This window comes from Oncorhynchus kisutch, linkage group LG22 (genome assembly GCF_002021735.2).
Source record: "Oncorhynchus kisutch isolate 150728-3 linkage group LG22, Okis_V2, whole genome shotgun sequence".
In the NCBI taxonomy this organism is placed as follows: Eukaryota; Metazoa; Chordata; class Actinopteri; order Salmoniformes; family Salmonidae; genus Oncorhynchus; species Oncorhynchus kisutch.
The window spans coordinates 43,235,844-43,380,022 of record NC_034195.2 but is presented as its reverse complement, the minus strand read 5'-3'; the positions used below and the strand labels follow the sequence as shown (position 1 = coordinate 43,380,022).

General features: G+C 42.1%; 6 protein-coding genes across 12 annotated transcripts in view; 1 reads left to right on the top strand and 5 right to left on the bottom strand.

Annotated features, from left to right (window-relative positions):
* Positions 1–2,639, bottom strand: part of samtor (S-adenosylmethionine sensor upstream of mTORC1) — a 10,852-nt gene extending 8,213 nt beyond the window's left edge. Inside the window, exon 1 of one of the 2 annotated variants that reach the window (XM_020456986.2) lies at positions 2,372–2,639. In XM_020456986.2, the coding sequence (XP_020312575.1) occupies positions 2,372–2,534 (163 nt within the window). In that variant the 5' untranslated portion in view covers positions 2,535–2,639. Of the gene's footprint in view, positions 1–2,286 lie in introns of both variants that reach the window. The other variant, XM_020456987.2, reaches the window with a different exon arrangement.
* Positions 2,640–10,178: 7,539 nt separating this feature from the next.
* LOC109866861 (laminin subunit beta-1) lies at positions 10,179–41,584 on the bottom strand. Its single transcript, XM_020455739.2, has 33 exons — positions 41,403–41,584; positions 40,673–40,845; positions 38,398–38,539; positions 36,770–36,843; positions 35,198–35,386; positions 34,994–35,057; positions 34,592–34,794; positions 31,535–31,655; positions 31,132–31,320; positions 29,885–30,061; positions 29,660–29,772; positions 28,030–28,109; positions 27,677–27,812; positions 27,403–27,561; positions 27,089–27,216; positions 26,156–26,276; positions 25,764–25,965; positions 21,846–21,989; positions 21,507–21,738; positions 21,151–21,317; positions 20,575–20,799; positions 20,257–20,474; positions 20,053–20,149; positions 16,407–16,776; positions 16,093–16,277; positions 15,735–15,976; positions 15,241–15,444; positions 14,997–15,141; positions 14,592–14,799; positions 14,308–14,449; positions 13,960–14,136; positions 13,656–13,815; positions 10,179–11,654 (listed from the first exon to the last, which is right to left on the bottom strand). The coding sequence occupies exons 1-33, from the start codon at positions 41,431–41,433 to the stop codon at positions 11,515–11,517; spliced, it is 5,358 nt and encodes a 1,785-aa protein (XP_020311328.1). The 5' UTR covers positions 41,434–41,584; the 3' UTR covers positions 10,179–11,514.
* Positions 41,585–57,474: 15,890 nt separating this feature from the next.
* On the bottom strand, positions 57,475–58,989 carry LOC116356357 (laminin subunit beta-4-like). The gene is made up of 2 exons (XM_031801959.1): positions 58,904–58,989; positions 57,475–58,771 (listed from the first exon to the last, which is right to left on the bottom strand). Exons 1-2 carry the CDS (start codon positions 58,949–58,951, stop codon positions 58,358–58,360), a joined length of 462 nt encoding a protein of 153 aa, XP_031657819.1. The 5' UTR covers positions 58,952–58,989; the 3' UTR covers positions 57,475–58,357.
* A 10,103-nt stretch (positions 58,990–69,092) lies between these two features.
* LOC109866827 (gastrula zinc finger protein XlCGF26.1) lies at positions 69,093–71,377 on the bottom strand. The gene is made up of 2 exons (XM_020455683.2): positions 71,249–71,377; positions 69,093–70,911 (listed from the first exon to the last, which is right to left on the bottom strand). The coding sequence occupies exon 2, from the start codon at positions 70,869–70,871 to the stop codon at positions 69,237–69,239; it is 1,635 nt and encodes a 544-aa protein (XP_020311272.1). The 5' UTR covers positions 70,872–70,911; positions 71,249–71,377; the 3' UTR covers positions 69,093–69,236.
* Positions 71,378–77,046: 5,669 nt separating this feature from the next.
* LOC109867198 (AMP deaminase 3) lies at positions 77,047–101,194 on the top strand. Of its 4 annotated transcripts, none has more exons than XM_020456202.2 (16): positions 77,047–77,354; positions 84,781–84,883; positions 93,154–93,376; positions 93,593–93,761; positions 93,911–94,076; positions 94,326–94,545; positions 94,655–94,784; positions 94,924–95,118; positions 95,384–95,515; positions 95,592–95,755; positions 96,237–96,363; positions 96,682–96,845; positions 97,042–97,162; positions 97,984–98,157; positions 98,417–98,527; positions 98,797–101,194. In XM_020456202.2, exons 2-16 carry the CDS (start codon positions 84,826–84,828, stop codon positions 98,971–98,973), a joined length of 2,331 nt encoding a protein of 776 aa, XP_020311791.1. In that variant the 5' UTR covers positions 77,047–77,354; positions 84,781–84,825; the 3' UTR covers positions 98,974–101,194. The 4 variants fall into 4 exon arrangements, with proteins under 4 accessions (XP_020311791.1, XP_020311790.1, XP_020311792.1 ...); XM_020456201.2 differs by having other exon boundaries at positions 77,048–77,354; positions 93,151–93,376; XM_020456203.2 differs by lacking the exons at positions 77,047–77,354; positions 84,781–84,883 and adding an exon at positions 86,000–86,112 and having other exon boundaries at positions 93,151–93,376.
* LOC109867120 (RING finger protein 141) lies at positions 100,386–110,159 on the bottom strand. 3 transcript variants are annotated; one of them, XM_031801958.1, is made up of 7 exons: positions 109,962–110,159; positions 105,735–105,793; positions 105,429–105,614; positions 104,487–104,595; positions 104,114–104,307; positions 103,852–103,959; positions 101,304–103,742 (listed from the first exon to the last, which is right to left on the bottom strand). In XM_031801958.1, the coding sequence occupies exons 3-7, from the start codon at positions 105,563–105,565 to the stop codon at positions 103,592–103,594; spliced, it is 699 nt and encodes a 232-aa protein (XP_031657818.1). In that variant the 5' UTR covers positions 105,566–105,614; positions 105,735–105,793; positions 109,962–110,159; the 3' UTR covers positions 101,304–103,591. The 3 variants fall into 3 exon arrangements, with proteins under 3 accessions (XP_020311635.1, XP_031657818.1, XP_031657817.1); XM_031801957.1 differs by having other exon boundaries at positions 105,711–105,793; positions 109,962–110,096; XM_020456046.2 differs by lacking the exon at positions 105,735–105,793 and having other exon boundaries at positions 100,386–103,742; positions 109,962–110,093.
* Between the last annotated feature and the right edge of the window lie 34,020 nt (positions 110,160–144,179).

The window sequence follows — 144,179 nt, the reverse complement described above, 5'->3', positions numbered from 1 at the left end:
CATTGAATATTTTTTTTAGCATGGTGGTTATTACATTTTGGATGGTGTATCAATATACCCAGACACTATAAAAACACAGGTGTCCTTCCTAACTCAGTTGCTGGAGAGCAAGGAAATTGCTCAGGGATTTCACCACTATGCCAATGGTGACTTTAAATTAGTTACAGTTTAATGGCTGTGATAGGAGAAAACTGAGGATGGATCAACATTGTAGTTACTCCACAATACTAACCTAATTTTTTAAAAAGAGTGAAAGGAAGCCTGTATAGATTAAAATATTCAAAAACGTGCATCCTGTTTGCAACAAGGCTCAAAAGTAATAATGCAAAGAAATGTGGCAAAGCAACTATTGTTTTGGCCTGAATACAAAGTTATATTTGGGGCAAATCCAAGACAACACATTACGGAGTACCTCTCCATATTTGCAAGCATAGTGGTGGCAGAATTATGTTATGGTTATGATAGTAATCGTTTTAAAGGACTGGAGTTTTTCCAGGATCATTTTTTTTTAACAGAATTGAGCTAAGCACAGGCAAAATCCTAGAGAATCTGGTTCAGTCTGCTTTCCACCAGACACTGGGAGATGAATTCACCTTTCAGCAGGACAAGTGTGGCCAAGTTAGTTTTGACTTATCTACAGCAAGACCTGAAATGGTTGTCTAGTAATGATCAACAACCAATTTGACAGAGCTTGAAGAATTTTGAAAATAATGGGCAAATGCAAAAATCCTGGTGTGGAAACCTCTTAAGAGACTTACCCAGAAAGAGACTCACAGCTGTAGTTGCTGCCAAAGGTGATTCTAGCATGCATTGACTCAGGGGTTGAATACTTATCCAAATCAAGATGGTGGATTTTTTTCATACAGAATGTTAGAATTTTTCTTCCACTTTTGATATAGTATTTTGTGTAGATCTTTGACAAATAAAGGACAATCAAATCAATTTTAATCGCCTTTTGTAACAAAACGTGGAAAAAGGTCAAAGACTATGAATACTTTCTGAAGGCACTGTATGATGGTGAGCAATATTTTTGGAACATCCAATCACAATAAAATCACAACACATATCGTATCAGCACCTAAATATCGTGATAATATCAAGTCGTACGGTTCCTGGCAATTCCCAGCCCTATTAGGAATACGTTTACTGGCAGATTCCTCCATTGGTTATGTCTGTACCGCCTGCCCTACATCTGAATGGAATACAAATTCCTGCAAAGGCCAATAAAGTGAACTGAACCAGAAATGCCTATTCTTCTGACCTCTTTATGGTGTTTGGTTTGTGACCAATGATCTGTGAAGGGTCCAATAGTGAAAAGCATGTTTGCGTTACCTTTGTTTTCGATGAAAGGACCTAAATATTGGAGTTAATAACAAGGAGATAGTATTATGTCTCAATACTAGGCCTCAGACCTTTGAGTCCACTTTTAAAAAATGTAACTAGGCAAGTCAGTTAAGAACAAATTCTTATTTACAATGACAGCACACCCAGGCCAAACCCGGACGACGATTGCACTTTGAAGGACATGTTAGAAGATGTTTGTTCAAAACAGACAGGGATCTCAATTCAGCATATGTGCTCATACTATTGGCATATGCCAGTGTCTCATAACATCACATAATGGATGCGCCTGAACATGAGTTTTTACTTGTAGGGTCTTGTTCTTTTCAGTTTCAGAACAGGGGTGTATTCATTAGCTAGATTCCATTGCAAAACGCTTGCAAAATAAACTATAGGAACCAAACGGAGAGGGACCTGAATTTGTCCAATAGAAACTCTCGTTTTTGTTGCAAAACGTTTTCTGATTGAAGTAAACGGTTTCCGTTGCTAAACATTTTACAATAGATAAAACATTTTGCAACAGAGTCCGACTAATGAATATACCCCATGACGTCAAACAAAATGCCATACAACCCATGTTGAGCTCTTTGCCAGTTCCCGTGATCCAGTATGTTACAATTGAACAACATTACCAAATCACTGGATGGCTGGCTATAGGAGGCGCGATTATTATTATTTTTTAAATTGATGACTGCCAAATCTAATGAGGGACAAACATAGCCTAGTTTAAAGTGCATACTGCAGATTGAAATGTTCACAGGCGGCCTTGATCTAGCGTTAGTTTAACCGTATTTAAATTAAGTGAATGTAACGTTAGGCACATGTCCCATGATTGCATGACAATGTTTTTGTATTTTTAGACAGTAGAGCAGCGAGACCCTGACATGTTGCCAGTCACTTGCAGTTTGTGGAAGGCCCCAAAAAATAGGAAATAACGTTAGCTACCTAATCCGGGCCTTGTTTTCGATCAATTTAAATAGCCCGTTTGATGAGAGACGCCGTACTCCTGAATTGGGCAAAGCTAGCGTACCTTCTCGGTATTTTCTTCGCAGTTTTCTATGGACGTTCTTGACAACTCCGGACAGTTTTTCCTGTTCCTTCTTCTTGCACCGGGTTTCTTTCGGAATGAGAACGTAGCACGGCTCCAGTTCGGTTTCTGTCTCTCCTGTCTCAGCATTGTTCGCCGGGTCCATAGTCCTACGACACTTCTGCTCCTCCTTCACGTCTAGCTACTAGCTAGCTACCGGTGTCGGTCCCCGCGCACCCGATCCACTAGCCAAATACGCGCGCGCTGATTGGTTCGCCTGGAAAGATATACTGTGGAGTTGACAATTGTATGACCAATCACAGAGCTGAAAACTTAAACGCCTTCTTATAGAATTTGTAGCGTCAGCATACAGTTGCATGTGCTGTTTGCTGTTTAAATTGAATTATACCAAATATTATGGACATACTGACAAGATACATGTCTCTCCGAGTCCGCCCACAATGGGAGTCGTTGTCCACAATGTGGAACGGCGGGCTGTGTAGTTCCCGGCTTTCTTTTCTTTAGATTGGTGGAAACATCTCATTATTGTCATATTTTTTTGAGTATAGCCCCATACCATGAATATGTGTAGCCATCTCGAGACAACTCCGATATAAACTGTTTTTTTTCTCGAAGTTGCCGTGATGTCACGTGTTCTACTTATATCAGTACACTCATAACAATTTAATAATTACAAAACGTATATTTGGTCACATAAACCTCGCATAGCAAACAAGCCATTCATTTTTATGTTGACCAAATTCGACACTCTCATTGACCTCCATACAAAAACTCCTTACTTGGTGGGCGAAACGACGAAGAAAAAAAAACGCCACTTGCATTGAGACAGATTTTCTGCCGAGTTAAGAGATTTTCTGCCGAGTTGGTAATCTCTCTTCCTCTTCCATGGCGTTGTTGAATATTTATTTCTGATTGGTTTGAAGGGCATTCTAGAGCGTGGATTATTTAAGAAATAAGGCACGAGGGGGTGTGGTATATGGCCAATATACCACGGCTAAGGGCTGTTCATATGTACAACACATCTTGGAGTGCCTAGACACAGCCTTTAGCCGTGGTATATTGGCCATATACCACACAACCCTGAGGTGCCTTATTGCCCTTATAAACTGGTTACCAACATATAATTAGAGCATTAAAAATACATGTTTTGTGATACCTGTGTTATACGGTCTGAAATACCACGGCTGTCAGCCAATCAGCATTCAGGGCTCAAACCACCCAGTTTATAATTCCATTTATAAACGGGGTGGTTCGAGCCCGGAATGCTGATGGCTGAAAGCCATGATGTATCAGACTGTATACCATGGGTGTGATCAACAATTACTATTTACTGGTCTAATTACGTTGGTAACCAGTTTATAATAGCAATAATGCACCTCAGGGGTTTGTGGCGTCACCGATTGAAACGCTATTAGCGCGCACCCCGCTAATTAGGTAGCCATTTCACATCGGTTACACTCACCACCATTTTGACCTCCTCCTTTTCCGAAACAACCAGTCACAGCACCAATGTAACAGTATAGCGTCTGTCCCTCTCCTCGCCCCTACCTGGGCTCGAACCAGGGACGCTCTGCAGATGTGAGTGCATCTGCACGCACAGTAAGGCGAAGACTTTTGGAGGGTGGCCTGGTGTCCAGAAAGTCAGCAAAGAAACCACTTCACTCCAGGAAAAACATCAGGGACAGACTGATATTCTGCAAAAGGTACAGGGATTGGACTGCTGAGGTAAAGTAATTTTCTCTGATTCAACCCCTTTCTGATTGTTTGGGGCATCCGGATAAAAGCTTGTCCGGAGAAGACAAGGTGAGTGCTACAATCAGTCCTGTGTCATGCCAACAGTAAAGCATCCTGAGACCATTCATGTGTGGGGTTGCTTCTCAGCCAAGGGAGTGGGCTCACTCACCAATTTGCCTAAGAACACAGCCATGAATAAAAAATGGTACCAACACATCCCCCGAGAGCAACTGCTCCCAACCATCCAGGAACAGTTTGGTGACAAACAATGCCTTTTCCAGGATGATGGAGAACCTTGCCATAAGGCAAAATTCATAACTAAGTGGCTCGGGGAACAAAACATAGATATTTTGGGTCCATGGCCAGGAAACTCCCTAGATCTTAAACCCATTGAGAACTTGTGGTCAATCCTCAAGAGGCGAGTGGACAAACAAAAACCCACAAATTCTAACAAATTCCATGCATTGATTATGCAAGAATGAGCTGCCATCAGTGTGGCCATCAATGTGGCCCAGAAGTTAATTGACAGCATGCCAGGGCGGATTGCAGAGGTCTTGAAAAAGAAGGGTCAACAATGCAAATATTGACTCTGTGCATCAACTTCATGTAATTGTCAATAAAAGCCATTGACAAATGCTTGTAATTTTACTTCAGTATTCCCTAGTAACATCTGACAAAAATATCTAAAGACACTGACGCAGCAAACTTTGTGAAAACTAATATTTGTGTCATTCTCAAAACCATTGGCCATGACTGTACACCTGTTCTGAAATGCCCCAGAGTCTGCAACACCACTAAGCAAGGGGCACCACCAAGCAAGCTGCACCATAAAGACCAAGGAGCTCTCAGGTCAGGGACAAAGTTGTGGAGAAGTACAGATCAGGGTTTGGTTATAAAAAAATATCTGACATTTTGAAAATCCCTAGGAGCACCATTAAATCCATTATTAATAAATGGAAAGAATATGGCACCACAGCAAACCTGCCAAGAGAGGGCCACCCACAAAAACTCACGGACCAGGCAAGGAGGGAATTAATCAAAGAGGCAACAAGGAGACCAAAGACTTGCAAAACTCCACAGCGGAGATTGGAGTATCTGTCCATGGGACCACTTTAAGCCATACACTCCACAGAGCTGGGCTTTACAGAAGAGTGGCCAGAAAAAAAGCCATTGCTTAAAGAAAAATATAAGCAAACACTTTTGGTGATTGCCAACAGGCATGTGGGAGACTCCCCAAACATATGGAAGAAGGTATTCTGGTCAGATGAGAATAAAATTGAGCTTTTTGGCCATCAAGGAAAATGCTATGTCTGGTGCAAACCCAAACACCTCTCATTACCCCGTGAACCTCATCCAGCATGGTGGTGGCAGCATCATGCTGTGGGGATGTTTTTCATCAGCAGGGACTGGGAAACTGTTCAGAATTGATGGAATGATGGATGGTGCTAAATACAGGGAAATTCTTGAGGGAAACCTGTTTCAGTCTTCCAGAGATTTGTGAGTGGGACGGCGGTTCACCTTCCAGCAGGACAATGACCCTAAGCATTCTGCTAAAGCAACACTCGAGTGGTTTAAGGGGAAAAAATTAAATGTCTTGGAATGGCCTAGTCAAAGCCCAAACCTCAATCCAATTGAGAATCCGTGGTATGACTTAAAGATTGCTGTATACCATCGGAATCCATCCAACTTGAAGAAGCTGGAGCAGTTTTGCCTTGAAGAATGGGCAAAAATCCCAGTGGCTAGATGTGCCAAGCTTATAGAGACATACCCCAAGAGACTTGCAGCTGTAATTGCTGCAAAAGGTGGCTCTACAAAGTATTGACTTTGGGGGGTGAATAGTTATGCACGCTCAAGTTTTCAGGTTTTTGTCTTATTTGTTTGTTTCACAATAACAAATATTTTGCATCTTCATGGTGGTAGGTATGTTGTGTAAATCAAATGATTACAACCCCCCCACAATCCATTTTAATTCCAGGCTGTAAGGCAACAAAATAGGAAAAATGCCAAGGGGGTGAATACTTTCGCAAGCCACTGTATATTAGCTTCATTTAGAGGTGAATGCTTTATAATGTATTGCAGCCAATCTATAACGTGTATGCAAAGGTGGATGTAAGAGAACAGGTTGCTCCAGTTTTAAAGTCTGGCCACAATGAGCTACTGGAGACATTTTTCCTGTATGCATGTTGTTCCAGGGACAACAAAATAATGAGGTCCCTGGGCATGATGCTAAGAGCCTGGAACAACATATATTTAGGATGTTCCTGGGACAATATTTAGGCATAGAGATTCCATACTCTCTGATTTTGCTTGATGTTCTTGAATTAAATTCCTGGCCTGGGAGCCTCTAGCAGCACTTGTAACGCTGGGTTACTTTGTCGCTACATACTGCCACCTAATGGTAGGTAATATTGAGACAGAATCCTCCTCAGACCTTCCAGAGTCCACTATGGAGGACATGTTAGAAAATCTTGTTCAGACAGGGATCTCAATTCAGCAACTTTGGATGAAACCATGTTCTCATACTATTGACATGAGGCCTGTGGCTCATTAAACTTTCCATTGTGGATGAGCCGTGTGAACTTTAGATTTGACTTGTAGGTTTGTGCTCTTTTTAGTTTCACAGGTAACAATGACATCACACAAAAGCCATTGGTGACTTTAACATTGGCATGGAAACGTCTACAGACCCACTCCAAAAGGCTTTTGGAGCTATCATCGACTCAATGGGTTTTGTCCAACATGTCTCCGGACCTACTCACTGCCACAGTCATACTCTGAACCTAGTTTTGTCCCGTGGAATAAATGTTGTGGATCTAAATGTTTTTCATCAAAATCCTGGACTATCGGACCACCATTTTATTACGTTTGCAATCGCAACAAATAATCTGCTCAGACCCCAAACAAGAATCATCAAAAGCCATGCTAAAAATTCTCGGACGACCCAAAGATTCCTAGATGCCCTTCCAGACTCCCTCCACCTAACCAAGGACGTCAGAGTACAAAAATCAGTTAACCAACTAACTGAGGAACTCAATTTAACCTTGCGTAATACCTTAGATGCAGTAACACCCCTGAAAACAAAAAACATTTGTCATAAGAAACTAGCTCCCTGGTATACAGAAAATACCCGAGCTCTGAAGCAAGCTTCTTTGACGAAAAGATCATGATCATTAGAAAGCTAATTATGGACTCCTCTTTAAACCTGCATATTCCTCCATAGCTGCACAACACTGCCAGGACCTAGGATCAAGGGAGACACTCAAGTTTTTTAATACTATACTACAATGATTAAAATAATCATGGCCTCTAAACGTTCAAGCTGCATACTGGACCCTATTCCAACTAAACTACTGAAAGAGCTGCTTCCTGTGCTTGGCCCTCCTATGTTTAACATAATAAACAGCTCTCTATCCACCGGATGTGTACCAAACTCACTACAAGTGGCAGTAATAAAGCCTCTCCTGAAAAAGCCAAACCTTGACCCAGAAAATATAAAAACTATCGGCCAATATCGAATCTCCCATTCCTCTCAATTTTTTTTGAAAAAGCCATTGCGCAGCAACTCACTGCCTTCCTGAAGACAATGTATACGAAATGCGTCAGTCTGGTTTTAGACCCCATCATAGCACTGAGACTGCACTTGTGAAGGTGGTAAATTACCTTTTAATGACGTCAGACCGAGGCTCTGCATCTGTCCTCGTGCTCCTAGACCTTAGTGCTGCTTTTGATACCATCGATCACCACATTCTTTTGGAGAGATTGGAAACCCAAATTGGTCTACAAGGAAAAGTTCTAGCCTGGTTTAGATTCTATCTGTCAGTCTATCTATATCAGTTTGTCTCTGTAGATGGTTTGTCCTCTGACAAATCAACAGTACATTTCGGTGTTCCTCAAGGCTCCGTTTTAGGACCACTATTGTTTTCACTACATATTTTACCTCTTGGTGATGTCATTTGGAAACATAATGTTAACTTTCACTGCTATGCGGATGACACACAGCTGTACATTTCGATGAAACATGGTGAAGCCCAAAAATTGCTCTCCCTGGAAGCCTGTGTTTCATACAAAAGGAAGTGGATGGCTGCAAATGTTCTACTTTTAAACTCGGACAAAACAGAGATGCTTGTTCTAGGTCCCAAGAAACAAAGAGATCTTCTGTTGAATCTGACAATTAATGTTGATGGTTGTACGGTCGTCTCAAATAAAACTGTGAAGGACCTCGGCATTACTCTGGACCCTGATCTCTCTTTTGACGAACATATCAAGACTGTTTCAAGGACAGCTTTTTTCCATCTACATAACATTGCAAAAACCAGAAACTTTCTGTCCAAAAATGACACAGACAAATGTATCCATGCTTTTGTCATTTCTAGGTTAGACTACTGCAATGCCTTACTTTCCGGCTAACCGGATAAAGCACTAAATAAACTGCAGTTAGTGCTAAACACAGCTGCTAGAATCTTGACTAGAACCAACATTTAGAACCAACTAGCCTCTACACTGACTTCCTGTTAAGGCTAGGGCTGATTTCAAGGTTTTACTGCTAACCTACAAAGCATTACATTGGCTTGCTCCTACCTATCTTTCCGATTTGGTCCTGCCGTACATACCTACATGTATGCTACAGTCACAAGACGCAGGCTTTCTTTCTGTCCCTAGAATTTCTAAGCAAACAGCTGGAGGCAGGACTTTCTCCTATAGAGCGCCATTTTTATGGAATGGTCTGCCTATCCATGTGAGAGACGCAGACACGGTCTCGACCTTTAAGTCTTTATTGAAGACTCATCTCTTCAGTAGGTCCTATGATTGGGTGTAGTCTGGCCCAGGAGTGTGAAGGTGAACAAAAAGGCACTGGAGCAACGAACCGCCCTTGCTGTCTCTGCCTGGCCGGTTCCCCTCTCTCCACTGGGATTCTCTGCCTCAAACCCTATTACAGGGGCTGAGTCACTAGCTTACTGGTGCTCTTCCAGGAGGGTTGCGCCACTTGAGTGGGTTGAGTCACTGACGTGATCTTCCTGTCCGGGTTGGTGTCCCCCCTGTGGGTTCGTGCCGTGGAGGAGATCTTCGTGGGCTATACTCGGCATTGTCTCAGGATAGTAAGTTGGTGGTTGAAGATATCCCTCTAGTGGTGTGTGTGCTGTGCTTTGGCAAAGTGGGTGGGGTAATATCCTGCCTGTTTGGCCCTGTCCTGGGGTATCATCAGACGGGGCCACAGTGTCTCCTGACCCCTCCTGTCTCAACCTCCAGTATTTATGCTGCAACAGTTTATGTGTCGGAGGGCTATGGTCAGTCTGTTTTATCTGGAGTATTTCTCCCATCTTATCCGGTGTCCTGTGTGAATTTAAGTATGCTCTCTCTAATTCTCTCTTTCTCCCTCCCATCTCCTCGGAGGACCTGAGCCCTAGGACCACCTGGCCTGATGACTCCTTGCTGTCCCCAGTCCACCTGGTCGTGCTGCTGCTCCAGTTTCAACTGTTCTGCCTGTGGCTATGGAACCCTGACCTGTTCACCGGACATGCTACCTTGTCCCAGACCTGCTGTTTTCAACTCTCTAGAGACAGCAGGAGCGGTAGAGATACTCTGAATGATCGGCTATGAAAAGCCAACTTAAATTTACTCTTGAGGTGCTGACCTGTTGCATCGTCTACAACGACTGTGATAATTATTATTTGACATTTGAACATCTTGGCCATGTTCTGTTATAATCTCAACCCGGCACAGCCATAAGTGGACTGGCCACCCCTCATATCCTAGTTCCACTCTAGGTTTCTTCCTAGGTTCCGGCCTTTCTAGGGAGTTTTTCCTAGCCACCGTGCTTCTACACCTGCATTGCTTGCTGTTTGGGGTTTTCGGCCGGGTTTCTGTACAGCACTTTGTGACATCAGCTGATGTAAGAAGGGCTTTATAAATACATTTGATTGATTGATTGATACAACCCAACCAGGTTAACCTGTCTGCCAGTGTCCATAATATAGGCCTGTGTGTGATTGAATAATCCATTTGTGATTAAAGTCAAATGAAAGTTACCACCCTGCTATCAGTTACCACCCTACAATTCAAACATATCAGACCTGATTTATTCCAGGAAAGAAGGGATGATATCATTTCATTTAAATTTGTGGCATATTGGGAGAATTTATGAAGAGTCCTGTCACAATTGCCCTATGCTAACCCTAATAATTGTAATACATTGGTTTTAAAGCGCCTGTTAAATATAAAATAACAAGGACACTATACAACAAAATATAAGAGAATAAATCAAGGATAAAAACAAAATTGTGAGTAGCTTAATGTCTCTTGTGTTTCAGATCTAGCCAAGGCATTGGATCTAATGCTTAGTGTACACAGAAGGTCTGCTCTGTATGTGGCTGACTCCCAGGAGTACTCTGAGGCCCCACAAACACATCCCCATTTTACCATAACAGGTACACTATAGTGTTAAGGTGAGAGGCTAAGGCTCAAAATAGTAAATATGTTTAAAAACAATAACTCTCAGAACTTGTCAAGATGTAACACATATTTGATGGGATTTCAAATGCAATGTTTTTTCCCCTCCAAATTGAAAATACATTTGTTGATCAAGTTTTTGGTCAAGGTAACTTTGAAAGTAACCAGTTGGTTCATACAATGTTGCATACAAATATACAAAATAATCCAGTCTCAGGTAAAAAAAATAAAAAAAAGTTAAGTCAAACCTTTACATTCATGCTTTCAGCCCTCAAGACAGTGGTTTTCAAGCTCAAGAAAAATAATTGAATTACATTCTGGTTTAAATGGAGAGGGAATTTCTTTGCAACCATTTCAAAACAATGCACATTTTCCTTTTTATTATAAAATGTTTTGAGGATGGTCTTTTTCGTATTCCAAATATCTGTATGCACAAATTCGCCTCAAAGCTCTCATTCTCAAAATTTCGAACCATAACATTCGCACACATACTGTGTGCTAGAAGTACTGCCAAACAAGGTAGTTGTAAAGTCTGGCTGGTTCATGTCACTTTGTATATGTAGATGATGTCTAGCTGGTACTGTGTATCTTAAATGCTGGCTGTAGCTTAGATGGTAAACTCTTTGGCAGGATTCTGATTTTCACTTATTCGCTCTCCTTGTTTCCTACAAATAGAAACAGATTACTTATTTTTTATCCCCAGCTTTTCCCACACGAATACCACTTGTTGGACTTAGAAACAGTATAAAAGTAAACAGTAATCTTTGATTTCAAATGATGATACCAGGGAGTGTGAGTGGGTGGTACGTTTAATGTGTCCAGTCTCTAGGGGCTCTGTGCCAGTAATATTAAATATCTTCTGGTTTCAAATGGCCTCTATTCCTTGGTTGGCGTTCATTTTGCTATGTGAACCAGTTTTCACAACCCCGGACTGGGGGTTGTGTTTAAAACAGACAGGTGCTGTACACAGTGACTTTGTGACTGATCTCCTGCAGCAGCTCTTTCACAGCCTTCTCCAGATCCACCAACTGGTTGGCCTTGTCTTCCAGAGTCTTCTGGTTGTCCTCGTAGGACTTCTCTAAATCTGGATGGGAACCAAAAAGGAGAGATCCTACCGTCAAACTACTTGCTCATAATCACAGGATGTGTAGTATCCCTCCACACACCGGCTTTATAATCAGAACATGTAGAATGTCATGCAGTGAATACACACACTTGAGAAGAGAAAGTTAGAGGGCCTGCGTCATTTCATGTTCAACTCTTAATTGGGAAAAGTGAATCAACATGAAGATGGAGATCTCATAGGTATTACAAAGGGATCATGTTTATATATCCACTAAGCAGACACCATTGAAAGGTAGAGTCTGTGTAGTGTAATGAAATAAAGTGTCAATTGAAATAAATTCATTAGGCCCTAATCTTGGACTGGGAATACAGATATGCATCTGTTGGTCACAGATACCTTAAAAAAAAGGTGGGGGCGTGGATCAGAAAACCAGTCCGTATCTGGTGTGACCACCCTTTGCCCCATGCAGCGCGACACATCTCCTTCACATACAGTTGATCAGGCTGTTGATTGTGGCCTGCGTAATGTTGTCCCACTCCTCTTCAATGGCTGTGCGAAGTTGCTGGATATTGGCAGGAACTGGAACAAGCTGTCCTACACGTCATTCCAGAGCATCCCAAACATGCTCAATGGGTGACTTGTCTGGTGAGTATGCAAGCCATGGAAGTACTGGGATATTTTCAGCTTCCAGGAATTGTGTACAGATCCTTGTGACATGGGGCCCTGCATTATCATGCTGAAACTTGAGGTGATGGCAGCGTATGAATGGCACAACAACGGGCCTCAGGATCTCGGCACGGTATCTCTGTGCATTCAAATTGTCATCGATAAAATGCAATTGTGTTTGTTGTCTGTAGCTTATGCCTGCCCATACCATAACCCCACCGCCACCATGGGGCACTCTGTTCACAACGTTGACATCAGCAAACCGCTCACCAACACAATGCCATACACACTGTCTGCCACCTGCCCGGTACAGTTGAAATCGGGATTCATCCATGAAGAGCACACTTCTCCAGCATGCCAATGGCCATCGAAGGTGAGTGTTCATCCACTGAAGTCAGTTACAATGCTGAACTGCATTCAGATCAAGACCCTGGTGAGGACGAAGAACACACAGAAGAGCTTCCCTGAGACTGTTTGTGCAGAAATTATTTGGTTGTGCAAACCCACAGTTTTATCAGCTGTCTGGGTGGTTGGTCTCAGACAATCCTGCAGGTGAAGAAGCTGGATGTGGAGGTCCTGGTCTGCGGTTGTGCGGTTGTGAGGCCGGTTGGACGTACTGCTAAATTATCTAAATCGACGTTGGAGGCAGCTTATAGTAGAGAATTATTATTATTATAATAAAAATATATATTTTTATTGAATATCCAAACATACAATATACTTGCAGTAACAACTACACCAGACCAGTCACCCAACAGACTCCCATTCAGAGCAACACACAGAAGCATCCAGGGTCAATGCCCTGCTCAAGCGCACATCGACAGATCTCCCACCAGGCACAAAAGAAAAGATCTAAAGCGACGTTGGAGGTGGCTAATGGTAGAGAAATTAACATTACATTCTCTGGCAACAGCTCTGGTGGACATTCCTGCACATTTTAGAGTGGTCTTTTATTGTCCCCAGCACAAGGTGCACCTGTGTAATGAGCATGCTGTTTAATCAGCTTCTTGATATGCCACACCTGTCAGGTGGATAGGTTATATTGGCAATGGAGAAATGCTCACTAACATGGATGTAAACACATTTGTGCACAACATTTGAGAGAAATAAGCTTTTTGTGCATATGGAACATTGCTGGGATCTTTTATTTCAGCTCACGAAACATGGGATCAATACTTTACATGTTGCGTTTATATTTTTGTTCAGTGTATTTTCATGCAAGGCGCTCCCCAAGCTGTTGTGGAAGATTTATGTGGTGCATGTCTATGTGTGTGTGTGAGAGTGTCAGTGTGTGTGGATAGAGACCTGTGTGCATATAGCCAGTGCAGGTATGTGTGTGTGTGTGTACTGTACCTTTCAGTAGCTGTAATTTGTCACTGGCCTGTAGCAGAAGGTCTGTGGCTTCCTGCTGTAGAAGCTCCGCCCTCTTCTTGGCGTCGGCCACGCCCCCGGCCTCCTGTTTGATCAGGTCCTGCACGGTGCTGTACTTATCCTTCAGCTCCGACTCCAGGTCCTGCACGCACGCACGCACACACACACACACACACACAACACGAACAGTCATATGCAAGGTCAGCAATTTATTGTGAGAATGACAAGGATGAAAAATAAACCACAAACTCTCACATCCCAATTTAACACAAAGTAGCTCACAAACCTTTTTGACCTGCTCAGCCACTTTGTTGATGCTCTCTGCATCTCTCTCGGTTTGTTCAGAGCTAAGCGAGGTGTTCTGTGCCTTCTCTCTGAGCAGTGTGATGTCTTTCTCTAACCACAGCAGCCTCTGGGTGGCGTTGTTCAGCTTGAACTCTGAGTCTGCTGTCTCCGACTCCACCTTTTCAGACATAAAGACAAGCACAGGGTGCCTTAATGGTATACTTGTACATTTTAATGGGTCAAATACCTTAGCTGTGCTTGATTTAGTTTTCCCGGTACATGGAACCAATGGATTAGTCCCAAAAGTTCAAACTTGCCGTGTGTGATAAAATGGAGGATGTTGACTCACTGAGGACAGGAGGTCGTTTGTGCCTTTAATGTCAGTGGTAGCCTGTTTGATGGCCTCGGCTGCTGCTTTCTGGGCACGCTCAGCCTCTTCCAGAGCCTGCTTCACCATCTCTGCTGTTTCCCTCACATCTGTGGCCTCTTTACTGTGGGACACACACAGAGGGAGAAAATAATAAGCCCACCAAGCACCAGAGTGTGTGTGGAGTGCCTGGCATTGCGCACATGCCTCATCATCTGTGCTCCATTCAAGGATAATCTTGACAAGTGTGTGTTAGTGTGTGTCACCTGGCTCTGCCTGCCTGTTTCAGTAGGTTCTCGGCTCTCTGCACATCGTCAGCACTCTGGTTGAGGATAGTCTCCACTTGGGCCAGGTCTCGCACCCTCTCCCTGATCTCGTCTGTCAGATTCTGGAGCTGGGCTGGCGTGCTGGGCATCTGCATGGCCAGCACCTCGTTGGCCACTGCCTCGATGCTCTCCATGTCTGCTGCATCCTCTAGGGGGTGCCACAGGAGAGACAAGGGTTGTACTAAGCTTGTGAAAGGGACAGTTGTACTAAGTTTATGAAATACAATCTTCTAGAATCAATGGGTGAAATTATTTGAAACATGTAATTGAAATTACAACAGCTAGATTGTACCTTTAAGCCACAGGTTAGTAAACATATTTAGTTGATTGGAGGAGTAGACATACGTGTGAGGAAGTCTCTGATCTGTCGGATGAGGCTGCGCAGCTCCTCATTGCTCTGGTCCACGCGCTGCTTGGTCTCGTTTGTCTTCAGCAGCACGTCCTGGGCACTCAGCTTGGCCTCGTCTGCCTTCACCTTGGCCTCTGACACCTGGACACATTATCACAAACAAACAGGTTAGGAACCAAAGTGGGTGTATTTCTTGTCTAAAGAGAGTTGGTTCATTTTAATTCAAAGACAGGATCTCACCATCTTGGAGAGCTTGTCCACCTCCTCCATGGCCGTGAGGATCTCCTGGTCAAAGTCCTTGGCCTTATGCCAGGCATTGTTGGCCAGGGTGACCAGACCGTTACACCCCTCACCCCCACACCTCCTGTTCCCCTCAGAGTCCACACAACTCAGACCCCCGCACGGAGAGTCTGCACACGCCTCACCAGCTGGGCTGCCGCACGTCTGCAGAGAGAGGCCCGGTAGAGTGAAAAGAGTTGACAAGTTCAAATGTGATCTAAGCATATGCATCTTGACAAGTTCAAATGGGATCTAAGCATATGCTTCTCATTCAATCAAACCTATCATTCTTCCTGACCTACACATAAGCTTTGATTTAACAGCTCAAGAAAATGTCTTCTTTTTGATGGTTTTATCTTGCAAACTGGGATTTGATTGAGTCCGATCTCTGTCAAACTCAGATCAACATCAGCAAGCCAGTTTCAGGCCACAGTTATGGCCTTGGTTGGCCTTACCTTCTCGCTGAGTTCTGATAGGTCCAATGTCTCCAGCTGATCCGCCAGGTCGTCCAGTCTCTTGGCGTGTTCTTCCTGCCTCCTAAGGAACTCGTCCCTGGTGTCGTTCATCTTGTCCTCCGTAGCTTGTCGTAGAACGAAAGAGCTCTCCACCGGGTTGCCTGGGTCGGTGGTGGAGGCGTTGGCCTGGGCCCCAGCAGCCAGAGACTGCTGGTAGTACTTTGTGACACTGTCTGTCGCTCCTGTCATTACAAAAACAATGTTCAATTTCACAGAGTTGACAAATGGAAGTATAATGGACATGACATTGTATATCACAATCATCAACAAGTCAAACAGCCTTGTCCAAGTCCCTTACCCCGAACATCAGAGTTCTTGATGAGCTCCACTTGGTCCAGCAGCTCCTTGACGGTGCGATCCAGTTTCTGGGCGTCCTCTTTGAGAGAGTCCAGTTTGGTGTTGGTGCTGTTGTCATCAGATGATACTTGGGCCAACGCCTCCTCAGTGAGGTTCAGCTTGTTGCTCATCTCTTCCATTAGATCTCTAAAGAACAGAAATGGATCATACAGAAATAATTAGTATATTATTGCTTTTGATGTGTCTACTACTGTTTTTGCTATTGATAAATATTGTCAATGACCCATTTTGACCCCACCCTTTGACCCCACTTACGTGGCTTGCTCCAGTAGCTGCTGTATCTCTGACAGTGGCTGTGTAGCCAGGTTCTGGGCCAGGATAGTTCTTATGGACCTGGCGCTCTGCTCCATGTTATCTATGGCGTGTTTGTATGGTCCGGTGATGCCGCTGGCCTTGATGGTGTTCACCTTGTTGACCAGCCTGTGGGTCTGGTTGGTCAGCTGACCTACGATCACGTCCCAGTCGGCGAAGCACTGGTGGCAGCGTTCGCAGTAGGGGAAGGTGCCAGAGGAGCCCCGGGCGCAGAGATTACAGCGGGGACCAGACACGCCCTCCAAGCACACACAGTGACCGTTGGCCTTGTTGCACTGCTGCTCGGCAATGCCTTGTGGGTCACAGTCGCATGCTGCAAGGCAATAGGAAACATAGGTTTTTTACTACTAGTCTAGGCTTCTTTTCATTCAACTCTAAACTATTTCAGCATGACTCAAAAAACAACACTTTTTCTACAACTAATTTTGTTCCATCCTGATCCTGACTGGTCAGTCACCGTCCTGGGATCCTAAATGGGAGGGAGACATTTCAAACAGGTAGATGATGTCCCATAACAATGGACAAGAGCCTATAAAGCAGTCTTACAAAGCCAGGGAAGTGCTTTTAAGTAGCCCGCCTCTCTCTCGCTAGACATCTTGACCTCAAAGGACATGTCTGTCTCGTCAGGTCAAATTACTCATTCAGTTTATTGGCATCCTCCTAAAGTCATTTCAAAGTGCTCCACTGTGGAGAGGGGAAAGGACGGGAGCTCCTGTTGCTTTATGGGTCGTAACCTTTATAGGTTTTTAATCACATGTTAATGTGTCAAGCACAGTTGGCACCCTGTTGTAAGCACCTCTGAAATGTGGACTAGCAAGCCTAACCTTTGGTTCTAATAATAGTTTTGACTTAATTTTCAATATAATTCAAGTTCTTTAATGCTAGCCATATTGCATTTTAAATCTACTGATAAGCCCACATGTATTTCTGGGTGAGTGTCCATTGGGAGAGTTAAGAGTGGACAGCTGATGTATTGACTGGTGGATAAAATGTTTTCGGTGGAGTTTCAACTAGTAAAGATGATGTCAGCTGAAATTCTGGTGAGCCAAAGATCAATGAACCACAGCCATCCACATTAACCCAGTGACCTTAGGGGGGCTGGTTGAGTGAATAGGATGGGATGGAGAGAAGGGGAGTGGAGGAGGAGGAATGGAGAAAGAGGAGGATGTTTGCCCACTTCAAAGCCTCGTTACGGGAAATGTGTAGAGTGTGTGGAGAACAAAGGGGCCACCATGGGCCCCTACAGACTCTGCAAACAACCCCCCAGGAACCACTGATGACAACCATATATCTAACTGTGGTACCTCCTGTGTTTACACTTACACACAAACTTGAAGAATCTATGGTGAAGTGTACATACTTTCTTGGACACACCACACACTTGTAGAACCACAAACCTTTACAAATATGTAGATGTACACACACACTGAAAAATTACTTTTAGTCACCTCAGGGTGCTAAAGCAACAAAAGAGGAGGGGAAATGGGGGCTTAGATGTGTGGCGTAATCCTCCTATAGTTTTGTAAGGCAGGAGGGTGAGGGGCCTGGGCTCAGTGGAAATATGTAATGAATGTGACCTGTCCTATTGTCCCCCGTCTCTCTTCCTCTGTGCGTTAACTGGCTGTGTGGGGAGTCAGTCACCAGTCTCCATTATCAGCAGACAGGGGGACAAAAGGAAAGGTCACATTCATGACCCCACACGCCACACTACAGCACCACCCCTGAAGGTCCCCATTCACACAGCCCCATCCCCCACTGCAGATTAAAGCACTGCCTCTGTTTACACAGGGTGATGGCTTTGACACACAAAATGGCCACATAGGCCAGGTACGGAAGGGAGGTAAATATTGACCCTCACCCCCTACCCGTCAAAATTAACAATGGCCCTCATTGCAGATTAAACACACTACAAGCAATATGTAGACGGAACTGGAATCCATGGCACAATAAGACATGGCTGATTAACGCAGGCGTTCTGCTGTTTCTAACAAAATTGCACACATTTTTAATAAAGGCCTTTTATAGAAGATAGCTGGACCTCTTTTCTTTCTTTTCTACACAGCATCTGTTGTATGTTACAGGTCAGATAAGATGATTGCGAGCAGGCAGGGTAGGGAAATTCCAGCTGTTTTTGTGACATGGATCCCAACATGGCTTCTATTCCTCTGTGTTGGGGGATGATGGGGGCACATCACTAAACTACAGCTTTAATGGTCTACAGCTGGAGCAGTCTTTCACCATGGGCCAACACAGACACACACATGCACACACACACACACACACCCAAAGGCTTTGATGAACAAGAAACAGTAGACATGGCTCCCATAGACAGAAAACTGTCTTCAAATAGTAAACTGATGTGATTAAAAGGGTCAAATCACTGCAAAAGCCACAAAAAATGGCTGGAGGTGCACAAGAAAGTAAACTGTGATATCAATTAATGTGACCACAAATTGAGCAGTTGACCATTCTCTCCCTTCATTGAATTGTTCAAAGTGTACAACATTACTATGTTTCCAGAGAAACTAACATACCACAAACTAACAGGGATCTGTACCATTTGAAGCTAGTTTTAGTGTAATGTTTGGCTGTTGGACTGATCCAGATTAGGGGTATGTCAACATTAGTTGCGGTAAATGAGGTAATCCGATATCAGGGAACCAGAGCAGACTTCCTTCTCCAAACAAACAGTCAGGACTGTCAACACAGATCCTTCTCCGCAGAGCGAAGAAACACAAACCTTTCCGGCATGCAACACTCCCTGCTAGTAGCAGCAAACCACAAACCTGAGAAAACTGCACTGTGACGGGACAGCAAGGCCTTTTATGACGCAATTGACATGGTGCAGCCTGCCTGGAAGGAGTTCGATGTTTAAACAGCTGTCAAAGTGACCTCTGCATTTTTAGTTTGATCACAATCATTTTATAATTTCATTGGTAACAATGTATACAGAAGTTTAAAGTAGATTCAACTACCACAGTGGGCCATTTGTAGTCACTGCACGTTTCCACTCAAGGGACTAGCCTACATCAGAAGCCAATTCATGTGTCCTTCAGTAGATAATTAAGCAGGCTGCTCTGCTCCAGTGACGCTACCCTGGGACAAAGGGTCCTTTCTGTCAGCAGCAAGCACTGTGTTGGACAGCTGTCCCTCCAAAAGGACACCCCATCAGAACAAAGGTGCATTGTGGGGGACGGCGGGATATTGGGAGGCTCGGACAGATCCCCCGCCTGTTCGTCATAGAAGCACAGACGTCGGGTGAGAGAGCACATCTGGCCTTAATATTGGCTCCCACAGTAAGGAGAGGATGCTGTGAGTTTCTCCACCACAGCTGAAACTCCTACACATTCCCATGATAAGAGGCTAGAGGAATGAGGCTGCTTGTAATATCTCAGTGATTAACACTAAAGGCCTGCTTTGTGTGTGTTGCAATTTAAAATAGTTGGGTTGGAGCTTTCTCACACACACACACGCCTGGCACGCAAGTGCGTGCACACACACTCCTTAATGTGTGTCAAGATGGGGATTTAGGCAGTGTAATGCCAGCACGGATAACTACTATGCTGCTGATTGAGATGTGGCAACTCACCATTGCATTTGACTTCAGGGTCTCCCCAGAACAGCTCTCTGCACTCCTGACACATTTTACCCCCAAAGCCAGGTTTACAGGAGCACTGGCCACTCAGCTGTGGACAAAACACATAAATATTAGTAATGTGACATTAGGATAGGATTAAAGAGACAGGAGTATTAAGACCCAACAGAAGAAGGGTGTGGCCTTGTGAGAACTCACCTCGTTGCAGGACGTTCCAAATGAGTGGTTGGGGTCACAGTCGCAAGATTCGCAGCCCCTCTTGCTGGCCATGTTCCAGGTGTCGGGGGCACACTGGTCACAGTGCTGACCCACCACATTTGGTAGACACTGGCACTGCCCGCTGCCCAGATCACAGTGGCAGTCGCCCACCGCCGGGCACGTGGCTGGGTTGGTACCCAGGTGGTTACACACACACTCTAAGAGAGAGAAGAGACGTCGCTAGCAGGTTAGCAATTGGACAATGACAACCACTCACATTGACACATAAAGAGTTGCAAGTTAACTTTTTTTACTCACTTCTGCAATTTTGTGTGAGGGCATCTCCATAGTAACCCAGCTTGCAGCTGTGGCAGCCTCGACCCTCGGTGTGGTAGAGACATTTGAGACATTCACCCGTCCTGGCATCACAGGACTCCTGGTCCAGCATGTCAATGTTGTTGTTGCACTGGCATGGTTGGCACTGCCCGCCGTTCTCATGGGGATTTCCATAGTAACCTGGGGCACACTCCTCACATCTGGCACCTGTAGGGGAGAGGAAAACATAGAGGAAGAGAGAAGAAACGAGAGGTAAAAAGGGGGATGAGAGAGAGCAACGTGCTTAATTAACCCTTCACCAAAAACAGTGTCATCCCTCACCTCTACAACAACACATCTTTTCAAGCCATATATCAAACTGTAAGTGTACATGGCCGGCAGCTACACATCATGGAAAGTCACCAAGCTTCCACACTGTAACATGAATGCATACAAATCTACTGCTTCCTAGGAAACAGGTCTGAACAGAAGCACTTTGACATGAGTAATCCTGCCATACGCCGCTAGTTTACAGGGCGCTCTATACATCTTGGCAAGTGGTTGTTATTGGCTGCCTACCTCTGTATCCGGGGTTGCAGATACAAAACACCTGGTAGTGAGAGTCCAGACCGTGGTAACATCCACCGGCAAACTGCCGCCCGCTACCTGGCCCGTCCGGACACATGCAGGGACGACAGTGGTCCCCTGAACCCAGGACAGGGTCGCCGTAGTAACCTTCCAGACACCTGTAGAGAAAAGGCATAAGGTGGTTGGTCATAATCACTCTATCATTCACATGCATGCCTATAATATCTAAGTTATCTATGTTTTAGGAGACTGATTGACTACCTATTCTAATGCCGACCCATCCAGCACATACACCAATGAGCCTCCTTGACCCATGACTCCTCAACCAAGACTAACACTTGTCTGACCTCTCACAGTTGTGCCCGGTGGTCTGTTCTCGGCAGTCCAGGCATTCTCCAGAGTAGGGGTCACACTGCTCAGTGTGGCCATTGCAGGTGCAGGGGCGACAGTTGGGGAAACCCCAGTGTCCCGGCAAACAGTGGTCACACTGACGGCCGTACACCCCGTGGATACAAGCACACTGGCCAGTAGCCTCATGGCAGAATACATGCTCCGATCCCTGGGGATTGCAATCACAGGCTGGGGGGAGAGAGCGGCCAAAGAAAGTGATGAGTGTCAGATTCAGTGCCTGTATTGTGCAATACAAAACACATGCACTCAGTCACTTTTCATTCAGTCAAACTCACATCTGCAGCCACTTGGTCCAAACAGGTAGGTGGCAGGGGAACATTTGTCACAGTTCCTGCCTACTACATTGGGGCGACACTGGCATTGCCCGCCGCTGGCATCACACACCGTGCTGAGAGAGCCCTGCGGGTCACACTGGCATGCTGGGAAAACAAATACAGGAGGAAATATTAAAGAGAGAGAGAGAGGGAGGGAATGGGCTTAAAATTGAGTTGAACACATAATCTGGAATGATCTGTTCAAATGGGGGCAATAGTTGCTGCTGGATACATGAGTAAGGTATTTCACCCAAGCTGTTTTGAATATGGTATAAGTACTAACTGTACATAGAACTCTGGTTAACCCTTTGTCTCAATACATATTGCTTCTGACATACTAACAAAGGTTTGTTTTATTAATTAAGGCGCCTGAGGTATTTAATTAACAACACTTTTTATATATATTACCCTTACAGGCTGACAGGGCCTGTAACCTTCTCAATAGACGAGTGGAAAGAAAGAGAAAGCCAGGGACCAGACATTCCATAGAAGACATTGAGTCCATGTAGAGGAGAAAGACAAGTGAACTGGTATTCACTGGGTCACATCGTGGGAGTGGGATTTTAGGCAAGCATGGGCGTGTGTGTGGTGTGTGTGTGTGTTCAAGCTTACGTACATGCAACCTTACAGAGTGTAAGTGTTGTGTCCCTATATCCACTAAACATCCCCCGAGCGGGTACTGACATGCTCTAAGCCAGACTCTGCCCAAACCTAGACTCCTTCAACACTATCCTCTGAAGTCTCTGCTGCCCTCATAAATCTGAAACTCTTCTAAACCACTATTGTTTAAGGGGACACCACAGCAATGTGGGAACCTTCAGATCTAGGATAGGCAAATTATTTATGGGACTAGATTATTGCACACAGAACTTGAAGACTGTGGTTAAGACGCTCTGATCATTACCAACTGCTAAGACTTAAAAGGGACCTGCGAAACCACATGATTTGTAAAGACCTGCAGCAATGTGTAGATGAGGGACCTACATCTGTGCAGGAGGCCTCAAAAAACCTGCTAAGTGAGACAAGATTATGTGACTTTCACAGCTGGGAGGATTTGAACTCATACTGACTGCATTCCCAAGAAAAAATGTATACAATAAAATCATATCATATTTCAATAACAATTCATTCTCATTTAACTACATGTTGCAATTTAAGTGCCATGATATAGATGCTATGTTTAGTTTTCTTTGATGCTTGCATGTGTAAGAAAATTTTTCCTCAAGATAATAGAGTATTATATTTGACTTCATCCTTTATATTATGTTATACTCTTGTAATCTAATCAGAATAAATCCATGAAATCTGTCCTACGATAGCATAGACCCGTATATACTACTAGACTGGCAGCAGAGACAAGTTCTCACTCTGTCTGGCAGGGTAAGAGATTTACTGCTGTGGCGGGCTGAGAAAGTTCCTCTGTGGTCTTTTCAGTGTGTCAAGATCCGAGAGGGCTTATAATCAAGCTTAGGGCCCCAGGGTCCAATACAAGTCCACACATGAGGAGAGTAGACAGACATAGCGTAACTGTTGATGAGGGACATGGGTTGGAAACTGAAGACAACAGCAATATGCCAGAGGCACAGGAAGGGATAAGGTACGGAATGAAAGGAAAGGAAATAAAGAGAGAAGAAAAGAACAGGATTGAAACAGCTGATGTATGGAGGAGAGAAAATATAATTTTAGTGTAGGTAGTGTACGAGGAGATGGACTGAGGATGATTGTCAGACGGAGGTCAACATTGGAATGAAATCCTGTCATTTCCAAACAATGCCGACCAGGGTCATTTGTATGTGATGGACACACAAACTTTATGACAATGACCTTTAGTTAAAGTGGAACTGGCAGCGTTTTAACTACTTTGCAGATATGAAACAAATAGGCAATCATAATATCAGTGAACATTTTTAAAATCCCAGTTTATGCTACAAAACCAACTGCATAAAAATAGGTTATATTTGAGTCAAAATTCCATGACGTTGAGTAAGCTATTGTTGTCAGAATAGATGGATGCAGTTCAATGCATAATTAATATAGCTAATTCACCAATACATTTCTTGGTAGTCCAGCAAATATTGCTATCAGGTTGTAAATCACAGCTGGCCTGGTACATTGTTTGCTGCCTCCAGCAATTCAGGTTCACTGTTTCATTGACTGAATAATTTGGACAAAAACAGACAACTGTAAATAAGGCTGGGAATGTCAATACAATTAAACTATCCATTTATGTAGCAAGCTAAAAACACAGAGCCTAACGTTAGCTAGCCAACTAGCTAGCTGCTGGGAGGATGTCTTGTTATTTGATGAGTGGATGAGTTTTTCGGTGGCTACAGCTAGAGATATAGGTGTCATTTGGTTAGCTAGCAAGACATGTGAAATTTCTAGCTATGCTGAACTTGAACGACAATCCACAGTTAGCATATCTCTTAGTTGTCAATCAAATCTATCTTGGCCAGGTCGCAGTTGCAAATGAGAACTTGTTCTCAACTAGCTTACCTGGTTAAATAAAGGTGAAATTAACCATTTTAAAATGCAGTTAGCATTAATCAAATGGGCGGACGGGCAGGCAGGCAGGCAGGCAAGTTCCCCTTCAGTTGTCAAAACGTGGGTTGAGAAATCAGTTGTTGTAAATTCAATTGATTGGACATGATTTGGAAAGGCACACCTGTCTATATAAATAAAAATACACCTTTGATTTCTATAAGGTCCCACAGTAGACAGAGCATGTCAGAGAAAAAACCAAGCCATGAGGTTGAAGGAACTGTCCGTAGAGCTCAGAGACACGTTTGTGTCGAAGCACAGATCTGGGGAAGGGTACCAAAAAATGTCTGCAGCATTGAAGGTCCCAAGAACAAGGTGGCCTCCATCATTTTTAAATGGAAGAAGATTGGAACAACCAAGACTATTCCTAGAGCTGGCCTCATGGCCAAATTGAGCCATTGAAAAGGGCTTTGGTCAGGGAAGTGACCAAGAACCCGATGGTCACTCTGACAGAGCTATAGAGTTCCTCTGTGGAGATGGGAGAAACTTCCAAGGACAACCATCTCTGCAGCACTACACCAATCAGGCCTTTATGGTAGAGTGGCCCGATGGAAGCCACTCCTCAGTAATAGGTACATGGCAGCCCGCTTGGAGTTTGCCAAAAGGCACCTAAATACTCTCAGCCCATGAGAAACAATATTCTCTGGTCTGATGAAACCAAGATTGAACTCTTTGGCCTGAATGCCAAGCGTCACATCTGGAGAAACCTGGCAACATCCCTATGGGGAAGCATGGTGGTGGCAGCATCATGCTATCAGAATGTCCTTCAGCGGCAGGGACTGGGAGACTAGTCAGGATTGAGGCAAAGATGAATGGACAAAGCACAGAGAGATCCTTGATGAAAACATGCTCCAGAGTGCTCAGGGCCTCCGACTGGGGTGAAGGTTCACCTTCCAACAGCACACAGCCAAGACAACACAGGAGTGGCTTTGGGACAAGTCTCCAAAAGTCCTTGAGTGGCCCAGCCAGAGCCTGGACTTGAACCCGATCTAACATCTCTGGAGAGACCTGAAAATAGCTGTGCAGCAACGCTGGCCACCCAACCTGACAGAGCTTGAGAGGATCTGCAGAGAAAGAATGGGAGAACCTCTCCAAATATATAAGTGATCGCTTCTCATAAAATGCAAAAAAATAAAACATAAAAAAAGGCATTATATTCTTCCTAGGGGTATATATGAACAGATTTTAATACCATGTTATGTTGCTAAAATGCTGTCAGTTCCACTTTTAGTTAAAAATACCTTTAGTTAAGATACCCTTTTAGACCCTTAGTTGAGAAACACATACATGAGCAAACAAGTATGTTCAAGCACACATGACTGGAGTGTGGTGCCATACCTTTAGCTCCCTGGTGCAGCAGAGCAGATACGCTGAAGATAAAGTTGCGGCAGATGTCTGTGGACGGGGTCTTCACTACGCTCTGACTGTTCTCCAGACAGCGGTAGCGCTGGAAGGTATCCCAGGCACTGCTGGTAGCCAAGTCACCGCCCTCAGAGCCAGTGAAGATCTCCAGGTTCTTACAGTGGGGCATCAGCACAATCTACAGACGGGGAAGAAAGTTACAGGAGATGGAATGAGATTTAGTATGGCGTCAGTAAGGGCCCAATCCTAATATGAAATCCTAGTAACTGAAATTTCTGCCTAAGTCTCGAATAGACATCGATGGATATTTCAAGCAAAAGTCAGAGTTGTGTCGATGTGTTTGACAGTGTGTGTGTGTGGGAACTAACCGAGTCGATGAGTGTATATGGGGACTGGACGTCACTGAGTGCGGAGTAGAGGGGCAGACTCAGACGAACAGTGTAGTTCATCCCTGCCTCGAAACACACTGGTCTGGGGAGCACTGCATATCTGAAGAGACAAGAGAGAGATGGATGTCAGAAAACACATGTTTAAAAATACTCCTATGACACACACACTAAATCAGTGTTTTCAAAGGGGAACCCTCAGGGCGTATACAGGGTGCATACACAGACTCAGAGAGTACCTAATATACAGACTCAAGAGTCTACTTAATATACAGACTCAGAGTCTACCACCTAATATACAGACTCAGAGTCTACCACCTAATATACAGACTCAGAGTCTACCTAATACACAGACCCAGAGTCTACCTAATATACAGACTCAGAGTCTACCTAATACATAGACTCAGAGTCTACCTAATATACAGACTTAGTTTACCTAATACACAGACTCAGAGTCTACCTAATACACAGACTCAGTCTACCTAATATACAGACTCAAGAGTCTACTTAATATACAGACTCAGAGTCTACCTAATATACAGACTCAGTCTACCTAACACACAGACTCAGAGAATACCGAATATACAGACTCAGAGTCTACCTAATACACCGACTCAGAGTCTACCTAATACACAGACTCAGAGAATACCTAATACACAGACCCAGAGTCTACCTAATATACAGACTCAGAGTCTACTTAATTTACAGACTCAGAGACTACTTAATATACAGACTCAGAGTATACCTAATATACAGCTTTGGAGTTGACCTAATATACCTACTCAGAAGATACTTAACATACAGACTCAGTGGATACCTACTATACAGACTCAGAGTTCATCTCTCACACCCACCCACCAGTTACCCAACAGTCCTCCTTCTCCAACACTGACAGAGGAGGCGGTGTGTGTTTACCGTGATCCGGGGTGGAGGGATATCATCTGGTTGTCATCGTCAGGCATGGTGTTGGCACAGCGACTGTCAGCTGAAATCACACTGGGCCGCATCACTGTCATCAACACCTCCTCCCACTGGTCTGGTAACTATGACAACGTAACAGGTACATATACATTGGTAAACAGGTAAACAAAAGGGTAATGACAGGACCTTGACAAGCAGCGACGTTACCTAACATAATCAATTAAGTAAAGAAAGAAATGCAAACCCTCTGACACTCATGTGCCCCGGAGTTTACGTCCATTGGGAAGGCAGTATGTTCTGGGACTGACCTGAGGCTCGTAGCGGATGAGGATGTCGTACTCCATGGAGTGGGGGATGTTGTCGATGGAGAACTCCAGGTAGGCCCCCTCGGGAACATTGACGAAACCTATCCCTGTCCAGGTGGGGCTACGGTCCTGAGGGTGGGGTCTCTGCACTACTGTCACACCCTGGAGATAGAGAGAAAAGAGTCACGGATTAGTAGGGAACACCCATGATCCCAGAAGAACTTAGAAGAAGAAAGACACATCAGGGTCATTGGCCAAAGGTAGAAAGGTTACTCACAGGTCCAAATTTGGCATCCTCTGCCTCGTAGGTGTAGTGGTCCAGGGCGATGAAGTAGAAGCCTGACTCCACCTGGTCACAGCGCCGGCCAAACATGTGTTCTCGACACACACACTGACCAGTCTCCTGGGAACAACTGGAGTGAGAGAGAGAGGGGACAGGGAGGGAATGTCAGGGAGTTTAATCAGAGTTAAAAAAGTGTTCATCTTAGTGTTGCATTCAAGGTAACAGTTCATTTTAAGACTTCTGTGGCTGTATGAAAAGAGGCAACTATGAAGAATCGTTTAGAAATTATATATTTTTTTAAGTGAGGCGTTTGATTAACGAATTAGCCGGGTGAACTTTGAGCTCACTCGTTATTGATGGCTCCACCCAGGTCACAGTCACATGGTCTGCAGCCATCCATGTCATTGCTTAGCCCCCAGTGCTGAGGCTGTAGGACACACAAATACACACACACGCACATTGTTAAAAACAACCCTTTAATGACACCCATCAATACCCCACAATGACAAAGTGAAAACATGTTTTAAGACATTTTTGCATATGTATAGAAAATCTTATGCATAAATATCTCATTTACATAAGTATTCACACCACTGGGTCAATACTTGGTAGAAGCTCCATTGGCAGCGATTACAGTCTTTCTGGGTAAGTCTCCTAGAGCATTCCACACATGAATTGTGCAACATTTGGTCATTATTCTTTTTTAAATTCTTGAAGTAGATAGAGCCAGGTTTTACTCTAAAGTACGCTTAGCTCCATTTTGTAAAAAAAAAATATCCTGAAAAAATCCCCAGTCCTTAACGATTACAAGCATACCCATAACATGAAGCAGCCACCATTATACTTGAAAATATGGAGAGTGGTATTCAGTAATGTGTTGTTTTGGATTTGTCCCAAACATAACACTTTGTATTCAGGACAAAAAGTAAATTGCTTTGCAACATGTTTTGCAGTATAACTTTAGTGCCTTCTTGCAAACAGGATGCATATTTTGGAATATTTTTATTCTGTAAAGGCTTCCTTCATTTGAATCTCTCAATTAAGTTAGTATTGTGGAGTAACTACAATTTTGTTTATCCATCCTCAGTTTTCTCCTAGCACAGCCATTCAACTCTGTAACTGTTTTAAAGTCACCATTGGCCTGATGGTGAAACCTCTGAGTGGTTTCCTTCCTCTCCGGCAACTGAGTTAGGAAGGATGACTGCATCTTTGTAGTGACTGTATTGATACACCATCCAAAGTGTTCTAATAACTTCACCATGCTCAAAGTGATATTCAATGTCTGCTTTAAAAAAAAATATCAAACTACCAATAAGTGCCCTTCTTTGCCAGGCATTGAAAAACCTCCCTGGTCTTTGTGGTTGAATCTGTGTTTGAAATTCACTGCTCGAATGAGGGACCTTACAGATAATTGTATGTGTGGGGTACAGAGATGAGGTAGTCATTCAAAAATCATGTTAAACACTATTATTGCACACAGAGTCCATGCAAATTATTATGTGACTTGTTAAGCACATTTTCACTCCTGAAATATTTAGGTTTGCCTTAACAAAGGGGATGAATACCTATTGACCAATACCAAGACATTTCAATTTCAATTTCTCATTTTAATTTATTTGTAAAAAAAAGTATATATAAAAAATATATATAATATTAATAACGTTGAAAAACATAACATCACTATGACATTATGGGTTATTGTGTGTAGGCCAGTGACTCCAACAAATATTCCATTCAGGCTGTAACACAACAAAAGTCAAGGGGTGTGAAAACTTTCTGAAGCCGTGTATGTAGCAGATGTGTGTAGCAGATGTGTAACTAGTGGCCATTGGTGACGTCAAATGCCATGAGATCATAAGTCAACTGTCTCTCACAGAGTGAAAGCGTTAACCTTTTGGTCCATCAGACAGCAATGTGGACTTTGATTAGCGACTCTTGTGTACAAAGTATGTAAATCAGAAGAATAAGGTTCCTTACCATACATTGGTCACAGTCCCTCCCGGTGACCAGGCGTTTGCAGTAACAGACTCCCGAGTCTGTATCACATGGGCTCCCTCCAGGAACTGTCCCCAGGGCATTACAGGTGCAGGCTGGGAAAAACAACTATTTATAGGTATTCAAATAAAATGTAGACATCTTACTGCTTGAAAAAGCTACAGACTCCAATAACACATGAGTAAATGTGTGTGTGTGTGTCTTTACCCATGCAGCCCAGAAGGTGGTCTCCCAAGCCGTAATGGGCCTGTTTGCACTGGTCACATTGCTCTCCCTCCACATTGGGCTTGCAGCGACACTGGCCAGCGATCAGTCCAGACGACACATCAGTCATCCTGTCACAGATCCCACCGTTTTGAGAGCCCACCGGATCACAGTTACACGCTACAGAGATGGGGAAACATCAAGAACATTGAGTTAGGCATTATGATGTCAAATTGAGTATTGCGAGTGGAACTGGGGGAGTAGAAAGCTGTAATGGTGACTAGCTAACGAAGAAAAAATGGTGAAGTCCACATTCATGGAATGGAAGTCAGACTTAACAAGCAAAAGGAAATGGTCAAGCTCAGTATCAATGGGAGGTATTTGATCTTTCATAAGGAAAGTACATCCTCTTCAAGAAAGGTACACATTGTAATCTCTGAAGGTTATTTGAAAATCCCTTAAAAATGTTCTTACATCTGCTTGAAGAATTTAGTAGCTACTGTAGCTACCTGCAGGCTAACAATAATATCAAACTGAATACCAAAGGGGAGAAAAAAAGCTTACAAAGGGTGTTACAGCATTATCGGGAAAGAGCAAGCAAGAAAGACATTTCACTTTACTTGTGCAAGTGACAATAAAACACTTGAAACTTGAATGGACATTCTCTCTCACACAATGACTCAAAACACTGGTGAGACAAGTGTGAAAAGCCTAACAAGCCCATAATTCACACATCAAAGCAGAGTAGGATGAAGTTCTCCCAGATGCTAATCTGAGGTCAGCATCCCCTGAGGCCTGAGGTCAATTTCTACCTAGAGCCATGAAAGCCTAGGGGGGAGGTGACACATGAGATGGGTCTCTCTCCACCCTACAGTGGTTTGGAGTTAAAAGGAGACACCACTGGTTTGGCTGATAAAGCTTCAAAAACCCAGGTGTTCCCTCTCAGATCCAGACCAGAGGCAGGATCAAAGAGCCAGATGGGAGGAGGAGAAAATATACAAATATATTTCTGAAGCGAGACAGACAGAGTCACGGATGAGATGAGGGAGAGTGGGGAGTAGGAGTTAAGTGTAGAGATGGAGGGAGGAAGAGTGGAAAAACAGTAGAGGGTAAGAGGTGGAGAAGTAATGGGGAGAAAATAACAGGATGGATAGATGGAAAGATGGATGGAGATAGGAAAGACTGGGTTTGGATGGTGGGGTGTGGAAGAGTAGAGGGGGTTGGAGTTTGAAGTTCAAGGTTCAACCTACGTTCACAGATAATGGGGTGACGGATGTCCCTCTCTGGGTGCTGGAAGTAGAAGGGTTTGCACTGTTCACAGTTGTGTCCCATAGTGTTGTGCTGGCACTCATTACACACACCACCGCTCACGTTACCCGTGGAGACGTATACTGCCATGTCGAAGTGACACGAGTCTGAGTGCTGGTTACAGTTACATTCTGCAGAGAGAGAGACAGATTGGGGGAAGGGAGGGGGGCAAAGACAACATGTTGATTCACAGTGTTTATAAAAAGGCAGTTGGATGGTTGTAAATGGTCTGAGCAGACACTGCAGCCTGTCATCACAAGTGATCAATTGAAAGGGGACACAAACTATAATATTCCCCTTTGGGAACTCTTTATTAAGACAGTTTGTTAGCTTAAGGTGGCTTACTTTTACAGGCGTTGGTATTGCGTCCCTCGGCTGGTCTCCAGGGCAGGTCATGGTAGAAGTCCTGACACTTCTCACAGTTCAGCCCCATGGTGTTGTGGTTGCACATACAGTGGCCATGGACCTTAGGGAAAACATACAGAGACAGAGGTGAGAAACTAGCATTAATAAGCACTTACAAGCAGTGAATAAACCATTACCTCATTGCTGTGCATGTACATGAACGATTTATTGATATCCACCTTAAAATGATTTCACAGGCCATATTCAGGGTTTAATAGTGCAGTTCAGGGACCTATCAACTACTGTGCAGAGACTGAGGTCTCAGTGCTATTTGACTGTGCTCCCCTTGACCATCATGGTCAATTACATCTGAGATATCAGTGCAAAAGCAAAGGGAAACTACAGACGAAAGGCGGTATTCCTATTCCAGATGGCTGCAGGACATGTTTACAGTATTGACTAGCTGTCATCTGTTCTGCATTAAACTGAATGGACAAATGCCAATTTGCTGACAGATGGACAAACTCAAACTAACAATTCAATATTAAAACCTTCAACAAAATGTCAGATACGTGCCACGCATTTGGTGTCATGACTTGAGCTGTTATAACAGGCACTATGTCACTCATGACAGGATTGTGTAGTTTTTATGTTAGGCACCTTCAGGCAAGGTGTTTTGTCTTTAAGACATTGTAATGTAAGGGAATCAATTTGACAACCACTGCAAAATGGCTTTGATAAGAATAAGAGAGTTTGATTCATCTTAAGTTTTGTTTTATTTATTTAACCTTTATTTAACTAGGCAAGTCAGTTAAGAACAAATTCTTATTACAATGATGGCCTAGGAACAGTGGGGTAACTGCTTTGCTCAAGGGCAGAACGACAGATGTTTGCTTTGTCAGCTAGGAGATTCGATCTAGAAACCTTTCAGTTACTGGCCCAATGCTCTAACCACTAGGCTACCTGCTGCCCCAAAGTTAATAGAGTTACTTTCCTATTTCTTGGTGAATAGGCTTTATAATAACAGTGAACAAGAGGTAGAGTAGCCTAGCTGCAGACAGACACAGACTGTAAACAGACCATAGCAGAGACTAAACAGGAAGTGCACTGCCTTTTCTCTCCCTAGCATACACAGACAGACAAACATGTACACACACAGACACGTTGTCCACAAATACACACACACAGTCTTCCAAGCACACACAGATGGAGAAACACATTCTCACAAACACAAACTCAGTTGTTCTCAAACAGTGACAAACACATGTAAATGCACAGACTTCGTGAATCGTGATTTCTTTTTAAGTTATAATTTTTTTGATAAAACGATATTAAATATATTCATGTCACCAAAATAATTATTAAAACACACTGTTTTGCAATGAAGGTCTACAGTAGCCTCAACAGCACTCTGTAGGGTAGCACCATGGTGTAGCCGGAGGACAGCTAGTTTCCGTCCTCCTCTGGGTATATTGACTTCAATACAAAACCTACGAGGTTCATGGTTCTCACCCCCTTCCATAGACTTACACAGTAATTATGACAATTTCCGGAGAACGTCCTCCAAACTAGCATAGCTCTTGCAGCATGAACTGACATGTTGTCCAACCAATCAAAGGATCAGAGAATGAATCTAGTACTGAAAGCATAAGCTACAGCTAGCTAGCACTGCAGTGCATAAAATGTGGTGAGTAGATGACTCAAAGAGAGAAAAAGACAATAGTTGAACAGTTTTGAACAAATGAATTTCTTTAAAATTGAAAGAGAAGCAAGAGAGAGAGAGAGATAGCTATATTTAGTTGTATTTCTTTCACTTAGCAAGAAAATGCTGCTAGCTAGTTTAGCCTACTCAAACAACCGACTAACATGGTGAAGGATGCTATGTTAGCTAGCTGGCTATGGCTATCCAACACTGAAACTTTTCCAAGTCAAGTTAAGATTTTTGGTTTGATTAATTTATTGCCCCTGGGGCCCACTGGTGTAACTGCTAAACTGCTTGCTAACTATACACTGTACTGCATGAAGCGGGATTACTAACGTGTTAGTTCTAGTAGCTATGTTGACTGATGTTAGCTAATATGGTGACAACAATGTTGGCTGTGTGTAGTGGTTATGATATGAAGATTTAGCTTGGAAAGGTTTTTTCGCATGGTCACAGACAGCTGATTTGTTGTGCACTGAAGCCCACAAGCAAAGGGAAAGATGAGAGGAGGAGCACACTTAGATGCGAGAAGGAATTAATGACCAAACTGATCATGCTGTTTGTATGTGGCTGCTTTGAAAGTGAACTGTGTTTGCATGTGATCAGGTGTGTATTCATTCTGCCGATTGTGCTGAAAAACCTTTCTTAAACAGAAGTAAATTAAACGAAACAGGGATAAACATACCTGAATAGAAACTCTTGTTTGCAACTGTTGGACTAATGATTACATCCAAGATCAGCCAGATCATTCCACAGAGGGCCATATCTGCGGGTTTTTGCTCCAACCTTGTACTTGATAGATTGATTAAGGTCACTAATTAGTAGGGAACTCCCCTCACCTGGTTGTCTAGGTCTTAATTGAAAGAAAAAACTAAAAACCCTCCGACACTTGGCCCTCCGTGGAAGGAGTTTGTTACAGCTGAGCTAGAGGCAGGCAAACGTATGCAAGGCAGTATTGAATGTGTCACTGTCTGTCACCTTGATTACTCAAAATGTTTCTCTCGACTTGTGTACCTACGCTGTAAACTGTCATTCATAGGCTAGGTTGTAGCAACCTCATGGTCTGTATAGGGAAAATTTGAGAATCATGTAGTAGCCTAAACCTATCAATGTTACATTGAGCTGGGTGAATGGAATATGAATGATAGTCATCCAATATGCTGTAATAGAAATAAAGCCATGCTCTTAAAAAAGTGTGCATCCTCTCTCATCTTAAACGGCACCGACCGCCACTGACCTAAGGAGACCTGGTGTACTACAGAAAGCAAAACAGGCAATCAACTGGGTGATGGCGGGTTTGTGGGACTATGTAGTAAGTGATGAAAACTAGGATAATCTTATCATCAAGAACTCACCATTCCCTCAACAACATCCCCAGCCCCATCGACGGGCGCGCACTCGGAGGCATGTCCGTAGCAGAAGCAGTTACCCCGTACCACCAAGTCGTAGACAGCGTAGTAGTACTTCTCCTTGATCTCCATGCGGGAGTCCAACAGGTTGTCTCCCAGTGTGTGCAGCTTGGTGAACTTCACCCTTAGGTTGGTGATCTTCAACATGTCTAAAGGAGAAAGAGACATGTGTTAGCCATTAGCTTGTAGCCCTGAGGTCATTGTGTGTAAACATTTATTTTGCAGTTACAGTATAGTTGGTTAATAAGCAACACATAGCTGGTATTTGTCCAAAAATGGGAAGGATAATAATAATAACTTATTAGCAAACATAAATCATTAAGTACACATATTATAGCTGGAACTTACTTTGGATTCTGGGGCTGTAGGGATCTTCAATACGGAAAACTGGATCCAAAACTCGGAAGATGACCTACAGAGACAGATGGGTTTATGGTCAGTGGGATTACACTATTTGTTCAAATGGCTTCTTTTCTCTCAATACATCCAGAATATTGTGTCAAATGTAATTAGTTATTACTTCGTTATTACTCAGTCATAAAAAACACACACCTCTCCCTCTGTCGATGGTTCGATGTCAGAGTAATGTGAATCGCAGATGACGTCATCCACTTTCTGCATGGGCCCCGATGATATGGCAGGGAATGCTGACTCACAGTCGTAGGCGAAGTAGCGGTACACCTGCCAGTTCTTCCCAAAGTCGGCCGACCGCTCAATCACCATGGCAGCAGGCCGGAAGGTCTGTCATAGAGGAAAAACCATACTTATGCATCTTGGTGACATACATATGCACTGAGGTTACAACCAGCAATTTGACCATGAGTGATCTGGAAAATGGCCCACTTTTTCTAAACGTACATCATCCTCTGCAATCAAAGATGACGTGAGTACCATAGCCAGGAGAGAAATGTATTAGGATTTATTAGGATCCCCATTACCCAACGTCAATGGCGACGGCTAGTCTTATTGGGGTCCTACACATAACGAAAAAGACATTACAGACAAAATACTTTACAATTGACATACATTTAAAAACATTAACATGTAGTAAATGTGTGCATCTATCAGTTACACAGTTACACATACCTGTCAGTACATACACACAACAGGTAGGTCACATGGGGGAGAGGCTTTGTGCCTTGAGATTTTGCTTTATTTGTTTTTTGAAACCAGGTCTGGCCTGTATTACTTTACTCACATTTGCAGCTCATTTATGCTGTGTAACAGGAATTTTGAGTTTAGGAAAGACAAGACTGCGTCACTTCTTGTTTTTATAAGAAACATTAATGTGTTGGAAATTCCAAATTGTTTGCATAGTCAACTTACACACACACACTTACCCCACCAGACATGTCACCAGGGGTCTTTTCACAGTCCCCAGGTCCAGAACACATTTAAGGAAACATGCAGTATTATACAGAGCCATGAGTGCACGGAACTCCCTTCCATCTTATATAATGCAAGTGAATTTCCAACACATTAATGTTTCTTATAAAAACAAGAAGTGATGCAGTCAGTCTTTCCTCAACTCTTAGCCAAGAGAGACTGCCATGCATAGTATCAATATTAGGTGTGAACTGATCGGAAAAGATTATATACTATAATGCCATAATTACAATGTCAATTCGGTTATACTACGGGAACATCTTTATGTTGAAATATCTATGGATAGTAGGGACATAAGATATGTTTCTTCACATCCTTCATATCATAAGCTGCTATCCATTGGGTATGTCTGTCACAGTACATTTATTCATAACTTCAAATTAATCTCAAATGGTTATTTCAGCTGTTCATGTCACACAAAATTGATGTCACAGTTTAGTTCAATATTGGCTGTATTACAAAATTCCTGTTACACAGCATAAATGAGCTGCAATTGTGAGTAAAGTGATACAGGCCAGATCTGTGTGGAGCGAACAACCCCAGACTGGTGGGCGGTCTGTTCTCCATTCCTCAGGCTCACACAGCTGTGTGTGTGTGTGTGTTTGTGTGTATGGTAGACCTCCCACGAGGCCAAGCTTTCTGATAATCTGCAGAGTAGACGGTCCAGCCAGTATCCCCTTACACACTACCCACGCTCCCCCACATTGAGCCCTCTGATCCGGCCTCCCCATTGGTTACCTTGAAGGTCATGATGAGGTGGGTGAAATGAAACTCTGCCTCCAAGTTCAGCTGGATGGTCACTTTCTCAAGACCTGGGGAAAGAAGGAAGAAGCGGGGGGAAAGAGACAAGGACGGAAAGGACAGGGGGAAAGAGAAAAAATAGGTGGCCAAAAAATGTTGAAAGGGAGGGAGAGATAGAGCGGACAGAGAAAAAATAGAGGGTCAAACGGCAAGGGAAGGATAGAATTTAAAAACGCGATGAAGTCAGAGAGGGTGGAGAGCGGAAGGAGAGACAGAAACATAAACATGAGTGTACATACAGGTTTCCAATTGAGCCAAGCATAACACAAGCTGGAATGGTTAACTATACATGACACTTCACAGTGCATCCACTCTTCACAGTGCATCTTCTGGACCAAAAAACATTAACATTAACTCTTCACCTCTCCCTTCATAGTATTTTCATGTTTGGTTCTGTTCTATGATATAAAGCTCATGGCTGCCCTTCTGATTCCTGACATTCTTCTTTGCCACAAAATGGGGCCGTGGGTTTTACGCATAGCTGCTGGGTAGTTTAAGCAGCAAATAACAACTTAACCATTTCAAATATATCTATTTCTTTAGTGAAACTATTATTTTCTTATATTGTAGAATGGGACTATTGAGTGTCAGTTTTACATTCGTTTTAGGGGAACCTCACCTGTGCTTATAATAATTATAATTGTAATAATAATAATACATGTATTTTATATAGCGCATTTCATTACAAGTAGAATCTCAAAGTCGCTTTAAAAACAAAACAAACAAAATACAACTCAACAAAACAAATGTAGTAGGATCTGTGTGTTCTTGGGCAATGGTCTTGCACAGCTTTTGAGGAGAAGACAGTTGGAAAAGCTAGTAAGAGGGTTGTGCTTTGAGCTGGGGCCTACTGGGACAGTGTTGTAATAGAGTGGATCTAGTACAGTAATGTCTGGATTATGAATGAAAATTCCCTGTCTCTTTTGCCAGGCCCATCTGTGTAGTTGGCCGCTCCACTAGTGAGTATTAACCTCCTTCCTGTTCTTCCGGAGAAATATTCCCACCGCTTTCTCCTCGGCCAAACCTCCCCTAACTCCTATCAGATTACTTTCTGAATCTTATATCCTTCCAGCACTTTTTTGTGAGTTAACTCTTCAAGGCAAGATGCACTTGGGATAGCTGAATTTGTATCTAAGTTGTGGACAATTTCAATGCTTTTGGCCTCCTAATAATCATTAACAATGCTTCAAAACCAGGGGTCTTCAACTTGTTCTTTCCGAGGGACACTCTCCCAGGCAAACCGTGGCCCAGAGACATGCGCCAGCAAAAAAATGTTTTGCACATGTTTTGTCATTTGTTTGGAGTGTAACCCCGCCTCATCTAACAGCCACCTAGGTAATCATTCCCTAAGGGTTAATCCTGTCATTCCAAAGTTTATAAACTGGTCATCATCTAAATCAGCCATTGCTGCTTTCTCTTTGATGTCTCCCCTCACATTGATTAAAGGGGTTAGGTAAGGGATTGGAGGGTGAAAATATACTGAGGGGGGAAAGAAGACAGAGTCGCCTTTAATTGAACTCATCTACCTACTAGCTATCCACCATTTTTTCCTCACGAGAACTCACCATTCTCTGACTGCCACCAGGTTTTCAGGCGGTTGGGGGCGAATGTGGTCACGACATTCTCCACCCGGTGGCCGGTGGTGGCGTTAACTATGCTTTTGACATAGACGTCGGTGGAGTCACACACAAAGCATTTCTTCTCTTCCTGAAGAGACCGTGAAGATTGGGGGAAAGAGAGATAAAAATGTCAGTGGGATTCTTGGGATGCCAAGCCGATTTCTCCAAATCAGGCGAGGGTCCAGATAATGAACATCTTTGAAGAGCCCATTCATACAGAATTCCTTGAAATTGGGTATTTTATCAAGAGCAGATATAGATGCTGAAATAAGTGATTGAGCTAAATAGGGCCTTAATAACTACTTTAAAATTAGGAGTCTGTCTTGCCCTGGTCTCACTCATCAGTGAAGGCTTACCTTAGGCTGCTGACAATGCAGGTTTCATTTGGCCACCAGATGTTCAGAAAACAGACAGTGTGTGTGCATGTGTGTGTGTGTGTGTGTGTGTGTGTGTGTGTGTGTGTGTGTGTGTGTGTGTGTGTGTGTATACACATGCTCAAGGGTTCAAATTCAGCACCATCTGGATTTCCAGATCTTTTCACCACTTGACAAGAAAACAACTTTACAAGATTGTAAACCTTCTATACATCCAGACCATGCAACAGAACAGTGTGTCCACAGCCACACACATTTGTTTGAATTCCAGCACCGATATGTGTTTGATAAGAAATGTAACCCTGTTGGATCACGTCTTTCACTGACACGATCTGGTTTCTCTCTCCTTCAGTGGTGACATAAATGTAATTAATTTAATTATAATAGATTTCCATCTTAAATTCTTTGCATGCTCAGGGCATATCATACTTTAAATCACAAGTATCAAGCCGAGTGTGCCTGTGGGTTTTCAGTCCTACCTTGTACTTGAGGGATGAATTAAGGTCACTGATTAGTAAGGAACTTCCCACACCTGGTTGTCTAGGGCTTAATTGAAAGGAAAAAAACAAAAACCTGCTGACACTAGGCCCTCTATTAAATGAATGTGACACCCCTGCTTTAAAAATATGCTCAACACATCATAGAAGTGTTCACAAATACTCTACAATTAAGGTGGTGGAGAACAAGAATCAGCCATTTCTAGTACATTTGATTTAGGTGGATACTGATCAAATAGGATGATGCCTAAAGCAAGGCAACCATTTAGTTTAATGTAAGTGCACGGCAAAAGTATTTGATGTTGGCTCCTAAAGTGATGGTTGTTTGATGGTTTGGATATCTCTAACCATGGAATGTCTGTGCCAATACAACGAGCCCCCATGCATCCAAGCTGCTGGCACAGACATGTCCAAGTCATTGTTGTTCTGAACCTCAATAATGCTTCTAGAATGATTGTGTGATCCAGGAAGCAGTCTAGGCAACTCAGAGGGTCGTGCAACTCCTAAACCAATCCTTCCCAAATCCTAAACATCTTTCCCACTCCTACGCTCATATTGAGAAAGCAGGAGTTTAAGAAAAAATATGTGAAAGGAAGTCCTTGTATTGACAATAAAAGCCCAAGGGATATTTGGAATATATCCCATTTATATATTCCACCCCCAACAGACAAGAGATTGACTGTAAACCTTGCAGTAGTTATTATGAAATCTGAACGCCACATTGCCCACTGCAAGATAATTTTCATTTTGAGCATGCATTTATTCCCCATTAAAATAATTAGGGGAGCTTTACTTACTGAGGAAATGAAACAATGTTGTCATTTAATATGTTATACTGTAATTAATGTTTAATTTTGAGTTAGCCACATAGCCTGTTTTGTGCCTCATTGCACTTTGTTTAGTAGTAGCCTAGATGACTTAGGAAAGGAATCCCCCTCCAGGCATGCAAGACAATGAATATAGCACCAATTTATTCTCAACACAAATTTTCACAAGGTCAAAACAATCTTTCCCATTTCCAAGAGCAAACACCCTTAGGTTAGCAATTACAGGAATGCTTTATTATGGAGCATATCTATGTATTGCTTATCTCCCTCGCTACTACAGGCATGAATGAGAGACTCAAAATGATGCCCAGAGGCACAACAAATCAGAGCTTGCTTTTCGTGAATATTGAATATCGCTACTTTTACGCGCTCGAGCCATTGAAATAATAACGAATCCTATTGATTGAACTGTTGTCAACTTGGCATAACAATATTTGTGTGATAGTTAATGAAGTATATAGGCCTATAATAACAACTGGGGCCTAGTCCAAATAGTCTCTGTACTTGTGCCAGAAGCATTTACCTGTAAATGACTGACGATACAGAACGGCTCGGGCCGGTGGAGGCCGCATGTGGAGTTGGAGGAGAGTTGGTGGGCTCTGCCGATGAGAAGGTCTCCCGTGGCGGGGTAGCAGCTCCCCTCTGTGCACACATCGCTGAACTCCGGTACCTGGGCAAGGACGCACGCCCCTGCGGCTACACAAAGAAGAGGAAAAATATTGAACAATGGGATTTATTCAATACAGGTTGTGGAGTGACGTTTTATTGTACAAAAATGTCGAAGACAAGTGGGCTATTAGATAAAATAGCCGGAGTATTAGAATAAAATACTAACGAAAAGTGCTCAGAGCTTTGGTCTCCCTGTTCATAAAACTTTTAAAACTCCATAATAAAAATGTACGTTTTAGTCGAAAACACAATCTGAAAAACAGGATATAAACCTTCCATTCAATGGGTTTTTGATTTATATTCATGCCACATGTTCTTTAATTGTTTCATTCCGAGTTTATAACAAGAACAATATGTGTCATAGTCAAACAAAAAATACAAACAATTCCACATATGATGAATGAAATTAGCCTACGAAACGTTAACTATTTAAACTTGTAGAACTAATATCCATTTAAATATGCTTAACTGTATTTCTTCATTAGGCTACATGCAACGTTTATCATTATGCAATTTCAGTTGACTCAATGTTGGACATGCGTTCTACAGAAAACATTTCAAAATGATACAAATAATAAACTTACATAGCAGGGTCGCAATTTGAATTATCAACATGTTTGGTGTGCTTCCTCTCCGTGAGACTGTGTGTGGTTCCTTATGGTAGGGTTTTGCCCTCACGCGTTTCTTGTCCCGCTACTCCTCAAATCACCACTGAGAAAATGAGTCATTTTTCTGTCCCCCTCGCCTCAAGCATGCGCACAGGGTATAACTCGCCAAAGCCTCTATTCGATAAATCCAGTGAAGTCCTATAACCAGCAGCTACAAATGTTCATCAACTAACTTGTATAGCTTGACGACCAATTACATAATAGATAAATCATTACCTGCGGGCTATCTGAAATGTGGCAGATCATTTGGAGCAGAAGGATCATGTTGACAGGTTCTCATTATGTTCACATTGAGAGAAAGTTCAAACTTACACATCTAATAGGATTGTAAATGTCTTCTCTCTCAGATACCAACCCCCACCTAGACCTACTCATCTAGAACAAAGGACATTCCTCCACTAAGGCAGGAAGCTGCGCTATTATGTCCCTAGGCTCAGGTAAAGCTGGGAATATATAGGTACTTAAGCCATACTACTAATTTACTGTACTGAAGAGAAATTAGGTTAAGAGCTTCAAACTTTCCTGTACAGTTGTTGATAATGACAGATTACCAAAGACTAAACTATCACCTACAACCTTAATTATGTGTCACAGGGTGTCTGGGTGTGTGTGTGTGTGTGTGTGTGTGTGTGTGTGTGTGTGTGTGTGTGTGTGTGTGTGTGTGTGTGTGTGTGTGTGTGTGTGTGTGTGTGTGTGTGTGTGTGTGTGTGTGTGTCTGTGTCTGTGTGTCTGTGTGTCTGTGTGTCTGTGTATCTGTCAGTACCAGATCCAACCATAGCTGGAGGAGAAACAGGGTGACAGTTCTAATTCAATTATCTTTGAAATGGCAAAGAGGGGGACTGTAGAAACAGAATCAACGAGCTTTTTGAGTCTGAGAAACTAGACTATGTTCACAGTCACTGAGAATATTGAAGAAAGAAAGACATTACTTGTGGTATTCATGAACCATTCCTTGGTTTACTGCTGAAAATAACACCCAAATTTAGGCTCCGTCCAGGGACAAATGACTAGTCCTAAAATACAGAAAAGTGGTCTCACTTGCTAAAATAAAGTCTTCATTAAATTAGACTAATACAGTGGCATCACAATCTCATTCTGAACGAATACAACCAACACACAAAAAATACTACAATCTGTCCATTCAAGAACAGAAAAATGCCACCAAAAACCACAAAGGTTAAAAAAGGTTCTCAAATAATAGCTCCCTCTTCTGTAATTAGCTGCATCACTGCTGATATTTCCTCTAATCTTCAATGCAGTGGATCAGTGGCAACCTGCAATTAGGTAGAGCCATTAGTGGTCTGTGAATTCCTCACGTCTAAAAACATGACCAGGGGGCAGGGAGGGAATGCAGACCCCAGTCTAAGACACATTCTCAGGGGTGAGTGGGCTAACTCTCCCCTGGGGGGTATGAGATGGAACTCAACCCCAAGAGTCACTATAGGGTTAGAGCAAACAATAGACCTGGAAATTGTTCAATCTACATGTATATCCATATATTTACAACATACACTACCATTCCAAAGTTTGGGCTCACTTAGAAATGTCCTTGTTTTTGAAAGAAAAGCACATTTTATGTCCATTAAAATGACATCAAATTGATCAGAAATACAGTGTAGACCTTGTTAATGTTGTAAATGACTATTGTAGCTGGAAATGGCTGATATTTAATGGAATATCTACATAGGCGTACAGAGGCCCATTATCAGCAACCATCACTCCTGTATTCCAATGACACGTTGTGTTAGCTAATCCAAGTTTATAATTTTAAAAGGCTAATTGATCATTAGAAAACACTTTTGCAATTATGTTAGCACAGCTGAAAACTGCTGGGTGAATTAAAGAAGCAGTAAAACTGGCCTTCTTAAAACTAGTTGAGTATCTGGAGCATCAGCATTTGTGAGTTCGAAATTGCCAAGAAACTGAAGATCTCGTACAACGCCGTGCACTTCTCCCTTCACAGAACAGCACAAACGGTCTCTAACCAGAATAAAAAGAGCAGAGTTTGAGAAACAGGCACCTCACAAGTCCTCAACTAGCAGCTACATTAAATGGTCCCTGCAAAACACCAGCCTTAACGTCAACAGTGAAGAGGTGACTCCGGGATATCTCAGACTGGCCAATAAAAATAAAATATTAAGATGGCCAAAAGAACACAGACACTGGACAGAGGAACTCTGCCTAGAAGGCCAGCATCCCGGAGTAGCCTCTTCACGGTTGATGTTAATAACATCAATAACATTGAATGATCATCAAGGACATCAACCACCTGAGCCACTGCCTCTTCACACCGCTACCATCCAGAAGGCGAGGTCAGTACAAGTGCATCAAAGCTGTCAGATCTATAAGCACAAGAACTATAAGCACAAGCATTTAGCTAAACTCGCATTAACATCTGCTATCCATGTGTATGTGGCAAATAAAATGTGATTTGAATTTGATTTGATGAACTACAGGACAAAATACAAACCCTCCAACCCAAAAAGGCCTGTGGGGTTGATGGTATCCTAAATTAAATGATAAAATATACAGACCATGAATTCCAATTGACCAAAAACACTTTAACATCATCCTCTGGCATCTTCCCCAATATTTGGAACCAAGGACTGATCAGCCCAATCCACAAAAGTGGAGACAATTTTGACCCCAATAACTAACGTGGGATATGCATCAACAGCAACCTTGGGAAAATCCTATGCATTATCATTAAAAGCAGACTCATACATTTCCTTAGTGTAATGAGCAAATGTCAAATGTCAAATTGGCTTTTTACCAAATTACAGTACGACAGACCATGTATTCAACCTATGCACCATAATTGACAAACAAACAAACCAAAACGAAGGCAAAGTCTTCTCATGCTCATGATTTCAAAAAAGCTCTCGACTCAATTTGACATGAGGGTCTGCTATGCAAATTGATGGAAAGCGGTGTTGGGAGAAAAACATAAGACATGAAATCCATGTACACAAACAACAAGTGTGCAGTTAAAATTGGCAAAAAAAAACACAGATTTCATTCCACAGAGCCGGGAGGTGAGATAGGGATGCAGCTTAAGCCCCACCCCCTTCAACATACAATACCAGTCAAAAGTTTGGACACACCAACTCATTCAAGGGTTTTTCTTCTGCAGCATATTGCTGTAGAATGCTGTGGTAGCATTGAACTCTAAATAAATCATTGAAAGTGTCACCAGCAAAGCACCCCCACACCATCACACTGTCACGTTCTGACCTTTATTCCTTTGTTTTGTCTTTTTTTAGTATGGTCAGGGTGTGAGTTGGGGTGGGCAGTCTATGTTCGTTTTTCTATATTTTCTATTTCTGTGTTTGGCCTGATATGGTTCTCAATCAGAGGCAGCTGTCTATCGTTGGAACACGGCTGGCAAGGAAGTCCGAGAGGCAGCCCCAAAAATGTATTGGGGGGTGGAACACGGGGAGTGGAGGAGACCTGCGCCAACTTCCCGTGCTTACCGGAGAGCGAGAGGGACCGGGCAGGCACCGTGTTATGCGGTGGAGCGCATGGTGTCCCCGGTGCATGTGCATAGCCTGGTGGGGAACATTCCAGCTCCTCGTATCGGCCGGGCTAGAGTGGGCATCGAGCCAGGTGCCATGAAGCCGGCTCTACGCATCTGGTCTCCAGTGCGTCTCCTCGGGCCGGCGTACATGGCACCAGCCTTACGCATGGTGTCCCCGGTTCGCCAGCACAGCCCAGTGCGGGCTATTCCACCTCGCCTCACTGGCCTGGCTACGGGGAGCATTCAACCAGGTAAGGTTGGGCTCAAGAGTTCCAGTGCGCCTGCATGGTCCAGTCTATCCGGTGCCACCTTCACGCACCAGCCCTCCGGTGGCAGCCCCCCGCACCAGACTGTCTCTCAATCTTCTCCCTACAGGTGCTCCCACCTGTCCAGCGCTGCCAGAGTCTTCCTCCTGCCCAGCGCTGTCAGAGTCTTCATTCTGTCCTGAGCCGCCAGAGTCTGCCGTCTGTCCTGAGCCGCCAGAGTCTCCCGTCTGTCCTGAGCCGCCAGAGTGTCCCGTCTGTCCTGAGCCGCCAGAGTGTCCCGTCTGTCCTGAGCCGCTAGAGTCTCCCGTCTGTCCTGAGCCGCCAGAGCCGCCAGTCTGTCCTGAGCCGCCAGAGCCGCCAGTCTGTCCTGAGCCGCCAGTCTGTCCTGAGCCGCCAGAGCAGCCAGTCTGTCCTGACCCACCAGAGCCGCCAGCCAGCCAGGAGCCTCCAGAGCCGCCAGCCAGCCAGGAGCCGCCAGAGATGTCAGCCAGCCAGGAGCTGCCAGAGCCGTCAGCCAGCCAGGAGCTGCCGCCTCTCCCGCCTGTCCAGGATCCACATGCCGTGCCAGAGCCGCCACCGCGGACAGACGCCCACCCAGACCCTCCCCTATAGGTTCAGGTTTTGCGGCCGGCGTCCACACCTTTGGGGGGGGGGTACTGTCACGTTCGGACCTTTATTCCTTTGTTTTGTCGTTATTTAGTATGGTCAGGGCGTGAGTTGGGCAGTCTATGTTCGTTTTTCTATATTTCTATTTCTGTGTTTGGCCTGATATGGTTCTCAATCAGAGGCAGCTGTCTATCGTTGTCCCTGATTGAGAACCATATTTAGGTAGCCTGTATTCCTTTGTGTTTTGTGGGTGGTTATTTTCAGTCTTTGTGTGTCTTCACCAGATAGAACTGTTTCGGTTGTCACTTTGTTGTTTTGTAGTTTTGAAGTGTTCAGTTTCTTATTAAAAATATGAACTTTAACCACGCTGCGCTTTGGTCCTCTCCTTCTTCCACAGACGACAGCCATTACACACACCTCCCCCTACATGCTTCACAGTGGGAACCACACATGCGGGATCATCCATTCACCTACTCTGTCTCAAAGACAAGGCGTTTGGAACCAAAAATCTCAAATTTGGACTCATCAGACCAAAGGACAGATTTCTGCTGGTCTCATGTCCATTGCTTGTGTTTCTTGACCCAAGCAAGTGTCTTTTTGTTATTCGTGTCCTTTAGTAGTGGTTTCTTTGCAGCAATTCGACCATTGATGTTGAGATGTGTCTGTTACTTGAAGTCTGTGAAGCATTTATTTGGGCTGCAATTTCTGAGGCTGATAACTCTAATGAACGTATCCTCTGCAGCAGAGGTAACTCTGGGTCTTCCTTTCCTGTGGTGGTCCACATGAGAGCCAGTTTCATCATAGCGCTTGATGGATTTTGCGACTGCACTTGAAGAAACTTTCAAAGTTCTTGAAATGCTCCGTATTGACTGACCTTCATGACTTAAAATAATTATGGACTGTCGTTTCCTTTTGCTTATTTGAGCTGTTCTTGCCATAATATGGATTTTGGTCTTTTACCAAATAGGGCTATCTTCTGGATACCACCCCTACCTTGTCACAACACAACTGATTGGCTCAAATGCATTAAGAAGGATAGAATTTCGACAACTTAACTTTTAACAAGGCACACCTGTTAATTGTAATGCACTCCAGGTGACTACCTCATGAAGCTGGTTGAGAGAATGCCAAGAGTGTGCAACGCTGTCATCAAGGCAATGGGTGGCTACTTTGAAGAATCTCAAATATAAAATCTATTTTGATTTCTTTAACACGTTTTTGGCTACCACATGGTTCCATATGTGTTATTTAAAAGTTTTGATGATCTTCACTATTATTCTACAATGTAGAAAATTGAAAAACGAAAGAAAAATCCTGGAATGAGTAGGTGTGTACATTTGTTGGGGACTTGTACATATGCACTGGACATATCAACGACTTGGCAAGGGCACTAGAACAGTCTGCAGCACCAAGCCTCACCCTACAAAAATCTGAAGTCAAATGTCTACTGATGATCTGGTGCTTCATTCCCCAACCAAGGGGGGCCTACAGCAGCACCTAGATCTTCTGCACAGATTCTGCCAGACCTGGGGCGTGACAGTAAATCTCAGTAAGACAAAAAATAATAGTGTTCCAAAAAAGGTCCAGTTGCCAGGACCATGAATACAACTTTGACACCGTTGCCGTAGAGCACACAAAAAAACGATACATACCTCGGCCTAAACATCCGCGCCACAGGTCACTTACACAAAGCTGTGAACAATCTGAGAGACAAGGCAAGAAGGGCCTTGTATTCCATCAAAAGGAACATACAATTCATACCATTTAGGATTTGGCAAAAAATACTTGAATCAGTTTTAGAACCCAATCCCTTTTATGGTTGTGAGGTCTGGGGTCTGCTTATAAACCAATAATTCACAAAATGGGACAAACACCAAATTGAGTCTGCATGCAGAATTCTGCATTAATATCCCGTGTACAACGTAAATCACAAAATAATGCATGCAGAGCAGAATTAGGCCGATACCTGCTATTTATCAAAATCCAGAAAAGAGCTGTTAAATTCTACCTCCATCTAAAAGGAATCAATTCCCAAACCTTCCACAACAAAGCCATCAAATACGGAGAAATTAACCTGGAGAAGAGCCCCCTTAGTAAGCTGGTCCTGGGGCTCTGTCGGGTCTGTTTGTGTTTGTGAAAAGAGCCCCAGGACCAGCTTACTAAGGGGGCTCTTCTCCAGGTTAATTTCTCCAGGACAGCAACACAATTAGACCCAACCAAATCATTTGAAAATGAAAGATAATTCATTGACACATTGGAAAGAATTTACAAAACAAGGTGTGAACTAGAATGCTATTTGGCCCTATATAGAGACTACACAGTGGCAGAATAACTGACCCCTGTGACTGACCCAAACTTAAGGAAAGCTTTGACTATGTACAGACACAGTGAGAATAGCCTTGCTATTGAGAAAGGCTGCCAAAGGCAGACCTGGCTCTCAAGAGAAGACAGGCTATGTGCACACTGCCAACAAAATGGAAACTGAGCTGCTCTTCCTAACATCCTGCCAAATGTATGACCATATTAGAGACACATTGTCACGCCCTGGCCATAGAGAGGCTTTTATTCTCTATTTTGGTTAGGCCAGGGTGTGACTAGGGTGGGCATACTATGTTTTCTATGTTTTGTATTTCTTTGTTGTTTGGCCGGTGTGGTTCTCAATCAGAGGCAGCTGTCTATCGTTGTCTCTGATTGAGAACCATACTTAGGTAGCTTTTCCCCACAGGGGTTTTGTGGGTAGTTGATTTCTGTTTAGTGTTTTTCACCTTTCAGGACTGTTTCGGTTATTCCCTCTGTTATTTTTGTATTTAGTGTTCAGTGTCGAACAAACATGAACACGTACCACGCTGTGCTTTGGTCCTCACCTTCTTCCACCAACAGCTTTTACACACATATTTCCCTCAGATTACACAGACCCACAAAGAATTTGAAAACAAATCCAATTTTGATAAACGCCCATATCTATTGGGTGAAATACCACATTGTGCAATCACAGCAGCAAGATTTGTGACCTGTTGCCACAAGAAAAGGGCAACCAGTGAAGAACAAACATCATTGTGAATACAAACTATATTTGTTTATTTATTTTCCCTTTTGTACTTTAACTATTTGCACATCATTACAATACTGTATATAGACATGTGACAATGTGTCTTTATTTTGGAACTTTTGTGCGTGTAATGTTTACTGTACATTTTTTTATTTCACTTGCTTTGGCAATGTAAACATGTTTCCCATGTCAATAAAGCCCTTGAAATTGAGAGAGTGAGCAGGAGAGAAAGTGTATGCTGGAGCTTATTAAAGCAACAGAACTCTAGGATTTTACAAGTAAAAAAATGGGCAATGTGCATTAAATGAGAGAGAGAACATTCCGTTGTGAAAAATGGCTACATTCCAAACTCAGCAGGGACCCATTCCAAACCTGATAGTGTGTTAAATATCATCACATCCCCAGCTAGGCTGGGGGGAAACATTGTTTCAGGCTGTCAACAAGCTCTGTATAGATCAGGCCAATTCAGTATACAGTTTCACAAAATATCAGTCAAATCTTACAAAGAGATCTACTTCCACCAGAAACCAGGTTAGAAATTGAAAAGAAAAAAAGTTAGAGGTAGAATAACTTGAAACCTGAAAACAGTAGGAATAAAATCTTTCCCTTTTTTAACATCAAAGATCATGTAAGCAGATAATTAGGTCAGCTTGAAACGTAATAATACCATCACAACTCTCTCAACTGTCAGTTTTATGATCACCACATGCCCCCACGTGGATAATTAGGAGAACTACACTATTAAATTCAGTTGCAAAACTCGAGGTGGAGAGGAAAGGGTAGGGTGCAATGAACAGTATGTGAGGAAATTCCTTTTACACAATACAACCTAGAACCTGAGAGAACCTATCTTTGACATGACATCAGAGTAGGAACAGGTTCCAGACACAGACCATTTTGAGCATGTAAATATAAACAGTAAATTAACAGAATAAACTAAATAAAAGTTTAATGTATAAAAATAATATATATCCATGCCATTTGGCACACGCAAGATCAGATAATTATTATAGCAATTAACTTATTTGACTACTACTGGTCACAGTTTAGGGTCAATTCCATTACACATATCTTTGATCTATGTATGAAAGTCATTTAAATCTCTTGAACTGACAGAGTTGATGATAATTATTACACAGGCATTATAAAACGTTGTTAGTGCTGCCTATGGCATCTGCAATGACATGCTTATGAATGTGTAAAGTCAGCATTATAATAAGTGCTAGAAGTCTGTGACCCTGTATACCGTCTTGAAGATAGAACCCTGAATCCTCCTCTCTTGATCCACCTAGGGTATTAGGAGGTACTGTTAATGTACCCATCCACACGGGAGGCAATCTCCCTTCGGAGGGATTCCACCATCTCCGACAACATGGCAACCTCCATGGCTTTGTCCTCTTTGTTGTTGATGAAGTCTTGGATCTGTTTCTCCAAGTCCGAAACAACAAAGACAAAGAGAAAATGAAGACAGTGATTAGAGGATCCTTTAAAACGTTTGTTACTGCTGGGGTGGAATAAAATGCTGCACACCAAGTGGCTCTCCAGGAAAGGAGTTGGACACCTCTGTTTAAAAGGGGGAAATCTGCTGTTCAAACAGCATTAAAGCAAAAGCAGTCACCCCACTACTGTTTTGGTAAACAGTTGAGGGATGTGGCTGGAGAAATATAACTACACTCAAAATTCATAGGCAGAGCAATGGATGGAATGACTGACCATCCATGTGATCAAAATGCAATTTTTAACCATGTTTTAAGGCTAGACGTTTGTTAACATTACATTGTTTACAAACAAGCTTACCTTTTCAGATATGATACGGTACGACAGTTGAATTAAGCTCATGAGGCATTTATATGTTATACTCTTCAAGAATTAATCAGTCATCTAAAAGTTTTAAGTATGTACCAATTGTACCAATTTTAGATTGCCCCTTCTAGGTCTTGAGGCTTACCACCAAATTTGTTGAATCTTATCTTGAAGGAATTTTGTGATTTTCTCTGCCTCCATAGTAATATTCTTTAGGTATTTGATGACCTTGAATTGAATTGCTGTCCTGGTTTGTGTTCCCCGCCTTTAGCTTATCAAACAGAGCTGTCACCTTTTCGAGCTCCTGGCAAATAACAAGTTTAAAAAACTTTGTTTTATACTCACCACTTAGTACCAAGGTGAGATTGAAAATAAGTAAGTTGGAAGAAGAGGTCAGTGGCTGGTGAGTAGTTAGTAGTTAGTAGTGGTCAGAGGTTGGTGAGTAGTTAGAAGTGGTCAGTGGTCAGAGGTTGGTGAGTAGTTAGTAGTGTTCAGTGGTTGGTGAGTAGTTAGTAGTGGTCAGTGGTTGCTGGTTGTTGAGTAGTTAGTAGTGGTCAGTGGTTGGTGAGTAGTTATTTGGGGTCAGTGGTTGCTGGTTGTGAGTAGATCATTTGGGTCAATGTTTGCTGGTTGGTGAGTAGTTAGTAGTGGTCAGTGGTTGATGAGTAGTGAGTAGTGGTCAGCGGCTGGTGAGTAGTTAGTGGTGGTTAGTGGTTGCTGGTTGGCGAGTAGTGGTTAGTAAGTGGACACACACAACGTACCTCCTTTGTGTTCTGTTTTCTGTTTTCTGCCCCTCCCAAAAGATAGAATTTGTAGATAATTGGCCCTCTTTCTGGGACTCACCCACAAACAGGACCAAGCCTGACCTGCTGAGGAGTGACGGACTCCATCCTAGCTGGAGGGGTGCTCTCATCTTATCTTCCAACATAGACAGGGCTCTAACTCCTCTAGCTCCACAATGAAATAGGGTGCAGGCCAGGCAGCAGGCTGTTAGCGAGCCTGCCAGCATAGTGGAGTCTGCCACTAGCACAGTCAGTGTAGTCAGCTCAGCTATCACCATTGAGACCGTGTCTGTGCCTCGACCTAGGTTGGGCAAAACTAAACATGGCGGTGTTCGCCTTAGCAATCTCACTAGGATAAAGACCACCTCCATTCCTGTCATTATTGAAAGAGATCATGATACCTCACATCTCAAAATAGGGCTACTTAATGTTAGATCCCTTACTTCAAAGGCAATTATAGTCAATGAACTAATCACTGATCATAATCTTGATGTGATTGGCCTGACTGAAACATGGCTTAAGCCTGATGAATTTACTGTGTTAAATGAGGCCTCACCTCCTGGCTACACTAGTGACCATATCCCCCGTGCATCCCGCGAAGGCGGAGGTGTTGCTAAGAATTACGATAGCAAATTTCAATTTACAAAAATAAAAATGACGTTTTCGTCTTTTGAGCTTCTAGTCATGAAATCTATGCAGCCTACTCAATCACTTTTTATAGCTACTGTTTACAGGCCTCCTGGGCCATATACAGCGTTCCTCACTGAGTTCCCTGAATTCCTATCGGACCTTGTAGTCATAGCAGATAATATTCTATTCTTTGGTGACTTTAATATTCACATGGAAAAGTCCACAGACCCACTCCAAAAGGCTTTCGGAGCCATCATCGACTCAGTGGGTTTTGTCCAACATGTCTCTGGACCCACTCACTGTCACAGTCATACGCTGGACCTAGTTTTGTCTCATGGAATAAATGTTGTGGATCTTAATGTTTTTCCTCATAATCCTGGACTATCGGACCACCATTTTATTACGTTTGCAATTGCAACAAATAATCTGCTCAGACCCCAACCAAGGAACATCAAAAGTCGTGCTATAAATTCACAGACAACACAAAGATTCCCTGATGTCCTTCCAGATTCCCTCTGTCTACCCAAGGACGCCAGAGGACAAAAATCTTCAGTTAACCACCTAACTGAGGAACTCAATTTAACCTTGCGCAATACCCTGGATGCAGTTGCACCCCTAAAAACTAAAAACATTTCTCATAAGAAACTAGCTCCCTGATATACAGAAAATACCCGAGCTCTGAAGCAAGCTTCCAGAAAATTGGAACGGAAATGGCGCCACACCAAACTGGAAGTCTTCCGACTAGCTTGGAAAGACAGTACCGTGCAGTACCGAAGAGCCCTTACTGCTGCTCGATCATCCTATTTTTCTAACTTAATTGAGGAAAATAAGAACAATCCGAAATTCCTTTTTGATACTGTCGCAAAGCTAACTAAAAAGCAGCATTCCCCAAGAGAGGATGACTTTCACTTTAGCAGTGATAAATTCATGAACTTCTTTGAAGGAAAAGATTATGATTATTAGAAAGCAAATTACGGACTCCTCTTTAAATCTGCGTATTCCTTCAAAGCTCAGTTGTCCTGAGTCTGCACAACTCTGCCAGGATCTAGGATCAAGAGAGACGCTCAAGTGTTTTAGTACTATATCTCTTGACACAATGATGAAAATAATCATGGCCTCTAAACCTTCAAGCTGCATACTGGACCCTATTCCAACTAAACTACTGAAAGAGCTGCTTCCTGTGCTTGGCCCTCCTATGTTGAACATAATAAACGTCTCTCTATCCACCGGATGTGTACCAAACTCACTAAAAGTGGCAGTAATAAAGCCTCTCTTGAAAAAGCCAAACCTTGACCCAGAAAATATAACAAACTATCGGCCTATATCGAATCTTCCATTCCTCTCATAATTTTTAGAAAAGGCTGTTGCACAGCAACTCACTGCCTTCCTGAAGACAAACAATGTATACGAAATGCTTCAGTCTGGTTTTAGACCCCATCATAGCACTGAGACGGCACTTGTGAAGGTGGTAAATTACATTTTAATGGCATCGGACCGAGGCTCTGCATCTGTCCTCGTGCTCCTAGACCTTAGTGCTGCTTTTGATACCATCGATCACCACATTCTTTTGGAGAGATTGGAAACCCAAATTGGTCTACACGGACAAGTTCTGGCCTGGTTTAGATCTTATCTGTCGGAAACATCAGTTTGTCTCTGTGAATGGTTTGTCCTCTGACAAATCAACTGTAAATTTCGGTGTTCCTCAAGGTTCCGTTTTAGGACCACTATTGTTTTCACTATATATTTTACCTCTTGGGGATGTTATTCGAAAACATAATGTTAACTTTCACTGCTATGCGGATGACACACAGCTGTACATTTCAATGAAACATGGTGAAGCCCCAAAATTGCCCTTGCTAGAAGCATGTGTTTCAGACATAAGGAAGTGGATGGCTTCAAACTTTCTACTTTTAAACTCGGACAAAACAGAGATGCTTGTTCTAGGTCCCAAGAAACAAAGAGATCTTCTGTTGAATCTAACAATTAATCTTAATGGTTGTACAGTCGTCTCAAATAAAACTGTGAAGGACCTCGGCGTTACTCTGAACCCTGATCTCTCTTTTGAAGAACATACCAAGACCATTTCAAGGACAGCTTTTTTCCATCTACGTAACATTGCAAAAATCAGAACATTTCTGTCCAAAAAGGATGCAGAAAAATTAATCCATGCTTTTGTCACTTCTAGGTTAGACTACTGCAATGTTCTACTTTCCGGCTACCCGGATAAAGCACTAAATAAACTTCAGTTAGTGCTAAATACGGCTGCTAGAATCCTGACTAGAACCAAAAAATTTGATCATATTACTCCAGTGCTAGCCTCTCTACACTGGCTTCCTGTCAAAGCAAGGGCTGATTTCAAGGTTTTATTGCTAACCTACAAAGCATTACATGGGCTTGCTCCTACCTATCTCTCTGACTTGGTCCTGCCGTACATACCTACACGGTCACAAGACGCAGGCCTCCTAATTGTCCCTAGAATTTCTAAGCAAACAGCTGGAGGCAGGGCTTTCTCCTATAGAGCTCCATTTCTATGGAACGGTCTGCCTACCCATGTCAGAGACGCAAACTCGGTCTCAACCTTTACAGTGCCTTGCGAAAGTATTCGGCCCCCTTGAACTTTGCGACCTTTTGCCACATTTCAGGCTTCAAACATAAAGATATAAAACTGTATTTTTTTGTGAAGAATCAACAACAAGTGGGACACAATCATGAAGTGGAACGACATTTATTGGATATTTCAAACTTTTTTAACAAATCAAAAACTGAAAAATTGGGCGTGCAAAATTATTATATACAGTTATGAGAAAGAACAAACTTTCTTCTGAGAGCTGAAGTGTCTGAATATCTGATGGATGTTGAGACTAATACAAATACGCACAAGCAGGAATAGGTAGTGTCACGGCTCCTCCTCTGCAGTGCAGGGGCGGTTCCTCCTGCAGGCAGAGGAGGGTCGTTAGTGATTGGAGTCACCTGGGCTCAGGGTATTTAAACTGCTGCTTCACTAATCTCTCGTCTCTCTCTCTCTCTCTGCTCCTCCAGATCCTGTTTTGTTTGTTCCTTTGTAGTTTTGCATAGTTTTCACTCAGTCATTCACACACACAGATTCATGCATCCCTGCACTTTACATACACCTTACATTATGATACTTTCACACCTCATTCCTTTATCTTTGTTTAAAGTTAATAGTTTGGTTTACAATAAAGAACCTTTTTGATTGGCCTATACCTGTTCGCGTCCCCTCATTTTTGCCACAGGCTATGAGCCGGCCTGTGACAGTAGAGAGAGAGGGAAAGTTGGAGAAAGAGTGTGACAGTGAGAGAATGACCTCTTTAATCATCTCGTACGCCATGTCATTGCTTTCCTTAGCCTTCTCCAGGTCTTGCTCAACCTCGTCCTGTGATTACTGTGGCCACTGGCTTTCTTGATATCCGTAACATCAATACCCTTGGTTCTGTCGCTAATACATTGACAACCATGGTACAAATATGGTCATTTAGCAGAAAGGTTTATAGAAAGTGACAGTCACTCATATTCAGTATATGTGGTACTGGCTAACCTGATATCCAGAGCATTCTCCAGTAGGTCCTGGGCTGTCTTGGCTTAGTCCTCCAGTTTTTTCAGATCCTCCTTGAACTCAGTGAAGTTGGCCAGCATGCCCCACATGTTCTGGATCATGGAGCAGGTGTCGTCTAGAGAGTCCGGCAGCTGGATAGCCAGAACACCCTTGGCCAACCTTTCTATGTCCTCTGGTGCCACCATCTCATCTCTAAGCAGATACGTTGGACCAACAAGTACATTCAACAAATCAAGTTTGTTGAAAACTGAAAATGATGTTATTGGCAGAGAGGTTTGGAACTCTTACTGTTTCTAATTGGTCTATTAACCAATTTACCACCTGGTGATGTCTCCAGGCAGGCCAAAACTCTACCCCACCAAAACAGGCAGAAATTTCAGGCGGTCTTTCAAACAGTTCTTACATTAAAAGGGAATGATCATCATTGTCACAGTATTATTCTAATCTCATAGTGTGGAAATATATATGTAAATCACATTTTTTGACTGCACTGGGCCTTTAAATCTGAATATTTCCATGGCTGACTATGAACATAGGGTTGCCGACAATTGAAACAGACTGACATTCACGCTAACACATCACTATTTTGATGCATGCAGTGCAAGCACTACTATAAGGGACACTCACATTTTTATTGAGTTTGGCCACACTCAGAGCCTTGACATTCTTCTCCAGCGCCTCCATGTCTCCCAAGCAGCTATAGCTGGAAAGATGGTCTTTGACCTCCTGCCGTGTGTCCATGGAGTTCTCCACGGCCCTATTGGCCTCCTTTACATCAGCCATGAAGTCCGCATGCTGCTCCCTGATTTCCTCCAGGGCCTCTGGATCAGCATCAAAATTAAAGTCCCCACTTTTGGGTTCTGATTTCATGACTTATGAAATATATTTATTCCTTTCACTGAGGGAGAGAAGGTAATTTATAACGTTTACATTGTGTCAAGATATGTTATTGTTCGCCGTCAGGGATTGATTGGGGGTCACCTTGGGGTCATGATAGGGGCTGCACCAAATTATTGGTGCAGCCCCTTTCAAATTATTGAAATGATGTAACTGCCTCACAGACATAATTCAAACTGTTTTAGAAACTTCAGAGTGTTTTCTATCCAAATCTACTAATTATATGCATATTCTACTCAGGCTTTTGGGCCTAAGTAGCAGGCAGTTTACTCTGGGCACCTTATTCATCCAAGCTACTCAATACTGCCCCCCAGTCCCAAAGAAGTTAATATGCTTGCAGTCAACCCCTAATGATGTAACTGCCTACGTCAACACCTTCTACTCATGAGACCAAGCCCATGCATATACAGTTATACAAACCTGCAGGAGAGACAATAGTTCCAGTGTTTTCTAAGGGCTAAGCAGTAATTTTCCACTCCCCAAGTTGCTTTATAGTGGTATGTCTGACTAATCTCTTATCTCTTTCACTCCCCTGCAGGGTTCTGTGTCTATGAATCTCTTTTAGCCTTGAGGCACTTTCTCACAGACACCCTGTTTTGACTGCAATTACTCACATATCTCTCAGACCGTTTCTTATAAGAAGCAGAGACTAGAAAATAACTGTGGAACTATATTAAACCTTATAATGTATATATATATTGCTAATCTGTAGTCCAGGATCCTGTAAATGTAGTGGGGGGGTCTTATAGCCCATCCCCTTCTATTAATACAACATAAGCATAATACATAATACATTATTATAATACATCAATAATTTGGTGCAGCCCCTATCATGACCCCAAGGTGACCCCAAGGGATTTCTGTTGTTTTGAATTTGGCGCCCTGCAATTTCACTGGATGTTGGCGAGGTGGGACGCTAGCATATATCCTAGTTAAAGCAACTTGGACCCTTTCCGATTTGGCAGAACTTACTCGGAAACATGCGTGCTATGTTCCCGTTGTCAACTTCTGTCTGCAATTGCATTAATAACGGTTTTTGATTGATTTACTTAAAGATATTGTCTGAATGCTGATTTCACCAATAAGCAAATGATTGACAAGGAACAAGGAACCTACCCCAACAGGATCCTATGGGAAGAGGAAAGACACCATCTGGTACGAGTCAACATGACAGCCGTGAGTTGGGGAGGAGTGTGAATTTTTGGCCAGAGGTCAGGTCAGATGAAGTGAGGAAGAGCAGGTATCCCTAAGGTTCTGTCTAGCAACAGAGATGACTCAGCATAGGAGAAAGGGTTAAATATCAGTGCTTGTGTGAATATGTATTTTGTCGGTTCAGCTGTTCGATCCTTAGGGTAGAATAAACTTGGTTTAAGCTTTAATGGTGTCCGTCGAGATCTTACTCTAATAATTAGAACCTAACACCACCAATCAGATACTCACACTTTACATTTGATCAAAGTTGCTCTACATACACAGTGAAATTACAGTGAATTTCAAATGATTAAAAAAAACTATATGGCCATATGTACCTTCCAGTTTCACTGTATCTACTGTTGGCTCCTCGCTGATTTTGTCCTTTAAGTTATCCAATGGTATCTTGAACTTCAGATGTTGTCGATCTCAGTGTTCAGAATAAACGTTAGGTCCATGATGACGCCATTGGAAGGAAGGACAAAGGAAGGAAGGACAAAGTGTACAGCTCCAAGATAACTGTCAAAGTATAGTATAAATCACTTCAACTCATGGTTTAAGAGTATGTTGAATAATAATATTCAGAAATTAAAAAAGATGAGAGACTGTTATTTACATACGAGATTCTGACACAGAACTGCTCCACATCCTTCACCCGAGGTAGAAATCTTCCAGTCAGTTTCACCAGATAGTCCAACTTGGAGTGCATCTCCAGCATGCGTTGCCACCGACGACTGTATCCTGGCTCCAGTTGCTCGCCATTGCAAGGCATAAAGGTTCGCATCCTCTGGGCGGCACGGTGGACATCGGTGACGTTGTCCACCCACAGGACGGCACAGGGTTGGCACGGGGTGCAGGCAGGAAAGACTTGGTCATACCCAGGGGCACACTCGTCACAGAAGATGTCCTTCACACCAATGCGGCACAGGCACTCACCCGTCAATGGGTCGCAGGCAGGCCGGTCGGTACCCTTCATTTGCAGTCACAGGCCAGGGAGACAGGATAAGGAGGGAAGGGGAATCTATACACAACAGCATTGTCTTTCTTTGTGGTGCTAAGAATTAAAAGATCCATCAATGAATCACTTTTGGCCACAACTTACTGACACAGCGCAGGCCAGGGTTCCCAAAGTGATTCTCCCCACACTCATCACACTGTCTGCTTCCAAACTCAGTACGACACTGGCACTGACCAGACACCTGAAGAGTCAAATATGAAGGCTTACCAATATAGTATGGGAAAATAAATCTCAGTTTACCATGCTTTGACATAGAATACTATAGAATAACTTGCTATGGAGTATAGAGGCCTTGCCTTGTCACAGTGGTAATTGAGGGAGTTGGTAGGGTCACATTTGCATGATTGGCACCCAGACTCTCCCTTAATGTTCCAGAAGCTGTCGGCACACTCGTCACACAGCGTGACCACCGCGCCCGCCCAAAACGGGCACACGACACTGGCCTGTAAGTGGTTCACAGAGACACGGGCTGTCCAGAGGGCGCTTGGTCACCCCCGTCCCCATGCCGGTCACAGGAGCACTCTTGGGAACACACATAAACATAAAGACAGTGAAACACACATAAATAGCCACATACCATACCCTAACAGTCATGGAATTAGATTTTTTTTTGTTCTTCACCAGGTTAGTCTCTAGTTTCATTATAAACTGGGCCCAGAATGCTGATTAGCTGACAGCCGTGGTATATCAGACCATATACCACGGGTATGACAAAACATTTATTTTTACTAATTACATTGTTTACCAGTTTATAATAGTAATAAGGCACCTCGGGGGTTTGTGGTATTTGGCCAATATACCAATGGCCAATATATCAATATATAGGGCTGTATCAAGGCACTCGACATTGCGTCATACATAAGAACAGCCCTTAGCCATGGTATATTGGCCATATACCACAACCCCTCATGCCTTATTGCTTAAATAGAGACCTGTCCAAAATAGCAGCACACAGAGTTTCAGACACATTTACAACATAAAACACAAAGCACTACTGTTTAAAAAAAGTATATGTACACATTGAGCAGGCAAGAACTATCTGGGGAGGTGTGGTGCATCTAGGGGTCAAAACATTGACAGCCCACCCCTCCACTTTATTGACCCTCATAGATTTGAACCTTTTTGCAGTCCTGGGCCAGATGATGATTTGTATACTGTGTGCCCCTGCTATACCTTTGCAGTCCTGGGCCAGTGCGTCTCCATAGTAGCCAGGCTTACAGCTCTGACAGTGGGGTCCCTGGGTGTTGTGGAGGCAACGCAGACACTCTCCTGTCACACTGTCACATGGTCACTGTCAGTAGGGTCGATGTTGTTGTTATAGAGACACTCCTCGCAGCGCCATAGAAACCAGCGGAGCAAGCATCACAGAGGAGACCTGAATGGAATTTGGGCAGGGAGAGAAATTAGGATCAACGGTCAGTAGTGAGCAGTCAAACTAGCAACTAGCTTCAACTAATGTTGAAAAGAGTGCACATGCACCGACATAAACACACAAAAAAACCTTTGTGTCTAGCCAGGCAGTCACAGGTCAGGCTACCAGACTCTGGGTCATTGTTGCAGGTGCTAGCAAAGCCGTCCACTGGACTGAGTGTCAGGACACAGACAAGGCTCACAGGGCTCCCTGGAAACTAGGTCACAAAAGTAACCCTCCACACACCTGGAGCAACCAAATACACAACATTGAAACATTCTGACTGACACTGTGTACACTGGCAGATCTGTGACTGTAGAAAGAATGAGTCAGAGAAGTTGGCACACCACTTATGGAACCAAGCAATAGATATGGGTTGATTCTAATAGGGAAATGTGAATAACAGCTTTTAAATTAACAAATGAATGAATAAATGAATGAATAAGTGAATGAAACCTCACCTCTCTCATATTTGCCTCTGGTGGAATGCTCCCTGCAGTCCAGACAGGCTCCAGTGTCCTGGTCACACAGTTCAGCGAGGCCGTTGCAATCACAGGGCTGACACAGGGGAAAGCCGTAGAACCCCGGCAGTCAGCCTACCTCCATACGACACGGACACTGACCCCTGACCTGGTTACACAGCTCCGCAAGGGTCACACTCACAGGCTGGAGGAGGAGGGGTGGACGGGTTTGGTCACAATCAGAACACAATAACTACTTCATATTTTCAACAACATTGTGGGTATTTACAGTCACCTCAACAAGTAATATTTTTTTCTCTCAAAAAGATAGGTGTCAAAATTATTGGCACACCTGTTTTCAATACTTTATGCACCGTCCCTTTGCGAGGATAATGGCACTGAGGCTTTTTTGATCATTTTGATTGGAGAGATTGGATTGAACACATTGGGAGGGATCTTAGACCATTCCTCCACATTTTTCTGTATGTGGTTATGGACTGCCCTCTTCAATTTCAACCACAGGTTTGTCAGGATTCACCCAGCGGTCATGATTTGGGGCTGTACAAATGTTTGATGTATTAGAATAATATATTATACTTATGTTATATTAATAGAAGGGGAGGGGTTATAAGACCCCCCCCCTCCTTACATTTATAGGGTACTACACTATAGATTAACAATATATATATATATTCATTATATAGTTTTAGAATTGTTCCACAGTTGTTTTCTTTCTCTCTCTGTCTCTCTCTGTCTGTGTGTGACTGAGGCAGAACTCTGCAGGGGAGTGTGGGAGATAAGAGACTAGTTAGACATTCCACAATAAATCAGCTTTGGGGAGTGAACGTTTACTGCTAAGTTTAAGATACCACGAAAAGGCATTGTTTATATAGGGTTTTGGTCTCAGGCGTAAAAAGGTAATGATGTAGTCAGTGACATCACTAAGGCGGGACTTTGGTTTAATAAAATAACTTGAGACCTTTTGTTTGAGGCAGAACTTACTCAGAAACATGAGTGCTATGTTCCTGTTTGTCAACTTCTGTCTGCAATTGCATTAATAAAGGTTTTTGAATGATTTAATTAAAGATGTTGTCATAATGCTAATTTCACCAATGAACCAATGAGTGACAAAGAAGGACGTAAGGAACGAACCCTAACAGGTTCAGGTCCGGAGACTGAGCACAATTTATTTATGGATTTTGATGTGTTCTTGGGGTCATTGTCTTGCTGGAAGATCCCTTGTGGCCAAGTTTCAGCCTCCTACCAGAGGCAACCAGATTTTGGCAAAAATGTCCTGTTACTTGGTAGAGTTCATGATGCCGTTGACCTTAACAAGGGCCCCAGGACCAGTGGAAGCAAAACAGCCCCATAACATCAAAGATCCATCACCATATTTTACGGTAGGTATTCTTTTTTGCACATGCATCCTTCTTTCGACGACTGTATTTTCCTATTATCTGAACATAGCATCCGGTTCCACTCCAAGTGCCAATGCCATTAGCAAACTCCAAGCGTTTACATTTGTTGGTTGCTCTTAAATATATTTTTTTTTTTTCAGGAAACCCTTCCAAAGAGCCTATTGGCATGGAGGTTGCATTGAATTGTAGATTTGGAGATTTGGCCTTTCAATTTTTCTTTGCCTCCCAAACCATTTTCCTCGCTGTGTGTGGGAACAAGATAAACTTGCATCCTCTACAAGGGGATTTTACCATTGTTCCAATGGTTATTTCCAGTGGTGTAAAGTACTTAAGTAAAAATACTTTAAAGTACAAAGTAGTTTTTTGGGGTATCTGTACTTTACTTTGCTATTTATATTTTTGACAACAAAATATAGTACTTTTTACTCCATACATTTTCCCTGACAACCCAAAGAACTCTTTACATTTTGAATGCTTAGCAGGACAGGAAAATGTTGAAATTCACACACTTATCAAGAGAACACATGGTCATCCTTACTGCCTATGGTCTGGCGGACTCACTAAACACAAATGCATCTTTTTGTAAATAAGTGTTGGAGTGTGCCCCTTCTATCTGTACATTTTTTAAACAATAAAATGGTGCTGTCTGGTTTCCTTAATATTAGGAATTTGAAATTATTTATACTTTTACTTTTGATACTTAAGTATATTTTAGCAATTACATTTACTTTTTAAGTATATTTAAACAGAATACTTTTAGACTTTTTTACTTCAGTAACTTTCTATTAACGTCTCTATACTTTTACTCAAGTATGACAATTGGGTACTTTTTCCCTAATAGTGGAAAGTGGTATATATATATATATATATATATATATATATATATATATATATATAAAAAAATATTTAAAAAAGTTTATTTTAATTTTTTATACATCCACAGGTACACCGCCAATTGACTAAAATGATGTCAATTAGACTATCTATCAGAAGCTTCTAAAGCCATGACATAATTTTCTGGAATTTTCCAAGCTTTTTAAAGGCACAGTCAACTTAGTGTATGTTAGCTTCTTGCACACTGGAATTGTGAAACAGTGAATTACAAGTGAAATAATCTGTCTGTAAACAATTGTTGGAAAAATTACTTGTGTCATGCACAAAGTAGATGTCCTAACCGACTTGCTAAAACTATAGTTTGTTAACAAGAAATTTATGGACTAGTTTAAAAACGAGTTTTAATGACTCCAACCTAAGTGTATGTAAACTTCCAACTTCAACTGTCCATCTGTAGACGTTAACATCAAGGTCACAGTGGACTGACCAAATTGTAATGACTTTTCAACGTCCATGGACGCCTGGTGTCAGTTGGTGCTCAGTGGGTGAGGATGCTGGTTACAGTAAAAGGAAAGAGAGGGGGCTCATGGGTAGGTATGACATTAACTGGAGGTGACATTAACTGGAGTTGGCCAATTTGGTAACGGAATTACGAGTTTGAATGACTTAATAATTCTTAGTCTATGCCGCTCTGACATTGCTCACCCAAATATTTATATATTCTGAATTCCATTCCTTTACTTGAGATTTGTGTCTATTGTGTGTATTATTGTGAAATGTTTAGATATTACTGCACTGTTGGAGCTAGAAACACAAGCATTTCACTACACCCACAATAACATCTGCTAAACACGTGTATGTGACAAATAACATTTGAAATGATTTGAATTGTTGTAGGGGTCTTTACGTCAACGTTATTGTGTTTTGATGTACAGTCGTGACCAAAAGTTTTGAGAATTACACAAATATTAATTTCACAAAGTCTGCTGCCTCAGTTTGTATGATGGCAATTTGCATATACTCCAGAATGTTATGAAGAGTGATCAGATGAATTGCAATTGATTGTAAAGTCCCTCTTTGCCATGCAAATGAACTAAATCCCCCAAAAACATTTCCACTGCATTTAAGCCCTGCCACAAAAGGACCAGCTGACATCATGTCAGTGATTCTCTCGTTAAACCAGGTGTGAGTATTGACGAGGACAAGGCTGGACATCACTCTGTCATGCTGATTGAGTTCGAATAACAGACTGGAAGCTTCAAAAGGAGGGTTGTGCTTGGAATCATTGTTCTTCCTCTGTCAACCATGGTTACCTGGAAGCAAACATGTGCCGGCATCATTGCTTTGCACAAAAAGGGCTTCACAGGCAAGGATATTGCTGCCAGAAAGATTGCACCTATATCAACCATTTATCAGATCATCAAGAATTTCTTGGAGGGCGGTTCAATTGAAAGTCCAGCAAGCACCTGGACCGTCTCCTAAAGTTGATTCAGCTGCGGGATCGGGGCACCACCTGTACAGAGTTTGCTCAGGAATGGCAGCAGGTAGGTGTGAGTGCATCTGCACGCACAGTGAGGCAAAGACTTTTGGAGGATGTAAGGCAAAAGTGATAACTAAGTGGCTCGGGGAACATAACATCGATAATTTGGGTCCATGGCCAGGAAACTCCCCAGACCTTAGTCCCATTGAGAACTTGTGGTTAATCCTCAAGAGGCGGGTGGACAAACAAAAACCCACACATTCTGACGAACTCCACGCATTGATTATGCAAGAATGGGCTGCCATCAGTCAGGATGTGGCCCAGAAGTTAATTGACAGCATGCCAGAGCGGATTGCAGAAGGGTCAACACTGCAAATATTGACTCTTTGCATCAACTTCATGTAATTGTCAATAAAAGCCTTTGACACTTATGAAATGCTTGTAATTATACTTCAGTATTCCATAGTAAGATCTGACAAAAATATCTAAAGAATTAATAAGGGTCCAATAAACCAGACCAAAATGTTTTTCACTGTCAAGGAGAAGGGAGGGAGAGGGTCTGTCAAAATGTAATTAGTCAGGTGTTGGTCATAGCCCAGACAGAGAAGAACACTTTAAACAAATGAACGGAGAGGTATACTACACAGGACCAATGAGTTAACCAACTGAGTTGAGAGGGTTTTCACATTATCACAGGTAAGTCAAGGTATCACCAACATCCACATACTGATGAATAGGTATAGACATGTATAGGTCATTCACTAAATACCAGCAGTGAACGCAATGGCTTTCAATGGAACCTTCTCTGGCAACTACACAAAACCACATGTTTAGATACATTACTATGTGGTAACCACACTCTTCAAGAGAAAACAAGTCACAAAGACAGAACTACTGAAGATGGAAAAGAGCTTCCATCTCTCCAGGAGCTTCTATCTCAAACTGTTGAACAGCCATCGCCACCTCTCCTGTAGTAAGAGACAATGGTAGACTCACTCACAGAACACACACACACACCTCATACACATGCAGACTATTTTACTCAGAGTTGGGGAGTAATCAGTTACATGTAATCTGACGACAAAAAATATTTTTGATGACAAAAATATTGTCATCAGATAAAACACTGTTGACAAACTAGATTACTTCTTGGATTACTTTTAAATTCAGAAATATTCAGGACTTGCAAAAAAATACATTATGACACCTTTCTGTTTTCTCAATGACATTCAATTCAGCATTGAAAACAAGTTTAAGTTTGTTCCACCTAAGCAAGTCTGACCTCAGGTCAGAGACCACTATGACACACCAAAAGCGTTTGATGGATCCTTTTTGGTTGCCTACTGAGGGGAAAGGAATCCAAAAGTAACTGAAAGTAATCATTACGTTATTGAGTTTGGATAAGGTAACTAGTAACTGTAACTAATTACATTTACAAGTAACCTACCCAACCCTGTCTGTACTCAGATACACTCCCACACAAGCATTCACCCATACTCACAAACACACACACACAGGAACATAGGGACATCAAACACAGGACCGTTTATTTTAGACTGTTTTTCACACTATGTATTCATGTACTGTATTCTTCTCATAACTCATTTTAATATATTTACAACTGTACATTGCATTTTGTTACTGTTTATATACTGGATTCTTGAAAGCTCACTGTAAGATCTGTACATTTCATTCATAGTATTTCTTTTTATTGTACATACCATTGGAGGATGGTGGGAGGAGCTATAGGAAGATGAGCTCATTGTAATGTCTGGAATGGAATAAATAGAAAGTATGAAACAGATGAAACATTTGGAAACCCCACGTTTGACTCCGTTCCATTGACCCTCTATAACATCTGCTATGTCTGCAACTGTGTATGCAACCAATAAACTTTCATTTGACTGTTCCCAAGCCACCGTACAATGTTTACATACAGAAGGCATATTAGACAATGCTTTGTGAATGCAAAGCTTACACACACCACAGAAGCCATTCACTTCATCAGTAAATATTCCCATCATTCTGGTGATGGGACTCTAATTTGACCCTCTTCCTAAGTGTGTGTGGGCTACCTTTCTCACATTGTGGGTCGTATAGCCTATTCACAATGGGAGAAGTAAATGCATGACAGCAAAATAATATGCCCAAGAAACAACATTGGAATGTACAGTGCTGTGTAGCACTTTTCCCTACGAAAGTGAAAGCTCAAGGGAGGAATGAACTTTATTGCAAATGTATGGGGCCCAAGAGATACTTGTTTGGGGATTTACTCTAGGCTTAGCTTCGACTTGCATCATGAAACCAATACAAACAGTAACTCAAATACCAGGTGAAAAACAATAGCTAGTATTGAATATACAGTAAGCTAACCAACATACTGTAGCTGCACATTGCCTGAATGAACATCAGTCATTTAGTATAATCTATAACTTAGACAGAGTTGGCAATAATGTAATGGACAGAAAACTCGACACTGTAATGACAGAGAGATGTCAACGAAGTATTTAAACCATCTTTTCTTGGCATCAAGTTATCACTAATTGCATTAAAGCAGAAGATGACCTCTGTACTTTAGATGGGAGAAACACCAGCTACGATCTTCTCCTTGCTGTTGGCGCATCTTCCAACAAATGTGCTGCAGAATCAATTGAAGAAGAATTGAAGACCAAAAAAAGAGAACATGTTCCATTCAAAGCTGTTTACAGACCATATCACAAGATCAGAGCAGCAACACTTTCTCATAACACAAAAGTAACACTTACAGTACAAACAGTCTTCCCTGTATGCTTCCAGAATCAGTGCCTACCTGCTCCGGAGCCCGAATGTGATTAGAGTGGTAATGACACTGAGTCTCAGCCTGTAAGTGCACAGTGCACTGAGCACCACACAGAGAGAGGAGGCCAAAACGCAGACCCAGAGGACGTAAGTGAAGGAGGATTAGATTTCATTCAAAGCGGACACATTCCCGTCTCCCTCTGATTGATACCCGAAGTACAGTACAGTAAAAGGGAGGAATTTACCTGGATATAGACATGGAACACAGACTAGTTACTGAGGTATGCTCACCTTGCCTGGGTGTACAGTAGTACAGTACAAGACAGGGGTTTACCTTAGAAACATTGAATACACTGAGGTTCTCTCCGTTATGTTAGCCATGTCCTGTGTGAAGTGGATATGATTCAGCAATAACATAATTAGAACATACCTTGTCTTGATAAAATTCACCCAAACATAGAAATGTAACCCATAGTGTGGCCTCTACTAGTGCATCGTCTCTAAATACTAATACAGTTGCAGCTAAGAAATATAACACAGAGCAGTCATTTCTTTTGGAATACATGTATTCAAATGGTAAATATAAACAGTGAAAATGGCTAGTTTAAGCCATGCTACAGAGGGATGTTCGAGATTATACAAGGCATATTCAGGATGATGTTGTTCTTATTTTACAAAGCAATATACACGAAGAGGCCAGTATATTAGCTATGCCAACCCGTTCACGAAAATGGTTTGCTCCTACAGACAGTGAGTCAAGTGGCCTGCTATATAAAGCTGGCAGACAGGCATCGAGGCATTCAGTTACTGTTCAATTGAACGTTATAATGGGCGAAACGAGTGACCTAAGCAGCTTTGAGCGTGGTATGATTGTCGGTGCCAGGCGTGCCGGTTCCAGTATCTCAGAAACACGTGCTTCTCATGCACGACAGTGTCTAGGGTTTACAGAGAATGGTGCGACAAACAAACAAAAATCCAGTCAGCGCCAGTTCTGTGGACGAAAACAGTTCATTGATAAGAGGTCGAAGGAGAATGGCAAGAATCATGTAAGCTAACAGGTGGGTCACAAACAGGCAAATAACAACGCAGTACAACAGTGGTGTGCAGAATGGCATCTTGTGAACACACAACTCTTTGGTCCTTGTCACGGATGGGCTATTACAGCAGGCGACCACACCCCGGGTTCCACTCCTATCAGCTAAAAACAAGAAGAAGTGGCTCCAGTGGGCACGCCATCACCAACACTGGACAATTGAGGAGTGGACAAACATCGCCTGGTCCGACAAATCCTGGTTCCTCTTGCGTCATGCTGATGGCAGAGTCAGAATTTGTCGTAAGCAACATGAGTCCATGGCCCCATCCTGCCTGGTGTCCATGGTACAGGCTGGTGGCGGTGGTGTAATGGTGTGGGGAATGTTTTCTGGCACACGTTAGGTCCCTTGATACCAATTGAGCAACATTTCATGCCTGAAGAATTCTATTCTAGAGGCAAAGGGGGGTCTGACGCGATACTAGATGGGTGTTCCTAATAAGCTGGCCACTGAGTGGATATACAGTATAGCATATGGACAGAAATAACATAGCTGTATATTCTTTCTAAGTAGATTTTGAGAATGTACATATCAAGGCATTGAATAAAGCTGGAGGTTTCTCTGCTAGAGTGATATGATAATATCCAGATCCTTGGGTTAGTTCTACCCTCTAGGGTTCATTTTGGACACCACATCTTTACATTCAAATCAATCATTCTTCACTGAAAGTTCATCATACAGTCCAAGTATCCCCATCACACAATATGGCTCAGCCAAAGTAGGCTACATAGAGCATGTCATCTACTTTGTTGCCACAACAACATACAGATTATAAATGGATAAAGCAAATGTAATGCAAATTCAATGCAAAATAAGTCACCACCTTTATTTAATGTATTATTAGACTAGTTTGGCATAGAGCACAATGTATCATAGGCAGAATATTACCAAAAATGAGCCCCACAATAACATGCTGTGGAAAGTTCAGTCTGTGGTGAAATGAATCACTGACATATTTTCTTGTGTTGCTTTAAATTCCAAGCACGATTGAAACTCTTCCCACAATTAGAGCAGAGGTAAGGTTTCTCTCCAGTGTGTAGTCGGATGTGTGCTCTTAAATGTCCTGGCAGAAAGAAACTCTTGTCACAGTAAGTACATGTGTGCCGTCGTTCCCCCTTGTGAAATAGCAGGTGCATTCTTAGTCCTTGAGCGTGATGGTATCCCTTCCCACAATCAGGGCATTTATGTGGTTTCTCTCCTGTGTGAATGCGCATATGAAGCCGTAATGTCTTTGCGATGTTGAATGTCTTGCCACACTCCTTACAAGAGAATGACCTCTCTCCTGTGTGGGTTAACATATGAACCTTCAAGGAGCTGGCCTGCGTAAATGTTTTACTGCACTCTTTGCAAGAGAACGGTGTCTCCCCTGTGTGAGTGCGGCGGTGTATTCTCAAACCTCCGATCTGTTTGAATTTTTTACCACACTCCTCACAAGTGTGGGACTTAACATTGGAATGAACTTGTTTATGTCTGGCCAGTTGGGTGAGGTTAAGAAAGCTTTTTCCACACTCCTCACAGAGGCAGGATTTTTCTGGTTTGGGCCTGTGTGTGTACTGGTGCCTCTGAAGACCATCCAGAAGGCCAAAGCTCTTCCCACACTCCTCACAAGAATGCGGTTTGATACCAGTATGGTTTGACTGATGCTCTTGCAATATGGACAGTGTGGAGAAGCTTCGCCCACATTCAGGGCAGGGGAAGGCTGTTCTGTGTACTTGCTTCTGATGCTTTCGCAGACGGTACTCTGAAACAAAACTTTTCCCACATTCAGAGCAAGGCAATGCTTTTTCCTCTCCATGCGCTGCTGACATATGCATTTTCAAGTTGTAGAGGAGTGTGTAGCTCTTCCCACACTGAGAGCAGATGTGGGGACCCTCGTGGACTTTCATATGTTCTTTAAGGAACTTCAGCACACTGTAGCTCTTTCCACAGTCGTGGCAGGTGTGCAGCTTCTCCCCTTGGTGATTTAGCTGATGATTCTTTAAGCTCTCTGGTCGGGTAAAACTCTTCCCACAGGCGGTGCAAACATGTGGTCTTTCCCCGCTATGTGTTGTCATGTGCCTTTTTAAGCGAGATGCTGAACAGAATTTCCTATCGCACTCTGTGCAACCGTGATTCTTCTCACCGTGCGTTGTCAGGTGCTTCCTTAGGCACGGTGCAGATCGGAAGCTCTTTTCGCATTTCGTGCAACAGTATGTTCTGTCAGCATCATGCATTGTTAGGTGCTGCTTTAAGAGCGATGCATAAGGGAAGCTCTTCTCACAAGTTATGCAATAGTGTAGGGTTTTATCAGTGTGCCTAATCTGGTGTTTTTTCAAATGTATGGCAGTACGGAAGCTCTTGTCACACTGTGTACAAGAGAAAGACTCTGAATCAGACTCAGAATCCTCCTGTGATAAATCAGAACTGTCTGCTTGGTTTGCTGACTGATCACTTAGATTCTCTTCTTCCAGTGTGTTCATCTGTTGAGTGTACTCAATGCGCACCTCATCTATTTCAATCTTTATTTCAGGTGAATCAGTGTTATTTGCCTTGTTCTCTGGATCATTGCGGCTTTGGTGTTCATTAATCAAGTTCTCCATCTTGATAGACGGAGGGAAGGGGTGCAGTCTAATTTTCTGTCTGGGGAAAGTGACAGAACATAATGTGTGAAGAGAATATCATATAAAAAGGCATGGCTAATGCAAACAAGACCTCACTTGACACAGACGTTCAATGTTTCATGGTGTTGTGGATGTGGGCGACCACAGATTTCAAAGCAAAAAGTGTACGAACTAAACCAAACGTGAACGTTTGCTGACTAGCTAGCCAGCCAGACAGCTAATTGGCTAGTTTGATTGCCTGCAGTGCTCATACAGAATGGAAAGACAACATTGTTGGTTTAGCTATATGACTCAACCAGAATGCACAACACCAAAACACACAAAACTGCTGCTAACACCTAGACAAGTCAAAATACCTTTCGCTATGTTCGTTTTTGGACAAAAACAACGGCGCAAAAATCAGCGTCTCGTCAGCAACACTAAAAAAGTACTTCCTGGTCACGACATTTCGTAAATTTTCGAAATAAAAGTCCCCCACATAAAAGTAGAAAAGTGTCATCAACATGTCTTTAATTATGATGTCTAAAAAAAGAATTGTCTAAACATGAACAAATAAGTACTTCCGGGTCACGGCTTTTGGGAATCTTTCAGAATAAGACTTTGTACATTAATAATTAGGGCAAAAATGATGGAAAAAGGGGCACAATTATTAATATATTGTATAATAGTTTTTTTTGGAAAGATTTTCTAAAATATATTACATGATTAAAAAATATATTTGGTGAGCAATGTTTTTTTGTCTATGTACTCTATAATTTATTGGACTGTACACACACACACACACACACACACATATATATATACTAAAGCTGCTCCTTAGCTGAATGGACCCCCCTTTTACTGCGAAATAAAGGTTACATTTAAATATATATATATATATATATATATATATGTGTGTGTGTGTGTACATATATACACATATGTGTATGTATGTATGTATGTATGTATGTGTATATATATATATATATATATATATATATATATATATCCATTCAGCTAAGGAGCAGTTTTAGTTTCCAAATTCACAGATATTACACCCCAGCATTGTCGCTGCTCATTTTGAGGCCCTTAAAAAGTAGCCAACCAGCTGAAATCCAATCCGTATTCCATATTGGACACAGGGCCAGTTTGTATTGCATGGCCTGGTGCCCCGGGTGGGTGGAGATTTCACTCAAGGGCCAATGGAATGGTCTAAAATGTGCAAACTCTGGCCATTCGGTGCAAGCAAAACATACATATTGGACCGTACACAATTTACTGTACACTGTGTCACAGTAAAACACGTGTCCATTCAACTCATGAGCACCTCTAGTTTCCAAATCTAGTTTCCAAATGAGCACCTCTAGTTTCTACCTCTAGTTTCCAAGTTTACAGGTGCTCCTAAGTAGAATGGACCCCCCTTTTACTGTGATATAATACACAGAAAATTGTTTACGGTGTAATATCTATGTACAACATGAAAAAACTATTGGATTTCAGCTGATTGCCAAAATGAAGGGCCACAAAATTAGCAGTGACGATGATTGGGGTGTAATTCTGTAGATTTGGAAACTAGAGGTGCTCCTGAGTAGAATGGACTCCCATTAACTGCGACGCAATGTACAGGAAATTGTATACAGTGTAATATGAATTATATAACATTATGTACAGTGCAATATGAATGACAGAACATTGTGTACAGTGCAATTTGAATGACAGAACATTGTGTACAGTGCAAAATTAATGACAGAATATTGTGTACAGTGTAGTATGAATGGGCTAAATAACAACAGGATTTAAATATGTGTTCTAAAGTTGATTATTATAATTATAATATTAGTGGTAGTAGTAGTGCTATTACTATTATTAATAATACTAGCATTATAAATAATGTTTAGTTATTTTTATTGCTGTTGTTATCATCATAACCATTCATCTCAATGCTGTTAACAATATTGCCAATGCTATAATATTATTTGTGCTATTAAGGCTATTAACTATTTAGATTTTTTGAAATTGTTAAACAAAATGTAAGTCTGCTAACATTTCCATTTAAAATGTTACGAGTTTCGACCATTTGTATAATTTTTTACGACCATTGCGACATTTTTATTTTGGAAATCGCCCTTGGTCACGGCCTTATTTCTCGCTAGGTCTTGCTTATTCTTGCTGGCGTCTCAAACGTTCACTTACGTGGAGCAAAACACAGCATGCTTCATAAAGTCGGCTTCCTTTTCCGACGAAAAGAAACAGTGGACACTTTGGCGCCATCTGATGTGCAGGAGGCGCAAGCAGGAGTTATCAACCTGGGCCCGGTTTCCCAAAAGCATTTGACTAAATTAATCTTCAGAACCTTCGTAGGAGCATCCATCGTTAAATCTCCGATCGTTTTCTCCCAAAACACTTGGAAACGCTCGTAATCTAACTCCTGCCTCAGACCACACATAGAACAGCTAAGTGCGTCGTTGGATGCTGTTTTATCCTCCCGCCTCACTTTATACACTGGAGATATCCTCTAAGAGTAAAACGACATGGTTTATCTGCCTCTCCGAGACCACCAATAACTACAGAACAAAGTTGACTACAAATAAAAGTTGCCAATGTCTTTGCACTTTATACAAACAATGCTTCAAATTAAAACCCGAAATGACTGCATTGAAATGTAAATTGCCTACATTATGCTATAGGCCTATTTCATTCCAATTGAAATACATTTCATGTTCACTCAATTGAGTTCTATTTTGCAACTTGTATGCTACTGTCTCTAATTAAGAGATAATGTCCAGGAAGCCGATGTTTAGAGTGTCAGGCCCAAGATCATTACTAATAGAAAGGTAATCCAAATTATGATGTAGCTAGTTTTGACAGTGCAGCTACAGTTTGACTGACATTGTGAAATCTCCAATTAGAATAAAATGTTGTTGTTTTCCCCCCACGCACTACATGCAGTTGAGAGGTCTATAGTTGTCTGAGAATAAACATTCACCAAAACGACTGCTCATAGTGCATATTTTCAAGCAACAAACATTGAAAATATAAGACAGTGCTCTATTTTTCCCCTTGCCTTTCTGTACCTGAGATAACAGTCCACAATTCACTATCAGCTCTGACACCCAGGATCACCATCCTGCTCAGGTTAGACATTCTCTGTCCGATGATGGCTTGCAGACCTTCTGACCTTCTGGTACCTACCACAACTATCAGCCCAGTGTCTGACCTTCTGGTACGTACCCCAACTGTCAGCCCAGTGTCTAACCTTCTGGTACCTACCCCAACTATCAGCCCAGTGTCTGACCTTCTGGTACCTACCCCAACTATCAGCCCAGTGTCTGACCTTCTGGTACCTACCCCAACTGTCAGCCCAGTGTCTGACCTTCTGGTACCTACCCCAACTATCAGCCCAGTGTCTGACCTTCTGGTACCTACCCCAACTATCAGCCCAGTGTCTGACCTTCTGGTACCTACCCCAACTGTCAGCCCAGTGTCTAACCTTCTGGTACCTACCACAACTATCAGCCCAGTGTCTGACCTTCTGGTACGTACCCCAACTGTCAGCCCAGTGTCTAACCTTCTGGTACCTACCCCAACTATCAGCCCAGTGTCTGACCTTCTGGTACCTACCACAACTATCAGCCCAGTGTCTGACCTTCTGGTACCTACCCCAACTGTCAGCCCAGTGTCTGACCTTCTGGTACCTACCCCAACTATCAGCCCAGTGTCTGACCTTAGTTTCTCTGAGGGTCTTCTGTCCCTGAAGATGGTCCGCTTTAACCATTGAGGGAGAACGCCACCCTGGAGTATCCAGGGTATCCATTAATCCATTTGATATTCTAGTTAGGCCAATGTTAACTTCCACTCTGCCTGTGCCAATGAATGTTTTTCTAATAAAGTTTTCTTACAGTTAAACATGTGGTGTCAGTTTGTGTTAGAATAGAACAATATAGAACCCATTTAACAATAATAGAACACATTTGTCTTCAATGGATTTGTTGAATCAAATGTTTTTGTATGTGACAGGTTGATGCTGAATATATTACAACAGAAAGTAACATTTAAATCCCACTCAGAAGCTCCTCTACTTTGTTTATGACTGGACTATGAGGTACAGTTAGTAGCATGTGCCAGATCTTTGTACTGACCAAGGAGAGATATTGAGAAGGAGTGAGTGCTGACTGGACTATGAGGTACAGTTAGTAGCATGTGCCAGATCTTTGTACTGACCAAGGAGAGATATTGAGAAGGAGTGAGTGCTGACTGGACTATGAGGTACAGTTAGTAGCATGTGCCAGATCTTTGTACTGACCAAGGAGAGATATTGAGAAGGAGTGAGTGCTGACTGGACTAAGAGGTACAGTTAGTAGCATGTGCCAGATCTTTGTACTGACCAAGGAGAGATATTGAGAAGGAGTGAGTGCTGACTGGACTATGAGGTACAGTTAGTAGCATGTGCCAGATCTTTGTACTGACCAAGGAGAGATATTGAGAAGGAGTGAGTGCTGACTGGACTAAGAAAAGTTCCAATTCAAATTCTTATTAACCCGGAGGAGGCACATCTGACACACCATTGTCTCACATTTCCCCACAACAATTTGTACTACAGTATTTGAAATGAGTTCCGTCAGGACCTATCCCTGCTGTAACAACACATTATATCCCACAGGGGGCACTAAAGGTATGGACAGGAGGTTGAGGTTGGAAAGCAGAGAGGAGCAGAGTGAGGTGCACACATACTATCAGAACACTTTGTACCTTGAGCACCATCTGAACTTCCTCACATCCTCAATTATTTAAATTGAAGAAAATCTAAGACCCGCTCTGACATGGTCATCTTCAGGCTGATATGGTTTCAAATGACAATTACAGTAAAGGTAGCAGGAGGAAATGATGCTCTTACGAATGAAGGACTTCAATTGGTCGTAAGGACAGTACATTAATAGATGATGATCCCTTGGGTTTTCACAGTCCATCATGATAAATACTTTTTTTGGGCAACTTACGTATTGTTGTCTGAGGTCCAATATGAAACATATTTGCTCCACCAAAGCTCTGAGGTTATGAGCATTATCGAGGCAGCGCTCAAGTTTACAACCTCTCCCTCAACGTGAGTAAGACGAAGGAGCTGATTGTTGACTACAGGAAAGGGAGGGCCGAACAGATTCCCATTAACATCGATGGGGCTGTAGTGGAGCGGGTCGTGAGTTTCAAGTTCCTTGGTGTCCACATCACCAAAAAAACGATCACGGTCCAAAAACACCAAGACAGTCGTGGAGAGGCACAACAACACCTTTTCCCCCTCAGGAGACTGAAAAGATTTGGCATGGGTCCCCAGATCCTCAAAAAGTTCTACAGCTGGACCATCGAGAGCAACTGGTTGCATCACCGCCTGGTATGGCAACTACTCTGCATCTCACCGTAAGGCACTACAAAGGGTAGTGCGTATGGCCATGTACATCACTGGGGCCAAGCTTCCTGCCATCCAGGACCTATATACCAGGCGGTGTCAGAGGAAGGCCCAAAAACTTGTCAAAGACTCCAGTCACCGAAGTCATAGACTGTTCTCTCTGCTACCGCACGGCAAGAAATACCAGAGCACCAAGTCTAGGACCAAAAGGCTCCTTAACAGCTTCTACCCCCAAGCCATAAGACTGCTGAACAATTAATCAAATGGCCACCGGACTATTTACTTTGACCCCCCCCCCTCTTTTGTTTTTATACTGCTGCTACTCGCTGTTTATTATCTATGCATAGTCACTTTGCACGTACCTACATGTACAAATGACCTCGACTAACCTGTACCTCTATATAGCCTAATTTCTGTTATTTTATTGTGTTACTTTTTATAAAAAATTTACTTTAGTTTATTCTGTAAATATTTTCTTAATTCCATTTCTTGAACTGCATTTTCGGTTAAGAGCTAGTAAGTTAGCATTTCACAGTAAGGTTGTATTCGGCACATGTGACAAATAGAATTTGATTCGACTGGATACCAAATTTCTGTAGACATGTATATGGGGGCAGTGCAAAAACTCACAGAGATCAACATTAACATTGCACTATAAGTTCAGTCATGCATTGCACCCAGTTTCTCTCTAAAGATGTGCATGAGGAAGTTATGACCAATCAATTTGTGGTGTATAAATAGCTTCAGAACTGGTTCAAGAAAGACAAAAAAAAGAGAGAGAAAAAAAAGCATATAAGGAAGTTGGCTTACGGACATTTAAACACTTTCCATCATACTCTCAGGAAAGTTAGGTTTAGTTGGGCTACATGTAGTTAAAAGTGTATCACTCTTATTGAAACATAACTTTTGTTATTTTACAGTTTCACTTCATGAGTTTATTTGCATAAACTGGTGATTTTCGTTTCCCAGCCGGCAGTGAAGGCATTAACTAACTGTGTGCCTGCTCATTTCACTAGCACGCACACATCCATCTAAAGCAGCCGAAAGAGAGGTGTTCTCCACTGCTGAATAACACAGACCAGGTAAGAGCAGCTTCAAACCTAACACACACGCATATAAATACATACACCTTTGTTTATGTAGTGTGCACACCTACTGTAACTACAGTATATTCAGAAAGTATTCATACCCCTTGACTTTGTGTTGTGTTACAGCCAGAATTTAAAATGGATTAAGTACAATTATAACAACAGAAGGTGAGACCCAGATGCAGATGGTTTGAGCTCTGATATTTATTATAGTCCAAGGGGTAGGCAAAAGGCAGGTCGGGGACAGGCAAGAGTTCATAACCAGGTCAGAGTCCAAAACAGTACAGGGCGGTAGGCAGGCTCTGGGTCAGTGGCAGGCAGAATGGTCAGGCAGCCAGGCACAGAGTCAGGATGGGCAAGGGTCAGAACCAGAAGGATGAGAAAAACAGAGACTGGGAAAAACAGGAGCTTGAAGCGGGCTGTCCATGCTCGGGCAACCATCAAACCTAACTGAACTGGAGATGTTTTGTAAGGAGGAATGGTCCAAAATACCTTCATCCAGAATCCAGACACTCATTAGAGGCTATGGGAAGTGTCTAAAGGGTGTTATTTTAGCAAAAGGAGGCTCTACTAAATATTGATGTGATTTTCCATTGGGGTGCCCAAATATATGCACCTGTCTAATTTTGTTTTGATGCATATTGCACATTTTCTGTTAATCCAATAAACCTAATTTCACTACTGAAATATTACTGTGTCCATCAGTTATTTGATAGATCAAGATGACATTTCTGTGGATCTGTTGGGGTGGTATGTGAATTGGAGTGGGTTCAGGGTGTCTTGAATGATGGTGTTGATGTGAGCCATGACCAGCCTTTCAACGCATTTCATGGCTACAGACGTGATTGTAATTTAGAGTTAGAGTTATTGAAGTGATTATGCATTGATAATAACAGAGGTTAGTAGCGGTGTAAAAGAGGGGTTGGGGGGGCTATGCAAATAGTCTGGGTAGCCATTTGAATAGATGTTCAGGAGTCTTAGGGATTGGGGGTAGGAGCTGTTTAGAAGCCTTTTGGACCTAGACTTGGTGCACCGGTACCGCTTGCTGTGCAGTAGCAGAGAGAACAGTCTATGACTAGGGTGGCTGGAGTCTTTGACAATTTTTAGGGCCTTCCTCTGACACCGCCTGGTATAGAGGTCCTGGATGGCAGGAAGCTTGGCCCCAGTGATGTACTGGGCCATACGCACTACCCTCTGTAGTGCCTTGCGGTTGGAGGCCGAGCAGTTGCCATATCAGGCAGTGATGCAAACTGTAGAAGCTTTTGAGGATCTAAGGACTCATGCCAAATCTTTTCAGTCTCCTGAGGGGGAATAGGTTTTGTTGTGCCCTCTTTACGACTGTCTTGATGTGCTTGGACCATGTTAGTTTGTTGGTTATGTGGACATCAAGGAACTTGAAGCTCTCAACCTGCTCCACTACAGACCCGTCAATGAGAATGGGGGCGTGCTCGGTCCTCCTTTTCCTGTAGTCCACAATCATCTCCTTTGTCTTGATCATGTTGAGGGAGAGGTTATTGTCCTAGCACCACACGGCCAGGTCTTTGACCTCCTCCCTATAGGCTGTCTCGTCGTTGTTGGTGACCAGGCCTACCACTGTTGTGTCATCGGCAAACTTATTAATGGTGTTGTAGTCGTGCCTGGCCATGCAGTCATGAGTGAACATGGAGTACAGGAGGGGACTGAGCACGTACCCCTGAGGGGCCCCCGTGTTGAGGATCAACATGGCGGATGTGTTGTTATCGGCCTTACCACCAGGGTACGGCCTGTCAGGAAGTCCAGGATCCAGTTGCAGAGGGAGGTGTTTAGTCCCAGGGTCCTTAGCTTAGTGATGAGCTTTGAGGGCACTGTGGTGTTGAACGCTGAGCTGAAGTCAATTAATAACATTCTCACATCAATGTTCCTTTTGTTTTTGCTGAGAAAGGGAAGTCTGGAGTGCAATAGAGATTGCATCATCTGTGGATCTGTTAGGGCGGTATGCAAATTGAAGTGGGTCTAGGGTTTCTGGGATAATGGTGTTGATGTGAGCCATGACCAGCATTTCAAAGCACTTCATGGCTACAGACGTGAGTGCTACGGGTCGGTAGTCATTTAGACATCTTAGATTTCTTATAAGTTTGAGTTTTTGCTCAAGAGGATAGAGTTATGGTCAGATTTGCCAAATAGAGGGTGACAGAGAGCTTTGTATGCATCTCTGTGTGTGGAGTAAAAGTGATCTAGAGTTTTTTTCACCACTAGAGGCACAGGTGACATGCTGGTAGAAATGAGGTAAAACGGATTTCAGTTTTCATACATTAAAGTCACCTGTCACTAGAAGCGCTGCCTCTGGCCGAGAATTTTCTTGTTTGCTTATGGCCCTAGAAAGCTCATGAGTGTGGTCTTAGTGCCAGCATTGGGTTAAAGGGGTTAATAGACATCTATGAAAAATATAGATGAAAACTATCTTGGTAAATAGTGTGGTCTACAGCTTCTCATGATGTATTCTAACTCAGGCGAGCAGAACTTTGAGACTTCCTTAATATTAGAGATTGCATAGGAGTTGTTCGTAACAAGGTGATACACAGAGATACACACTATTTGTCTCCCAGTGTTTGTTGGAAAGCAGACTGAACCAAGTTTTCCTCTAGGGTTTTACCCGTGCTTGGGTCTATTCCATTTCTCTTTATCCTAAAAAACTCCCTAGTGCTTGCCGATGACAAGCATACCCATAACATGATACAGCCACCACCATGCTTGAAAATATGAAGAATGGTACGCAGTGATGTGCTGTTTTTGTATTCAGGACGTAAAGTAAAATTCTTTGCAAAATGTTTTGCAGTTTTACTTTAGTGCCTTATTGCAAACCGGATGCATGTTTTGGAATATTTGTATTCTGTACAGGCTTCCATATTTTCAGACTGTCAATTAGGTTAGTATTGTGAAGTAACTACAATGTTGTTGATCCATCCTCAGTTTTCTCCTATCACAGCCATTAAACTGTAACTAATTTAAAGTCACCATTGGCCTCGTGGTGAAATCCCTGAGCAATTTCCTTCCTCTCCAGCAACTGAGTTAGGAAGGACGCCTGTATCTTTGAGTGAATGGGTGTATTGTACACCATCTATATTGTAATTCATAACTTCACCATGCTCAAAAGGATATTCAGTGTCTGCTTTTTTTTACCCATCTATCAATAGGTGTCCTTCTTTGTGAGGCATTGGAAAACCTCCATGGTCTTTGTGGTTATATCTGTGTTCGAAATGCATTGCTCGACTGAGGGACCTTACAGATAATTGTATGTGTGGGGTACAGAGATGAGGTAGCCATTAAAAAAATCATGATAAACACTATTATGCACACAGAGTGAGTCCGTGCAACTTATTTTGTGACTTGTTAAACCTCTATGGGATCGGTGTCCCTATACCGGGACTGTTGTTGCTAACGTGCACTAATGTGAATGACGTTGTAACGTTAGAATGACGTTGTAAGTGACAGCCAACAGGACATATGCGTGTCTTATATGTGCAGAAAGCTTAAATTCTTGTTAATCTAACTGCACTGTCCAATTTACAGTAGCTATTACAGTAAAAAATACCACTGTTTGAGGAGAGGGCACAACAACAAAAACACTTTTATCTCGGCAACTGGTTAGTTACATTCACCTCTGAAGGTAAATAATGTACTTACATTCAGTAATATTGCTCTTATTTGTCATCCTGAGGGTCCCTGAGATAAAATGTAGCATAGTTTTGTTTGATAAAATAAATTTTAGATTAAAATGTAGGAACTGGGTTCTACAGTTTGAACCCCTGTTGTTTCTGGGGTTTATTGGTCACATACACATGGTTAGCAGATGTTAATGCGAATGTAGCGGAATGCTTGTGCTTATAGTTCCGACAGTGCAGTAATATCTAACAAGTAATCTAACAATTCCCCAACGACTACCTAATACACACAAATCTAAAGGAATGAATGAGAATATGTACATATAAATATATGAATGAGCGATGGCCGAGCGGCACACGCAAGGTGCAATAGATGGTATAAAATACAGTATATACATGTAATATGAGTAACGTAAGATATGTAAACATTATTAAAGTGGCATTATTTAAAGTGGCATTGTTTAAAGTAACTAGTGATCCATTTATTCAAGTGACCAGTGATTGGGTCTCAGTGTAGAAAGCAGCCTCTCTGAGTTAGTGATTGCTGTTTAGCAGTCTGATGGACTTGAGATAGAAGCTGTTTTTCAGTCTCTTGGTCCCAACTTGTACTGACCTTGCCTTCTGGATGGTAGCGGTGTGAACAGGTAGTGGCTCGGGTGGTTGTTGTCCTTGATGATCTTTTTGGCCTTCTTGTGACATCGGGTGCTGTAGGTGTCATGGAAGGCAGGTAGTTTGCCCCCGGAATGCGTTGTGCAGACCACACTACCCTCTGGAGAGCCTTGCGGTTGAGGGCAGTGCAGTTGCTGTACCAAGCTGTGATACAGCCCGACAGGATGCTCTCGATTGTGCATCTGTGAAAGTGTGTCAGGGTTTTGGGTGACAAGCCATTTCTTCAGCCTCCTGAGGTTGAAGAGGCGCTGTTGTGCCTTCTTCACCTCACTGCCTGTGTGGGTGGACCATTTCAGTTTGTCTGTGTTGTGTACACTGAGGAACTAAAAACTCTCCACCTTCTCCACTGCTGTCCCTTTGATGTGGATAGGTGGGTGCTCCCTCTGCTGTTTCCTGAAGTCCACGATCATCTCCTTTGGTTTGTTGACGTTGAGTGAAATGTTGTTTTCCAGGACACCACACTCCGAGTGCCCTCACCTCCTCCCTGTAGGCTGTCTCATTGTCGTTGGTAATCAAGCCCACTACTATTGTGTCATCTGCAAACTTGATGATTGAGTTGGAGGCGTGCATGGCCACGCAGTCGTAGGTAAACAGGGAGTACAGCAGTGGGCCGAGCATGCACCCTTGTGGGGCCCCAGTGTTGAGGGTCAGCGAAGTGGAGATATTGTCTCCTATCTTCACCACCTGGGGACGGCCCATCAGAAAGTCCAGGACCCAATTGCACTGGGCGGGTTGAGACCCAGGGTCTCCAGCTTGATGATGAGCTTGGAGGGCACTATAATGTCGAATGCTGAGCTGTAATCAATGAACAACATTCTTACATAGGTATTCCTCTTGTCCGGATGGGCTGGGCTGGGCTGTGTGCAGTGTGATGGCGATTGCATCGTCTGGTCAATATGCAAACTGAAGTGGGTTTAGGGTGTCAGGTAAGGTAGAGGTGATATGATTCTTGACTGGTTTCTCAAAGCACTTCATGATGACAGAAGTGAGTGCTACGGGGCGGTAGTCATTTAGTTCAGTTATCTTTACCTTCTTGGGTACAGGTACAATGGTAGCCATCTTGCAGCATGTGGGGACAGCAGACTGGAATAGGGATTGAATATGTCCGTAAACACACCAGCCAGCTGGTCTGTGCATGCTCTGAGGACACGGCTAGGGATGCCGTCTGGGCCAGCAGCTCTGCGAGGGTTAACACGTTGAAATGTTTTACTCACGTCGGCCACGGAGAAGGAGAGGGAGACACAGTCCTTGTTAGCGGGCCGCGACAGTGGCACTGTATTATCCTCAAAGCGGTCAAAGAAGGTGTTAAGCTTGTCTGGATGCGTGACATCGGTGTCCGTGACTTGGCTGGTTTTCTTTTTGTAGTCCGTGATTTCCTGTAGACCCTGCCACATACGTCTCATGTCTGAACCGTTGTATTGCGACCCCACTTTGTTCCTGTACTGGCAAGACGGTAGGAGCAAGATGGCGTCGTGGTCGGATTTGTTAAAGGGAGGGCGGGGGAGGGCTTTATATGCATCGCTGAAGTTAGAGTAGCAGTGATCATGTGTATTACCCCCGCGAGTACTACAATCAATATGCTGATAGAATTTAGGTAGCCTTGTTCTCAAATTTGCTTTGTTAAAATCCCCAGCTACAATAAATGCAGCCTCAAGATATATGGTTTCCAGTTTACATAGAGTCCAGTGAAGTTCCTTGAGGGACGTCGTGGTGTCTGCTTGAGGGGGAATGTACACACCTGTGACGATAACTGAAGAGAATTCTCTTGGGAGGTAATATGGCTGGCATTTGATTGTAAGGATTTCTAGTTCGGGTGAGCAGAAGGACTTGAGTTCCTGTATGTTGTTTTGATTACACCATGAGTCATTAATCATGAATCATACACTCCCACCCTTCCTCTTCCCAGAGAGGTGTTTATTATCTCTGTCGGCGCGATGCATGGTAGAAGCCCGGTGGCTGAACCGATTCCGACAACATATCCCGAGGGAGCCATGTTTCCATGAAACATAGGATGTTACAATCTCTGATGTCTCTCTGGAAGGCAACCCTTGCTCGAATTTCGTCTACCTTGTTGTCAAGAGACTGGACATTGGCGAGTAGTATACTCGGGAGCGGTGAGCGATGTGCACGTCTACAAAGCCTGACCAGGAGACCGCTCCGTCTGCCCCTTCTGCGGCACCTTTGTTTTGGGTCGGCTTCTGGGATTAGATCCATTGTCCTGGGTGGTGGTCCAAACAGAGTATCCGCTTCGGGAAAGTCGTATTCCTGGTCGTAATGGTGGTAAATTGACGTCGCTTTTATATCCAATAGTTATTCCCGGCTGTATGTAATAAGACTTAAGATTTCCTGGTGTAACAATGTAATAAATAATACATTTTTAAAAAACTGCATAGTTTCCTAAGGACTCGAAGCGAGGCGACAATCTCTGTCTGCACCATCTTATTATTTTACCAGATCTAATGTGTTAAATTATCCTACATTAATTTCACATTTCCACAAACTCCAAAGTGTTTCCTTTCAAATCGTTTCAAGAATATGCATATCCTTGCTTCAGGTCCTGAGCTACAGGCAGTTAGATCTGTCGTTTTAGGCGAAAATGGCGAAAAAATGGTCTGGTCCTTTTTTTACTTTTTTACTTTATATTTTTACTCCTGAACTTATTTAGGCTTGCCATAACAAAGGGTTTGAGTACTTATTGACTCAAGACATTTCAGCTTTCATTATTTATCAATTTGTAAAAATGTATGAAAAAAATACTTTCACATTATGGGGTATTGTGTGTAGGCCATTGACACAACATCTCAATTTCGTCCATTTACAATTCAGGCTGTAACAAGAAAATGTTGAAAAAATCAAGGGGTATGAATAATTTCTGAATGCACTGTAACCACTTATTCTGTCTCTGGTAGGATGCATTTGCACAGGCAGCCCATTTCTGATATTTTTTCCTCAAATGATTAAATGACTAAATATATAGCAGTTACAACACTGTAAAGACCCAGCTATTAGCCTTATGATAATGATAGTGTAGTGTGCTCTAGATAGTGAGTTCTATTTTTCTGCTCTGTGAACCATGGCTTTATAATCTTGCCTTGTATTCTGTGGTTTAGGTGTTTCCTGTACATTTTGCATATTTGGCCCTGATATTAAAGAAGATGAAGAGAAGAGACACGCCCCAATTCAAGCAGAAGTCCCCTCACAACTTGGGGAAAAGTAAGCAGTGCAGTGGAAACCCACTCACACACAGAGACGCACCTGCACGCACTTTGCACATGCATATTCGCATGTACTTTTACACACATATCAATGCAAGAAATACAGCAACTGGGCCAAAAGTATGTGATCGCATAAGGAAAATCTAGTGTAGCAGCTTCTACTCTGCCCTCAGATACCATGCCAGCCCTGACATTTCTTGACTCTCTGCCCCAAAATAATCTGAGTTCTGAGGTGAGAATGCAGCCCAGGGCATTCCATTGTTCTCTACCAGCATTTATGAGCTAAGAACATACTGTACAGCAGGGTGCAATAACAAAACACACACATTTACACTGAACAATACGGTGTTGATTGAGTTGACACACATACACTCATAATCATGTGCAGCACCGCAAGCATGGGTGTAACATTGTATTTTATTTGGTGATATTGGTACATTAGTATCTCTTGATAGAGGAAATATGGTATGTGGTATGAGTGACCCACAAAATTTGACACATGCAAAGGTTGGATGTGGTACTACTGCATGTACCTTCAGTTTTTTTCATCAGAGAGAGAGCAACAATTTGGAGTCCATATAGTATGTCTGTAAACACTTCCTCTATAACTGAGTTGCTGTTGGTAATAAGAGAGCTGGTTCTCTTATCTCTGCTGAATGGTGTAAGAGACCTTCTCTTTCCTAAATTTAGAGGCCTCGCTGCCACCATACTGTTACGCAGGAGCTGGTTTATCAAGTGAGCTTAAGCCTACAGAGCCCATGCCTACGCTAAGCCTAAGGTGTGTTTTGTGTGCTTTCACACACAACAGTGTAATGATTGACTCTGACTACCATTTGTATGGTGTCCGTCTGGTCTGTCTTCACAATAATTCACAAGAGGTGTTACATAATACAATTGCAATGCCAAAGTTACTCAAGCATAACAGTAACTTGAGAGAGGTTGTGGGTATGTGTGGCTCTGAGTGGGAGTGAAAGATGGGGAAGTAGTTTTGTGTCTGGGGAGGGCAAGACAAGACAGGACTGACACATATACACAGAACTCTGTGGGATGGGCATGTACTACAGCAACCCTTGTCATGTTTCGCCCAATTGTTTTCCTGCAAAGAAAGGAGAGGCCAGGAGATGAAGCTCAGCTGTAAAGAAATACAAATAAATAGAACTAGTCCCCTGAGAGCACCACACACTCCACTCATCTGATTCTGTAGCAACAGGACACAACACTGAACAGGTAAACAATGCACAACTTACTGTATCTACCACCTTCTCAACTTTATTACACTTTGGAGTAAGTAGTAGGCCTGTGTGTCTACATTCTTTTGGGGTTTTGCATGTTTTGACTGGAGATGATTTACATATTTTGAACTGCCCTCTAGCTGTCTTGTTCCAGACCCTTTCCATTCCCTGTCAGTAGACTAGTGTTATTATTACACAGCACAAATAGTTCCTGGCATTTGTCACCCTGGTGATTCAGCCTACTGCTGTTGGATTACATTATGTTTGCTTATGTAAGGGCTTGGGGGGAAAGCTTGTCTGTTGACACCCAGCGTATAGTAAGGGTAAAGGCGGACACTAGGCCACTCACTGCAAACAGGATTCGGTACTCTATGCCTGGTATCCTACGTCAAGGTCTATCAAAGTACAGTGTCTTGCAAAAGTATTCGGCCCCCTTGAACTTTGCGACCTTTTGCCACATTTCAGGCTTCAAACATAAAGATATAAAACTTTATTTTTTTTGTGAAGAATCAACAACAAGTGGGACACAATCATGAAGTGGAACGACATTTATAACTTTTTTAACAAATCAAAAACTGAAAAATTGGGCGTGCAAAATTATTCAGCCCCTTTACTTTCAGTGCAGCAAACTCTCTCCAGAAGTTCAGTGAGGATCTCTGAATGATCCAATGTTGACCTAAATGACTAATGATGATAAATACAATCCACCTGTGTGTAATCAAGTCTCCGTATAAATGCACCTGCACTGTGATAGTCTCAGAGGTCAGTTAAAAGCGCAGAGAGCATCATGAAGAACAAGGAACACACCAGGCAGGTCCGAGATACTGTTGTGAAGAAGGTTAAAGCCGGATTTGGATACAAAAAGATTTCCCAAGCTTTAAACATCCCAAGGAGCACTGTGCAAGCGATAATATTGAAATGGAAGGAGTATCAGACCACTGCAAATCTACCAAGACCTGGCCGTCCCTCTAAACTTTCAGCTCATACAAGGAGAAGACTGATCAGAGATGCAGCCAAGAGGCCCATGATCACTCTGGATGAACTGCAGAGATCTACAGCTGAGGTGGGAGACTCTGTCCATAGGACAACAATCAGTCGTATATTGCACAAATCTGGCCTTTATGGAAGAGTGGCAAGAAGAAAGCCATTTCTTAAAGATATCCCTAAAAAGTGTTGTTTAAAGTTTGCCACAAGCCACCTGGGAGACACACCAAACATGTGGAAGAAGGTGCTCTGGTCAGATGAAACCAAAATTGAACTTTTTGGCAACAATGCAAAACGTTATGTTTGGCGTAAAAGCAACACAGCTCATCACCCTGAACACACCATCCCCACTGTCAAACATGGTGGTGGCAGCATCATGGTTTGGGCCTGCTTTTCTTCAGCAGGGACAGGGAAGATGGTTAAAATTGATGGGAAGATGGATGGAGCCAAATACAGGACCATTCTGGAAGAAAACCTGATGGAGTCTGCAAAAGACCTGAGACTGGGACGGAGATTTGTCTTCCAACAAGACAATGATCCAAAACATAAAGCAAAATCTACAATGGAATGGTTCAAAAATAAACATATCCAGGTGTTAGAATGGCCAAGTCAAAGTCCAGACCTGAATCCAATCGAGAATCTGTGGAAAGAACTGAAAACTGCTGTTCACAAATGCTCTCCATCCAACCTCACTGAGCTCGAGCTGTTTCGCAAGGAGGAATGGGAAAAAATGTCAGTCTCTCGATGTGCAAAACTGATAGACATACCCCAAACGACTTACAGCTGTAATCGCAGCAAAAGGTGGCGCTACAAAGTATTAACTTAAGGGGGCTGAATAATTTTGCACGCCCAATTTTTCAGTTTCTGATTTGTTAAAAAAGTTTGAAATATCCAATAAATGCCGTTCCACTTCATGATTGTGTCCCACTTGTTGTTGATTCTTCACAGAAAAACACAGTTTTATATCTTTATGTTTGAAGCTTTCGCAAGGCACTGTATATGGGGTTGGGAATGTGTGCAGTTTACTGCAACATTGTGTCCTGGCAGGTTTCATTCAGTATGGCACAATGTTTCAGGGACAGAGTGTTCCATACATTGCCATTAGCTCTAATGGGCACAGCACATTTTATTCTGTCAGGTACTTGTATTCTTGGTCCTGTTCTGGATTATGGAAACCTGTTGAATCTCAGTTGTCTGGCCAACACAGTAAAGGGCGTGGTTGCTATGCTCCTGGCAGGCAGGCAAGGCCCAGATCTGGGTATGACTTTTAGTAGAGGCAGCTGGTACAGACAGACAAGCATGTGTTCTCTCTTTGTCATTTAGTAGAGCATCTTGCTTGCCTCCTTCAAGGACATGGCTAGAAGATCAAAGGCAAAGAGGTTGCCTCCTGCCAGTAATGATCTATTCAAGAAAGCATTATGTCCTCTGCTCTCCTGTTCCCCTTAGAACTGTTACAGTGCGTTGTGGGTGGTCAAGAAGCCATCACCCCATACTACAGTAAGTCACTGCCTCACCCCCGTGCTGAGAGCCAGTTGTGACATACACAGCTTGGATTAGTTGGCCCGGTTTCCGTGATGCTCCCAGTCTCCTGAAATAGAGAGGGAGAAGGATACTCAAGACACAGCAACAACCAGCTGCCTCATACAGAGACAGGAGTTGATAAACAACTGAGCAAAGCCAGAGAAAGACACACTGAAAGAGATAAAGACACTGTATCACACTGAAGAGACAGAGGCAGTTAGAGACCACAGTCAAAACAGAGACCAAGACAGTCACAACAAGCAGTTAGAGACTACTGTCAAAACAGAGACCAAGACAGTCACAACAAGCAGTTAGAGACTACAGTCAAAACAGAGACCAAGACAGTCACAACAAGCAGTTAGAGACCACAGTCAAAACAGAGACCACGACAGTCACAACAGGCAGTTAGAGACCACAGTCAAAACAGAGACCACGACAGTCACAACAAGCAGTTAGAGACCACAGTCAAAACAGAGACCAAGACAGTCACAACAAGCAGTTAGAGACTACAGTCAAAACAGAGACCAAGACAGTCACAACAGGCAGTTAGAGACCACAGTCAAAACAGAGACCAAGACAGTCACAACAAGCAGTTAGAGACTACAGTCAAAACAGAGACCACGACAGTCACAACAAGCAGTTAGAGACCACAGTCAAAACAGAGACCACGACAGTCACAACAGGCAGTTAGGGATTACAGTCAAAACAGAGGCCAAGACAGTCACAACAGGGAGCCACACCTGCATCATAGTAGTGATCAACACAGTCATAGAAAGAGATTCACAAGAGAGACAGAGAGTCACCACTGGGAAATACAGAGTCGTCACTCAGAGCCAGAGAGCCAGGCATGGCCCGGATGACTGCAGAAGGTAAGAGTGAGCGATAAAGCTACCTACTGACCATCTTGTTGTGTTGTGTGATGATGGACGTTAAGTGAAAGGCAGAGGTCATTGAAAGCCTATGGCTTGGGGAACTCTGAGGGTCAGGATCTACAGGATAGAGCACTTCCTATGTGCAAGAAAAGACTGTGACAATAGCCAAACGCAGAGAAAGGGGCATTTTCAGAGGAAATGAAAATCAGTTAGGATAAGTTGACAGTTTGATGATGATGTGTGTTTGGATTCTATGTTATGGCGTGTAGAGGCTTTGACCTTCCTCACAGTGTAACATGTACGCTGGGAGTTGGGAAGCAAGTTCAGGGAGTGTTTTTAATAAATAAATGAACATAGACCAAACAAACACACGGGTAGCGTACAGACATGAACACTGGAACAGAAACAATAAGGCCTCGGGAAAGAACCAAAGGGAGTGACATTTATAGGGAAGGTAATCAGGCAGGGGATTGAGTCTGATGAAGCGCTGATGTGCGTAACGATGATGACAGGTGTGCGTAACAATGAGCAGCTTGATGACTTCGAGCCCCGGGTGAGGGAGTATACGTGATATACGGACTCAAAGTCAACAACTAAATCATGACAGCAAGTAAAACACTTAATAAATGACACCGTTTTTTGCTATCATTAAAACTCACCTAATATGCACTGTTGTTGACTGTGTTGTATGTAGTCACATCCAAAATTATTTGCACCCTTGATAAAGATGCACTAAAAATAAATAGATCTAAAATAATACAAATACCGAGCTACAGTATATTGTCAATGCAAACAAAGGAACAATTATAATATTGTATTCTAATACAATTGCTCAGAGAAAGAGAGCAATAATACAATCCAAAATAGATAGGTGCTAAAATGATTGGCACCCCTGTTTTCAATACTCCTGCACCCTCCCCTTGTGAGGATAACGGCACTGAGACTTCTTCTAAAATGTTTTATGAGATCAGAGAACACATTGGGAGGGATCTTAGACCATTCCTCAATACAGAATCCTTCCAGATCCTTGATATCCTTTGTCTGCGCTTATGGACTGCCCTCTTCAATTCAAACCACACGTTTTCAATGGGTTTCAAGTCCGGAGACATAGATGGCCATTGAACATTTAAAATGTTGTGGTCAATTAACCATTTCTTTGTGGATTTTGATTTGTGCTCTGGGTTATTTTCTTGCTGGAAGATCCACTTGCGGCCAAGTTTCAGCCTCCTACTAGAGGCAACCAGGTTTTTGGCAAAAATATCCTAGTACATGGTAGAGTTCACATGATGCCATTGACCTTAACAAGGGCCTCAGAAACAATGGAAGCAAAACAGCCCCATAACATCAAAGATCCACCACCATATTTTACAGTAGGTATGAGGTTATTTTCTGCATTTGCATTCTTCTTTCGAGGCCAAACCCACCACTGGTGTGCATGGCCAAAGCTATATTTTCATCTCATCTGACCATAACACCCAGTTCTTATCCAAGTGCCAATGCCGTTTAGCAAACTCCAGGATTTACATTGGTTTGTTGCTCTCAATAAAGGCTTTTATTATCCAATACCAGGGAATGGTGTCCAATACCAGGCAAGTTGACCATTATTCCAATGGTTTTAAACTTCTTAATTCTTGCCCTAATAGTGGTATATTTGTATTTTGTTGGGGGGAGTGGGGAAGCTGTTCCCCAATATGGTCCGTATTACAAAATATATATTTTTTTGCATCCTGTGCGGTATTCATATTTCCATGATCAGCTATAAGTTCATAAACATGTTATATATTGGCATATCCTACTATATGTCACACACCTCCTCACACTTGTATGTTATTTTGCATACTCAACCTCAACCAGTGCAGTAAAAATTACACTACATGACAAAAAGTATGCTCATCTCACTACAAAATCATGGGCATTAATATGGAGTTGGTCCCCCCTTTGCTGCTATAACAGCCTCCACTCTTCTGGGAAGGCTTTCCCCTAGATGTCGGAACATTGTTGCAGGGACTTGCTTCCATTCAGCCACAACAGCATTAGTGAGGTCGGGCACTGACGTTGGGCGATTAGGCTTGGATCGCAGTCAGCGTGCCGATTTATCCTAAAGGTATTAGATGGGGTTGAGGTCAGGGCTCTGTGCAGGCCATTCAAGTTATTCTACACCGATTTCAACAAACCATTTCTGTATGGACCTCGCAAGATATTGTCATGCTGAAACAGGAAAGGGCCTTCACCAAACTGTTGCCACAAAATTAAAAGCTTTGTTCTAGAATGTCATTGTATGCTGTAGCATTGACTTCCCTTCACTGGAACTAAGGGGCCTAGCCCGAACCATGAAAAACAGCCCATTATTCCTCCTCCACCAAACATTACAGTTGGCACTATGCATTCGGGCAGGTAGCGTTCTCCTGGCATCCGCCAAACCCAGATTCGTCCGTCGGACTGCCAGATGGAGAAGTGTGATTCATCACCCCAGATAATGCGTTTCCACTGCTCCAGAGTCCAATGGCGAAGCGCTTTACACCACTCCATCCGACGCTAGGCATTTTGCATGGTGATCTTAGGCTTGTGTGCGGCTGCTCGACCATGGAAACCCATTGCATGAAGCTCTTGACGAACAGTTCTTGTGCTGACCTTGCTTCCACAGTTTGGAACTCGGTAATGAGTGTTGCTACTGAGGACAAATTATTTTTACGCGCTATGCGCTTCAGCACTTGGTGGTCCCTTTCTGTGAGCTTGTGTTGCCTACCGCTTCGCGGCTGAGCCATTGTTGCTCCTAGACATTTCCACTTCACAATAACAGCACTTACAGTTGACTGGGGAAGCTCTAGCAGGGCAGAAATTGGACGAACTGACTTGTTGGATAGGTGGCATCCTATGATGGTGACGTGGAAAGCCACTGAGCTCTTCAGTACGGCCATTCTACTTGCAATTTTTGTCTATGGAGATTGCATGGCGGTGTGCTCGATTTTATACACCTGTCAGAAAGGGGTGTGACTGAAATAGAAGAATCCACTAATTTTAAGGGTTGTCCACATACACTACAACATGTGTTTTTCCTGTTTTGTATCATATTGTACAACAGCTAATGAAACTAAAACTGTAAAAGTGTTATCAGTGTTATTTCCTGATAGTGGTTGGTTTAAATCAGCCTGTTTGCATGGGCAGGAGTTTCGGCTTGCCTGGTGACATTACCAGTTGGTAAATTGGTTAATAGACCAAAAACAAGGAGAGTTCCAAACCTCTCTGCCAATAAAAGCTAGTTTTACCTTTTCCCCTCCCACTCAGACCACAGACATTCCTAGCAAAATTATTGTTAGCAAAAATTTTTTTTGCTAAAAATACATTTTAATGGAAAACTATTACAAGGTACATAATTGTTACGCAGAAATGTTTTGATGTTGATATACAAACAGCTGCATTGGACCTTTCAATACGTTATTAATGCTTTTTCTAAAATGATTTATAAACAAAATATATATAGTCACTTACATAATTGGACACAGAGAGGCTGGGTAATTTATAAATCCATTTTAAGGACATTGAGCATATGTCACAACCATGTGTGTTAAACCTAAAAAAGGACATTATATTTCATGTATACAGTGTGCTCGATCAGTCCTGCATAATAAAAGCTCCTGTGTGTTCCTCTGTTTCAGTAGAGATGCCGCGTCAGTTCCCCAAGGTCTTGCTGAGCGAGGTGGATGAGTCAGTGCGTCTGCTGGCAGAGAAGGTGTATGCCTCGGCGCTGAAGGAGGAGGACACCAAGGATTCCCTGTCCATGTACACGGTGTCCGAGGACTGTCCCATCGGCATGAACCAGGTCCGGGAGCGAGAGATGCTCAAGGAGATCGCTGAGCAGTACTCTGAAGAGAGCACTAAAAGGTCAGAGGGCACAAATCAATTAATGGGGTCTAATTGTCAGTTTGATTCCGTTCAAGTCAAATTAACTTAAATTAAATTCCTGACTTTTTGTCAGTTAGGTTCATTTTCCTCAAGTGACTTGAACATCATGGAGTTGACCTCACTTGATTTTCAATAGGAGTCTGCATAGAGTCTGTATTTTCCACCTATCGACTTGTATGATGTTGGTTTCTCCAGGAAGAAGAGTTTCAAAATGAAGCGTTCCCAGTCATTATCTCAGCAGTTCCCCAGTTCCCTCAACATCTGTCCAGAGTGGGCTTTGTCTGTGGTCGCCCCTCTGTTCACCCCTGGCGCCCACTCCCTAGAGTTCCAGAGGGTCACCATTAGCGGAGACTATTGTGCAGGGGTAAGGGGCATTATATAATAATATATTCATTCATCATGTAATCACATCACAAATAATTTCCTACTACATGCAATGGCTGAAAAGTTATATCAAGGCATGGGCTGGCCATTTCTAATTCCTATGGTCTTGTCAACACATGTTTTTCCCAGATCACAGTGGAGGACTATGAGCAGGCAGCCAAAACCCTGATTAAAGCCCTATTTATCAGGGAGAAGTACTCCAGGCTGGCCTACCATCGCTTCCCCAGGACCACCGCCCAGTTCCTCCGCAGCGCTGAGAACCAGAAGTGGAACGTGGAGGAGGAGATCTTGCCAGGTAGAAAATCAAACTGTACACAGCCGGGTATCAACCATATACCAATACCTGTTCATCAATCTAACAAGTTCTACAGTGTAGGACATTTGATCAAAGTGCTCTAGGAACAGCTTTGCCTTGATTACTTCTGAGCTCAAGCTTTCGAAAAGGACCCAAAGGAATAGTAACTCCACTCGAGACACTCAGATTCTTCTGAAGCCGTTTCCTCTCTCTCCCTTCTGTTCACCCATCTAATCCTGTCCTCCGTAGACATGTGCCCCTGCCCTCAAGAGGGGGAGGATCCATACACTATGGAGGGCATCCCTGATGATCTGAACTACGCATTGCAGATGAAGGACGGCATTGTTTATGTGTACAATGACGCAGAGGCCCTGAAGCAGCAGCAGCCCCGCAGCCTGCCCTACCCTGACCTGGAGACCTTCGCCATTGACCTCAGCCATGTCCTCGCCATGATCGCCGACGGGCCCACGTGAACACCCCACCGCCCACATCACCACCTCACACAGACTGTTGCCCAATTCTCAATCACCCATCTATTACGGTGTTTGTAATATCATCTAATATCATTCTTCTCACAGGAAAACGTACTGCCACAGACGACTGAACTTCATGGCCTCCAAGTTCTATCTGCATGAGATGCTGAATGAGATGGCTGAGCTGAAGGAGCTGAAACGTGTTCCTCACAGAGACTTCTATAACGTCAGGAAGGTTGGTGATATATAGAATATAAGGCGTAATACAAATAAATAGGGTTGAACAACTCCCATGATTACATTTCACTGACTCAAGCTGTGCTTTAGAACAAACAGACACATTTTTTCTGGCTTATGTTTCCTCGTACATGCAGGTAGACACTCACATCCACGCAGCTGCTTGCATGAACCAAAAGCACCTGCTGAAGTTCATCCAGACCACCTACAAGACCGAGGCGGACCGAGTGGTGCTGGAGAAGGGGGGCCAAAAGCTCACCTTGAAACAGGTGTTTGACACCCTGACCATGGACCCCTATGACCTCACTGTGGACTCCCTGGACGTTCACGCTGTAAGAATGTTCCCAAAACACTTCATATTCTAATGCTTGAAATAATATTGGACAGTATTTAGGTTATTACAGTTTATAGGTTACATCAATTTAACACATTTAAAACACCTATTCTGCTCCACGATTAAACTGTTCATGAGCAGTTTATAGCACCTTTATAATGCACATATGAATATTCAGAATTAAGTCTGTAAACAATTGCAGTTTGGCACTAGGTTCCATGTAACTTGGCAGCAGTTTCTCTGAGAATGGTGTTTACTCTTAGGGAAGGCAAACATTCCACCGCTTTGACAAGTTCAACTCCAAGTACAACCCAGTGGGAGCCAGCGAACTCCGAGAGATTTACCTGAAAACAGACAACTACATCAAAGGGGAATACTTTGCTCGCATCATCAAGGTATAGCGTCAACTTATGCACAGCTTCACTATCGTGGGCATCTCTAACATCCTGCTATTCACTTCCTCTATAACAGGAAGTGGCCCATGAGTTGGAGGAGAGTAAGTACCAGCACGCAGAACCCCGTATGTCTATCTACGGCCGCTCCCCCGTCGAGTGGGAGAGCCTGGCCTCATGGTTCATCCAGCACAAGGTGCACTCCCCCAACATGCGCTGGGTCATCCAGGTACCCAGGATCTAGTAAGTGCCACGAATAGAAGAATTATGCACATCCAAACCTGGCACAGAAGCTGGACAAAATTAAGATAAAGGCAATGCTGCTCTCAATGCTGATTTTAAAATGAGTGACACTATAATGCTTCAGCCGTAATGGTCTTTGTAAGACTTACACTACTTGTAATTGTTCCATGGCAGTGGACACGTATAAAATGTGACGTGTTACATTGTAAACCAGGGTGATGGTCCATATTCAATAGCTGTTATTTAACTTTTACCCCGTTGATTAACAGCTCTTGTTTGCACATAACAAACAATGGTAGGTGTGTAAGACGCACAAAGGCTAGAAGGAATGGTGCTGGTACTTGTACAAACAAAGGCAGTGGTCAACATTATTATCAAATCAATCAACAGTTGAACTGAATCAATCATCAGTCTTACAGTGATCGAGCAAATTACATGTCTAAAGATATCCGTTTCACAAATGTATCGTTTTGTCTTGCAGTGACATTTTCAAGTCGAAGAACATAATACCGAACTACGCCAAGCTGCTGGAAAATATTTTCCTCCCACTGTTCAAGGCTACAGTCAATCCACAAAAGAACAAGGAGATGCACGTTTTCTTGAAATATGTGCGTATTTACAACACATGGCAGGGTGGCTAAACTTTATCAGACTGCTTCTACAAGTCAGAAATGTTGGTGAAAGAGCTATAATTCACATTCATCCTAATAATCAAAATGTTGATATTAGATTGCATTTATACAGTGGTACTTTACCCTGGATCTCAAAGCATCTTACAGTGCATGAGAGTACCTCACTACTTCCTCCACCACCAATAGGTAGAACCCTCCTGGGTCTAGCATCATGCATGGCAGACATTTTGTGCCAGAATGTCTACCGTGCACCAGCTATGGCACATTCTCAGATCCCCACCTCCTGTCCTGTAGGTAACTGGGTTCGACAGTGTGGATGATGAGTCCAAGCACAGCGACCACATGTTCTCCTACAAGAGCCCCAAACCTGAGGAGTGGACCTCAGGCGAAAACCCACCCTACAGTTACTACCTCTTCTACATGTACGCCAACATCATGGTGCTCAACAACCTGAGGAAGTAAGTCCATGCTCCGGACCAGGGTGTCAAGTAAACATGTATTGTATTGATAGTATTCCCGTGTGTAGCCTACTGCTATGATTAAAGGTAGACTCAGCAATATAAGGTATAATATATATTTATTTGTCCTACTGTTACATAAATATGTCTTCTCCGTCTTTATGTAATGTGACGCGTCATTGTTTGTTTTCCCCAGGGAACGAGGCCTCAATACCTTCCAGTTCCGGCCCCACTGTGGCGAGGCCGGGTCCATCACCCACCTGGTCTCTGCCTTCCTCACGGCAGACAACATCTCCCACGGCCTCAACCTAAAGAAGGTCCGACACCTCAACTCTGACCCCTAATCATTACCTATGAAATGGCCAAGATTGGGTAGTAACGGATTACATGTAACAGGGATTATAATCTTTAAATGCGGTGCTGAACCACAGCTTTCAGTGGGAATGGAAGCGTTTCACTTCTGCTCTAATCCATTTCAAATCTCCAAAACGGCCAAAATTGCTTGCTTTCTACAGAAACTTTTTTTTAACCCAAAAAAGTCAGACAGCCCACTGACTGAGAACTGAGTTATTCCACATTTCATCAGGATCTTTGTGTCAAAAGGGCATTATTGATCAACGCAGCTCCATCCTGTTTAGTTCCCAATGTCTGGGATGACACATGACAAATCAGCTGCTTACTCAGCTACATTTCTAGTTTCAGTGGAAACGAGTACACTAAAAATGACCTGCGTCTTTGCAGACAGATCTATGTGTTTTTGTAAACTTTTAGTCTAGTCAGAATATTTGCACAATTGATCATCCAAATCACGAAGTAATCAGATTTATCTGGGATCTGTTACATCTGTCTATTGAAGGCGTTATCATACCTGACTGTTATGTTAAGGGTTGGTCAGTAAATCAAGACCTATAATTGCACAATCGGAGATGAGGTTTGAGCCTTCTCTGGAAGTTGACAGTGAAGCTGACCTTTTAGTAGTGATGCCATTTCATCAAGAAGATGCAGCAGACAGCCGAGCCAGCACTTGCCTAAATTAGGTAGGCAGTTAGAAAGGGAACTGATCGGTCATGGCCCTGGACATGGGTCATGGCCAAGACAAAGGGAGTTTTGACATCTCTCCATCACTCTCCTTCCCCAGAGTCCTGTGCTGCAGTACCTGTACTACCTGGCCCAGGTCCCCATCGCCATGTCTCCTCTGAGCAACAACAGCCTGTTCCTGGAGTACTCCAAGAACCCTCTCAAGGAGTTCCTCCAGAAAGGCCTGTGTGTGTCCCTGTCCACCGACGACCCCATGCAGTTCCACTACACCAAGGTCACTGGGCACTTCAGTAGATAGATCTAAAAGGATTGGATAGGTGTAAGCAATGTGGCAGAAGTTACAACTAGCCCACCAGAAGGCAAGATGAAGCTATCACCATAATGTTTTATATCTATCCAACCCAGCCGCACAGCTGCAAGAGTAACAATTGTAAAATCAATGTTTGACGGTCAATCTTCTGTGTGTGAAATAAAATAGCATGTTAGCAAAGAAGCTTTGGGAAAACTCCCCCGTCTGTTTGTCCATGCTGCAGGAGGCCTTGATGGAGGAGTATGCCATTGCAGCCCAGCTGTGGAAGCTGAGTACCTGTGACACGTGTGAGATCGCCAGGAACAGTGTGCTGCAGAGTGGTCTGTCTCATCAGGTACAGTAAACAACAGCAAATACTTGGTAAATAGAACTGCTTGATAAATTGTAGTGTTGTGGTAAACACTAGTAATGCCTGGCATGCTGACTATGACAGATGTCTTAAACCTCCTGAAAATTACGCTCAGGCCGACAGTTCAGGAGAACACACCATGACATCACCTCATAAGTGATTTCTGTAGCCATCCCCCTCCTCATGTAATTCCTGAGTATGCCTCAGTGTGCTGTGTCACAGAGGTGACATATATCCCCCTTTACTCCTGCCAGGAAAAGATGCACTTCCTGGGGCCCAACTACCTGCAGGACGGGCCGGAGGGAAATGACATCAGACGGACCAACGTGGCTCAGATCCGCATGGCCTACCGGCACGAGACTCTGTGCAATGAGCTCAGCTTCCTGGTGGAGGCCGTAAAGTCAGAGGCCAGCGGAACCCAGGTAGAGTGACCACAGCAGAGAGACCCTTTTACACATACCGAGCTGAGCCAGGCTTAACCAAGCTGAGTTGTACAGTGCTTGCCGTGTCAGTGGTTACACATTCACTGCACAGTAGTTGCTAGAACCATGCTGGAAAGGTCCATGTGAAAAGATAGTATCTGAGACAGCACTGTATGGTTTGGGTCAGGAGATAATGTGACCTTTAGTCTCTCTCTATTTCAGCTCTAGGCCACAGCCAAGTACTGTACTGGGTCGTTCCATGAAATTAGTGCCTTTTGCATCCCTTTGTTATTTTATGTAGAAATTGTGCACCAATATTGAATTTTAAAGCCTTTTATATTAAATACTAACTTTTAATATAGACCACATGGAGAATTCAATCAGATTTTTTACTTGAACGAAGACTTGCTAAAGTGCGAAAACTCAGCATTTTGACATGTCCCAACATGCACCTTCTGTGACTTCTTGGAAGATTCAACCCATTTAACCCTTCCTTAAATGTCTCAGGTTTTCAACATCATGGTAAAGCCCTAGTTAATTTGTAGCTTTGACAAAGTCATTTCTAAAAATGATTATTAATTTAATCTGATTAGTGATTTATTTACATCAGTCCCTCATTTTAACGTCAACCATGTTACGTGAACTGAAATTCTGTTTTAATATATTGAAACCATTCCTTTATAGTTTTTTCAAAAGAAACATTGAAAATCTAATTGTCAAATCATAGTGTAAAAGCAGGTGAGCTGGTTCTACTCTTCTTGGCCATTTGCTGGTGTTTAGTGGCAGAAAACTGAGAAGGTCGAGCATTACAGGTCAACCCTGTTACCCATAGATATACAGATAGAAGCTTGCATTCTGTTGTACACAAGCTTCTATTCCCACTCTCACATGGGGATTTATGGCTGATTTAAGATGAAATCGTCAACCCTGCTACAGTCAACCCTGTTACAGTCAACCCTGCTACAGTCAACCCTGTTACAGTCAACCCTGCTACAGTCAACCCTGTTACAGTCAACCCTGTTACAGTCAACCCTGCTACAGTCAACCCTGTTACAGTCAACCCTGCTACTTTATTTGTCACTTAATAGGCTCTAGTAAAAAAAAGACCTTGAGAAAGACCTTGAGAAAGACCTTGAGAAAGACCTTGAGAAAGACCTTGAAAAAAAGACCTTGAGAAAGACCTTGAAAAAGACCTTGAGAAAGACCTTGAAAAAAAGACCTTGAGAAAGACCTTGAAAAAGACCTTGAGAAAGACCTTGAAAAAAAGACCTTGAGAAAGACCTTGAGAAAGACCTTGAGAAAAAGACCTTGAGAAAAAGACCTTGAGAAAAAGACCTTGAGATGGAAAATGTGTTTTTTATTAACATGAATGTGTGCTCTTTATGACAAAGTAAAATTAGGAGAACAGACCTTTTTTTTTTAGCAAGTTACACTTCTCAAAACGCACCAAAATGGTGAAAAGATCCAACTGTTACTGGGCTATGGTAATACTGAGAGAATAAGGCACCTTGCTATATGAATAAGACCGTACTGTGTAAGCTACACCACATCAAGCCAAGCTAACAGCACCATACTAGGCAAATCACAGTACCCATGTCCTCTGTTGACTCATTTGCATGCAGGTTTTTTTATCGTTGAGAAAGCAGAACTTACTCGCTACCTAATTTTCTCATGTTGTCCTAGAAAACCAGTTTTGTAGTTGAACATGAGAGCCAGAGGGACACTGCCTGTACACTGCCAGTACACTGCCACTCCCAGGTCCTGTTAAAAAAAAATACTACCAACTGTGCCAATACAAGAGTTCTCACACCAGAATGAAAGCCAATCCGAGAGCATAGCCATTTTTGTTGTTGTTCTTGTCTTTCTATTTGAATTACAGTACATAATGGTAGAAGGGATATTATTGTGTTCTATCAGGTGAAGGGACTCACATTTAAAGAAGTTACTAAGTTCGTAGCTGGGTATGAGAGGAGTGGTGTTTTCTATTATACAACTTTGGTAAGAGGTTAACTACGGAGCACTTTCTATAATGTTGAATTGCTTCTCTTATGTGGGCATCATACCATGGACAAAAATCACTTGACAAAAGGTGAACTGTAATCATGTGGCGACTATGACAAACTTTCATCCTAGAATTGGTTCATTGTCTGAATGCAGCATAAATGTCACTCAACTGTACGTGTATGATCGGGAAATTTGTTTTTATATGACAATAAAGAGCTACTTAGAATAGGCGTCTGTGTCAAATACTGTAACAAATGCACCTGAAACACAAAGTTGGTCAAATATGAGACTGACAACCACCTGAGGTTGCCAACATGTAATAAAATAAGACAATATACATAACTGCTCTCTTTATTAGCCTGTTGTTGGTTTATGTTATGAATGTTCAGAGACAGTTCAGTTTATCAATTAACAAGAAAAGACCATAATCATAGTTAACTAGCAAGTTGCGTCCTAAACATCCTGAATTAGTCATTCTAAAGTACTCCAGCCAACTACAGGTGCAGTTACAGAGTACATGCTACCACCTATAGGCCACCATAGAACATTGCACTCAAATGCTAAATGCAGTTTGTCTTTCATAAAATTACTAGGCTGTGCGCTTCTGTAAACAACCAGGTTGAACACAGGATATTGATGTAACTGAAGACTGCGTTAGCCCACTGAGCTAAAGCCTAGTTGTTAGCTCTGGTTGCTAACACAAGTCCTCAGGCAAAGTTACTCATCTTGTAAGTGTAGAGCCCTGCTACACTTCTAAAGGACATCAATTATGTTGTTGTGGATTTAGCTTTACTCAAAGACGCACAATAATAATATGATTGTCACAGCGAAATACAAAAGTGTTCAAAAGTGCAATTGGTCAACATTACAAACCCAAAATACTTTGACAGATTTGGTTAAAAATGTTCTGTGGACTAATATTTTTTTTAATATGTTAAATCATTGTTTAACTAACAGTGAGTAAAGTGCATATACAAAACAGCTTCAATCTTTAGTTACCTAATGGGAATTAAAAAATATATGTATTATTTTAACATTCACTCAGTCTCTCACACTTAATAAAAAGTACATTATTTATAACATCCAATGCACTGGCCTGGGTATCAGTGATATAATAAATAATTATTGTTAATAATAATGCAGAAGTTTTGTTTTAATTATGTTAAAAATAGTTGATAGAAATCACCTCACCCTAACATGTTGATTAAAGAGAAAATAGAAAGCTTGTCCTGGCTAAAGCATCCATGAGATTATTGTACTTATTTTCACATTTCATGAAATTACAAACCATTCCCACAGAGTGTGTGGATTTCAAAATTAAAGTATTCATGTGACTACAGTGATTTATGCAAAGTTCAACAGCAGTTACAGAGCTGCCTATAACAGTTATACTAAAACATCTACTATTATCCAGGATTCAAAGCGCAATTCTAAGAGTAGGTATAACCAAGCTGAACGGAAACAATGTGGCCAACTTATTAGGTACACTCATCTAGTACCAGGTCGGACCCTCATTTGCCTCGAGAACAGCCTGAATTTGAAAGGGCATGGAAACATTGCTCAATTGATATTAAGGGACCTAAAGTGTGCCAGGAAAGCATCCCCCACACCGTTACACCACCAGCTTGTACTGTTGAAAAAAGGCAGGATGGGGCCATAGACTCATGCTGCTTATGCCAAACCCTGACTCTACCACCAGCATGACGCAACACGAACCAGGATTGGTCGGACCAGTCAGTGTTTTTCCACTCCTCAATTGTCCAGTGTTGGTGATCATGTGCCCACTGGAACTAATTCTTCTTGTTTTTAGCTGATAAGAGTGGAACCCGGTGTGGTCGTTTGCTGTAATAGCTCATCTGTGACAAGGACCAGTGAGTTGTGCGTTCTGAGATGCTGTTCTGCACACCATTGTTGTACTGCGTCATTATTTACCCGTTTGTGGCCCGCCTTTTAGCTTGCAAGATTCTTGCCATTCTCCTTCGACCTCTCATCAACGAGCTGTTTATGACCATAGAACTGACTGGATGTTTTGTTGTTTATCGCACAATTCTTGAACAACCCTACACTCTGTCATGCCTGGAAAGCCCAGGAGGCCGGGCCTCTGAGATACTGGAACCGGCGTGCCTGGCACCGATGAGCAAACCATGCGTAAAGTCGCATAGGTCAGTTTTGCCCATCCTAACATTCAATCGAACAGAATGCCTCGATGTCTGTCTGCCTGCTTTATATGGCAAGCCACGGCCACGTCACTCACTGTCTGTAGAAACAAACCATTTTCATGAATGGGGTAGTGTACCTAATAAGCTGGCCACCATGTGTATATACACATCTTTAAATCTTATATACACATCCACTTTGGAGAGCAATCATGTAAAAATATGGAAAAGTAAAAAAGAGAACATAAAATAAATATAATCAGTGGTTATTGCTAAAAGTGAAGATCACATAGGCACATTTCTATAAAGCAAACTAAATCCTATCTACATACCCCAAAACTAGGCCAAGGTTTTTTCCTGATGAGGAAAAACTACAGGCCCTACACTAAGTCAGGAAAAACCCCTAACTATTCCCGATGTCAGTTTGTCTGTCACTAGTTTATCAAAGTGTCTTAGTGTTGAGCAGTTTACGGTCTGTGTGGATGGCCTGCCTCGTCAGCCAGGTTGAGGATACAGCCAGCTATGTCCTCCTCTGTAGGGGCATCAGGCATCACCCACGACTCATTAGCAGCGGTCACTTGCAAGCGGCATATCGGACAATTCCTGCTCTGCCCACTCCTATGAAAACAAACCAATTCATTGAATTGACTCAAATTACTCATTAAAATGGACCTTGTGACAACAGATGTATCTATGGACGGTTGTGGCTTGTGTCCATCTCTCTTACCACTTGTCAATGCACTTCTGACAGAAGCTATGAGCACAAGGCAGGATGAGGTCAGATTTCCCATCCATGCAGATACAGCACTCTTCCTCATCAGTCAACTGCTTTACCCTGTATGGGAATAAACATAATGGCTTGCATCACTCAGCTTCCAGACTTCCTCTTTCTCACAATAGAGAAGAGCAAAGTAATAAATGAGACTTGGAAGGATGGCAACGCAAGACTACACACAGAAATATGAAAGAAAACACAGTGATGTACTAACCTGCCCATCCACATGCTGGCCTGACAGGAGTCCCCTGATGGGAGGTTTCCAGATGGGAGGTTTCCAGATGGGAGCCTGGCGCCCTCTGCTGACAGCACCTCTGCTGCCTGGCTGGTAATGTCACGGTACAGCTGAATGAACTGGTACAGGTTCATGATGCGAGACGCCTCCACCATCCCATTCTCTTTGTTGATCTGACAAACCACAGGGCAATAAGACACTTTTCAGTCTCAAAAACATGCACATGCCATCACACACTGCAAATGACAAACAATTTAAGTTTCAAAAACACACACATGCCCCGTAAACAGCTAGCGAGAATGGAGACAAGTCTTATTCATTAGAGACCAACTTCCGTTTGTCCCTCTCTCACCTTGGTACAAACTATCCTCACAGCCACTTTCCACAGAGCAGAGGCGTCCGAGCCAGTCTGGACTTCAAAGATAAGGTGTTTTTGCTGTCCAGCTGCAAGCTTAGCTGTCCTGTCCAGTTCACATTCATGGAGAAACATTGTTTGAATTATTTGACCGTAAGGGAAGGACTCACTAACGGGAACAGTGTAATAGTCATGGAGAAACATTGTTTGAATTATTTGACCGTAAGGGAAGGACTCACTAACGGGAACAGTGTAATAGTCATGGAGAAACATTGTTTGAATTATTTGACCGTAAGGGAAGGACTCACTAACGGGAACAGTGTAATAGTCATGGAGAAGATTAGGCTCACCCCCACCAATTATTGGGATGTTTGATTATCATGAGTCATGACATTTTTGCAATATTTTATGATCACTCTTAAAGTTATCTAAGAGTTTGTTTTATGCCACTGGTTAAGTGCTGTCGTCCAACCAAAGCAATGCACTTTCTGTTCAATTCAACACTGACACCAAACTACCCTTATTTTCTGTCACTTACTGCCTATGAGAGCTAAAAGCATACTGATTGGGGAAGAGACTAAGTTAAATTCCAGTAGGCCGAGAATGCTCTAGCTAGAGCTGGGACACTAATCGACATTTAGTAGTAGTTTAAATGATCATTTAAAAAATGTAAACGTTCCAACGTTATATCAATTCAGGCAATTTATTGCCGCTCTCTAGCTCTTGACTATGTTCATAATCTGGATGGTGTCAGTTAATAACCAGTGGTGTAATTGGATAATGATCAAGAAGTGCCAGAGGAGGACCAGTATCACTTTTGGGCCTTAGCCTACCATCTGGAAATGAAAGACAGCTATTCTCTTTGCCTACTGACTTATTACAAAGAACAGTGGAAACATGGAGTATATTGACAGTATGACAAAACATGGTCAGCCTTACATGTCATTGAGCTCTGCCACCCTGCCCAGGAACTCCTCGTAGTTGAGGTAACCGCTGTCTGTTACCAGCCTGGCGTGTTTCATCAGCTTCTCAGGTAGACTGGTCATCACCGCCTGGCCTGAGATCTGCTGGCCCATCCCGACCGCGCTCACACAAAAGCACTATGAGAAGACGGTGCAGGGGGGCCTGACCGGGGGAAACCCAAACAAACACAAGCAAAGTCACCAAGTCATGTACCTACTGTCTAGAGCAGTGGATCCCAAACTTTTTATAGTCTCGTACCCCTTCAAACATTCAACTGCGTACCCCTTCTTGTACCAGGGTCAGCACACTCTCAAATGTAGTTTTTTGCCATCGTTGTAAGCCTGCAACACACACACACACAATACATTTCTTAAACATAAGAATGAGTGAGTTGTCATCACAACCCGGCTCATGGGTAGTGACAAAGAGCTCTTATAGGTCCAGGGCACAAATAATAATATAAAAACAATCAATCATTTTGCTCTTTATTTAACCATCTTACATATAAAACTTTATTTGTTAATTGAAAATTGTGAATAACTCACCACAGGTTAATGAGAAGGGTGTGAATAACTCACCACAGGTTAATGAGAAGGGTGTGAATACCTCACCACAGGTTAATGAGAAGGGTGTGAATAACTCACCACAGGTTAATGAGAAGGGTGTGAATAACTCACCACAGGTTAATGAGAAGGGTGTGAATAACTCACCACAGGTTAATGAGAAGGGTGTGAATAACTCACCACAGGTTAATGAGAAGGGTGTGAATAACTCACCACAGGTTAATGAGAAGGGTGTGAATAACTCACCACAGGTTAATGAGAAGGGTGTGAATAACTCACCACAGGTTAATGAGAAGGGTGTGAATAACTCACCACAGGTTAATGAGAAGGGTGTGAATAACTCACCACAGGTTAATGAGAAGGGTGTGAATAACTCACCACAGGTTAATGAGAAGGGTGTGAATAACTCACCACAGGTTAATGAGAAGGGTGTGAATAACTCACCACAGGTTAGTGAGAAGGGTGTGAATAACTCACCACAGGTTAATGAGAAGGGTGTGAATAACTCACCACAGGTTAATGAGAAGGATGTGAATAACTCACCACAGGTTAATGAGAAGGGTGTGAATAACTCACCACAGGTTAATGAGAAGGGTGTGAATAACTCACCACAGGTTAATGAGAAGGGTGTGAATAACTCACCACAGGTTAATGAGAAGGGTGTGAATAACTCACCACAGGTTAATGAGAAGGGTGTGAATAACTCACCACAGGTTAATGAGAAGGGTGTGAATAACTCACCACAGGTTAATGAGAAGGGTGTGAATAACTCAGCACAGGTTAATGAGAAGGGTGTTCTTGAAAGGACGCACATATCTCTGCAATGTTGGGTTGAGAGTCTGTCTTAAATAATTTTCCACACACAGTCTGTGCCTGTATTTAGTTTTTATGCTGTGAGGGCCTAGAATCCACTCTCACACAGGTACGTGGTTGCAAAAGGCATCAGTGTCTTAACAGCGCGATTACTCTGGAGCGCAGCCCAATCCAGAAACCTGGCAGTGGCTAATGATGAAATAACATTTTCACAGAATCGCTTGTTGCGTTTTCTCTTGTTCAGATATCGGTAAGTGGACTGGAAGCAGGGCATGAAAGGGATAACGAATTCAGCTGTTTGTGCCATCCGTTTTGGGAAAGTACCTGCGTAATTGCGCACCCAATTCACTCAGGTGCTTCGCTATATTACATTTGACATCGTCCGTAAGCTTGAGTTCATTTGCACACAAAAACAAATCATACAATGATGGAAAGACCTGTATGTTGTCCTTGTTAATGCAGACAGAAAAGAGCTCCAACTTCTTAATCATAGCCTCAATTTTGTCCCGCACATTGAATATAGTTGCAGACAGTCCATTGAATATGGTTCATGTAATCCTAGATTCAGATCATTCAGGTGAGAAAAAAACATCCCCCAGATAGGCCAGTCGTGTGAGAAACCCGTCATCATGCAACGGTCAGACAAGTGACTATTATGGTCAGTAAAGAAAACTTTAAGCTCGTCTCTCAATTCAAAAAGCGTGTCAATACATCGCCCCTTGATAACCAGCTTCGGTAAGTTGTAAAAGTGTTACATGGTCGCTGCCCATATCATTGCATAGTGCAGAAATTACACGAGAGTTCAGCGGCCTTGCGTTAACAAATTTAACAATTTTCACTGTAGTGTCCAAAACATCTTTCAAGCTGTCAGGCATTCCCTTGGCAGCAAGAGCCTCTCGGTGGATGCTACAGTGTACCCAAGTGGCGTTGGGAGCAACTGCTTGCACACACGTTACCAGTCAACTATGGTCTCCCTATCACGCCATCAGTACAGATACCAACATGAGCAGCAGCTACATTTAGCTACATACGGACTGTTAGTGGAATTCCCGTGAGAGAGTAATGGTTAATGTGATTGGATGTTCATTATTTGACTAGGCTAACTGTATTTGACATTGTGTTGTTATTTCGCTGAACACTAGATGGTTTAATTTAATGTGACAGTGAAACAAGGCTACTCAGGCAAGAAAAAAAACCTCACCCAAATGTATAGCCCCATTAGAAAATATAAATGTGATTTATTTTTTCTGCGACTTTTTTGGGGCGTACCCCCAACGGCATTGCGCATACCCCTGTAAATGGCTCATTTTCCTCTCCTCCCCATGGCAAAATGAGTAGAATTCCATGACATTAGATATAAAATTGCTAAATCTTCTCTCCGCCCCATGGCAAAATGAGTAGAATTCCATGACATTAGATATAAAATTGCTAAATCTTCTCTCCGCCCCATGGCAAAATGTGTAGAATTTGAGATATTAAATAACCTTAGTCATTTTGTAAACATATCTAAAGGGATGGACAGCTAGGTAACTTTACTTTCAATGCATTGACATGGCAATATAATGTTACAATTACTGTTATATCCACTTGAATAATGAGGCAGTTAGAGCTGCACAAAACAGCCATACCGGGCTAGCTAGTTACAAGCACAGAATTGATAGGTTTATATATCAAAGATAAGTTTACGTTAATGTGTCCAGAAAAACCTCATCACCAATATCAATGTTACAATAGTAACTATAACTAATGATGTCAGGACTGTTATGTAATCAACTCAAACATCAGTTAACATGGTGGCTTCAATTTGTTACTTTGTAACTATAACATTGATAAGATTCCTACAAAATGATCTGCTTTTCATAGACAAGTATTCTTAGCGTGGTCGTTAATAAATAAACCATTTTTTCCCCACATAGGTATTTCATTTGGAACAATACGGATATTTTGTATAGAAGTAAAGTCTATTTTTTAAGAAATGGTTTAATAATCATGTCTTGCTGGTGAGTCAACTTTTTAATGCAGAAGGATTGTTACTCAATTATGAGGAATTTTTACCTCATTACAATATCCCTGTTACACCTAGAGAGTTTGCCATAGTCTTTGATGCTATTCCATCTGGAACTCTCATGTTGTTTAGAGGTGTAACCAGACCTCACCTTCCTGACCTGCCCTTGCTTGATCCAGTTGTCGCTCCAATAGTAAACATGTGTTTCTCCTTGCTCCCTCAGAATAACAGATCTATACGTGCTTAATTTCAAAAGGGATATTGTATCCATTCCTTATGTCACACAGACAACTATCGGGAAAAAAGTATGGTTATTACCACATAAATACCTGCCTGTTAACAAGGTCAAAGAGATCTAATTCAGAATGATCTGTAAGTATTACATGAAGACACTCAGACATGAACCGTACTTTTTATGTTGAGCATCCAGAAACAGTTTCTACATGTAAAGAAATTATGGAAAGATATTCATAGTTGAATAATTGTTAATATTCTTGATTACTTGTTTTTTTAATGGGAGAACGTTCTGCTTCCTTAACTATAAAAAGGATGAAGAAAAACAATTCTCAATCTAATTCTGCTAATGGAAAACTTACATATTGATAAATGTAAATGCACTTGTAATTAACCACTCTTCCGTGTTTTCTATAAGTAATTCGAGCAGTACATAAAACCATTCTACATTCTTCTAACAAGAAAGCTGCTAAAACAATCAATGTGTGCATCTTTTAAGGTATTTGTATAATCTGTCATTTGTTGTAACCCCTAGCATATGTTATCATTGTATGTTTGTATATTTCTTGTATGCATACTGGTTTTTCTGCAATACAATAAAATGTGACCAAAAAAAGAGAATTAAAAAAACGTCAGTTAGCAAGCTAGCGTAGTTTGCCTTGAAACGAAAACTTGTTGTCACACGAAAGGCTTGATCAGCCTTTGGCATTTTATCTACAGTACTGCATCTGTCACATGCATCGCACTAATTATCTACGTTAGCTAACTAACGTTATCACAATTTATTTATTGGTAGGCTCAGATGCTAACTTAGATAGCTAACGCTAGCTAAGAGAAAAACACAAGCCCATATAAGAAAATCAGTCCACATTTGGTGATAACAGTTCAGCTTACCTGGTATTGCTACGTGTCAACATCGATATTTCGCAAACCACATGCAATCAGCAACGTTTATTTTGTTTGAGTGTCTGTGTTGTGGTTTTTGTGTGCTGGCAAGCCTGTCGCAGAATGATGACGAAAGAAAATAGTACGCAAACGTCGCACTGGATTTTTTTATGCAGATCAATGGTGGCTCTCAAACCAAATTAAAGCAAACTCAATTAATTCATGAATGTGTTCTTAAAGAAAGAAATAACTGGAATAGTAATAAAAACATGGACAGGCAAACATTTTGCACAATGTTTTTTATGTTTGTGTATATTAGTATTTTGCAACTAAGCAAATTCATGAATGTAGGCTACACCAGAGAAGAGCCAAAGCGAGAGGGTAAGCAGCAATGCCAGGGATCAACTATGGGCCCACTGTGCCACCATCAGGATTTTGTTTTACACATTGCCTTAGGACAAGTTACTTCTCTACTGTTTACCATGCTTGCCAAATATCAGAACTCAAAATCAAACTGTTCATGCAATATAATGTTTTGGACCATTTTCAATTATGTTTATAACTTTAAAACATATTCTTCTACAGAACCGGAAAGTTTACAGAACCAGAAAGTTTTGGGCATAAATTGCTGCCCAAAACATGCTTCACAGAGTTCACAGACACATCAACTGTTCAGAGGAGACTACGTGAATCAGGCCTCCATGTTCAAATTGCTGCAAAGAAACCAATAAGAAGAAGACAAGCAATGGACATTAGAGTGGTGGAAATCTGTCCTTTGGTCTGATGAGTCCAAATTTGAGATTTTGTAAGGGCTATTTGACCAAGAAGGAGAGTGATGGAGTGCTGCATCAGATGACCTGGCCTCCACAATCACCTGGCCTCAACCCAATTGAGATGGTTTGGGATGGGATAAAAATGTAAAAAAGACAAATCACAAGAGTGATAACACTACATAAAGAGAGACCTAAGACAACATGGCATGGCAGCAACACAACAACATGGTAGCAACACAAGGCATCAGCACAAAACATGGTACAAGCATTGGGCACAGACAACAGCACTTAGGGCAAGGTAGATATATACATAGTGTATATACACATTCAAATACAACACAGTCATGGGAAGCACAAATAAAACATTACAAATACATTTCTCCACAAATAAGTCCCCAATCAGTACTTTGAATTGCCCGAACAGCACCAGAACATCCTCGCTTGAAAACCATTTTCAGGTCTTGCTATAGATTCAAGTAGATTTGACCTTTTACTGCAGTGGGCTAAATCAGGATCAGTGTTTTTTGGTAGTCAAATAAATATACTTTGAAACAAAAGTATACACCTCACACATGATTATGTCACACACTGATCTGTTTCACTTGTCCTCATTATTGTCTCATCCCCCTCCAGGTGTCGCTTGTTTTCCCTAGTGTATTCATCCCTGTGTTTCCTTTCTCTCTGTGCCAGTTCGTCTTGTATGTTCCTAGTCGACTTTTTTGTCCTGCTTTTTGCTATTCTTCTTTTTCTAGTCCTCCCGGGTTTGACCCTTGCTTGTTTCTGGACTCTGTACCTACCTGCCTTGACCATGAGCCTGTCTGCCACTCTGTTCCTCCTGGACCCTGATCTGGTTTTGACCTCTTGCCTGTCCACAACCTTTATCTTGCCAACTCCTTTTGGATTAATAAACATTGTAAGATTCCAACCATCTGGGTCTCGCCTTGATAGATTATGGGCTTAAAAGAATACACATGTACCACGTCGGACAGTTAATGTATTGAAATTTGAGTTTGCATCCCAATATTACACATCATAGAAGACAAATACAATGCCTTCAGAAAGTATTGTGACCCCCTTGACCTTTTTCCACATTTTGATACATTAGTCTTATTCTAGAATGAGGGGGGGGGGGTAATCCAATCTACACACATTACCCCATAATGACAAAGCAACTGTTTTAGACATTTTTGCAAATGTATTAAAATTAAACTGAAATATAATATTTACATACACTACCGTTCAATAGTTTGGGGTCACTTAGATGTCCCTGTTATAAAGAGAAGCACTTGTTTTTTTTGTCCATTAAAATGATTTCAAATTGAACAGAAATAGTGTAGACAATGTTGTAAATGACTATTGTAGCTGGAAACTGCATATTCTTTTATGGAATATCTACAGCTGAAGTCAGAAGTTTACATACACGTAGGTTGGAGTCATTAACACGTTTTTCAACCACTCCACATTTCTTAACAAACTATAGTTTTGGCAAGTAACTATAGTAATTTCTCCAAAAATTGTTTAGACAGATTTCACTAATTCACTATCACAATTCCAGTGGGTCAGAAGTTTACATACACTGAGTTGACTGCCTTTAAACAGCTTGGAAAATTACAGAAAATGATGCCATGGCTTTAGAAGCCTCTGATAGACTAATTGACAGTCAATTGGAGGTGTACCTGTGTATGCAGCGTAGCCTAGTGGTTAGAGCGTTGGACTAGTAACCAGAAGGTTGCGAGTTCAAACCCCCGAGCTGACAAGGTACAAATCTGTCGTTCTGCCCCTGAACAGGCAGTTAACGCACTGTTCCTAGGCTGTCATTGAAAATAAGAATGTGTTCTTAACTGACTTGCCTGGTTAAATAAAGGTAAAAAAATGTATTTCAAGACCTACCTTCAAACTTGGTGCCTTTTTGCTTGACATCATGGGAAAACCAAAATAAATCAGTCAAGACCTCAGGAAAAAAATATTGTATTTCAAGACCTACCTTCAAACTTGGTGCCTTTTTGCTTGACATCATGGGAAAACCAAAATAAATCAGTCAAGACCTCAGGAAAAAAATATTGTAGACCTCCACAAGTCTGGTTCATCCTTGGGAGAAATGTCCAAATGTCTGAAGGTACCACGTTCATCTGTACAAACAATAGTACGCAAGTATAAACACCACAGGACCACGAAGCCATCATACCACTCAAGGAGACGCATTCTGTCTCCTAGAGATGAACGTACTTTGGTGCGAAAAGTGCAAATCAATCCAACAACAGCAAAGGACCTTGTGAAGATGCTGGAGGAAACAGGTACAAAAGTACCTATATCTACAGTAAAACGAGTCCTATATCGACATAACCTGAAAGGTCGCTCAGCAAGGAAGAAGCCACCGCTCCAAAACCGGCATTTAAAAAAGTTAGACTACGGTTTGCAACTGCACATGGGGACAAAGATTGTACTTTTTGGAGAAACGTCCTCTGGTCTGATGAAACAAAAATAGCTGAAATAATTCATTCTCTCTGCTATTCTCTCCGACATTTCACATTCTTAAAATGAAGTGGTGATCCTAACTGACCTAAGACAGTGAATTTTTACTTGGATTAAATGTCAGGAATTGTGAAAAACTGAGTTGAAATGTATTTGCCTAAGGTGTATTAAACTTCCGACTTCAACTGTACACAGGCATACAGATGCCCATTATCGGCAACCATCACTCCTGTGTTCAAATGGCACGTTGTGTTAGCTAATTCGGGTTTTTTATTTTAAAAGACTAATTGATCATTAGAAAACTATTTTGCAATTATGTTAGCACAGCTGAACACTGTTCTGATTAAAGAAGCAATAAAACTGGCCTTCTTTAGACTGGACAATCTGGAGCATCAGCATTTGTGGGTTCGATTACAGGCTCAAAATGGCCAGAAACTCGTCAGTCTATTCTTGTTCTGAGAAATGAAGGCTATTCCATGTGGGAAATTGCCAAGAAACTGAAGATCTAATACAACGCTGTATTCTACTCCCTTCACAGAACAGCGCAAAATGGCTCTAACCAGATTATAAAGATGAGTGCACAACTGAGCAAGAGGACAAGTACATTATTGTCTAGTTTGAGAAACAGATGCCTCACAAGTCCTCAACTGGCAGCATCATTAAATAGTACCCTTGTCCCACGCCTGCGTTGTCTTGGCTGTGTGCTTAGGGTTATTGTCCTGTTGGAAGGTGAACCTTCACCCCAGTCTGAGGTCCTGAGCGCTCTGGAGCAGGTTTTCAGCTAGGAAAACTCATCTTTCCCCTGATCCTGCCTAGTCTCCCAGTCCCTGAAAAAGATCCCCACAGCATGATGCTGCTACCATCATACTTCACCATAAGGATTGTGCCAGGTTTCCTCCAGAAGTGACGCTTGGCATTCAGGCCAAAGGGTTCAGTCTTGGTTTCATACATTTTTTGTTCCCTTTTCCCAGATCTGTGCGTCAACACAATCCTGTCTCGGAGCTTTACGGACAATTCCTTCGACCTCATGGCTTGGTTTTTGCTCTGACATGCACTGTCAACTGTGGGACCTTACATAGACAGGTGTGTGCCTTTCGAAATCATGTCCAATCAATTGAGTTTACCACAGGTGGACTCCTATCAAGTTGTAGAAACATCTCAAGGATGATCAATGGAAACAGGATGTATCTGAGTTAAATTTGGAGTCTTAAAGCAAAGTGTCTAAATACTTATGTAAATAAGGTATTTCAGTTTTTTCATTTGTAATACATTTGCAAAATTTCTAAAAACCTGCTTTCAATTTATCATTATGAGGTATTGTGTGTTGATTGAGGACAAAATTAATTTAATACATTTTAGAATAAGGTTGTAAAGTAACAAAATGTGTAAAAGGGGAAGGGGTCTGAATACTTTCCGAAGACACCGTAGTCATGATTTATGTATTATCTTTAAAGTTTCCTGCCGACGCCCCTGTATAAAACATAGCCATAATCCTGGGGCTGCTTTAGCACGCAGTATGCTCTTACAGGCTATGATTATGACACAACGCCCACTCAGGTGAACCAATCAAAAAGCTTTGCAGAAACTCCCTGCCCTTTCCTGTTCTTCCTAAACAGGAAACCTCAATCTCTTTACACCATTGAAATTCTAATAGTTGGCTTAATTTTAGTTTGTGACAAAACAAGCAAATGTAGAGAATCATTATACCATCTAAACCGCTGTGAAATATCTTTTCAATAACCAAAAATATTATATTTTCAGGAGATTGAATCTGGTGTACAAAACCGAAAGTAAAGAATGGGAAGCATAGAAATCGTGTACATAAAACAGATACTGTATACAGCTTCTTAGACTTGATTTCAATGAGAATGACAGATCTATAACTTACATTTCAATGTGAATTTGGTTAGGTCGGCAAAAAAGTTACATATTGCAGCTTTAAAGGGATAATTCATCCAAATTACAAAATGACATATTGGTTTCCTTTGGAAAAAATGCTAATATCAATACCAGGACTTAGAAAGGATTTGTGCCACAAATTTCTGCATATGTGTTGTTCTTTCGACACCATTGAAAATCTGTGGTTTGAATTGAAGAGGGCAGTAAGCGCAGACAAAGGATATCAAGGATCTGGAAGGATTCTGTATTGAGGAATGGTCTAAGATCCCTCCCAATGTGTTCTCCAATTTCATAAAACATTTTAGAAAAAGGCTCAGTGTTGTTTTCCTTGCAAGGGGAGTATTGAAAAAAGGGGATCAAATCATTTTTTGCCCATAAAAAATAAATAATGTATCACTTGTTAAACAAAATCTTTCTCTGTACAATTGTGTTTGTTAGTATAAAATACAAAGAAAATGCATTTCTCATGGGGTGGCAGGGTAGCCTAGTGGTTAGAGCGTTGGACTAGTAACTGGAAGGTTGCAAATTCAAACCCCCGAGCTGACAAGGTACAAAATCTGTCGTTCTGCCCCTGAACAGGCAGTTAACCCACTGTTCCTAGGCCATCATTGAAAATAAGAATTTGTTCTTAACTGACTTGCCTGGTTGAATAAAATAAATACAATATAGCTCAGTATTTGCATTACTTATTTTATACAGTCAATTTTGCTCAGTTTTATTAAAGGATACAATATTTTTGGACCCCACCTTATCTTAAATTTTCACAAATTCGAGGATATATTTGTCAAGCCCATTCGAAAGTTTAGGGGACAGGACACTGAAGTATACACATTGTATTACTTTCAGATATAACGAAAAGTCTGTAAAAAAAGAATACGTTATGCTAAAGTTTGCAGTTTTTGTCAAGGTAGAAAATTGATATTTGTTGAAGTTTTAAACCTCCAATTAAGTGAAGGGTTAAATCCAGCAGGCCTTTTTATATTATACATTATATTCAAAGCATTCATTTGAAATCCTTGGATTGCTTTCGTTAATTTCTCATTCACGTTGGCCTACATAAAAGAGACAAATGCATGGCTAACATCCATTCAGTATTCAATTCCTAAACTAAAACTAGAGGCTAAAGTTTAAACCAAACTAAACTATACTCGAAACGAACTAATCATTTATCATTTATAAACTATAATTTATTTGGATTTAATTGAATCACAAACCATTATCCTATGCATTCCTCAGCAGTTTGATGTGTCATTGGTGCATGTGTTTCTTTTTCATTTAAAATTCATTGCTAAATTCATTACTGCAATCATGGAGCAAAACTCATTTTCATGCTCAAAGAGCCAATACAGCATCTAAGAGCCTGGCAGGGGCGAGAATCTGGGAAGTGATTGGCCCATTTAAATGTTTTGGCCATAGTAGCCTGCCAACAGAAAGCGTTGTCTCATTTCAATGTTCTCCCCAGCTTGTAGAATGGCGAGTGGATTAGATGGAGCCCCTAATTATTTTGGCTTTAGTTCTGGATTAACCCTCTGTACTGTCGACTTCAATTCACACTCCCCATTTGATGAAATGTGAACTGACATAAATACCGTGGCTCAGTTTCAATCCGATTATGCAGTTAAATCACCTCAATGCTAACCCAAGCATAGGACGCTGGCAGGCCTCCTTTCTACCACTCCTGCTAACAAGTGACAGCCCCTCCCCAGAACACAGGGACCCACGCTACCTCGGCATAGCCCCACGCTACACCCTTCACCCTGCATGAATGGGGCCCATTCAGTGAGGTGACGCACACAATGCACTGAATCAACCTAAATATTGTTTTATGAGCAGCAAATAGGTGGCACCCTGTAAAGAAAACTCCCGTCCTTGGAGTGATGGAATTTCCACACTTCTTAAAAGGGGTTAACAGAATAGAATAAATAGGAGAAGCTGTTACAATGGCAAGTCTTGTGTCCCTGCACCAAAGAACAAAACCGGGTAGGGAACAACAAGGAGGTAGTCTAAAAGAACCACATTTTCTGGGTATTGCTCAACCTCAAATTCATTTAGCAGCAATACGTTTCCCAGGTTTGAGTGGACAATGGCCTCTCAGTATGGCAAAGCGTTAGGCCAGTTGATGAGGTATATCTGTGTGTGGATGTCTATGAGCTGCGGTGGGAAACAGGTTTTTTCCCACATTTTGTCTATACATGGTGGTGTGGGTCTGGGGTTACAGGGGAATCCTGAGAGTAACAAAGCTCATGAGAACTCTTTTTAATATCCCACTAACCTTAGTAAATGTTGTCATTTACAGCTTTTGAGTTAAGATTTTTATTAAATTCACATTATTTCTTGAATAAAAATATGTTGCTGAAGTTTGAAGTGTATACCACCACGTCAGTATCACTTATTATCATTTAAGTTATTTAATATTTTATTGTTTTCATAATGTGGACATAAGTTAACAACTGGAATCTTTCTCTGAATACTTAGAGCCATATTTATGAGGAGCTTATGCTGGATCTAAATGTCTGTAAGGGTCGTTCCATGTCATTTCAGCAAGCCACCACACCCACCATCTCAGATTGTTCTGAAATCATTTCTGTAGTAAGAAACGGATAAGATTAGCATTCCTGCAACATTCATTTGTAGAAATACAATTTAATCTCTGAGGAATTAAGCTAAATGATTGCACCCAAATTGGCCATTTTAATTAATAGGATTCATATAATATTAAATAAAATACTATATAGTACCTAATATCCAATTTGGAACAAAAAAAGGTATATTATTGAGTAAGATATGAGAAATCCACAGACATTGTAAAAAGCCACCCACGGACCCCCCACACCCCATGACAATCCCACCTAACAACCAGTAAAACAGTATCACATCTCAGTGTTCGACAATTAGTATGACGCTGTGGCTTTGATTATTGTTTCTTCATCCTTTGTAATGTATTCTCAGTGAATTTGGTGGTAGTTTTTTCCCCTGTTCGAGAAGTTAGTCATTGAAGCTGTTAGGTTTATGTCCCATCCTGCACCCTGATATGACCAGGTTCTGAACACTAGATGGTGCTGTTCCTGCTATGTTAAAGGGATAGTTCACCCAAATTACATATTGGTTTCCTTAATCTGTAAGCAGTTTATGGTCAAGTTATGACAGCAACCCATGCTCTGTTTTGGTTAAGGTTCATGTCCACATCCCTGTTCAACCCCAGTCCTAGCCTCAACAACAACCCTAACTCTAAGCCTATAGCTTCATGCCCACATCCCGGTTCAACCCTAACTGTAGCGTCTACCACAACTGTAACCCTAGCTTCATGTTCACATTCGGGTTCAATCCCAACATTACTGTAGCTTCAACCACAATCCTAACCCAAACCTAAATCTAACCTTAACTTCAGTATTCTATTTCCAAGAAATGCAAGACATTAGGCTTGTTCTCGAAATGACCTTCCTCGAATCTATCAGCAGAGGGCGTACTTATCATTTTTCCTTCAGTGTTTGGACATTGAAATGACAATAATCCGCAATTTACATTTTCATGAAAAATAAATTGAAACTCTTTCAAAAAGTACAGCAAAAATAATATTTATGGAGTGAATACTGATATGAGACAGACTACTAATTACACATTGGAGTCACCTTAGATGTTAGTAGTAATATATATATATATATATATTATATTCTTACTAACCGTAGTAAGAAAAAAATATGCATTGCAAGTCTATGCGACACTGTACAGGCCAATGTGCTACATCGACCTGCTGTAAAAATAGATATATTTCTACAAAACATAACAATGTGTAATTTCATAGTGTCTAATGACACCCCACTGGCAAGAAAAGCCCAAATCTGATTTCCCTAAGAGGGTGCATTTCTATCCTTGAAGAGAATTGACTTTTAGGAACAAAGATAGTAAGAATGAATCATCAATGCAACAGTCAGAATTCAGGTTCCCCACTGGCCACAGAGTAGGAAGCTGACCAGTATTTGCTGAGCCTTGGCTCTGGGTCTTTAACCCAAGCAGTCACTAATTGCCTGCTCAAGAAAGGGAAATGTAGTGGTATTGTTCCTGTCAGTGGGCAGTAATTGCAGTGAGCAGTAGGGGACAGGCTGCTGTAGAGTTTCATGTTGATTCATTGCCATTCATTGATCATTGGACCAAGTGGATGGTGACTTTCTGCATGGTGTCTTACATGTGTTATCCACTTTAATGTTCCCAAAGACACACTCATAAATACGCTGCCATTCATCTGCCTTGTATTTCTGAAAACAAACACATTACAATGTAATAGATTTCAAAATTCAGATAGGATTCACTCAGTCTCTAGCTCCTCCTGAAGGGAGAATCAACAGGTACCACTACTGTTGTTGGCATAATGAATATGTAGAATGAATAGCCATCTCTCCAGCTGGCTGCTTCCTCTGTCTAAAGCAACTGTCAGACTTTTTAAGTCTTTAGTCATATTACAGTATACTTTTTTTGGAACACGAAGCCAAAATTAAACGTGCTTATTTATATAACGAATGTGAGTTTGGATGACTGAAGTTATTAGATGCTAAAGTATTAAACCTCTGACTAAAAGCTTCACTCATACATAGGTTATAAACCTGAACTGGGCGACAGGTAGCCAGCGGTTAAGAGCATTGAGTCAGTAGCTGAAAGGTCGTTGGTTTGAATTCCAAGCCGACTAGGTGAAAAATCTGTTGATGTGCCTTTGAGCAAGGCTCTTAACCCTAATTGCTCCTGTAAGTCGCTCTGCACAAGAGTGTCTGCTAAATGACATTCTATTCTATTAATTGGTTCTCTAGTAAATTACTAAAACATGACTCTGTAAAAAAATATATAAAGGCCTTTTATACTTTATACTGATTACATCTTGTCATTTTCAATTAATTCTTGAACAAGCCATAAAATCTGGTTACAATTTATATTGTATTCTCCAGAAAAGACAGAACAAATATTGCATTAAATACAATATATGGTTAAACTCAAACGCACTGATTGATATATATATATATACCCTACCGGTCAAAAGTTTTAGAACACCTACTCAATCAAGGGTTTTCTTATTTTTACTATTTTCTACATTGTAGAATAATAGTGAAGACATCAAAACTATGAAATAACACATAAGGAATCATGTAGTAACCAAAAAGGTGTCAAACAAATCAAAATATACTTTATATTTGAGATTCTTCAAATAGCCACCCAGCAAAGCTGCCTTGATGACAGCTTTGCACACTCTCAGCATTCTTTCAACCAGCTTCATGAGGTAATCACCTGGAATACATTTCAATTGACAGGTGTGCCTTGTTAAAAGTAAATATGTGGAGTTTATTTCCTTCTTAATGCGTTTGAGCCAATCAGATGTGTTGTGACAAGGTAAGGGTTATACAGAAGATAGTCCTCATTGGTAAAGACGAAGAATAGCTCAAATATGCAAAGAGAAATGACAGTCCATCGTTACTTTAAAACATGAAGGTCAGTCAATACGGAACATTTCAAGTACTCTGAATGTGCAGTTGTAAAAACCATCAAGCTCTATGATGAAACTGGCTCTCATGAGCACCACCACGGGGATGGAAGACCCAGAGTTACCTCTGCTGCAGAGGATATGTTCATTACCAGCCTCAGAAATTGCAGCCCAAATAAATGCTTCACAGAGTTCAAGTAAAAGACACATCTAAACATCAACTTTTCAGAGGACACTGTGAATCAAATCAATTTGTCACGTTAATTTGTCAAGTGCACCAAATACAACAGGTGAAATGCTTACTTACAAGCCCTAAGCAACAGTGCAATTTTTAAGGAAAAAATAGGTATTAGGTAAACAAAAGATAAGTAAAGAAATCAAATTTAAAAAACAGTGAAATGAAAGTAAAAATAACAGTTGTGAGGCTATATAGAGGTGGTACCGGTAGAGAGTCAATGTGCGGGGGCACCGGTTAGTCGGGCTAATTGAGGTAATATGTACATGTAGCTATAGTTAAAGTGACTATGCATAAATGATAAACAGAGAGTAGCAGCAGCGTAAAAGAGGGGGTCGGGGGGGTGGTGGGACACAATGCAAATAGTCCGGGTAGCCAATGTGCGGTTAGTCGGGCCAATTGAGGTAATATGGACATGAATGTATAGTTAAAGTGACTATGCATAGATGATAAACAGAGAGTAGCAGCAGCGTAAAAGAGGGTTTGGGGGAAGAGTGGGGGGATACAATGCAAATAGTCCGGGTAGCCATTTTTTTACGTGTTCAGGGGTAAAAGGCTTGAGGGTAAAAGCTGTTGAGAAGCATTTTGGTCCTAGACTTGGCGCTCAGGTACCACTTGCAATGGCGGTTCTAGACCATTTCAACTGGGGGGGCCAAGCTGGGGCCAGTTGTACTGTTAGAGGGGCCAGTGACATTAGACGTTATGGTTGTCATCGTTTTCTTCACTGCATTGCAGGCATTAGCAGGCAAAAGACCATGTTCATAATCATCATCGTTGCCACTGTCTAATAACGGATGTAAAAAAAGAACGATAGCAAAAAGGTGTTATGTAAAAATGATTTCATACTCCACATTTAGGGGGGCCACAAGGGGGTCCAAAATTGTTGTCACAGGGGCAATGCCCTTCAGCTCAGTGCAAATGTTGCCTGTAATCCATGGCTTCTGGTCGGGATATGTACGTACAGTTACTGTTGGGACGACATCCTCTATGCACTTATTGATAAAGCCAGTGACTGATGTGGTGTACTCCTCAATGCCATTGGAAGAATCCTGGAACATATTCCAGTCTGAGCTAGCAAATAAATAAATAAACAGCCGCAAAAATAATAGATATGAGACCTCTCTTGGAATATAGTGTGGTCTACAGCTTGTCATGAGATACTCTACTTCAGTCGAGCAAAATCTAGAGAATTCCTTAGATTTCGTGCACCAGCTGTTGTTTACAAATGTACCCAGACTGCCCCCCCCCCCTCATCTTACCGGAGTGTGCTGTTCTATCTAGCCGGTGCAGTGTATATCCCGCTAGCTGAATGTTTTCCATGTCGTTATTCGGCCACGATTCGGTGAAACATAAGATATTACAGTTTTTGATGTCCCGTTGGCAGGATATTCGTGATCGTACCTCGTCTAATTTATTGTCCAATGATTTTACGTTGGCAAGTAATATTGATGGTAAGGGCAGATTTCCCACTCGCCGTCGGTGGATCCTTACGAGGCACCCCGCCCTGTGTCTTCTATACCTGTGTCTCTTTCTCTTGCCACTGATTTTGGTCTTGTCGGGTGTCTGAAGTACATCCTGTGCATCCTGCTTGTTGAAGAAAAAAATCTTTGCCTAATCCGAGGTGAGTGATCGCTGTCCTGATATCCAGAAGCTCTTTTTTGCCATAAGATATGGTGGCAGAATATTATGTACAAAATAAGTTACAAAACACACAAAAAAAACACAATAGCACAATTTGTTAGGTGCCCGTAAAACGGCTGCCATTTCTTCTGGCTCCATCTTGCTAGTGGCCATGACTGAATTGCTGCAAAGAAACCACTACCAAAGGACACCAATAAGAAGAAGAGACTTGCTTGGGCCAAGAAACATGAGCAATGACATTAGACAGGTGGAAATGTGTCCTTTGGTCTGTCCAAATTGGAGATGTTTTGTTTCAACCGCCATGTCTTTGTGAGACGCAGAGTAGGTGAACATATGATCTCTGCATGTGTATTTCCCACCATAAAGCATGGAGGAGGAAGTGTTATGATTTAGGGGTGCTTTGCCAGTGACACTGTCTGTGATTTATTTAGAATTCAAGGCACACTTAACCAGCATGGCTACCACAGCATTATGCAGCGATACGCCATCCCATCTGGTTTGGGCTTAGTGGGACTATACATTTTTTTTCAAAAGGACAATGACCCAACACACCTCCAGGCTGTGTACGGGCTATTTTACCAAGAAGGAGAGTGATGGAGTGCTGCATCAGATGACCTGGCCTCCACAATCCCCCGACTTCAACCAAATTGAAATTTTTTAGAATGAGTCGGTCCGCAGAGTGAAGGAAAAGGAGCTAACAAGTGCTCAGCATATGTGGGAACTCCTTCAAGACTGTTGGAAAAGCATTCCAGGTGAAGCTGGTTGAGAGAATGCCAAGCGTGTGCAAAGCTGTCATCAAGGCAAAGTTTGGCTACTTTGAAGAATCTCAAATATAAAATATATTTTGATTTGTTTAACACTTTTTTGGTTACTCCATGATTCCATGTGTGTTATTTCATAGTTTTGATGTCTTCGCTATTATTCTACAATGTAGTAAATAGTAAAAATAAAGAAAAACCCTTGAATGAGTAGGTGTCCAAACTTTTGACTGGTACTGTATATCTCAGCACTGCAGATTTTGCTGCCAAGAGACAGAATCATTAGTTAATTCATTCTGGTATTACCCCCATGTACAGTAGCTTGTTTATGGTCACAGGTTCAGGAATGGCTGAAAAATCACAACATTAACCCTACAAATAGCAGTGTTGGGTGCTTTCAGAAGACATAGTCAATCAATCAATAATATAGCAATACTCTTAGGAAAAAGATGTATCTTTATCTTACAATCTGTGGATACTATGTGATTAGAAAGGTTAACAATGTATGTAAGACATCCCAGCACAGTTGAAAAATCTTTGGCACATGAAAATAAGAGAGGGTGGTCTAGGGAGATAGGTGGGATGGGCTGAGAGTAGCTGAGGGCTGGGATTAAAAAGCTCATAATCAGTAATAGTTATTACTGAAAACATTATATATAATGTGAACCGGAGATGTCTGAGTACTATCTTTTACAAATGTAATGTGCATATAAAACAACTATCTTTGTCATGTGAATGATATGTATAAAAGTACCATGTAGGTATACTAAAATAAAGCTGTAGAGCTGAAATAAAAGATCCCAGAAATTTACCATACTCACAAAAAGCTTATTTATATCAAATTTGGTGCGCAAAATTGTTTACATCTCTGTAAGTGAACATTTCTCCTTTACTAAGATAATCCATCCACCTGATAGCTGTGGCATTTCAAGAAGCTGATTGAACAGCATTTTAGAGAATTTGGCAGTACCTCCAACTGGCCTCGCAACCGCAGACCATGTGCAACCACGCCAGCCCAGGACCTCCACATCCGGCTTCCTCACCTGTGGGATCGTCTGAGACCAGCCACCCGGACAGTTGATGAAATTGTGGGTTTGCACAACTGAAAGATTTCTGGACAAACTTTCAGAAACCATCTCAGGTAAGCTTATCTGCGTGCTCGTTGTCCTCACCAGGGTCTTGACCTGACTGCAGTTTGGCGTCATAATCGACTTCAGTGGGCAAATGCTCACCTTCGATGGCCACTGGCACGCTGGTAAAGTGTGCTCTTCATGGATGAATCCCGGTTTCAACTGTACCGGGCAGATGGCAGACAGCGTTGCTGATGTCAACATTGTGAACACAGTGCCCCATGGTGGCAGTGGGGTTATGGTATGGGCAGACATAAGCTATGGACAACGAACACAATTACATTTTATCGATGACAATTTGAATGCACAGAGACACTGTGATGAGATCCTGAGGCCCATTGTTGTGCCATTCATCCACCGCCATCACCTCATGTTTCAGCAGGATAATGCACAGCACCATGTCGCAAGGGTTTGTACACAATTCCTGGAAGCTGAAAATGTCCCAGTTCTTCCATGGCCTGAATACTCACCAGAGATGTCACCCATTTAGCATGTTTTATGATGCTCTGGATTGACGTGTAAGAAAATCCAGCAACTTCGCACATCCATTGAAGAGGAGTAGGACAACATTCCACAGGCAATAATCAACAGCCTGATCAACTCTATGCGAAGGAGATGTGTTGCGCTGCATGAGGCAAATGGTGGTCACACCAGATACTGACTGGTTTTCGTATCCATGCCCCTACCTTGTTTTTAAAAGGTATCTGTGATCAATAGATGCATAGCTGTTTTCCCAGTTATGTGAAATCCATATATTAGAGCCTAATTACTTTATTTCAATTAAGTGATTTCCTTATATGAACTGTAACTCAGTAAAATCTTTGAAATTGTTACATGTTGCGTTTATATTTTTGTTCAGTGTAAAATGTGTGTAAAATGTATATGTAACAAAAGAGCTGTAAAAACCAAAAATAGAAAACCACGTTTATTTTGTACTCTGGAGAGAAGGGGGGGGGGGGGAAACAAGGGTTCCAAAAGGGTTCTTCGGCTTTCCTCATAGGATAACCCTTTTTGGTTCCAGGTAGAATCCTTTTTAACCAGGTAGAACGCTTTTGGGTTTCATGTTGAACTCTCTGTGGAAAGGGTTCTACATGGAACCAAAGGGTTCTACCTGGAACCAAAAAGGGTCCTTCAAAAGGTTATTCTACGGGGACAGCTGAAGACCGTTTTAGGTTCTTTAGGTTATTTTTTTCTAAGAGTGTAGTGGCAGGACAAGTTCAGACTGTTGTTGAAATACAAACAGTCCTGCTTGTGTTGAGATGCCTTGGCTGCTGTGCACACTGAATGTAAATATCATATTGTAGTGTCTGCCTTTTGAGATGAACTAGGCTGTGTAATTTTTTATTTATTTTTATTTATTTTACCTTTATTTAACCAGGTAGGCAAGTTGAGAACAAGTTCTCATTTACAATTGCGACCTGGCCAAGATAAAGCAAAGCAGTTCGACAGATAAAACGACACAGAGTTACACATGGAGTAAAAACCAACATACAGTCAATAATGCAGTATAAACAAGTCTATATACAATGTGAGCAAATGAGGTGAGAAGGGAGGTAAAGGCAAAAAAGGCCATGATGGCAAAGTAAATACAATATAGTAAGTAAAATACTGGAATGGTAGTTTTGCAATGGAAGAATGTGCAAAGTAGAAATAAAAAATAATGGGGTGCAAAGGAGCAAAATAAATTAATTAATTAAAATTAAATACAGTTGGGAAAGAGGTAGTTGTTTGGGCTAAATTATAGGTGGGCTATGTACAGGTGCAGTAATCTGTGAGCTGCTCTGACAGTTGGTGCTTAAAGCTAGTGAGGGAGATAAGTGTTTCCAGTTTCAGAGATTTTTGTAGTTCGTTCCAGTCATTGGCAGCAGAGAACTGGAAGGAGAGGCGGCCAAAGAAAGAATTGGTTTTGGGGGTGACTAGAGAGATATACCTGCTGGAGCGTGTGCTACAGGTGGGAGATGCTATGGTGACCAGCGAGCTGAGATAAGGGGGGACTTTACCTAGCAGGGTCTTGTAGATGACATGGAGCCAGTGGGTTTGTGGGTTTACAATGTAGTCCTTCACTTTTCTATACTTGAATATGATGATTGAGCAACCTATTAGTTCAAACTTCCTTTTATTTTTTTTATATGTAATTAATCATTGGTCCATAGCCTGCTCTGAGCGACATCCCACAAACTCTTCAAAGACCTTAAAAAGCAATGCCCATGATTTTCCCAGGCCAGAGAATATGATGAATCACTAAATTGGTATGCACCTCAATAACACTTCAAAGTCTCTTAGGCAATATGTATTTTGGATTTCATAACCATTAGCCACTTAAATGATTTCATTGTTACAGGGCTGGATCAGTGGAATGGCTCTTTTGTGTCTCCAAGTTGTACACAAAACAGTTCAAGCAAAGCTTGTCTAGATCATTTGTTTTCAGCTAATGTGACACATTGTTCTCTCACTGTGCAGTGACACATTTTGCCTACATCTTTGGAGATAATTGAATGGAATAGAAGAATATAATACATTTCCTTTGGTAAAGTACACTACACAAAGGCCTGTCACCTTTAGGCAACAAGTGGACTTCCACTAGGAAATGTGATAGGGTAGTCCTGTTGACAAACAAGTCACACATGGAAAACCATGTTAAGCCCGACAAAGAGGCTCACAAGTTGTGTCTAGAACTGGGGTCCACAGATCCACAGTTTGTGTGGAAGCACAGTGTCAGTGTGGGTAACAGCAGACCCACCACAGCCCAAGCCAGCTTCCCTACCAGGGGGCAAACAGAGCTACAAATGGCCTTGCAGAGGGAACAATCCCAGAGTGAATGGAGCAGCATTAGCCAGGCCCCTAATGCCAGTTTACTAACACCTGTATTAGTGCACCATCACTGTGGGGAAGACCACTGTCCAACAACTAGTAATCCCATAAGCTCCCACAACATTTGCATATTCCTCATTATCTTATTTAAACCTGAAGATGGCAGTTTTTCACAGCTGGCGGCCTCCACTCCCACTGCCTGGGTGGCTGTGGAATAGAGTAATGTTCGTGAATGTGAGGTTGATATGTATGTAAGGGATTAACAGAATGGGTTTGGGTGTGAAGCAATGCAGCCATATCCTCTACACAGGATCAGGGTAATTGGAGGGGTGGAGAAGATGGCCGATCCATTACGTTGAGTCTGTTTGCTCAGCGGTCAGCCGGTCTAGTTTGGCAATTTTGCTCCCGCTTTTGGCACTGCTACTTTGCAATAGTGTGTGTGTCTGTGTGTGTGTGTTGGGGGGGGGGGCTTTTTGTCCCCAACCATAGCCCTTAGAACCTCTATGTATTCACCAAGCTATGAAGATCCCCCTACAAAGCAAATGCCTTGAAGATTTAGCATGGCAGACTAGTAGTGTGTTGAAAAAGGGAAAAATTGCTGTGGAAATTTCAAGTGGTACTTGAGGGGCGACCCAATCAGACCACACATTCTGCTCTCTACAAGTGAGAGATAATTGAAATCTATAAACACCTCCAAAGCCTCTTTCTTATTTTTATTAATTCTCTGCTTTCAAATCTCTGCATCAAATGCGCCGAAAGCTACTTCAAAGAAGATTGTAATGGTTCAAATTCAGCATAAAGAGAAAGCCATTATTGAAAGGCTCTCTTGCATCATTTATTTGATTGTGTTGTATTTATATTTGAAAGCTAGTGGAAATATCACATAGTATTCAAAGGAACAATGTTTCAAGTCTTGTTACTTTTTACAAATATACATTACCAGTCAAAGGTTTGGAAATACCTTCTCATTCAAGGGTTTTTCTTTATTTTTAAGATTTTCTACATTGTAGAATAATAGTGAAGACATCAAAACTATGAAATAACACATATGGAATCATGTAGTAACCAAAAAAGTGTTAAACAAATCAAAATATATTTTATATTTGAGATTCTTCAAAGTAGCCACCCATTGCCTTGAAGACAGCTTTGCAAACTCTTGGCATTCTCTCAACCAGCTTTATGAGGTAGTCACCTGGAGTGCATTACAATTAACAGGTGTGCCTTAATTAATTTGTCGAAATTCTATCCTTCTTAATGCATTTCAGCCAATCAGTTGTGTTGTGACAAGGTAGGGGTGGTATACAGAAGATATCCCTATTTGGTAAAAGACCAAGTCCATATTATGGCAAGAACAGCTCAAATAAGCAAAGAGAAACGACAGTCCATCATCACTTTAAGACATGAAGGTTGGTCAATATGGAACATTTCAAGAAGAAGTTTCTTCAAGTGCAATCACAAAAACCATAATGCGCTATGATGAATCTATCACTCATGAGGACCACCACAGGAATGGAAGACCCAGAGTTACCTCTGCTGCAGAGGATAAGTTCGTTAGAGTTAACTGCACCTCAGATTGCAGCCCAAATAAGTTCTTCACAGAGTTCAAGTAACAGACACATCTCAACATCAACTGTTCAGAGGAGACTGCGTGAATCAGGCCTTCATGATCGAAGAAACCACTACTAAAGGAATTGCCTAGTTAAATGAAGGTTAAATAAAAAATAAAGGACACCAATAAGAAGAGACTTGCTTGGGCCAAGAACCACAAGCAATGGACATTAGATCGGTGGAAATATGTCCTTTGGTCTGACGAGTCCAAATTTGAGATTTTTAGTTCCAACAAGGAATAGGAGATGTGATGGTGTAGGGGTGCTTTGCTAGAGACACGGTTGGTGATTTATTTAGAATTCAATGCACACTTAACCAGCATGGCTACCACAGAATTCTGCAGCGATACGCCATCCCACCTGGTTTGCGCTTAGTGGGACTATCATTTGTTTTTTAACAGGACAATGACCTAACACACCTCCAGGCTGTGTCCTCCGAGTATATGCTGACCAATTTTCAACCTGTCCCTGACTGAGTCAGTAATACCAACATGTTTCAATCAGACCACCATAGTCCCTGTGCCCAAGAACACTAAGGTAACCTGCCTAAATGACTACCAACCCGTAGCACTCACATCTGTAGCCATGAAATGCTTTGAAAGGCTGGTCATGGCTCACATCAACACCATTATTCCAGAAACCATAGACCCACTCCAATTTGCATACCGCACCAACAGATCCACAGATCATGCAATATCTATTGCACTCCACACTGCCCTTTCCCACCTGGACAAAAGGAACACCTATGTGAGAGTGGTATTCATTGACTACAGATCAGCGTTCAACACCATAGTGCCTTCAAAACTCATCACTAAGCTAAGGACCCAGGGACTAAACACCTCCCTCTGCAACTAGATCCTGGACTTCCTGTCCAGCTGCCCCCAGGTGGTATGGGTAGGTAACAACACATCTGCCACGCTGATCCTCAACATAGGGGCCCCTCAAGTGTGCGTGCTCAGTGTCCTCCTGTACTCCCTGTTCACTCATGACTGCATGGCCAGGCACGACTCCAACACCATCATTCAATTTGCAGATGACACAACAGTGGTAGGCCTGATCACCAACAACGATGAGACAGCCTATAGGTAGGAGGTCAGAGACCTGGTCGTGCAGGGCCAGGATAACAACCTATCCCTCAACGTAATCAAGACAAAGGAGATGATTGCCGACTACAGGAAAAGGAGGACCGAGCATGCCCCCATTCTCATCGACGGGGCTGTAGTGGAGCAGGTTGAGAGCTTCAAGTTCCTTGGTGTCCACATCACCAACAAACTAGAATGGACCAAACACACCAAGACAGTTGTGAAGAGGGCACGACAAAGCCTATTCCCCCTACATGTACATATTACCTCAATTACCTTGACTAGTCTGTGCCCCTGCACATTGACTCTGTACCAGTACAGCTGCTTTTAATTATTTGTTATTTAAACATTTTTCTTATCTATTTTTTACACTTATTTTCTTAAAACTGCATTGTTTGTTAAAGGCTTGTAAGTAAGCATTTCACTGTGAGGTCTACAACTTGTATTCGGCACATGTGACAAATAAAATGGAATTTTATTTTATTTTATTTAAGTGCTATTTGACCAAGAAGGGGAGTGATGGAGTGCTGCATCAGTAGACCTGGCCTCCACAATCACCCAACCTCAACCCAATTGAGATGATTTATGATGAGTTGGACTGCAGAGTGAAGGAAAAGCAGCCAACAAATGCTCATCATATGTGGGAAAGACTGTTGGAAAAGCATTCCAGGTGAAGGTGGTTGAGATAAACTTTTTTTGGTTACTACATGATTCCATATGTGTTATTTCATAGTTTTGATGTCTACAATGTAGAAAATATTAAAAATAAAGAAAAAACCCTTGAATGACTAGGTGTGTCCAAACTTTTGACTGGTACTGTATTTCAGCAAGTTATAACACAAAATCATATCTGAAAGATGGAATGTATACTGTAAGAGGTATATGCCATTCTCAGCAACTCAACTTGTAAAATCAAAGCCAGAAAAAGAGATGAGACAGTATTTGTTATGGTAAGATGGTTTTACCCAGGGCTAACACACCATACTGTATCCCAGACAAATTCATTAACTTCCTGAAATCAAATACATGTTTGCCAAGAACAACTGATCAGTGGAACATCACAAAGTAGATAATTTGCAATGGATGGTTGCTGTGTTAAAATCTGGATTTGTAGTTTGTATTATCTCTACTAAAGACCACTAGACAGAAGTGTTTTATGTGTGGGAAGGAGTTAGTTTTGCTCTTAGCCCATTAAAGCTGACAAATCCTGTTATCTGAGATATGTTGTGCCATCTAGAAGCCATGGAGTCAGTGGTGTTTCCTGACATGCCTGTTTGCTACCTAAGGCATAATTTGTGCCGTGTTGGGATTCAAAGATTGCCTGTTGACATCGTTTCATGCATGTTCACAGTATGTCACCAGCTCAACATTATCTCTCCAGTTCTGATGTTGTGAGCTCTGCTCATGGCTCACTGTCTCGATGGCGCTTGATGCCACTTGTGCTGAACATAGGTTAATTAACCCCTGCCTGCATCCTTCCCCCCTCAGGCATCGTCACACACAAACACTCACAGGCCAGCACAAAGGTTTGGTGGTAATAAGCAGATAAAAGGCCCATAATGACATGGCACCAGGTTAGAACAAACGTCATGAACCGGTGGCTTCCATCATATCTTCTGCCTCAGCGAACAACACAAGAGGCCATGTCTCGTGCGGACCATGTGACCGGAATTGTATTGATCACTCAATTTGTGGCCCTGGCTATCCTGGGGCCGTCTGGTGTTATCCCTGGAGGGCTGGCCCAGGAGGGGCTGGCCCAGGGCTCTGTCTGCTCCCCTGACAGGGCCAGCTCTGGGGGTGAAGAATGGGGGAGGCGGGTGGTGTGACTAAGCAGAGTCTTGTTAGAATGGGGCGGTGCGGACGGGAGGGGCGCATCGCCAAGCCCTGTCCAAAAACAGGCTGCTGCTCGCTTTTTTACATCCCACCAACTGTTCACATTTCAACGCTCTGACCCTTTTTTCATTTCTATACAATACATCGTTAACAAAACAGTTTACAAACCACGGGTGATACATTATCCACTCTGACTTCCCAGATTTACTCAGACTAATGGATTAACCACTGAGCTGTGTAGAGTCCACACATGACTAATGCTCAATATCTCCTTTGTGTGGTATTTGAAAACAAATGCAAACTTACAGGTCGTATCTGTAATACTTGTGTGTATATTATAAATTAAGAGTTTATTTCCAAAAGTCTATATCCACCAATTTTTCACATTTTTTTTTTTTTTTTAAATGATTGCTTTTGGGTACCTTCATGTGTGTGTAAAATATTACTTTTCTCAGATTTTGTATTCATAGATTTGAGATGTGTATGAGTTTTTACTTATTTTTTTGCATAATGCTACATGTCCATTGTTTAGATGGAATGGAATGTTTGTATCCTGTATATTTGAATGTGATATGTGGTTGTCTTAAGGTGAATGCACAAACTGTAAGTCACTCTGGATAAGAGCATCTGCTAAATTACTCAAATGTAAAATGTAACTGTTTAACATACAGATCTCATATTACTGTATAGAATACCTTTTTTTGTACACGTTGATGTCACAAATGTATCATTTGTACAGTTCTTTATTAAAAATGTAGTTATTTGTTACATTTGACTGTGTAAAACTTTGCAGTACCACCTGTTTCTCTGAGAGTGAGGTGGATATATATTGCATTTTGCAAAGAAAACGTATTATTTGTCTCTGGAATGAAATCATTTGGTGATAGATTTCATTGAACAACCCCATGCCATTATTAGATCGTGAAAAAACACGAATCTCTTTCATCATTTTTTTAAACAATAAAAGCTAATTTACCAACATTTCTGAAAATGGATATATAGTATTTTGGAATGAAACCTTAAATATATACACATATCATCTCTATTTGACATGCAATTCTGATATTGGTTGGAACTCAAAAGTAAGAGTTTAGCAAACAAGTCAACTTGATTCTCAAGAACTTAAGGTACGGACACAACGGTAGCGTTTTCTGGCTGAAAGTACTCTTGACAGAGTGCCGGTCGCAATTTGCAAACCGAGTGCAAACCAATTCTTGTAAAAACAGGCAAAATTGTTTGACCACTGGCGGGTGGTGGAACAGCCGACCATAATTCAGTTTTTCCCTTTATTCATAAGTTAATATGTTGGAAAGTGCGTGGACATTTCTAATGTAACTAAATCTTGATTCAAAACATTGTTAAATTTAATTGAATTTGAATCGAATAGAACGACAGAGTGAGCAAACAAACTTAACCACAAAAATAGAGAAAATGGGAAAAAAAATGAATCAGAAAGTTGGTATGTTATTGTGACAACTTTGCACACTCCACATGTCACCAAGGCTGTCTTCCCTAGAGAAAGCTTTCCATTTATAGCCATCTAAAAGAAATGAATTTGACTTTAACTAGATCATCTTTTTCCCTTTCACACAGTCAGAGACCCCTGTGGTTGACAATAGGGCCTTTGAGAGGGGAAGGAGGCTAGTGCTGGCCAAAGGTTAAACAGGCCATCCCCTCATGATAAATCACTGCTTAATGAGCCTGCCATTGTCCCACATTGTATTGTTCACTTTCAGACCGTTACCTTCTGGTTGTAAAGCTGACACAGCTAATGAACTGGCTGCTTTGAACTCTTCCACAATATTGACTGATTGCATGGAGCAGATGTCTCTGGCCAAGCGACTAGTAAATGTATATTTGATTAAGAAAGAGTGCGTGGCCCTGGAGGTGGCTAGTGTGTGTGGGTGTGGAGGGTTTATTCACCCAGGGAAGTTCATTTTAAAACAATAACAATGGTTACAACTTCTCACTTTGACAAGAGGACCTCTCTCTCTCTTTGAATAAACTTCACTGGAGCACGGAGGGTTGTCTTGCAGTTTCTGTCACGTAGTTACCAGGTTTGTTTTAATGGGGAGGAATTCAAATCAATTTGGGGTAACAACTACACCGGTAGTGTATAAAATACAGGTAAACCACGTTTTTGAATGCACTGTGCCTTTAAATCTTGTGAGCAAGAACTATTTGATGATGTATGCATCTATTTGGGTGTCTTACTGAGGCAAGGGGCATTGGGTTCACTTCTATTGTCAGATGATGAAAAATCTGCTATTCTCTCAACAGCCTGGAATAGTAGATAGACACCTCACTCACATTAATTGAGCAAAAAGGCCAAATGGAAAGTAGTTTAATTAAAATCACACTATTCAATTCTGATCAAAAATCCTATGAGAATTATTTTTCATTGTCATATTTTCTTGAATCATCTGAATAATATAATATCAAATCTGCATGTAAATCAGGGCAACTTCGAGATCCCCTTCTCTGAATGTGTTAAAAAATGATTTTCATAATTGAGAAAAGTCTTCCTCCAGTGTGTCCTTAGGTAGAGGTAAAGGTAGACATGACTAAACATGAGCCAGTGCACCAGCTTCTAGTGACCGAGAGGAAAGGTGGAGGAGAAAGGTATTGAGTTCCACTGATTAGCATATAATTGGAGGCTTTGTTTTGGACACAGGGAATTAGTCTTGTGCGAGCCCTAATGCTAGTGGTCAGCTGGCTGTCCATTCACTCACTGAACGTAGCTTGTTCTGTTGCAAAAGCAGTTTCAAAATTCACAAATGCAGTTTTCAGTTAACACGGTCACCAGCTAGCCTGGCAATATTAGAAAGTTTGAAGGAATACCCTCCTGGATTATTCTATACTCAATAAATCGCAAAACAATAAATGGAACATGCACATTCCATTTCATAATAATCAACTGAGATCAGAACATGTACATCTGCATGAAGATCGAAAATTCAGAAATACCCCAAAACGGAATAGAATGTGAACCAATGATCTAGTCAAAGGAAGAAAATGATTTAAATGATTTACTTTAGAGAAATGTCATAACCAAGCAATTCTGAAACAATAGCCAATGGTTACCTCCCTGTTAGATGTTCAGTTGGTAAAAAAAACTGCAAAAGGAGGCAGAGAAGTACAGTTTGTTGGTGGTCTCACTCAGGTTATTTTGAGATTAGGGACCATTTAAAGATCCAAGTGAAGATGTAGTCAGATTTGTTGAAGATTCTGGTTCCTGGTTGAGAAAATGTGACCCTATTCAGTCCAGGTTCAACTTTATGATGAAGCAGGTCCCAAAATATTAAAAAATTCTGCAGTCTATTCACTCAGACAGTTTCAGGTACATATTTTGCTTACGTAGGTAGGCTGATTTGTAGACATATTTTGTTTTCAATTATGATAACTTGGATTGTAGTGTTTGTAAGGAGTTTTATAAGTTGTTTTCAGGCTGAATGGGGCACTATGTTAATACTTACCAAACAAAACGTGGGTACACTATTGTGAAATACAGTATATACCCCAAAAGTGAAAAAATTGTGTTAGGTTCTATTTTTTGTGTGGAATATCCTTTTAAAAGAAACCTAGGCCATGAATAAATCCGATTGTACTTTGTCGGCTATGCACCTTTTAAAGGAAATGCTCATGTGTTCGCGGCTCAATCGGGAAATTACCATTAAATGTCAAGCGTGCTTTTACACAGATTTACCGCTGATCGGATTGAATCCTGGCCCTAGAGGTCTCCTCCTAGCTAAATCTGTAAGTGGCATATCACCACCAGAAGTTGTTCAAACCTTACACACTTTAAACGACCACAAGTGTTCCTTTTTGCCTGAAAGAAAAATTGCTCGCTGTGCTTGAAGTTGTGTTCGGTGCTGAACCCTTATCTGTGTAATACTACTCCTTGAATCGTCATATTGACCCAGCCATTTTCATGGTGTGCATGTTGTAAATTTGCTGTGACATGGTGTGTCTGCCATGGTCTGTGTGAGTGTGTGGTGCTCTCAGGTCATGAGAGGAGTGTGTGGGCTCCAATGCTGCCTGGGGCCTTGATAAATGGTCTGTGGTCAGCTGGAGGGGCTCAGGGCCACGCAGGAATGCCCCTGGGGGTCATCCGCTCAGCGGGATGAAGGGATGAGGTGGACCAACGGCCATTATGGCCCTTTGTGTCAGATCGCTCTGTGATTGACATCAGTTTTTCCCTCTTTCCATGGCCCCCATTGAGGAATACTGGCCATCCACTGACCTGCACAGTGGAGGCAATGCATTTAACAATCTTGCTACTTGCTTTTAGCAGAAGCCTCTGCGATGGGGGTTCTAGAAAGTGATAACATATCGGCCTGAGAGACATTTTAGTTGTGGTTGCTACGTTGTGAAAGTCTGAGGGCCTGTCTTCTTAACTTACATTTCCAGAAAATTGTTGAATATTTTCTTATTTTAAAGTGCCAGGTCAAAAGATGCAGTACTATTGTTCTCTACCACTTTGAGGCACTGTGACAGTCACAAGACCCAGCATCCTCACACAGTTAGCATCTTTATAACCCTGGAAAGACCCTTTGTCCCCTTTGACGCAAAATTATCACTCATTACTTAAAAAACTTTTCCCAGTTTCGATACATTTTCATTGAGGCTGGACTTTTTATGCCTTTCTCAATGCAGTATTTCTTCCCCCTTTATTTCGGCTGAATAACTACTCAAGAAAATGAAAGCATAATGACCCGGCAATTGTGACAAAACCTAATTGGTCACGGAGGCCAGTGGCTAATGAGCTGAAAAAATGTGCCTATGGGTGTGTAATAACTGTATTTTCCTCTGCCTCTACTCCTTTCGTCACAGCCCTGTGTGGCATTTTTAACAAACTGAAATGGCACCAGATGCAACAGGGCTCAGACACTTTGACTTGAATTGGGAAACCATATGTTCAGATAAGTCATGGTTTCCTCTTTCCCACAGGCAGGGGCCAGTGTGTCTGTGAGGTAAACCACTGGTGGCCAGGAAGCACCACTTTTCAACTCGGCACCATGGGCGATGATAAAGAGATCGCAACGGCACAAATATTAATGAAACTTTATTTTGTTTCATCAAAGGTTTAGATTTTCTTTGGGTTTAATCACCTTTTGAAACATTTACTCCTTGTTTTCCTGTAGTATTATATGTTAAAACATATATCATTATATTTTATTAATCAATTTACAAATCAATTTACAAATCACCATGTTGCAGGAGAACTTTCCTGAAATGCAGGACATTTAAAACTTGTAGTGTATTTGAGGTTTATATAGATTTCTGAAGTTTGTAATTTCCACTTGATTTTTCAGACTTGATTTTCCCTTGTGAAAAAATGTATCAACCCCTACAAAAATGTACATGAATTATAATCCACATAATAATTCACATTTCCTGTTGCTGCAGGATTATTTTCCTGCTGTAGCAAACTGGCTCAAATGAAGATCCTACATCTGTATTCAATAAGACTAACACCACATACATAGTGTAAGAGACACAGTGTCCCTTGTGAAAAACATCAATATTTTTATATTAGAGTTGAACATTTTCTGAAAGACTTTGTTTTAACAAGCTTGGCTGCTCAGTTCACAATGTTGTTCGCTCCAGTCAAGTTAAGTTATTATCCCTTTTTTTAATATACTGCACTTCTTGCCCTTGTGAACCTGTTGAGAGGTTCTGAAAGGGACCTGAAGAGTTCCACTGGCTCCTGAAAATAGTGCTGATTATGAGGCAGAAAGGGGGAACTCCGGTTTTATTCAGTGCCTAAGATAACACCATACAGAATGATAGACTCGTCTGGATTGTTTGTCCCCCTCACCCATTGTTCTTCTTTCCATTGAGTTAGACTCTCAGCTGCACTTGAGGGGGCCGTCACAGGTAGGAGAGCAACAGAGATAATTCGCAGCCCATGGTTGATTGCCCCCTTATAGACACTCACTCTCATGGCCCTGAAAGGCCTCAGACGCTGGTGAATAAACTCCTACTCGCTTCCATAAACTTTTTCTCCTCCTGAATTTTCCGGGGATGTGAACAGCTCCCAGCCAGGGCCGGGGATGCCTCTGAAAGAGAGCCTGTTTGGAATCAAAGCCTGTCGGCTCCACCCTTCTCTGACACACACAAGAAGGGAGCGCCTGTGATCCAGCGCTCAGCCAGTCAAGACAAGAGCACACTGCTTTTCCCTCCTGTGGTCTCGGGTACACAAACTGCTACTAGGTACTAATATTAATGTTTCTTAAATACATATTTCAGTTTAGGACTAGCTCTGTGTTTGCATGTTGTACAATTTACAGTTCAAGTATAGTCTCATCATCATCTGATTTTTGGAAATATACATTTTTTTTTGTTAAATGGGGGGGGGGTGCTTTTGGTTATCGTTTTGTGTCATAATTACAGTAATATTATTCAGTATATTATGACCACACAACGATAAGTAATCTGCATGCATATATCACAGCTATTTATCATTCTGAAAGTCTAATTTCCGATTCATGTGGCTCAGGCAAGTCCTATTTAAAGGAACCAAAACACAGAATACACCCTAAATAGGACATTGAAATGTTGCTGTGTTGTTGTCACACTATGCATTAGCATTATCCTATTGTGGTTGTTTTATTGTTTTGATAGATGACTACGGGTAGCTGTCTGTAACTGATATGTTCTTTCATCTTTGAGTGATCGAGGCCCCATAGTGTGCTAAAGAAATGTTGTCAGTGGTTAAATGGTCTGATTTGTCTGTAGATGCTACAGTTTAAATGAGTCTGCTTCTAAACTTTCAGATGTTTTAAATCGTTGTTGAAACAATAAAACAACCATTGGTAGAGAGCGACATGACCACAGCAGAAGGCAGCAACCCTATAAGCTTGAGAGCCGAGCAGGGTCTCAGATGACATCACAGGAGGAGGTGGCAGCATTGTTAGCGTCCCAACATGGGGCAGTGTATTAAATGCAGCATGAGCTTGATTCTCTTTCAGACTTGACTGAGCAGCTCAGACTCTAAGACCTATCTAGGACCTATGACACAGTTGCACATTCTTAGTGTGACCTGAGTCATGCAGTTGGCTCCCTTGGAGAGTTAAAAGTCACAAAGAAGAGTGTGTTGATAGCCACCAGGAAGATTTCAGCCCATCCAACAATGCTCTTTTTCCCTGGGCCATGGGGTGTGTAAAAGGAGGACCTGCAAGTGCTAGCAGTGGAGCGAGGAGCAAGCACTTTGATTGACAGTGTCTGTCAGGGCCAATGAACTCCACTTAAACATTGTCTTTATGTGTTCTATATAGAGTTGTTCGACTGTGACCCTTCCATCTGTTAATGCTAATCTGTCCGTCATTTGGACCAGTTGACTCTGGATAGGCCTCCATCCAGTCTCTTGTCGTTCTTTCTTCAGCACGTATCGACTAGAGCAGGGTTTCCAAAACTCTGTCTTCGGGACCCCAAGGAGTGTACGTTTAGTTTGTTCACCCTGACACTGCACAGCCGATTCAAATAATCAACTAATCATCACGCTTTGAATCAGCTGTATAGTGCTAGGGCAGAAAACAAAATGTGCACCCCTTGGGGTCGTGAGGACCGAGTTTGGGAAACGCTCGACTAGAGATGGAGAAAAATGAGCATCACTTTTATTTTTCACATCATTGCACTTAATATATACTATTTAGCAGATGCTTTTATCCAAAGTGACATAGAGTCATTCATGCATACTATTACATATGGGTGGTCCTGGGTACTGAACCTACTATCCTGGTGTTGCACAAGCCATGCTCTTCCAACTGAGCCACAGAGGAACCACTGGATGTTTTATCAGGTTCTTTGGGGAGCAATGACACAAACTGCTATGATTGACCAGAATCTGAAACCAAGACCTGTAATGTCCCTTGAGACTCAACATGACATTTAATTCAATAGTACCATACAAATCCATCTGAAATGCAATGCTTCCCATTGTTAAGCAAACTCTAACACTTACAACTCACTGAAAATGGCCTCAAGACTTCCCCAGCCTGTGTTCTGCACAAGTCAAACAAAAAAACTTGACATTCAGCTGATTTCAGTCAAAACATCATATTTATGTGAACAATCAAAACACAGATAACTGAACGTCGAGACAAAACTAGCAGTGACATGCTATGACTGACAAGTTGATGAGACACGAGAGACATAGCCGGTGGCCTTGTCATGAACTTGAACACCACGAGCTGATGCCAAGCTCTCAACCGGTCAGAGGGATTCCATGGGCCGGGGGCCTTTAAAGCTACTTTTTTAATCTGTATTATTACTGGCTCATTCAGCAGCAACGTGGGCGATTAGGGCATTTCTCAAAGAAATATGAGAAAGAGACGATTTTCATATCCTTTGTTATTGGTCTTGACCCCATGTGTCTATCGACTTTAGGAGAACCGAGCAAGTGCACATCAAGGCAGGATGAGGGGGAAGAAACTCAATTTATTCAGATTACACAAGACCTCTGGGACAGGGATTTGCTCTGGCAAGCTGTTACCTCTTGTCTCGGAATCATCTGTTTCTGTGGTGGGCACTAGGGCAATGTTTGATGTTTCAGCTTGGAGAGATTCATCTAGTGGGCACTAGGACAATGTTTGATGTTTCAGTTTGGAGAGATTCATCTAGTGGGCACTAGGACAATGTTTGATGTTTCAGCTTGGAGAGATTCATCTAGTGGGAACTAGGACAATGTTTGATGTTTCAGCTTGGAGAGATTCATCTAGTGGGCACTAGGACAATGTTTGATGTTTCAGCTTGGAGAGATTCATCTAGTGGGCACTAGGACAATGTTTGATGTTTCAGCTTGGAGAGATTCATCTAGTGGGCACTAGGACAATGTTTGATGTTTCAGCTAGGAGAGATTCATCTGGTGCCCACCAGATGTCCGTGTGAAGTCCCCCAAAAACGGCCAACACATGGCCTTTAAGTTAAAGTTGTCCATTAATTAATCTCTCTGTTTTTCTCTCCCAAAACCCTTTCCTTCAGCTCTTTTACTTCTAAGACGTGTTTTCAACACACTCAGGGGCTTAACTATGGGAGAGAGAAAAGCTCCATAGAAGAAGTGAAGTATCTTAATTAAAGCACCCTCCACTTCTCCCCGCTCCTTTCTTCCAGGCCCAGAGAAGCAGGAGGAATGGTCCAATCCCACTTTAAGCCCCCCTTGTTTCCTGCCGCCAATGGAAAGTCCCATTAGATACAATGACGGAGAAAGGGTTCAAATTAAAACTAAGAGAGCTCCCTCCTTTGCCTATGTCATCCCCTCTCATTATTTCCAATATGAGAAAGTGAGATGGAGTTGAATGTGGCTTCTTCAAATCCACGACATGGCAACACTTGATGCTAATTAACAGAGACTTATTGTTGCAAACCAATGTATGTATAAGGGTTTAGTGGGCTTAGAGGAAAGCCCCAAAGTGAGGGTGAATAACTGTGGATAACTGACCCTCACTGGCCCTCACCCTGCCCAGCCTATGGGATGGAGCAAGCCACAATCTTTTGTCCTTCTGAATTAACCAACTACTACATAACTTGGGTGCGGCAGGGTAGCCTAGTGGTTAGAGCGTTGGACTAGTAACCAAAAGGTTGCAAGTTCAAATCCTGAGCTGACAAGCTACAAATCTGTCGTTCTGCTCCTGAACAGGCAGTTAACTCACTGTTCCTAGGCTGTCATTGAAAATAAGAATTTGTTCTTAACTGACTTGCCTAGTTAAATTAAGGTAAAATAAAAAACTTCTTATAGAACTCACATAGTCAGTTTAGATAAATATTACGATCTACAGTAGATGGCATAAGACAGTTATGTAGGATTCAGAAAATGGTAACTTAGAAACTATATACACAAAACTCCATCTCCCAAAGCCTCTTAGACCTGTTTCTCTTTTATCAAAGTGGAATAGAGAATAAGTAGAGCTATACTCACTTTAAAAACAAATAACACACTTCCTACATACTGTAGATATTTATTGAGTATAGTTAATGTATGGTTACCATTTTAAGGAGGATAAATCCATTACTTATTCAAGTTAAAAACAAATAATGTGATTCATCCTTCCCAATCAAAGGCTCTAGTTCCCTGAATCCTTTTCCCATTCCACTGTGGAGAATGACGCAGAAGCCTTGGAGACTGCACTTTCTGATGACTTATACATGACTTAGCTTTTACTCTATTATTCCCAGGCAGTCTTCCTTTTCTGTGAGACTATGCCTCCGAATTCATCCTCATCTGTTATTTTCATGACTGCAACATTCCCCTGCAAACAAATCAGGCCCTTTTTTCTTTGGGTGGTGGAAAGATGAGGTAATATGTCAGTATGTAAATTGTCAGTTCATATGAACCTTGCTCACACAGGCCTTTATATGAGGCTTGCTCACACAGGCCTTTACATGAGGCTTGCTCACACAGGCCTTTATATGAGGCTTGCTCACACAGGCCTTTATATGAGGCTTGCTCACACAGGCCTTTACATGAGGCTTGCTCACACAGGCCTTTATATGAGGCTTGCTCACACAGGCCTTTATATGAGGCTTGCTCACACAGGCCTTTACATGAGGCTTGCTCACACAGGCCTTTATATGAGGCTTGCTCACACAGGCCTTCACATGAGGCTTGCTCACACAGGCCTTTACATGAGGCTTGCTCACACAGGCCTTTATATGAGGCTTGCTCACACAGGCCTTTACATGAGGCTTGCTCACACAGGCCTTTATATGAGGCTTGCTCACACAGGCCTTCACATGAGGCTTGCTCACACAGGCCTTTACATGAGGCTTGCTCACACAGGCCTTTATATGAGGCTTGCTCACACAGGCCTTTATATGAGGCTTGCTCACACAGGCCTTTACATGAGGTTTGCTCACACAGGCCTTTATATGAGGCTTGCTCACACAGGCCTTTATATGAGGCTTGCTCACACAGGCCTTTACATGAGGCTTGCTCACACAGGCCTTTATATGAGGCTTGCTCACACAGGCCTTTATATGAGGCTTGCTCACACAGGCCTTTACATGAGGCTTGCTCACACAGGCCTTTACATGAGGCTTGCTCACACAGGCCTTTATATGAGGCTTGCTCACACAGGCCTTCATATAAGCCTTGCTCACACAGGCTTTTATATGAGGCTTGCTCACACAGGCCTTTATATGAAGCTTGCTCACACAGGCCTTCACATGAGGCTTGCTCACACAGGCCTTCATATGAGGCTTGCTCACACAGGCTTTTATATGAGGCTTGCTCACACAGGCCTTCACATGAGGCTTGCTCACACAGGCCTTCACATGAGGCTTGCTCACACAGGCCTTCACATGAGGCTTGCTCACACAGGCCTTCGCATGAGGCTTGCTCACACAGGATTTGTTTCTTTTTTTCTCCCTTTTTTTCCAGAGTCCCCCCCCCCCCCCCCCCCCAAAAAAAAAAAACACAAAGGAGATGAGGAGGGGGAGGTTGCCAATTCACTGAACAAACGATAGAAATCACATTTTGGGGAGCATTACAGAATAATTACACATATGCTTAGATGGGAGGCATTCATGAGGGTTGACAATATTTTAGGGATTAAAGATGTTAGTGGTGCAGCCCTCTCCAAGGAACAGGGATCGTTGACACATTCAAATGCAAAAGCGTAGCCGTTTGGAGAGTGAAATGCCGTCTGTCTCTGGTGCTTACTACAAACTTGGGAAGGGCTTTCTTGGGCCCAGACACCGGGCCCTTAATGCCTAAAGCTATTCCTTCATATAAAGCAGGGGACAAAGGCTGGCAGCTTCATGGTGTAAAAGTAATTACCTTTGCACTGATCAGAATAATTCTACCCACTGCAACAAGCACCTGACCACAAATACCACAGGGTAAGTTTCAGTATTTTTATTTTATCTAATGCTGTAGTCGTCCATTTTAACTTAATGTTGTAGTAATAAGCAAGCATAATACACAAATTAAATTAACCATCACAAATGTAATTTTACGGATTTCTTAAACATATATTTTCCATGTGCTCAACAGATACACAATAGCGTTTGAGGATTTTCATCCTGCTTTGTTCTGCAGCTTAAATCAAACTCCTTCATCATTTGACCTTCTTCATGCCTCCACAGTAGATCAGAAACATAACCAGACTGTAAGAGGGGGACTAGATTTAATGTTTTCTTTCTTCTCCGTGCCAGTGTGGCTCTTCCTGGCTGAAGTCGGGGCCATGAAATCCCTTTTTTGTTGATGTTTAGACATGGAAATGTAAAGTATTCATGGCAATTATAGGCATGAGAAATTGATGAAATTACAGTCTGTTCCTTGAAAGAGGCAGAGCGGGTGCGGAACAAAAGGCAATTGGCTGTGTCAGCAGTGTGGTGGTGGCTTTCTAACAGGTGAAGAGCCCCGTGTGTGGGATGACTGGGATTGGCACGTGAATGTGGCGGGACAGCAGACCCCCTGCTGGGCCGGCACAAAGAGGGGGCACACACCAGAACCGCCAGGACATTGACTGAGATGAGCACCCACTCTTTCTCTGAGGGAAATCTTTGGGCCTCTTCGAC

Bases quoted from the DNA above. Each gene is read 5' to 3' on its own strand.
- LOC116356357 (XM_031801959.1), bottom strand. From the start codon at position 58,951: ATGAGTGTGGGGAGAATCACTTTGGGAACCCTGGCCTGCGCTGTGTCA. The intron at 58,772-58,903 runs GTAAGTTGTGGC...CTGCAAATGAAG, and splicing joins CCCTGGCCTGCGCTGTGTCA to GGTACCGACCGGCCTGCCTG.
- LOC109867120 (XM_031801958.1), bottom strand. From the start codon at position 105,565: ATGGGCCAGCAGATCTCAGGCCAGGCGGTGATGACCAGTCTACCTGAG. The intron at 103,960-104,113 runs GTTAGTACATCA...ATTCCCATACAG, and splicing joins GCCAGCATGTGGATGGGCAG to GGTAAAGCAGTTGACTGATG. The intron at 103,743-103,851 runs GTAAGAGAGATG...TTGTTTTCATAG, and splicing joins CAGAAGTGCATTGACAAGTG to GAGTGGGCAGAGCAGGAATT.
- LOC109866827 (XM_020455683.2), bottom strand. From the start codon at position 70,871: ATGGAGAACTTGATTAATGAACACCAAAGCCGCAATGATCCAGAGAAC.
- LOC109867198 (XM_020456201.2), top strand. From the start codon at position 84,826: ATGAAGAGAAGAGACACGCCCCAATTCAAGCAGAAGTCCCCTCACAAC. The intron at 84,884-93,150 runs GTAAGCAGTGCA...CCTCTGTTTCAG, and splicing joins CCCTCACAACTTGGGGAAAA to TAGAGATGCCGCGTCAGTTC. The intron at 96,846-97,041 runs GTAAGTCCATGC...TGTTTTCCCCAG, and splicing joins GTGCTCAACAACCTGAGGAA to GGAACGAGGCCTCAATACCT.
- LOC109866861 (XM_020455739.2), bottom strand. From the start codon at position 41,433: ATGTTGATAATTCAAATTGCGACCCTGCTAT. The intron at 40,846-41,402 runs GTAAGTTTATTA...TTCTTTGTGTAG, and splicing joins TCAAATTGCGACCCTGCTAT to CCGCAGGGGCGTGCGTCCTT. The intron at 25,966-26,155 runs GTTAGTTCCCAC...CCCCGTCTGTAG, and splicing joins CATATACACTCATCGACTCG to ATTGTGCTGATGCCCCACTG.